Source organism: Tasmannia lanceolata, unplaced genomic scaffold (genome assembly GCF_043159265.1).
Source record: "Tasmannia lanceolata isolate RefF3 unplaced genomic scaffold, GAP_Taslan_0.1 ptg000011l, whole genome shotgun sequence".
In the NCBI taxonomy this organism is placed as follows: Eukaryota; Viridiplantae; Streptophyta; class Magnoliopsida; order Canellales; family Winteraceae; genus Tasmannia; species Tasmannia lanceolata.
In genome coordinates this window covers 26,252,477-26,374,372 of record NW_027518688.1, presented here as the reverse complement: position 1 = coordinate 26,374,372, position 121,896 = coordinate 26,252,477, and the positions used below count along the sequence as shown (strand labels likewise).

The 121,896-nt window shown below is 39.7% G+C and overlaps 8 protein-coding genes, 1 long non-coding RNA gene and 1 pseudogene across 14 annotated transcripts; 7 read left to right on the top strand and 3 right to left on the bottom strand.

Annotated features, from left to right (window-relative positions):
- Nucleotides 1–3,879: 3,879 nt before the first annotated feature.
- Nucleotides 3,880–5,865, top strand: LOC143886352 (uncharacterized). The gene is made up of 3 exons (XR_013253749.1): nucleotides 3,880–4,042; nucleotides 5,270–5,433; nucleotides 5,515–5,865. It is a non-coding gene; the product is annotated as an uncharacterized LOC143886352 (long non-coding RNA).
- Nucleotides 5,866–9,014: 3,149 nt separating this feature from the next.
- LOC143886089 (protein FAR1-RELATED SEQUENCE 5-like) lies at nucleotides 9,015–11,072 on the bottom strand. The gene has a single exon (XM_077390063.1). It carries the CDS (start codon nucleotides 11,070–11,072, stop codon nucleotides 9,015–9,017), a length of 2,058 nt encoding a protein of 685 aa, XP_077246178.1.
- A 1,148-nt stretch (nucleotides 11,073–12,220) lies between these two features.
- On the top strand, nucleotides 12,221–17,701 carry LOC143886330 (protein FAR1-RELATED SEQUENCE 5-like). 4 transcript variants are annotated; one of them, XR_013253742.1, is made up of 5 exons: nucleotides 12,221–12,459; nucleotides 12,901–12,993; nucleotides 15,897–15,999; nucleotides 17,076–17,201; nucleotides 17,321–17,701. XR_013253742.1 is itself a non-coding variant. In XM_077390281.1 (4 exons), exon 1 carries the CDS (start codon nucleotides 13,280–13,282, stop codon nucleotides 15,620–15,622), a length of 2,343 nt encoding a protein of 780 aa, XP_077246396.1. In that variant the 5' UTR covers nucleotides 13,079–13,279; the 3' UTR covers nucleotides 15,623–15,758; nucleotides 15,897–15,999; nucleotides 17,076–17,201; nucleotides 17,321–17,701. The 4 variants fall into 4 exon arrangements, 3 of the variants coding, with proteins under 3 accessions (XP_077246396.1, XP_077246394.1, XP_077246395.1); XM_077390281.1 differs by lacking the exons at nucleotides 12,221–12,459; nucleotides 12,901–12,993 and adding an exon at nucleotides 13,079–15,758; XM_077390279.1 differs by lacking the exons at nucleotides 12,221–12,459; nucleotides 12,901–12,993 and having other exon boundaries at nucleotides 13,079–15,999.
- A 954-nt stretch (nucleotides 17,702–18,655) lies between these two features.
- On the bottom strand, nucleotides 18,656–21,004 carry LOC143886329 (uncharacterized). Its single transcript, XM_077390278.1, has 3 exons — nucleotides 20,744–21,004; nucleotides 19,929–20,080; nucleotides 18,656–19,854 (listed from the first exon to the last, which is right to left on the bottom strand). Exons 2-3 carry the CDS (start codon nucleotides 20,061–20,063, stop codon nucleotides 19,543–19,545), a joined length of 447 nt encoding a protein of 148 aa, XP_077246393.1. The 5' UTR covers nucleotides 20,064–20,080; nucleotides 20,744–21,004; the 3' UTR covers nucleotides 18,656–19,542.
- Nucleotides 21,005–22,152: 1,148 nt separating this feature from the next.
- On the top strand, nucleotides 22,153–23,268 carry LOC143886088 (small ribosomal subunit protein mL103 (rPPR7) pseudogene; annotated as a pseudogene).
- Nucleotides 23,269–44,903: 21,635 nt separating this feature from the next.
- On the top strand, nucleotides 44,904–62,579 carry VPS41 (vacuolar protein sorting 41). The gene is made up of 19 exons (XM_077390955.1): nucleotides 44,904–45,242; nucleotides 46,724–46,993; nucleotides 47,102–47,281; nucleotides 47,350–47,607; nucleotides 48,012–48,144; nucleotides 48,245–48,335; nucleotides 52,892–52,994; nucleotides 53,679–53,782; nucleotides 53,855–53,948; nucleotides 54,060–54,215; nucleotides 54,313–54,375; nucleotides 54,546–54,611; nucleotides 55,216–55,416; nucleotides 56,121–56,198; nucleotides 56,283–56,402; nucleotides 56,551–56,631; nucleotides 56,739–56,824; nucleotides 61,476–61,557; nucleotides 62,039–62,579. Exons 1-19 carry the CDS (start codon nucleotides 44,976–44,978, stop codon nucleotides 62,447–62,449), a joined length of 2,844 nt encoding a protein of 947 aa, XP_077247070.1. The 5' UTR covers nucleotides 44,904–44,975; the 3' UTR covers nucleotides 62,450–62,579.
- Nucleotides 62,580–66,446: 3,867 nt separating this feature from the next.
- LOC143886819 (type II inositol polyphosphate 5-phosphatase 15-like) lies at nucleotides 66,447–81,028 on the top strand. Its single transcript, XM_077390954.1, has 11 exons — nucleotides 66,447–67,389; nucleotides 69,300–69,552; nucleotides 69,760–70,570; nucleotides 70,928–71,052; nucleotides 71,429–71,513; nucleotides 77,402–77,567; nucleotides 77,664–77,704; nucleotides 77,811–78,075; nucleotides 78,316–78,439; nucleotides 78,520–78,880; nucleotides 80,369–81,028. The coding sequence occupies exons 1-11, from the start codon at nucleotides 66,582–66,584 to the stop codon at nucleotides 80,720–80,722; spliced, it is 3,393 nt and encodes a 1,130-aa protein (XP_077247069.1). The 5' UTR covers nucleotides 66,447–66,581; the 3' UTR covers nucleotides 80,723–81,028.
- Nucleotides 81,029–88,005: 6,977 nt separating this feature from the next.
- Nucleotides 88,006–90,925, top strand: LOC143886328 (BTB/POZ domain-containing protein At3g19850-like). 2 transcript variants are annotated; one of them, XM_077390277.1, is made up of 3 exons: nucleotides 88,006–88,159; nucleotides 88,254–89,354; nucleotides 90,295–90,925. In XM_077390277.1, the coding sequence occupies exons 1-3, from the start codon at nucleotides 88,097–88,099 to the stop codon at nucleotides 90,709–90,711; spliced, it is 1,581 nt and encodes a 526-aa protein (XP_077246392.1). In that variant the 5' UTR covers nucleotides 88,006–88,096; the 3' UTR covers nucleotides 90,712–90,925. The 2 variants fall into 2 exon arrangements, with proteins under 2 accessions (XP_077246392.1, XP_077246390.1); XM_077390275.1 differs by having other exon boundaries at nucleotides 88,254–89,384.
- Nucleotides 90,926–92,050: 1,125 nt separating this feature from the next.
- LOC143886818 (kinase-interacting family protein-like) lies at nucleotides 92,051–96,556 on the bottom strand. Of its 2 annotated transcripts, none has more exons than XM_077390952.1 (3): nucleotides 96,403–96,556; nucleotides 95,429–95,538; nucleotides 92,051–93,094 (listed from the first exon to the last, which is right to left on the bottom strand). In XM_077390952.1, exons 2-3 carry the CDS (start codon nucleotides 95,496–95,498, stop codon nucleotides 92,178–92,180), a joined length of 987 nt encoding a protein of 328 aa, XP_077247067.1. In that variant the 5' UTR covers nucleotides 95,499–95,538; nucleotides 96,403–96,556; the 3' UTR covers nucleotides 92,051–92,177. The 2 variants fall into 2 exon arrangements, with proteins under 2 accessions (XP_077247067.1, XP_077247068.1); XM_077390953.1 differs by having other exon boundaries at nucleotides 95,429–95,504; nucleotides 96,403–96,550.
- A 3,093-nt stretch (nucleotides 96,557–99,649) lies between these two features.
- Nucleotides 99,650–101,011, top strand: LOC143886086 (protein ANTAGONIST OF LIKE HETEROCHROMATIN PROTEIN 1-like). Its single transcript, XM_077390062.1, has 2 exons — nucleotides 99,650–100,198; nucleotides 100,277–101,011. The coding sequence occupies exons 1-2, from the start codon at nucleotides 99,650–99,652 to the stop codon at nucleotides 101,009–101,011; spliced, it is 1,284 nt and encodes a 427-aa protein (XP_077246177.1).
- Nucleotides 101,012–121,896: the final 20,885 nt, after the last annotated feature.

The following is a 121,896-nucleotide window of genomic DNA, read 5'->3' as shown; positions in this document are numbered from 1 at the left end:
CCAACCGAACTCAAAGAAATTACTCCTGGGGAGGAAGAAAAATCGAATTTGGAAATCCTATTTCAAGACGAGGAGATCCAAAGGTATGAAAATCAGTGGGAAAATTGTCTTGTGGGGTATTTCCTTGGGAGACGGCCATTATTCTCCGCTCTTAAGGAAACCTTTAGCAGGAAATGGAACCTTACAAGTCCTCTCCATGTTTATTCTCCCCAAAATGGATTCCTCCTCCTAAAGTTCTCTTCCCCTGAAGAATGTACTATAATCCTGGAAGACAACAACCTCCATTATGGAGCTAAACCCCGCAGAGATGGGATTCAGATTCCTTACTTGAAAAGAAAAAATTACTAGAAATCCCAATATGGGTTCGTCTCCCTAGACTTCACTTTAAATTCTGGAACCCTCACTGCTTGAGTAGAATTGGAAGTATGATTGGAAAGCCCCTTTATATAGATTCCCATACAACCAAAGAGTATCTCTTCGAACGATGGGTTACATGGCGATTTCTACAAAGCTTTCTTATCTTGAGAGATTTCCAAATGCTTTGCTAATCGGCTCTGTATTATCCTTTGCTAATCCGTGTTCATTAAAGGTAGGCAAATTTGATAATCCGGGTTCGCATAACTTTGACTTGCACAATAAATAGGGCAATTATAAATTCACACACCCTGTGGGATAATTCGCACCCCTTTACAGGAGGGTATGTGGCAGACTTTAACGCTTTTTGACGTTTAAAAGGGTGCGAATTAATCATCGCCCAATAAATAAAAAAGAAATATAAAACTTCTTGGTCGGCCTCCTTTTCCACTAGCCAGCTGCTAGAACATTGTTCTATCAAACAGAAAATAAATCTGTTTGATAATAAGGAAGAGGATGACTTAGAAAGAAAAATGGAGAGTTAATTTGAGGAAACTTAGACCTCCAATGTGCTAACTGCACTAATTGTGATTATTCCTTGCTGAATAGCCATATAACATTCATTTACATTACATATGAATAGTAGTTTTGCCTTGAAACATTGCCCCAGCTACTTCTTTCTTCGACTGATTTTGCCTTTCCTCTTTACCATTCCTGACGAAGCCGGATGGAAGGAGTAGTCTTTCTCCCTCGTGATAGGTGTGGGCATTAATTCGTGACGAATCAGGTCGTTTCATGGAAGGGGAGTGGTTATGGATTCTCGCCCTCGATGCAATAAATGGAAGGCCCGTGTGGAAGAGATATGTGCCGCAATAAGCGCTACTGCCAGTTAGTTGAAATGGCTTTGGTTCGGGTTCCCGATATGTAAAAGAATAAATCCCGTCTATTCCCGGTCTATAGCGGTGCATCTCTTCCTACTGTACTGATTTGCAAATGCATACATCCCGGTTCAGGTTCTTGAGCAGGCAACCCCTCCAGGTCATCAATCTCCAGTTTATGGCCGGGTTCTCACCCTCAATCCGCAGCTATGAATCGATCTCATGTTCTCGAGCAGCGGTCTTAGCTCATCCATTGACTAGTTAGGGCACGCCTCCCTCATCTATTGGCTGTAACGGAAGCAGCCTCGCTTCTATTGTTCTCTCTCGCGCAGCAATCCCCAATCTCTTATTCTCGATCCGTCCCTCATCTATTGACTGGCAAGCTAGGGAAGTCACATGCCAAGCAAGAAAAGGGTTAGCGTAGCGCATAACAGTAATAGCCGCACAAGCAGTAGAGGCAATCAATCCTGTAATAAGTCTCATAGGCGCAATACGGGAATCGGGTAAGGCTAGCGAAGTCGAGTATGTTAGAAGAGGCACCACCCATGCATGCGACCGAAGCACCTCTTTCAACAACAACAAATCTAGCAGCCTAAAAAAGAAAGTCGTTTATCGCATTTGAAGAGAGCCCTAGTAATCATATTGCACCAGAGGACCGTGAAAGTCAAGTTATTTACTATTAAACATGGCCTTTGCAAGGATGAAATAAGAAGCCACCTTCAAAAGAGCCAGTGACCGAGACCGAGGAGCGGAGAGCGAGAAGATATCTTTATTTACAGGAGTGGTTGGACATTTGATAGCCCCGGATTGGACATCTGAGCGGGGTTTTTCAGGACCAATTCCACAGATAAAGAAGACAATATCAGTTGTGGTTGACACAAGCGTTGTGGACAGTGTTTTGTATAAGTGGTGACTCTCAAAGGCCTATAAAAGCATGTTTATCAGATATCGTACCTTTTGGTACCGAAGACTCCACTCGAACAGGCCCCTTCTACTAAGCTCTTATTTAAATAAGGAGATAAGCAACGTCCTTAACAAAAGAGTATTTTCTACCATTAGAAGGAGAGCTACTTACCGCCCCTTAAGTCAAGAGCCAGTAGTACTATCAACAAAGGATATCGTAACAACTATGGCGAATACGTTTTTCTTGCTTGAACAAGAATAGTTGATTCAATAGCTGCGGTTAGGCGTTTAGACTCTTCCTACTGTCAAGCTACTACAGGCTAAGACCCTCTCATAGCCATCTCTTTAGATCCTAGCCCAAAGAATCCCATCTGTCACGGAATCCTGAAAGAGGAACAGTTTGATCTTATCTTGTTCACCGAAGCTAATGATTTGACTTGAGATCTTCTACCTTAACCGCGTATTCTCGGCATCCGGATTCTATGCATCTATCCTAGCAGCCACCCCAAAAATTCCGAATTCCGTCTATTGCTCTAGGGGTTCTTAGTGAGAGGAAAGAAAGCTCCTTGCTTCCCTTGCTACGGCTATTCAAAGCTCTATCCCCTGTCTTCTAGCAAGGGGAAGTCAGCTCCATATGCTTTATTAATAATAAAAAGAATAAACTCTCTCCTTCTGCCCCTGCTTTGCTCTTAGAAATAGACCGATGCCTTTTTGTTAATTAACTTCGCCCCTCCGTCTGCTCTCTTCCCCTCTTTTTTGAGGTCCCCATGAACCGCTTTCGTTTATCCGTGTTCGCCTTCTTTCTTCCTTCCCTTCCACACGGAAGGATCATGGGGTTCTCCCAACATAAATATCCAGGGGTGCCACTGTTTAGTAAGCAAGGATCGGAACGGGCGGATCTCAGGTCGAATTCCTAATCTATTCGTTTCAGCGTTAGAGGATTGAGCGTTTTTTAGAGCACCGCACTGCATTTTTTGGCGGATTTCAATGATGAAGAGAAAAGTCTAGTTCTCTTTTCATTTGAAAGAGGAATGGATGTCTTATTGAGAGTGATTACGGAAGAACCTTTGTGATGGGGTATAAAAACAGCAGCCTATTAGCTGTCGACACGTGGCCCGAGGATGGCCCACCGCAGACCCCGCGCCAGCAGGGGTAGTTTGGTAATTACAGCAGAGTAGGTGAGCTCGAACCTATAGCTGGCCGACACATGTCCTGGAGTAATAACTCCCCAACTACCCCAGTTTTCCCTCTATAAAAGGGCTTCCAAAGCTCATAAACAAGGGTAATAACTTCTCACCCACCACTCTAAAAACAAGCTCTGCACTCCTGCTCATACTGACTTGAGTGTCGAAGGGCCTGTCTGGAGTAACGCTCCGGGTTGGTCATTCTGACCTCGTTTGCTCTTTACGCAGGGCTCAGTTACTCAGCTCCCTCACCTCGGTTTCTCGGGTCCTCCAGCTTGGCTCTTACGTCACTGTCATATCTGTTACCGATTTTAGGCCTAACACTTTGAATAGAGGAGAGCGAGAAGCAGGGGTTAAGGAGGTCAGCTTGAAAATGGAGAGGTTATTCATTCATAGCCACTCGTATATGAAAACGCAGGCGGGGGGCTCTCTATCCTAATATATATATATATATATATATATATATATATGAGTTAAGTGTTTCTACTCGGTAGTGTAAGAAAGTTTATCTACTCCACCGTGTTTAACAGCCGTCGGATTATAAGTGAGTGGATCAAAACCGTTGAACATATAATAGGAGAAGGTGGGTTTTAAACAACAGAAACATGATAATACCATCCTCTTCTCCGAAGTTGGGTTTTGGGTTTCCGACCGACGAATCCCTCTTCTCCCTCGCTAGATTTTGGGGCTCCGACCGACGCACGCCTCCCTCTCTCCCTCGAGGTAAGCTTCGGATCACCACTTTTTTTTTTCTTTTTAACCCATTTCTGTTGGGTTTTTGTTCTTTTCAAACCCATTTCTGTTGAAACCCACATAAAACCCACCAGAAACAAACCCTCGGTTTTTTGAAACCCATTTCCAAAAAAACCGAGGGTTTCTGTTGGGTTTTATTTTTTGTTTGGTGTTGAAACCCATTTCCAAAAAAAAACCCTTGGTTTTTTTATTGGAAACCCTCGGTTTTTTGTTTGGAAACCCATTTCCTATTGCCTTTGAAAATGGGTTTTTTATTTTGAAACCCATTTCTGTTGGGTTTCTGTTGTTTCCAAAAAAACCGAGGGTTTCTGTTGGGTTTTATTGTTTGTTTAGAAACCCATTTCCAAAAAAAACCCTCGGTTTTTTGGTTGGAAACCCTCGGTTTTTTGGTTGGAAACCCTCGGTTTTTTGTTTGGAAACCCATTTCCTATTGCCTTTGAAATTGGGTATTTTATTTTGAAACCCATTTCTGTTGGGTTTCTGTTGTTTTGAAACCCATCTAGATCACCACTTTTCCAATTTGGGTTTCTGTGGGTTTTTTTTTTCAAACCCATTTTAAAAAAAACCGAGGGTTTCTATTGGGGTTTTTTTTTAAATTTTGAAACCCATTTCCTATTGCCTTTGAAATTGGGTTTTTTTTTTTGAAAGCCATTTCTGTTGGTTTCTGTTGTTTTGAAACCCATCTAGATCACCACTTTTCCTGCTTATAAGTCTTGAACCATATAAGTTTTTTCAATTCAATTGAGTGTCCTCTGTTGAAATTTCTGTTTAGAGTGTAGATCTAAATCGCAGGTATCTCCATTATTGCCTCTGAGATAGCAAATAATCGCAGGTATCTCCATTATTGCTAGTAATTGTGAATTGCTATTGTTCAAGTTATCTCCATTCTTAGATCGTCTCTTTTCTCTAAGCAATAACAACACGTTAATTTCATTGTGGATGCTGTCCATTAATGGATCAATGATAGGAACATTTATCCTTGCTTCCTTGAGTCGTTGTCTTTATGTTTCTTCATGACTTTGTATTGTAGCTTTACTGAGTACGTGTCCTCTCTTTGGAAATCACAAGTTCAAAAAATTGGTTTTTTTTTTTAAATGGATTTACTCTCTGTGAATCCTCTTTTTTTTTATTGGTGTTCTGTTGCTTTATGCTTAAATTATTCTTTTACTCTCTGGAATCTTTTTTGTTTAATTACAGAAGCATCAACCATGGCATCTTCAAGCAACACTAGTGGCATCTCACATGGCGTACAACCAACAGCCATAAATTGTTTTTGTAATAAGCCAGCAGTTCGAAAAATTACACGGAGCAACATAAATAATAACCAAGGGCGGCCATACTTCAAATGTGCTGGATACCTAGTTGAGTTACAGATGAGATATTCATTGTTTTGATAACTTTTTTGGTAAGTTGAAATTCTAAACAGCGTCAATAACATGCAGGGCCACACGTGTAAATATTTCATCTGGGCTGACCTTCCGTTTGATGGGAATGAGGCAGGCTGGGAGTCGAGTTTTCACCATAGATGCGACGGCAGAACGATGGAAGACCGCATCAGCGTTCTTGAGAATGATGTAACGATGCTGAAGAATGAAGATTCCATGGTTAAAGACCGCATCAACGAAATTAAGAATGATGTTATGATGCTGAAGACTGAAAATTCCATGCTTAAAGACCGCAACAACGAACTTAAGAATGATGTTATGATGCTAAAGAATGAAAATTCCATGTATAAAGTTTGTGTAGTAGTAGGGGTTTTCTTCTTTTTTTTCTTTTTCCTTCGAAGTACTAAGTGAGAGTAGAATTTTTGTCAGTTAGGATTTTTGTCACTTGTATAAGGATTCAGGCTTTAATCGTGTGAATTTTTGTCTGTTTTGTGATGTAATGATGTTTTGTTGCCAAAAATTTCGTGGGGCGGCTGTTGCATGAGAGAGCAGCCACCTCGTTAATAAGCATCCCCTTGCTGAATCCCAAGCCATCTCATGAAAAATTCAAGAACTCAATCTCACAAATCTGCCCTGGATTTCAAAGTTCTAAAATATTTGAGTTTCCCCATCAAGGGTGCCCTTACAAAAACCCATATGCAAGGGTGCCCAATTGGATCCACGTCACACAACTGCATTTGTAAGGCACTGAAAAAAAAAATTAAAGGAATGATAAAAGATGGCAAGTTAATGTGATCAAAGCTTGAAAGATTCTCAGGGCCCCAAAATCTAACAGCTTTGGGGACTTATGTATATTCTGATGGTGGGATGTTGTATATTCTGATAGTGGGATGTTGTATTCAGCAAAAACGTAACAGGAAAAGGACTTATACAATTGGGCTGATCTTGTAAGTTATCATATCTTCACCACCAGAAGGGCTTCACAAAGTAAAACATGATGTAGGCAATAGTTAATACCGATTGAATTGTCTCAGTCTACCTTTTTTTCTTTTTGTCCGAAATGGCATTGTCTCAGTCTACTATTGAAGGGAAGCAATTTGATCAAATGTATGTTAATTAATTCATAGTTTAGAACATCAGCCAATTAATTACTGAGTAAGAACTTCTCCAAAATGATGGTAACTTTCAGCTCCAAGTATCATTAGATTCATTTGGACTGCTTGTTTGGAGAAAAATAAAACCCAAGGCCATTTAAATAGAAGGCATCTCTGACTTGCCAAACGATACCCGATGTGTCAATCAAACCATATCCTAATCAACTGCAAAGTCAGCAAATGGTTTTGCAACAGAATCTTCAGATGGTTCGTGGTCAATTGGATCCTTCCCTATTCCATTAACGAGACTCACAAAAGCTGGAAATTAAAAGGTTGGGGCCCCCTTGGCAAGGTCCACTACATAATGTCTCTATGGAATGAGAGAAACATCAGGATTTTTAACAACAAAACATCCGATTACAATTGTAGCTCAAAACTGGAGAACAAAACTGAACATTCGTGGGCTAAAGAACGGTGGGTAAATATCATGTCCCTGTTAAATCACTCATAGATATATCCACAATGAGCATTGGAACTCAAGGGAAATCACTCATACATATAAGCCCTGAAAATGTTACCATTCATTCGGAAATAACTGAATGATCTTACAGTAAATCATAAAATGATAGAGTAATTTGAAAATGGCCTTCAACATATGAGAGAGTGGTAACCAACAATCTTTGAACAAAATAATGCCTCAGACATTACAGAAGTCATACATGGCTAAATACATGATTGTCTGTGGCAAACTGGGCAGCCATGGATGCTTGACAGAACAACGACTTAATTTTTATCAAATCAATCAAAATCAATCCAATTTGATCATACATATGAGTTTGTCTCATTATTTTCTCCATAGAATGGGCCCCAATGGCTAGCTGACGCCAACATGTGTGGGTTTGCCGGATTCCAGCTGACACAGTTAACAACACCAGAATGTCCAGGCAATACCTCTAAGAGCGCTCCTGTGCCTCTATGCCATATATAAACCTGAAAAATACAAGTTTGCATGACAGAGGAGAAGATCAGAAACAAAAATGAAGAAAAATAACTTTGTTCAAGTCACTACTGTATCCTAGCCATTTTAGAAATGACAGATGCACTCCACTAGAAGGTCATGTACTTGGTTCTATATTTTGGAATATATATCTAGACAATTTTTTCATTATCAGAAATGACGGGATAAAACTACCCGTCCTTAGCCACACCAATATACTGCTAAAATTAGTATACAAACTTGTCTCCAAAATTAACTACAGTGATATTTCAATTTTGCGTGTAGATCCTATCTGACCTCCATAACAAAATACTTTGTTTGGCTAGTTGAAGGCAGTATACTGGGGTTGAATCTTAGGTCACTGGACATCATGTGGTTCATTTCCTGAATGACTTTTAACCACTTAGATGAAAAGAAACTTTCTAATTGATGGGTATGACTAAATTGTAGGAAAGTTAAGGAAAAACCCAAAGCCTCAGTTAGAACGCAGACACAACGGCCTGAATACAGATCGAATTTCAGTTTTTTTTTTTTTTTTTGACAAAATTAAATCTTCTCAAAGAATGCTAACATTTTCTTGACAGAGAAGACAAACAAAACACAATGATCAAGTCAAGAAAGAAAGAGATGTTATTCATTATAGTAGTTGTTATCAAATCAATCACCTAATTCATAACCATAGAAAACAATCCATAAGAAAGGTCAAGATAGGCAACTTAATGTGAAAGAGATTAACCTGAACGAGGGGTTACTACATTGCATATTTGCGATAATCCATTTGTAAACCTGAACGAGGGGTTACTAAATTGCATAGGCCACTATCATTTTTAAATCGACACTTATAAGCCAGATAAATCTCACTAAAGAGAGGCACTAAATTGCTTTTGCGAACTTATCTACGAATTCCCACATTCAGAGAATCTTGAAATGCAGAGTAAGATACTATTATTGATTCATAGATCCAAAATTGCATCAGGGTCACGAGACTACATTTCCTCCCTGATCAATGTGAAAATACACTAACCTATTTCAATCTTCCATACGCTCCTCTTCGTGTTGTTGGTCCTCTTCTTCGCCTTCAAAATTTGGTGCGGTCATCTATTGGCACACACACAGTAAGAACAAATAAGTGATATATGTTAACTCATGTGATTTATAAATTAATACATAAGTAAGCAGAAGTCCAAACTTTTTTCTTTTTGTTACAGGTTGTTGAATAGTGGCCTTTTCCTCCACATTTTTTACATGTCCGTTTCTTTAATTCGGATTGGGAGACCTCCAACGGAGACTTAAACCGTGATGCAGCTTTCGGCCGACCCTTGGTTTTCACAACTAGGGGGTCGCGAATAGATATATCAAGGGATTCAGTTATAAAATTAGATTGCACTTTGCTGCCACTACTTGACAACGCATTTTGCTTCTCTCTCTTCTCCTGTTCACATTCCTCCAGCCACGCATCTAAAGTCTCATCCATCTTCTTGTAAACAGTTTTTTCTGCTCTCAAGTACTTCTACTACTCTCTGACACTTTGATAGTATGTACCATTTCTCAACTGGAGTTACTTCATCATTATCATCTTTGCATATGGCCACCCTACCATCTACATGAAATCTTGCCCCAATTGTCCACCTATTTAGGATATATCGCTCCGGAATGCAACTTAAACGCTTCAGGGACATTATGCGAATGATATGTTTGCATAAAATCCCTACGGTCTCAAACTTCGCACACGCACATGTGGCCTTTACACCTTCGTCAGATTCTTCATAGACAACTTTGCACCATTTCCAAGGCTCCTCATCACTCAATCCAACACTGTATTCTGTGACATTGCCATTCTCACCCAATAAGTCATACCAACAGTCGTTGCTATCCTTAAACTCCGATTGGAAAATGTTAAACATTGTCCTCGTATAACATTTCCCACCTTGTGCTTCCAGTTTGTTCCTTGAAATCAAAACAGCATTTGAAGATTTAGTCCTGAAATCTTCTTCAGATTCTTTTTTACGACGATCAGCAAGCGCCTTAGCATATTGTTTCACAAATTCTGGTAGAGTAGTGTTCTGATTAACATATCCATCAAAGAATGAATTTATGCTTTCGCTACGTGAACTAGAAGTCATGCCAGCAGTGAAAGTCTCTCTAAAATACGCTGGCACCCAATGACTTCGTAGCTCCCACATTTTCGCTAGCCAATTGTTTTCAGAAATCCCATATTTATCCACGAAATTTTCCCATTCTTTCTCACAATCGGGCATTTCTCTCTTATAAAACCACCTATTATAATCCTTACAGAAGTCAGATTCAGAATCTCGCATGCCTGCACAATGCTCAATCAGATGCCTATGAATGTGCCACGAGCAAAACCTATGACGGGTTTTCGGAAAAACATTTCTAATAGCATTTCTCATCGCCACATCCATATCTGTAATTATACAACCCGGAGCTACCCCAAACATACATTTCAACCATTGTTGAAATAACCATGTAAATGTGTCCTCTTTCTCATCTGCTAGCAACGCGCATCCGAATAGAGTAGACTGCCTGTGGTGGTTAACTCCAGTGAATGGTGCGAATGGCATCAGAAATCTATTCGTCTTGTATGTGACATCGAATACAATTACGTCAGCGAAGGTGAGGTAAGCATTCCTCGCCCTTGAATCTGCCCAAAACATAGATCTCAAGTTCCCAATGTCATCCATCTCCATCGCAAAATAAAAATTTGGATCTTCAGCTTGTTTCTCATGGAACTGTCGAGCTATTAGGAATGCTTTTTGCCCCATATTGTTACGCCTACGTACCCTCAAATGGGACACCACCTGATTTGCTGTGACGCCACTGCCACCACCAGATGCCGAAGTACACACCCTAGCAATGTTACAAGGCTTAACCCCATGGTCACTGAGCTTCTCCATCAAATTCTTACAAACCATATTCTTCACGAATTTATTATGTGAACGATGCATTCCTCTTCTGGTAGGAGAGGTCAGATCATGACAATGTTTGGGTTCAAAACTAGTCACAACCCACTTCTCTTTTCTCTTTTTAATCTCCAACTGTGCCTCACAACCCTCTCTTACAGAGCGGCGTAACTTCACTTCTTTTCCTATATGTCTCTTGTCTTTAGTATTTTTTAAACCCTCTCTCTCACAAACAAATCTCCTCGTTATCACTTCCAAAATTTTCTTTGACTTATTGGTCTTGTCTTTCCGTACACCAAATCCTGCAGCCAAACCATAAACATTATAGAACTCGTACGCAGCTTCTGGGGTTTCAAATTGCTGATTAAGAAAGGGTTCATTAGCTACACTTGTCCCTCCATCATCCTTATTAGGCGTAGTAACGACACCACTACACCCCTCCTCGTTATCAACATAACCTACAACACCCTCATTTAGAATTTCCCCCTCATTCAACATATCTAATTGATTGCCATCAACTTCATTGTCATCAACCACAACTAAACCATTACAGTCGACTTCATCAATCAAATGCCCACAAATTTGCGACACATTACTATCCATCACATACATACAACTTCAGCACCTTTTAATAACAAATACAACAATGATTTAAGACTCATACAAACAATATAGAAATTTGGACAGAACATCTGGCTTGGAAATTTGGACAGAACATCTGGCTTGAAAAAAAAAAACCCACAGAAACCCAAATTGGAAAAGTGGTGATCTAGATGGGTTTCAAAACAACAGAAACCCAACAGAAATGGGTTTCAAAATAAAAAACCCAATTTCAAAGGCAATAGGAAATGGGTTTCCAAACAAAAAACCGAGGGTTTCCAACCAAAAAACCGAGGGTTTTTTTTTGGAAATGGGTTTCTAAACAAACAATAAAACCCAACAGAAACCCTCGGTTTTTTTGGAAACAACAGAAACCCAACAGAAATGGGTTTCAAAATAAAAAACCCATTTTCAAAGGCAATAGGAAAATGGGTTTCCAAACAAAAAACCGAGGGTTTCCAATAAAAAAACCGAAGTTTTTTTTTTGGAAATGAGTTTCAACACCAAACAAAAAATAAAACCCAACAGAAACCCTCGGTTTTTTTGGAAATGGGTTTCAAAAAACCGAGGGTTTGTTTCTGGTGGGTTTTATGTGGGTTTCAACAGAAATGGGTTTGAAAAGAACAAAAACCCAACAGAAATGGGTTAAAAAGAAAAAAAAAGTGGTGATCCGAAGCTTACCTCGAGGGAGAGAGGGAGGCGTGCGTCGGTGCGTCGGTCGTCGGTCGGAGCCCCAAAATCTAGCGAGGGAGAAGAGGGATTCGTCGGTCGGAAACCCAAAACCCAACTTCGGAGAAGAGGATGGTATTATCGTGTTTCTGTTGTTTAAAACCCACCTTCTCCTATTATATGTTCAACGGTTTTGATCCACTCACTTATAATCCGACGGCTGTTAAACACGGTGGAGTAGATAAGCTTTCCTACACTACCGAGTAGAAACACTTAACTCTATATATATATATATATATATAGAGAGAGAGAGAGAGAAAACGGTTCCTACACATATGTGTAGAGAATTCTCTAAACATTAGTGATGTGTGGAGATGTGGCTTAAGCAAGGCCCTTAGATCAACGATCATCTAAGCCATCCATTCCAAAAATGAAAAACAGTGTTGGGGTTTCTCGTTCCCAAACCCAAACAGAGAAGAAAAACGAACAGAGAAGAAAAACGCTTGAAACCCAAAATCTAGGGCATCAAAAACGTAAACCTCTTCTCTTCTCTCATTACCTTATCTGGTTTTGATAGATCCTCATCTCCTTGAGTAAAAAAAGCCGACAATCTCTCGGGTTTTGTACGAAATCTCATCTCTTCTCATCTCCTTCACAGTTCGAGGTAGATCGTCGAAGAAGAACAAGGGTGCAACCCAAAGCCGACGATCTCCTTCACCAGGTAAGTCGTTCCTTCTCTGTTCTCTTATTTTTTTTCCATTTTTTAATGCTAAAAGAGGGGAAGAATCGGGTTTTTGGGTTTATCTTTGTTTTGGGTTTCTTGCTCTTGGTGAAGGAGATCGTCGGCTTTGGGTGAAGGAGATCGTTGTGAAGCAGAAACCCAAAATGCTTATTTCCAGTGTTAAAAAATGGAAACTCAGCAACAAACCCAAAAACGAAAAAAACCGAAAAAAACCTCTTCTCTGTTCTTTTTTTATTTCCATTTTTTCATGCTAAAAGAGGGGAAGAATCGGGTTTTGTGGGAACAGAGAAGGAAGAAGAGCTTCTCTCTTTTTATTTTCGTTTCCCATTTTTTTTTTATGGTAAAAGAGGAAGAATCGGGTGTTGTGGGAACCTCTTCTCTCTTTTTATTTACGTTTCCCTTTTTCCCCACAAAATGCAGGGATTAGGGGTAGCGTTCATCTATTACGGTAGTTAAATCTGTGGAGGAACAGAGAAGGAAGAAGAGCTTTTTTACTCAACATAGTCTGAACTGGTAAGAGTTTATTAATATTTTTTTTATCTTATTTCCAGTGTTGAAGGGATTTAAATGCTTATTTCCAGTATGAATTAGGGTTTCTATCGATGTTTAGGTTGTTATAATTTTCTCTTTAGCTTTTTGGTGTGAGATTCATCTTTACGGTTTCTATTTACTTACTTATCTCATCAATTTGCAAATTTCTAAATTTTGAAGTTACATGTTTATCTCGATCTGATGTTTTTTTCGGTTTGTATGGTCGATCAGTTGCATCTTCAGGTTTTTTGATCCTCTTTTACAGTATATGGATCCGTTTGGGCTGTCTATTGTGGATGTTGATGAAAATAGATTAATTATGGCTGATGATACAATGTCGCAAGCCGATAGGTTATGTGTTGATGAGGGAAATAGATTAGAGATGGTTGATGAAGAGGAACCGCTAGGTTGGGCTGATAATGACGAGGGCGGTACTGGTACCTCGGAAACGTCTAATAAGGATGATGCGGCGAGTGTTTTAGGTAGCAAACCTTTTGAAGGCCAGCTTTTTGATAATTGTGAAGATGCCTATGCATTCTATAACTCATATGCGTTGAGTACAGGTTTTGGAATTCGAAAAGGCAGGACCAATAGGTCGATCAAAACAGGTGAACCTATAAGGAAGAGTTATGTATGTGATAAAGAGGGATTGAGAAATCCTAATGATAAGAGACAGATTGGGATGGATGTGAAGCGGCGTCGTGAAACAAGAGAGGGTTGCGAGGCAAAGATGGAGATCAATTTGACAAAAGAGGATAAGTGGGAAGTTAGAATTTTTGTGGAAGAACATTGCCATGATCTTACATCTCCATTGAAGACACGATTGCATCATTCACATAATACATTACATAAGAAAGCCTTATGTAAAAACTTGATGGATAAAATGCACAGTGATGGGTTTGGTCCTTCTGGCATTGCAAGGGCAATTAACGCTTCAAATGATGGTTCATCTAGTGCTCTCACACCAGATCAGGTGTCGTCTCATTTGAGAGCACATAGGGCTAACAACATGGGACGAGAATCTGCCACAGTAGCTAATCAGTTCCAACAGAAACGAGCGGAAGATCCGAATTTTCAGTTTGCCATGGAGATAGATGTTGATGGAAACCTGAGATCGATGTTTTGGGCGGATTCGAGGGCCAGAGAGGCATACCTAACCTTTAGCGACGTAATTGTTTTTTACGTCACTTATAAGACGAACAGGTATAGGATGCCGTTTGCACCATTTACCGGCGTAAACCACCACAGACAGTCTACACTTTTTGGTTGTGCCCTCTTAGCAGATGAGACGGAGGAGACATTCACTTGGTTGTTTCGACAGTGGTTAAAATGCATGTTTGACAAAGCTCCAGGGTGTATAATAACTGATATGGATGGGGCGATGAGAAACGCGATTAGGCATGTTTTTCCAAATACACGCCATCGCTTTTGCTCTTGGCACATTAGTAGACATCTAGTTGAGCATGTTCCAGACATGAGAGATGCAACTAGCCAGTTGTATAAGGAATACAACCATTGGTTTTATAGGAAACACAAAGCCGACAGTGAGAAGGAATGGGGAGCGTTGGTGGAGAAATATAATTTAGATGACAGACATTGGTTATGTAAGATGTGGGATTTACGAATGCACTGGGTTCCTGCTTATTTTAGAGACACATTTACAGCTGGAATGACTTCAAGTGCACGAAGCGAAAGCATTAATGCTTTCTTCGATGGATTTGTTAAGCAAAGTACCACTTTAGAAGAATTCGTGGTACAATATGAAAAGGCACTTGTGGCTCGGCGGAAAAAGGAAGCTGAAGAGGATTGGAGGACTAAATCATCACATGCAGTATTGAAGACAAAGAGCACCTTGGAAGCAGATGCAGCAAAGTGTTATACTAGGAAAATTTTTGACTTGTTCCAACTTCAATTTCTAGCGAGTATTGATTGTTGGGAGTACAAGGAGAGTGAGAATGGAAACGTCACTGAATACAAGGTAAGAATGCGTAATGAGGAGGAATGGAAGAGTTACAAGGTTATATATGATGTATCGGAAGGTGTTAATGCTACATGTGAGTGTGCGATGTTTGAGACCGCAGGGATTCTATGTAAACACATACTTCGCATAATGGATATGAGGCGTTTAGGTTCTATTCCTCAGCGATATCTCTTAAATAGGTGGACAATTGGGGCGAGATATCAAGTGAATAGTTTCGCATCTACAACCATAGGAGATGGTGACGAAGTAACTTCATTTGAGAGATGGTGCATTACATCAAGGGTTCATAAAGTACTAGATGAACACCCGAGAAAGAAGAGCATTTTGAAGAAGATGGAAGAAGACTTAAATGTGTGGGTAGCGGAATGCGAAGAAGCAAAGAAAGACAAGGAGAGTGTCTTGGAAAGCAGTGGCAGTCAAGTACAATCCAACTATCCTCTCGAGATACATATTCACGACCCTCAAGTTGTGAGAACCAAGGGTCGGCCAAAAAATGCTACAAGGTTTAAATCTCCATTGGAGGCCTCTCAATCTCAACCCAAGCAGCAAAGGACGTGTAAAAAATGTGGAGAAAAAGGCCATTATGCGACCACGTGCAAAAACATACCCGAGGAAGAGGTATGTTTTTAAATCTCAATGTGTTTCTAATAATTTTTTCCAAATTGGAAGGTTTATAATATGTTTCTCATATAGATGATTACAACGAAGGTTGTATAGGAAGAGGTTAGAGTTGGCGAGGAGGAGGACCACCGTTGGAGTGCACTAAGTAATCCCTCTATTCTTTTTAATTAAAACTCATGCAAAATGATTGGCCATCCTTTTTTTATCTGTGTGCCATATCTTGTTTCACTTCTAATAGATTTTTGTGTACCACTGATGAATTTTAATCATGCATTTGATGCAGGTCAGTAGAAGAGGTTGGAAATTGGTCACTGAAGCTTTTGTGCAGATATTTTTTTGTTCACCTGCTATTTGGAACCAACAACATTTTTCTTCACCTACTGTTGGTGAGATAGTTTTGTATTTACTTTTTTGAATGGCTGTTAGGATTAGAGATGCATATAGTCTTTTATGGTATAGTTTTTTTAAAAATTGCAGCATTCAATCAGATCTAAGATGCTAACACACACAAAATATTAAGTGAACGGACAGTTATCACAAGCCATATGCAGTGCCATATTATGGTGTGTAGATTTGTGTTTAGATTAGTTTTGAGTCCCATCTAGATTAGTTTTTCAAAACCATTATTTTGCTTGTTTTAAGTCATGATTTTTTCTGTCCTCCCCGGACCTCAGCGTACAATTCCGGGTTAAAAAAATAAGATTTTTGTTTATGTATGTTATACTATGCGACTGCTAACATTTTCTGTTAGTATATTCTTAATTTAGAGTGTAATCGTGTAATGCATTTATCAGTTTGTACTAATGTCTTTTTTACTTTACTGAACAAATGATATAACAAACATGCTGGAAATCCTTTAATGATCAATATTAACAGTAGTTGGATGTTTCTTTCTACCATTTTCATAATGGGAAAGTACAATATTGATTAGCATATGTAAACATGGGATAAAAAAGATACTTGCACTTAATTTGTCTACAGAGAGAGCTGCACCATCGCAAGCAAATTGATGATAAATTGGAATAACCATTGATGCAGCAAAGCACCAAAGACCAAATTCACTTGCAGGTGTTTCATCTGATAAATGAAATTGAAGTTGCATCACAGAACTCTATTTGTTACTCTGTTTTGGTCTGAGCTTTTGAAGACTTTGGTAATAGAACCCAACTCTTTAATATAGAGAAAAGACTGCATCTTCCAAATGTGATAAATTCCATTTATTTAAGAACTGGTTTTCAATGCTTATAGTCCTCTTTAGCCCTTTTTTTTCAATGCTTATAGTCCTCTTTAAATGCTTATAGTCCTTTTTAGCCCTCAGGGGTATCATGCACTCACATTTTAGTAATTATAGCCTTGGTTACTTACACAATCTTTTCCCATCTCTTGCTTTCCTTCAGTGAATTTTTTTCATATCTTTTTCTTTATCCTTCAATTCATGAAATTATATATATTTTTTTATCAGGGGTACTCATCCTTAGCTGTTGCTTTAGTCCTACCAGAATCAGGTCATTTGGTTGCCTGTGAAAGAGATGTAAAATATCTTGAAATTGCAAAGAAGTACTACGAGCGTGCTGGTGTTTCTCACAAGGTGAGTAGCTAAAGTCATATTTATGTTAGATTTTTGGTGTTGGGTAATGTATTTTCAAATACAAGCTGGAATCTTTGTTCACATTTGGAGTAATGTCTCTTTAGTTGGCAACTGTGCAGTCACCTCGCAAGTCTAGTGGAGCACCTGGTGCTAGTACTTCGGGTGTTGGAAGTACTTCTGGTGGTCACTACAGTGGACCTTATTTTGAGACCCAACAGTCTTCAACTCCAGGTGTTTGGTGGTTTTCATGTGTGACATTTGACTTGTGGGTGGATTTTGATGGATTTAGAGCTGCATTAAGGGAGGATTTTGATGGTCTCCATACTTACTTTGGACCATGTAAAGGGCCAATGATTTCGGTTCAACAGTTATTTTATTTTGGAAGTTTATCCATGGATTGTTATGTAAACAATGTTTATTTTTTATGGTCTTCATGTATATTTTGGAGTAAATCTAGATGCAGTTTGGTTGTAAATGACAGTTTTTGGGTTGTAATGAATCTGCCGGTTGAGCTTGGTTGTAGTTGACTTTTTCTGTGCTGTAATGAAACTGCAAGACATGGATTTCATGTGTAAAATTGAGTAGAGTTGTATTGAATGGCTTATGGTTGAGATGGTTGAGATGGTCACACAATTTAATGTTTGGATGCCATGATTTTTTTTCCATGGAATATTTGTTTATTAAGTGATGTGAGAGGGCCAGGGAGGGTGGGAGAAGGACAGAGTAGAGATTGCATGACAGAGGGGAAGGGGTTAAGAGCACCACACATTTTCCCTAGTTCAGAAATTACTGCACATTACCCTTACGGCACTGGAACATTGACAAACTCAAAACTACACCTGTTTGACCCTCCATTCCAATCTTGGGTTGGGGGAATCTGTCTCTATTAGCCTTATATTTAGGGGTGCAACTTGGGTTTGGTGGGGGGAATCTGTCTCTATCAGCCTTAAATTAAGGGGTGCAACTTGGGTCGGGCTCAGCCCGAACCCGATTTCTGCTTGGTCTGGGTTGGCATTTGGTCGGGTTGGGTTTGGAAAAGCCCTGTCTGGTAACCATGAGACCATATTTGGATTCCTCATGTTTTTGTATTTGGATACAAAAATACATCAATCATCCCCTAAATATAAGGCTAATCTGGTTCATTTTGTTTGGGTGTGATATGTCCAGTAAAGGCAATAGATGATGTCTGTTACAAAAAAAAGAAAATTGCCTGTGCCACATTTGTTTGTTTATGCTCATCACTTTGGTTAATTAATTCACATGAATCCAACACCTCTCTTATTTTTGTTTGGGTGTGATTGGTCTGGGTTCCCACAGATGACTTGCCTTAGATTTTTCTTTATATAGAGAATATATTCAGATTCAAACAAAAAACTTTACTTGAGTACATGTGGAAGTTCTTCTACACACTAAGACTGAGTGATATTGCTTTCTTCTTTACAATGTGTCACTACTCTTGCTAAGAACATAAAAACCATCATCAGTTTTGAACAAAGTTACATGCGCAGAAAATTCAGAACCCAGCTGCCATGGGTAGCTCATGATATCTTCCAGTTCAAAAAGATTTTGAGAAACCTCTGATCGACAGAGAATCATGGTTCAGACACTTGAAGCGATCAAGGATGCTGGTTGGTCTATCAAGGTGGGGACAACTGGCACAATTGGTTCATTGATGACCAGCGAATTGAAATCCCTGAAACATGCTCCACTTCCATCAGTTCCCACTAGAAGAAAACCTCAAACAAGTTCAGTTTCAGTTCCATGTGGCAGTACTGCCCTTAAAAAATCAAAGCCAAGACGAATCCTAACATAGATATGCTAAGCTCTGATAACATCCCCACAGAGGAATCCTAACATAGAGAAACTAGACAAGAAAGGATCTTTAATCTCCATGTCACTGATGTAATTCATCTCTGTAATCTGCATCCATGGTCCCTGTGAATGGTTACTGGAATCCAGTTCAAGCCTTCTGAAGTACTCGATCAAGGATGCTGGTTGGTCATTCAAACAAAATGAACCAGATCTGAATATATTCTCGCTTGCAAAAGAAGAAAATTGCCAAACCCACATTTGTTTGTTTATGCTCATCACTTTGGTTAATTAATTCACATGAATCCAAATCCATTTCTTCCAATGTAGTACATGAGATATATAGCCCACATGAGATTGAACACCAGTCCTGTTTGTAGAGTCGACTTATCAGTCAATTTACAAGTGCAACCATGGCAAAACCATATCAAGCTTACAACTAAACAAGCAAACCATTACAAGAGATGATGTCTGTTACAATATGATTGAGACTCTTTCATTCTTCCCACCTCACTTAGTGCTACATTTTTTTTTAAAAAAAAACAAGAAAAAAAACCACAACACCCATAACTTTAATCCACCCAGTTTCATTCTCGACCACTTTAACGGCTTCACGTCCCTGTTGCACCAACACCTTCAATTCAGCAACCTCATTATCCAACTTTTCCAACACTTTAATGGCTTCACGTCCCTGTTGCACCAACACCTTCAATTCGGCAACCTCGCTCTCCAACCTTTGCAGACGTTGATTTGCAATCATGTTGTCCCTCCTCAAACGAAATTCGTTGTCGTCAACATCATTTTGACACCAACGGAAATACTCACACTTCTTGATGCCAAGTTCCTGTGTGTTGCATTAGCTTTAGGAATTTCAAATTTGATCAAGAAATTAAATCACACGTATGAATTTTTACTTACAAGAAATCCACATGTGTAGTAGGGCCGTCCTCGGTTTCCATTCTTATCTGACTTAGTTATTCTGATACATGCTTTCTTTTGACACTCACAATTCACCACAGTTGAACTACCATCACTCTCAGTAGACGACGCCATCGATTAATCTTAACTATCTGCACACAATCAGAACATATCCCATATTTCCACTTCAAATGTTTGAGTTTCACCCTTACCTGGGGAAGGAGGTGGAAACCCAAGAGCAAGAAAGCCAACAACGAAAAAAACCCAAAAACCCGATTCTTCTTCTTTTAGCATAAAAAAATGAAAAATAAAAAAAACAGAGAAGATGTTTATAGATTTGGTTTCTTGCTGAGATGCCCTAGTTTTCGATTTTTTTCGTTTTTGGGTTTCTTGCTGAGTTTCCAGTTTTTTACTTTGGAAATAAGCATTTTGGGTTTCTGCTTCACCAAGATCTCCTTCACCCAAAGCCGACGATCTCCTTCACCAAGAGCAAGAAACCCAAAAACAAAGATAAACCACAAAACCCGATTCTTCCCCTCTTTTAGCATGAAAAAATGGAAATAAAAAAAGAACAGAGAAGAGGTTTTTTTCGGTTTTTTTCATTTTTGGGTTTGTTGCTGAGTTTCCATTTTTTAACACTGGAAATAAGCATTTTGGGTTTCTGCTTCACAACGATCTCCTTCACCCAAAGCCGACGATCTCCTTCACCAAGAGCAAGAAACCCAAAACAAAGATAAACCCAAAAACCCGATTCTTCCCCTCTTTTAGCATTAAAAAATGGAAAAAAATAAGAGAACAGAGAAGGAACGACTTACCTGGTGAAGGAGATCGTCGGCTTTGGGTTGCACCCTTGTTCTTCTTCGACGATCTACCTCGAACTGTGAAGGAGATGAGAAGAGACGAGATTTCGTACAAAACCCGAACCGAGTTCGTACAAAACCCGAGAGATCGTCGGCTTTTTTTACTCAAGGAGATGAGGATCTATCAAAACCAGATAAGGTAATGAGAGAAGAGAAGAGGTTTACGTTTTTGATGCCCTAGATTTTGGGTTTCAAGCGTTTTTCTTCTCTATTCGTTTTTCTTCTCTGTTTGGGTTTGGGAACGAGAAACCCCAACACTGTTTTTCATTTTTGGAATGGATGGCTTAGATGATCGTTGATCTAAGGGCCTTGCTTAAGCCACATCTCCACACATCACTAATGTTTAGAGAATTCTCTACACATATGTGTAGGAACCGTTTTCTCATATATATATAGGTTCCTACACATATGTGTAGAGAGTTCTCTACACACTAGCTTAAAATACAGTGGGGCCCACATTGTTTGGGTGATCCAAGCCATCCATTTTAAAGGCCCTCACATAGATAGGTTGTCTACAAAAAATCAGATCCATAGGATCATCCCAACCCTACGATTTGTGGAGGTAAAATGGATGTCTTTAAACCTTCACAAATTAGTTCATTTTTTGCCTCCAAAGTTCGAATGGTTAGGATGATCCTATGGATCTGATTTTTTGTGGACACCCTATCTATGTGAGGGCCTTAAAAATGAATGGTTTGAATCACCCAAATAAGGTGGCCCCCACTGTATTTTAAGCTAGTGTGTAGATAGCTTCTCTACACATATGTGTAGGAACCGTTTTCTCATATATATATATATATATATATATATATATATATATATATATATGAGAAAACGGTTCCTACACATATGTGTAGAGAGTTCTCTACACACTAGCTTAAAATACAGTGGGGGCCCACATTGTTTGGGTGATCCAAACCATATGTGTAGGAACCGTTTTCTCTCTCTCTCTCTCTCTCTATATATATATATATATATATATATATATATATATATATATATATATATATATATATATATATATATATATATAGTTTTTAGTATTCCTCTCGCTACCTATCCTGAGTAAGAGGGGGAGGGCTTTATGTGACTACTCTTAGATCTCCACCCTGGAGAGACTACCACCATTATGAGCGGATAAACCTTTCCTTTCCCTTCTATATAGAGGCAGTTGCCCCTTTCTCCCCGGGTACATCACTCACTCCCAGTTCCTACCATTTCTATATACTTTAGAAAATAGAGAGGGAGACTTGGGAGCTCAATATTGGAAGAGCTCCCTCTCTTTTCTCTATTTTAAGGTAAGCTCTACCCATTCTGATCGGAACAACAGAATGCTCGATCATGCGATCCGAACGCTCGAACAGATGGACGATCTCGGCACGCCACGCACCACACGAGTTCCTTCAACTTCCTTCTCGATGCCTGCATCGAATCTAAGAAACTCGATCAGGTATCCAAACTCTTTTATGAAATTCCTAAAAAATTTAACATTTTGCCCAATGTATCATCGTATGATCTCTTGGCAATAGCGCTCTGCAAATCGGGTTCTCCGGAGGCTGCAATTTCGATTCTGAAGGAAATGAGAGAGAAAGAGTTTGAGGTTAGTGTGATTCTTTATAGCATTGTTTTGAACACTCTGTATGAGATGGGGAAGGTTAAAGAAGCTGAGAAATTCTGGAATGAGATGCATGAATATGGGTGTTCGCCCGATGCCCAGGTTTGTAATGTTAGGATAATGCATGCCCATAAGGAAAAACCTGAGGAAGTACTGAAATTCATCTATGAAATGGCGTCATTAGGGTTATATCCTGATACACCTTGTTATAATTACCTGATGATGTGTTATTGTGAGAATGGTAGGGTTGAGGATGCTATGAAGGTTTATAATGGTATAAAGGACATTTGGTGCTGGCCGGATGCTATGACATTTAATATTCTAGTGCATCATCTTTGTAAGAATGGGGATTTGGATTAGTTTTTGAAGGTTGCTCAGGAGAGGATCATGAGTGGTACGATTCCACAAGTTGGAACAATGAAGGATTTGGCTGGGGTATTGGTGAAAGAATCGAAATTGGATGAGGCGAAAGGATTGATCGGCGAGGTGAAGAAGAAGTATCCCGAATTTTTAAACTCTTTGAAGTTTGTTGAGGAGGAACTTGGTTTGAACAAGGATGATGGCGGGTCTGCTCCTGTGGCTGATTAGCATTGGATTTTCATCGCTAAGCAGTTTCATGAATCTTAGTTCGTAGAGGCTGGGAACTTTTGGTTTGAATGAGAATGTTATCTTTGGGATATGTATGCTTTCCATGAGTACTAGTGCTTAGAAGCTTGATTTTTTATTTTTTTTATGGTTAATGTAGCCTAAGCATTAGATAGGGATATTTGATTGTCCTTGAATGAATTTGATAGAGATATTTGATTTTAAGACTCGTAGAATTTTATTCTCAATCCAAGCCTCGGGTGTGACTCAACTAAACTGATATATTTCTTATCATGGATGTTTTTGGCTTCTGTCAGATAAATTAGTACAGTATTCTGCCGCAATAATCACTTTTTGCATGAAATAAGATGAGCTGCATAAATTTTATATTCATAATTCTTTTGTACATGAACTAACATCTTCTGCGTAGATTGTATATCTATCAATACACAATTTTTCCTGTCTAAAACATGAAATCTCGCAAAATATACGAAATTGACTTTCTCCCACAACCCAATTTTTCCCATCTAATTTTTGTAATTAAAAAAAATATTCGGAATTCATCCAGAAGAATAAGAGAAAGTCAGAATGGCTGGACTCCTGGGGTGCTCAATTGAAGAGTTTCCAACCACTTATTTGGGCCTCCGTCTTGGAGTTGGCCACCCTAAGAAGAGGGCATGGGATCTCATAGTGGACAGGGTGGATAGAAGACACTCAACGTGGAAATGAATTTTGGTTTCCCTTAGGGGAAGAATCACTCTAATCACAACAGTGTTAGCTAACATGCCCATATATTGTTAAAGTTGCCTCGAATTTGAGGTTTCCTCATATTTGGAAATTCTTTCCTCTTCCTGAGCTTTTTATAAATAGAAAACTCTACTTACATTGGGACTCTTGGTTTTATCTTTGATAAGATAAATTCCAAGAGAGAGGAACGGACATGACTTGACTGTTTAGAAAACTTACCCGAAGCGAAAACCTAATCTTGGTGGTGTACGACTTCAACGAGAGAAATAACGTGAAAACGTTATTGGAGTTTGGGGTTTTTCTACGACTTGTGTAAAAGCAAGAAAGAGGGTCTTGATTGAACAAGAGAAGAAAAATCCAAGGGTTCTTCTTGTGCACTTGGAAAAGTGAAGAACGGTTGAGTGCGATTTGACATCTCTCTTGGTGAATAAGAAGAAGAAGCAAGGCTATTTTAGGGAGCGAAGGCGCTTGGATCCTAGACGGTGTAGAGTTTGTATCTCATGTAATCCGGAGAAAGCTTTGGGCTTTTGTAATTCGGTGAGTGCTTCTTGTAATCGTCTTATTTTCCATATAGTGAAATCTTTTGAAGTCTCCCCCCGTGGACGTAGCCACTCACACAGTGTGGTGAACCACACAAATCTTGTGTGCTTTATTGGTGGTTTGGCTTGCACTTTTATTTATTTGTTCTTAAAAATCTACTTCGGGAACGTTGCGTTGAATTTATACACAATACCGGAAACAGACTTTCGTGTTTGGATTGTTAACTTGTCACCGTGGAGGGCTGTTTTGCGCCCCAATTCCGCAACAATTGGTATCAGAGTTTTGGTTCTACAATGGCGGTGACGGTTTCTAGTGCAAAGTTTGAAGTCGAAAGATTTGACGGGAAAAATAGTTTTAATTTGTGGCAAGTCAATGTAAGGGATTGTTGGTTCAACAAGGATTACATAAAGCACTCTTAGGGAAGACTAAGAAGCAAGCAGATATGTCAGATGATGATTGATATGACATGGATTTGAAGGCTATGAGCTCTATTCGCTTGTCGTTGGGAAATGATGTCAAATACCATGTCATGTATGAGAAATCTGCAGCGGATATGTGGCTGAAACTTGAGAGCTTGTACATGACAAAGTCTTTAACAACCATGTTGTATTTGAAACAACAATTATACACCTTGAAGATGAAGGAAGAGACTGAAGTGATGGTACACTTGAATGCCTATAACAAGATAATTTGTTAATTATCGAACATTGATGTGAAAATTGACGATGAAGATAAGGCCTTGATTTTGTTGACTTCTCTACCTCCATCTTTTGAACATTTGATTACAACACTACTCTACGGTAAGGATACCATAGAATTAGAGGAGGTTACTGCTGCTCTACTTGCTAATGAGATGAGAAAAATGCCTACAAGTGAGAAGCAAGCAGAAGGGTTGGTTGCCAGAGGTAGACCACTAGAAAACGAGAATGGGAATAATCGAGGCAGGTCTAGGTCAAAATTCGAAATAGGGAAAGGCATGATAAAGTGTTTCCATTGCCATAAAATTGGGCATGTAAAGAAAGACTGTCGAAAACACAAGGAAGATCCGGAAAAGAAGCGTGGAGAGGCTTCTGATCAGGCAAGTGGGGCAGAGGTAAACTCAGATGAAGACTACGGCAAGGTGCTCACCGCGTCATCATCGTTATTATGACGCATCGATCCTTAATATAGATGTTCTTTTCATATGTGCCCACATAGACCTTGGTTCTCTACATACGAGCAATTGAATGGTGGCTCGGTTTTGATGAGTAATGAAAATTCTTGCAAGACAGTTGGGGTCGGCACTGTGAATATTAAGATGTATGATGGAACCATTAGAATCTTGACATGAGTTAGACATGTTCTAGAGCTGAAGAAAATTTTTGATTTCTTTGGGTGCTTTAGACACTAGTGGATGTCGGTTTACTGGAGATGGTGGAACTCTTAGGCTCTGTTCTGTTGCATTCCACCAGATGGAATCCTTTTGAAATGATGTGGTAAAATAGAAAAGGAAAAGAAAAGAAAAGAAATAGGAAATGAAAAAAGGATTAATGTGTTGTTATGTTATCAAAGAAAAGGAAAAGAGGGCTTATGGGCTTTTTGTTATTTGGGCGATTCCAAAATTTCTTCAAGAAGTGGTTGCAGAAATATTGGATCTGATAAGGGTACTTGATTCGAGAATTGAACATCGTAGACGATCGGAGAATGAGGTGGCCGAAAGCCTAGCTAAGTCTGGAGCTGAAAGGGACGATTTAGAAATAGTCTCCTATATGTAAATATCCTTACTGCTTAAGAAAGGATCGAGTATTTTGGATTATTGAATTGTCACTAGTACTTTCTTCTTCTTTGTATTGGCGTTGGGTATGCCTGGGCCTCTACCTAATATTTTGTAAAACAGGTTGGGACTCCTGGTTTCGAATGCTAACTCGATATTATTGGAATACGTCATTTTTCCAAAAAAAAAAAATCTTCAAGAAGACATGGGAATACAAAGAAGAGGCATACATTTTCTGTTCTAAAGCAGATCCGTGTTGATCGCTGCTCAGCAACCAAAAATCTATATCGAATATGAGGAATAACCCAACACAATACTCAAATCAATGAAAGAGGAAGAAAATTGGTGCAGAAGAAAGAGGAGTTAGAGGGAAATACAATCTCCCTGATGAGAGATATGGTTTTTTGCCTATTTCGACAGATTAATGCACTGAGAACCCAGATTCTACCATTTTAGGGCAGAATTGTAGAGAATAGAATGGATGTGGGTTTATGGATCTAGGGTTTCCGGATCTAGAGAGCGGTGAAATCCGCCATGGAGAGAGAGACTCCGCAAAAACCCCAAGCCATTTCGGTGGTTTTGCACAGAAACAGTAAATGGTGCGAGAGGTAGGCAAGGAGAGACGGCCACGATAATGAGCTTGAGGAGGCCGATGATGGCGCTAAGAGGATGAAGACGATGATGTCTTTTTTTTTGTTGCAAGACATTTTTGGTCGAGAGGAGTACGACATTTTTGGGGTCCTATAAGGCAGATTCCTTAGGATTTTTGGCCCTTTCCGCTCGTGGGAGGAGGAAAGTTGGGCGATGATTTTGACTTGACACGTAAGACATAGTGGAATCCACGTAAGCACAAAGATTTCTCCTAACTTTGCAATAGAACAACCACTTTTACTATTTTCCACAGAAAATGGGGCGTTTTCTATTTCCTTTCCTGCACAAGTAGCGCTACAGAACAGACCCTTAAGGTTATAAAGAGTTCTCCTATGGTCATGAAGGCAAAGATGGTCAAAAATTATTTATACGAGTTGATGGGAAATACATGGTAGGTGGAGCAGTTGTTTCTACAAAAGAAGACGGTGTGACAGATTTGGCACAGCTTTGGGATATGCGGTTGGGGCATATGAGTCAGCAGGGTTTGAGAGAGCTCAGTAATCGGAATCTACTCAAGGGTGTTACAAGTTGCAAGTTAGACTTCTGTAAGCATTGCGTCTTCGGCAAGCAATGCAGAGTGAGTTTCAAAACATCAGTTCATCGAAGCAAGAGCAAGTTAGACTATTTGCACTCAGATGTGTGGGGACCAGCCTCAGTTGCTTCAAAGGACAGTGCTCTCTATTTTGTGACGTTCATTGATGATTACTGTAAAAAAATATGGGTCTATTTTCTACGGAGAAAATCTGAGGTGTTTTCTACATTCAAGCAATGGAAAACCATGATTGAGAAGCAAACTGGCAAGAAGGTGAAGTGTCTGAGGACAAACAATGAAGGAGAATACAAGTCTTCTGAACTTATCGCTGCAAGGGCGAAGGCATAGTTCGCCACTTTACTACACCGGAAACTCCGCACCAGAATGGAGTTGCAGAACGACTTAACAGGACTCTTCTAGAGAGGGTTCACAGTATGCTGAGCAATGCTGGATTAGAGAAGGACTTCTGGGCAGAAGCGGTTAATACAACATCTTACTTGGTCAATAGGTTACCTTCGACAGCAATTTCCTGCAGAACTCCAGAAGAGGTATGGTCTGGTAAACCTAGTGATTATTCTATGTTAAGAATATTTGGTTGTCCTGCTTATATTCATGTTAAGAATGATCAATGCCCTAAACTTGACCCAAAATCCAAAAAGTGTTTCTTTCTTGGATATGCAAGTGGGGTCAAGGGATTTAGAGTGTGGGATCCTTCTTCTAACAAGCTAACCATTAGTCGAGATGTCATTTTCAAGGAAGTAATGAAATTGATTGATGAAATGGCGTCATTAGGGCTAAAACCTTATACGATTAGTTATAATTACCTGATGAAGTGTTATTGTGAGAAGGGTAGGATTGAGGATGCTATGAAGGTTTATAATGGTCTAAGGAAAAATGGGTGCGAGCCGAATGCAAGGACATTTAGGACTCTTGTTCATTATTTATGTAAGAATGGGGATTTGGACAAGTATTTGAAGGTTGCTCAGGAGAGTATCAATAGTAATAAGATTCTAGATGTTGGAACAATGAAGAATTTGGTGGAGGAATTGGCGAAAGAATCTAAATTGGAGGACGCGAAATGATTGATCGGGGAGTTGAAGAAAATGTTCCCGTTAGTTTTTTAAACGTTTGGAAGAAAGTCGAGGTGGATCTTGGTTTGAACAAGGATGGTGGATCTGCTCCTGTGGCTGTTTAGCATTGGATTTTCATTGCTCAGCAGTTTCATGAATCTTAGTTATTAGAGACTGGGAATTTTTGGTTTGAATGAGAATGGTGTGTTTGGGATGTTTATGCTTTTCATGAGTACTAGTGCTTAGAAGATGGAAATTTTAATGTTGTATGGTTAATGAAACCTAAGCATTAGATAACTTAAGCTCGAACTAGTTGAATCAAAGATATTGTTAACTCATTGTGTTGGCAGAAGTTTTTCCTCAATGGAATATGGTGATGTGCTATGGAACCTGGAATTTGATGCTCCAAGTGAAGTGATTAAAGAGGTAAGGAAATTCCAAACTCTCATTTCAGCTTCTTTGTTTGTCTTTGCGAGATATTTCGTTTTAAGACTCAGCTGAATTTTATTCTCAATCCAAGCTTCTTATATGACTCAACTAAACCAATTTATTTCTTGTCATGGGTATTTTTCGCTTCTGTTGGTTAAATTAGTACCTCGTTCTGCCACAATAATTTCTTTTGCACATGTACTAACATCTGCTGCATAAATATTATATTCATCAATGCACACATTTTCTTGTCTATGACATGAAGTCTAGCAAAAGATACAACTGTGAGTTTCTCCCAAAGGTGGCGTCCTTTTTTGGAGTTAATTCTATATTTAAATTGGACAGAAACTTGGTTCCACTGCTTCTTGAAGCACAGACCGTGGCCTTTTTAGTCCCCATACTAATCAGTGGGTGGCCAAGATCATTTGTATTCTGTTCTGATGGTATCTAATTTTTTTCGTATCAGTTTAATATGGTCCCTTTTGCCATTCTGTTCTTTGTTTCTTTCTTTAATGATATGCCATTTTTTTCTTCTGCTGCCTAATTTTTAAGTATCCGTTTAATATGATCCCATGTGTCATTCTGTTCTTTTTGTATCTAATTCAGTAACTCTTAAGTATCCGTTTAACATAGTCCCTTGTGCCATTCTCTCTTTTTTGACATTGACAACAAGAACTAGATTCTGGTGCTATGGGCCTCTTGAACTCTACTCAAAGGCCGTGGTTTGAAGCACATCATTACCTCATGAAAAGAAAATGGAAAACACTGAGTGAAAGAGTCTTAGCTAGTTGGTCTGTATTATGAATTCTGACATGGAAATCATGGTGTAATTTCTCAGTTTTATATCTAGTGCTCCTATTCTGTGTGCTGTCTTCTATTCTTTAGCAGAATGGAGCTATCTGTCTTTGTCAGCCCACTGAGCATTTATATGTTGTTTCTTTGAATAGAATTGAGCTATCTGTGTTTGCCAACCCTTGAGCTGGAGTGTCCTTGCTGCAATCTTGTTTCATGAAAGTTTACTAAGTTTCCATGCAACCATGTTATGAAAGCTAAAAAGACCAATTTCCTATCATTCCTTAGCTCCCACACCATGGCCTAAACCAAACCTCTAGTGGGTTGGATGCCGAATCCTTTTGAGAAAGGCCATAGTGTCTTCTTCCATGGAAAATTGATTAGTCAGCGAGGTTAATTCGAGAAAACCATCAAGATGGGGTTTCTCAGAATTGAAGTTCTTGCTCCATTGCCCTCTAGTATCACTGTGCTTGTTAGTAATATTAGTTGGGAAAGGAAGGGGTCTTTGTAGAAGTGGGTGATTTGTTTGGGAGAATATGGCCAGAAAACCATCAAGATTGGGTTTCTCAGAATCAGAAGCTCTTGCTCCATCGGCCCTCGGTAATCGCTGGTTTCATTGAAATATTAGTTCGGAGTGGAATTTAACTTGCAGAGGAATCCTAGACATAGGCAGGGAAGAAGACGATGTAGAATTGGGTTGTAGAATAAGGAGAAAGTGTGTGTTCTTTTATTATTATGGCAAGGTTGATTAGTAGTGCCACTATAAAACATCATCCATTCCAGAGATTCCAACCTTTTCTTCTATTTTTATAGTGGCCGCTGTTGCATAGGTTAGACTGTTAGAGTTTCTATTATTTTATTAATTTATTCTCTTGAACAGAAAAAGAGAAAAGGGCAGTGGGTGTGAATAGAGGTTCTTTGCTTTAACCATTCAAAAAGAACAATGAGGCTCTTTGCTTTAATGTAGAGTTGAATAGAGGGTCTTTGTTCATCATTAAAAATAAATAAATAAATTAATGAAGGGTCTTTGTTTTCCCATGCCAGCTCATGTCTTTGCTCAATTTGAAGCATGATTACTGTAAGCTTCCTGGTTGGATCAGAAGGTCGCTTCTGCTAAATTTGAGTTCGGAAGCTAAATTCTTCTTGATTACTAAATTTAATGCGTTCTCTTAGTTAGGTTTCCATTTTGTTTTTTTTTTGTTTTTAAAGATAAAGAGTAAGCTTCTTATTTATGTAATTTTTTTCTTTCTAGTTGAGTTTCCCTCCCTTTTTATAATGTCAAAGGGTATATTTAAAATTCAAAAAATCACCATAAATCTTAAATAAAATTTATGTACTTTGTTTTTCAAAATTTTTAACATTAAATCTAAATTAATAAAATATCGAGCATATAAATCCCTAAAATTCCAATTAGAAAAAATATAAATCCCTAAAATATGTAATTCTAATAAGTCTAGAAGTTCTCAACCGCCTGTAACATAACCAACTATAACCTTATTTCTTTCTTTACTTTTCATGATTTCTTACATGTTACTTCACTTTTTCCATTTCTTCCTTGACGTTTTTCACTTCCAACTCTCTCCTTATTCTGGAAACTATGATAAACTGAAGGGTGCCCTTGCAAAAACAAGCCACAAGGGCTCCCCCTTTGAAACCAGATACAACGAATAGATTACAATCTGTTGAACAATTTTCCTTCTTTGTCCATGGAGAGAATTTGCATGAGGTCTGGAGGGATGATTGTGGACGGGATGCTGTCCCCTTTGCATGGGCAATTCTGCTTGGAGAGGAAGTCAGCGGCTGAATTCGTCTCCCTCCATACATGTGATGCACGCAAATTTGAAAAAAATGAGGGACTCTGCTATATCAAGTAGGAGCGGGTCTGCTTCCATGGTATTTGCATTTGCCTTTGAGCACGTTTACTGCGAATGGAGAGTCCGATTCTACCCAAGTGTTTGTAATTCACAATCATTTGGCCAGCTTAAGCCCTTCTTGCACTGCCTTTAGTTCAAGAGCGTAGATTTCATATCTGTCAACCTCTAGGGAGTACAACCAGTAGGGGTTTCCTTGCTCATCTCTGATGTTACCGCCAATGCTCTCTCCATCTGCTTTCAGCAAGGCATCCGAGTTTAGTTTGAATTCTCATGTGTTCAGTTTTCTCCAGTGGCATGTTTTGATAAGGGTAGTTTTCAACCTAAATTGATATCCGAAGTTTTCTGAATTTTTCTTGTTACGCTCGGTCATGTTGTTTTAATGTCTTCTAGCTGGAGATGATGCATTCTGGCCCGAATTACCTGCAGAATGTCCTGAAGAATCTGTTTCTTAGGACGCTCTTTCTTTTTGAAAACTCGAGTATCAAGCTCTCTTCAAATAGAGATGCTGCTGCTGAAAGGCATAGATGACGAACAGTAGCTGATTGTCCCTCTCCAGAGCTCATCTTCCTTACCCATTCTTCTTTTTCTGCAGGGATTTCAGCAGTTTTCTTCTGTACTCCATTCGCCTAAGAATGGATTTCCACACCCATGCTGATTACCCACATCGAAAAAACAGATGGGAGGTTAATTCTGATTCTGTTTTGCACAAGTGGAGGCATCTGTCGGTTTTAATTCCCAAGGACATGAGCCGGTCTGTTGTATTTAGTCTTCCTTGGAGAGCTTGCCAGGTAACTGTAGCGTGCCTTGGTATATGGCCTCTGTGCCAGATGGTGGTTGTCCTATGTTGCTTCTGCGTAACTGTTCTCAGGGAGTTACAGGCACTTTTGCAGGTGAAGCTTCCATCAACTGTTGGTTTCCATATGGGAGAGTTTCCCTTTTCTCTAGAGAGAATTGCCTTCTTGATAATTTCCATCTCCTCCCTTAGGGAGGGTTTATCGAATATAGGGTCTCAACTCCCCATTCCTGAGAACTTGATCAACTGTTTTAATTCTCCTCAAAGCGTAGTCAGTGTTTCTGTGAGAGATTAGTGTGTGCATGGTGCCCTTCGGGTGCCAACGTTGAGACCAGAAGTCCACCTCTTTACCATCCCCAATTTGTTAGCATATTAATGGTTTTGGGTAACTCTCTTGCTTTGATGATGCTCCGGAAACCCCATGATGGTTTCGAAGGCATATTGGTTAACTCTCTTGCTTGGCTAACCTTTCTTTTTAGTATTTCCTCTTCGCCCATTCCGTCCATAGGGTTGGGCGATTGGAAATGATATAAGAAAGTTGTTTGATTTGAAAAGCACTGTTCATGTCCTCGGATTTCTTGATTCCCTGGCCGGCCCCCTTCTTCCTTTGGCCGACAAATATCCTTCCAAGAGACTGGTTTTAATTTCTTCTTCCCATCCAGCCCCGCCCATATGAAGTCTTTAAACAATCTTTCTAGAGCACCCAAAATGCCTTTGGGTAGGTTGAAGGCGGTCGACCAATATATCTGATATGTGCTCAGTACGGTCTTAGTCTCTCCATCAGAGCAATCTGTTTTTTTCTTTTGAATGGCAAGAGCAATGCTGTTATTCTTAATTAATATCTAAAAATCAGGTCTAAACTTTCATAAGCAGATTGCAACTTGAAAACAATTTCTGAATTCTTTTGCAAGACCTCATTTCCGCTTAGGGTCTGTGTGAAAATTTGTTTTTAGCGAAAGGAGGAGTAGAATTACAGAAATTGCATTCAATCTGAAAACAAGAGATCAGCTTTTAAATTGGGTGAATCTTTCAATAAGCCTGAAAATATTGAAGAAGGTGAGGTGGTTATGTATTTGCAAGAAAAGTTTAAAATAGGGTGTGATCTCATGAACTATAAAGTTAAGTGTGCTTGGACGAGAGTTTGGGAAGGAGAAAAAACCTACCTCGTCTTTTTTCTATATTTTAAAAAGGTTTTCCGAGAAAAAACCTGCTACCGGCATTCATCCGGTAGAGCACGGGAATTCAAAGTCCAAAGCGTAGACTGAAAAGTCTGAAATGAATAGACAGTTGTCGGTTTCTTTATTTTTATCATGGAATGGGGCCCACATGATGACGTTCTAGCTACGCCCTGTAAAAGGAAAATGACATATTCCCGCCCCCCCTTTTCTTCCACAGCCACCCCTATTGTGTAAAAACTAAAAAGAGTTGTCAGACACTACTTTATAAATACGAGAGATCCAAACCGTCCATGTGATGGGCCACAAAGTAAACAGGTTGTTCCGCAAAATTCATTTCCATAGGATGATCTTTGCCCTATAGTGTGGTCCGTACAGTACTTTTGCTCGCATCATATAGACGGTTTGGATCATCCTATAGTAAGGGCTCACTGATCCTATAGTGTGGTCCGTTCAGTACTTTTTGAAAAATATGGGACTATAAGGGCTCACACCGTATAATTTATCTGATAAATACACTAGAGGGGTAGTAGAGGGGAAAAAATAGGGATAAATTTAACACTCCCATAGAAAAATTCTACACCCCCCCCCCCCCCCTGCCCCACCCCCGCTATTTGGTAACTTCTTGGAACCCTACCAATAGCTACCAAGAGCCTTCCTTTATATCACCAAAATCTTTTATAATGTCAAGACAGAAACTCCTCAGAAACCACCTTGGCCACAAAAACGAAGTTTCGTCCTCCCTATAGAATTCCAGGCTACTCCTCATTCCACTATATTAATGCTGCAATTACACGAAAATAGAGCGCTCTCTCTCTCTCTCTCTCTCTCTCTCTCTCACACACACACACACACACACACAGACGATAAGATGCTGAAATCGGAGACCTTCATGTCATCACTAATCCTCTCCTGCCTAACCTTCAACAGTGCAATCGCGGCCGTTCATTCACGACACGATCCATCAATGCTTGCATATGTTATATCTATGTACATAATCTTCATGTTGTTGCTTTGGTGTCTACATGTTTTTGAAAGGTTACCAGAGAAATCTCAGAAGAGGGAGAGGATGAAGATTCCAGTGTGGGCCCTCTCGACCTCTCTTAACGTCATTTTCGCTTACAGGATGACTGTGTTTTTCCCTCTACGCTTCAATTTCTTCGTTTGGTCTCTTGTTGGCCTAAGCAGCTTAACCTCGTTCTATTTCTTCTTTGTACACCGTGAGAAAACTGAAAACATCCGTAGTAAAATCAAGTCTGGTGATAAGGAGGGTTTGTCTATGGAGGAGGTCTAATTCATGCCATGAACTACATTTATGTTGCTCTTTTATACCTTGCTCTTTTGTGGTATGTTTTTCATTAAAAGCGTGTGATTTTACTTTCTATGTTGAGAAAACTATCGACCAGTGTGTATTTTTTTTGCAATATTATTAATTGAATTGAATTGAATGTATGAAAATTTTGTGGGTTATTGGAAATTCGAGGAAAGGTGTGGGTTTCAGCATGTATTTCTCTATAAAGATGGTGATTATGCTGTGAACTGATTGGAGAATGACTTAATCTGTTGATTTTCTTTACTCGATATTTTAAGGAGGAACAAGAGAACTTGAGAGAAACTCAAGGCATTAATGTCTCAGTAAGAGTTAACTGTAGTTGTCCAATGGCGTGAAATAGAATTCATGAAATTGGTTCAAAATGGGCTCAATTTTGAATTTTGAAAGAAGTTCGATTGATTTATATGAGCTATCTGAAAGGCTACGTAACTCGATAAGAGTTATAAACTGCTAGAGGCATAAAATTCATTTGCAAGATCAGTTGAAGGATAAAGATTATTGTAAATGACATAATTCCTGGAGACATTCCACCGATAATTGTATGTGTTTCGGAATGTTATCCAAGAAAATGTAAGAAAAGGGATATTAAGGCTTTGAGAAAAGAAAAACCAAGTCATAGGAATTGATAGTGTTCCTTTCCCTAACATGGAAAAAGACATGTTTGGTCGACTACCAAAGAGACACATCAACAGAATTTGACAAAGTTTTGGGGAAACAAAGAAGTGAAGACCGGTTAACATAGAACTGTGGGGTGTGTATAATGTTTACACTCCCAAATTCAAAATTTGAAAGATGGATTAGTGACAGAAGCTTATAAATAAAGGAGAGGAAGAACTGAGAAGAAATCTCAACATCAATACACAACTTGTACTTTTTCAAACTTTCCTTGTAGTCTCCCCTTCTCCTCATGCCCTGTTTCTCTGATTTGATGGTGTACTCCGACGCGTTCAATGGACAATGCTTCAAAAGAAGGTATTCTCTTGCATTGTTCTTTGGTGAATTTTCTTTCTTTACAGTAGATGAACTATTAAGTCCTGTTTTTACAAGGCGATCAAACTGATAGTCATTCGAACGCTGGCTAACGTTTTCCCACCATTTGACCGGCTGGTCTCTCTCTCTCCACACACACACACAACAGGAACAGATGGTGGGCCCAACAGAAACCATAGGATAATCCAAACCGTCCATTTGATGGGCCATAAACCTAAATAGGTTGTGTCCCAAAATATTATTTCCATAGGCTGATCCTAGCCCTCCGATCTAAATAGAAACTACATCTTATGCAACCTCTATAGATCGTAGGATTGTGATCATCCTATGGAAATGATTTTTGGGGCACAACCTATTTACATCGTGGCCCATCAAATGGACAGCTCGGATCATCCTATGGTCTGGACGGTACACTTCATTTTCAAAAATATGGATGGGGCCTAAATTGGTACGAACCACACCATAGTATGATCCAAACCATGGACGGTTTGGATCATCCTATGTTGTGGACGGTACGCTTCAATTTGAAAAATATCAGTGGGGCCTACGATTGGGCCTTAATGCTGGTGTACGACCAACTCCATAGGATTATCCAAACTATGGACGGCTTGGATCATCCTATGTTGTGGACGGGCCTTAATGTTACTGTACGCCCACAGGATGATCCGAACCATTCATTTGATGGGCCAACCCTTTTGGGGGAACAACCCATTTACGTTATGACCCATCAAATGGACGGCTCGGATCATCCTATGGTCTGGACGGTACACTTCATTTTCAAAAATATGGGTGGGGCCTAAATTGGGCCTTAATGTTACTGTACGAACCACACCATAGGATGATCCAAACACTGGGCGGCTTGGATCATCCTATGTTGTGGACGGTATGCTTCAATTTGAAAAAACATCGGTGGGGACTATGATTGGTCATGTTACTGTATGACCAACTCCATAGGATTATCCAAACCATGGACGGCTTGGATCATCCTATGTTGTGGACGGGCCTTAATGTTACTTTACAACCAACTCCATAGAATGATCCAAACCATTCATTTGATGGGCCACAATGTAAATAGGTTGTGCCCCAAAAATCATTTACATAGGATGATCACAACCCCACAATCTATAGAGGTTGCATAAGATGTAGTTTCTATTTAGATCGGAGGGCTAGGATCAACCTATGGAAATGATATTTTGGGACGCAACCTATTTACGTTTATGGCCCATCAAATGGACAGTTTAGATTATCCTATGGTGTGGTATGGGCGGGGGCTACGTTGTTCAAAGATGGGCCCACCATTCCACTAACGGTTTCTGTTGGGCCCACCAACTGTTCCTGTCGTGTGGAGAGAGACCGGTCAAATGGTGGAAAAGTGACATATACGTTAAATCCAGCCGTGGGGGGAGGGTTGGAATATCAGCACCTAGAAAATATCAGCATCTCTAGGGCCTACTTTGTCGCCCCTGAAGTCTATCCTCCCGCGGGTCAAAAGGTAAGTCGACAAAAGGTTGGTGGATATTACTATATTAGGGATATTAATATCAAGGGAATTGCTAGCATTCGCAAAAGGGTTTTCGCGGCTGATCTGTCGCACATCAGACCAGCCACCTCGTTAATGAAGACAACAGCTTTTGTCTCCATTCATGAGGTGGCTGGTCTGACGTGCAACAGACCAGCCGCGAAAATCGTTTTGCGATGGGGCTTAGCAAATCCCTAATATCTAATACAAAATTTGGAGGGAAATGATATACTCGCCCCCTTTTTTCTTGGGAAAGCCCCCATCAAGTGTCAAAGTATAGTCATAAATACCGTAGTTGGGCGGTCCAAAATTAAAAAAAGGGCACCAATACATATTCAAGTTAGATCCATTTAAATTTCGGATTTCCGTCCAGACCGAAACCGAAATCCACTGTACCCGAAACGTTATAGATTTCACCGAAATTTAGAGAGGGAAGGGGATAGTTCCTACTGGAGGGGAGAGGTTGAGGAGCAAAGAGGGTGAAGAAAAATGCCATATCTTTGGGTTTCCAATTACTTATTTTCACAACATATTTGGAAATCTGATTTTTTTCACTGTTAGTCACTGATTTGGAAATCCAAGGATTTGATCCGGATCCAAAATCACAACACAAAAAGGGCTGTAAATGTGAGAAATCCAATTCAAAATCTTCTCGGCATCCAAACGGGCCCAATTTCACCTAAAATTTTGTATTTATGCCGAAATTGGTGGAATCCAAAGTTCTTTAACTCAAAATTTTAATTTTTATTAGTCTAAAATTTAGGCCGAAATTTGATAATAAATAATATATTTTTTTCATTGGTGAGAGGATTTCGGTTTCGGTGAAGGCAAAAAGGCATACTGAAGCCGAAATTTAAAACCATGGATCCATTTTCATTCTCCTAACATCCTACAATTTGCAATGTCAGGTCCCCCTCGACAGCGATTGCTTACTATTAGACCTGGCAAAAAGTGACCCGGACCCATGGGTCCACCCGGCCCGCCCGTAATTTACGAGTCCGGGTCACTAAATCATGACCAGTTGAAAATTTGACCCGGCTCGGCCAAACCCGTAAAAATTGGGCCGCGTTGGGTGGATCCGCGGGTGCCCGTAAAAACCCAAATGTTCAAGATTTACATGGTGTAAGCCCTTATACTACCATAATTTTCAGAGAGTAATGTAATGACAACATCATAGGATGATCTAAACCGTTCATGTGACGGAACACACTGTAAATAGGTCACCCACCAAAAATCATTTCCATAGGATGATCCTAGCCCTCCAAACCATAGAGGTTTCCATAAATAATAATATGCAATGCCACCATAGATCAGAGGGCTAGGATCATCATGTGGAAATGATTTTTTGGACACAATCTATTTACGTTATGGTGCATCACATGGACAGCTTGCTTGGATCATCCTATTATAGTGCCGGAATAGAAACAGAGAAAAAAAAAGGTGACCCGCAGGTCCACCCGGCCCGTACTGGTGGGGTCCGGGTTCACCAAATTGGGACCTGTAATATTCTGGGTTTTTTTTTTCCCGGCCCGTACGACCCTGACCCGATCGGGTTAGGTGAAACCCGGCCCGGCCACCCGTTTGCCTGGTCTACTGACTATGATTCTGTCATTTTCTTCCCTGTCATTTTCTTCCTTTATAATCTTCTTTTTCCCACTCAGTGGTAGGTCCCACAGTCTGAACGGTCAAAATACGCCAGGAAGAAAACTACGCCCGGCCATTGCCCATTTGGGACCTTCGTGGAAACATGCCAATATCTGCTAAATCCCCCTCTTTTTATATCACCATCTCTTTAAATTCTGATAGAAACTTCTTAGAAAACTCCATGAATAAGAGAAGGTAGTTTCTTCCCAAGTTCATATATCAAATCCCCTTCTCCTTATTATTTTAAGGCTGCAGTGAGATTGAAATAAAGAACTGCCTCTCTCTCTCTCTCTCTCTCTCTCTCTCTCTGATTATCTGAAAATGAACCAGAAAAAATCTGAATCGTTCATGTCATCTCTAGTCCTCTCCTTGTGGGCCCTCGCCACGATGCTTAACTTCTTACTTGCTTACCGGGTTTCAGCGATCTTCCCTCTGGCCATGGAGTACTGCTTTGTTATGGTTCTAAGCAGCTTAACCACCTTCTTCATCTTCTTTGTCTACCGTGAGACTGAGAAGAAGTCCAGTTATAAGGAGTCTTTACACATGGAGGAGGTCTAACTCAGCCCATGAACAACACAGCCTTGTATTGCTCTTTGAGGATCTTTTCTCCATTAAAAGATAGGTAAATGTATACGTACAGCTCATGTCAGCCAATAAGTGAAGGCTATTGATAATGGGACTACCATGTTTTGATAATTGCACAAACTCAACTTGTTTTTTTTTCTTATTTGATTGTCTAATTGGTTTTAGGACTTTTGAGGACTGCTAATCGACACTCAGGCCCTGTCTGGTTCGCAGGATTTGGAATTTTTTTCCTAGGGAAATTTTTTGTTTCCACAATTCAGAGAAAAAAATAATATGGTTATGGCTTACAGCGGCGGAGCCAGGAATTTAAACTTGGGGGCCGGCTTGGTCATGGGGACCTTCCCCCACAATTTTCAAAAAAGTCCTGTGGTGCCCAACTTCAGAGGGATTTTGCAAGTCATTAGGGGGGCCGTGGCGACCCCCACGCCATAAGTCCCTCTGCCCCTGATGGCTTATTTAGAAGGGTATCATTATAAATAGAGTGAGTTTAAACTGAAGGGAGCCCTTGCAATGAAGAGGTGAAAGGGCTCCCCCATTGGCTGCACATCACCGTCATGTTTGACTTTTCAGCCGTTATTAATGCATGATGGTGATGTGTAGCCATAGGAGGGCCCTTTTACCTTTTTTTTGCAAGGGCTCCTTCAGTCTAGAATTCCTCTTATAATTATAGTTGAAGGCCTTGGAGGTTCAATTTACATTTTTTTTTCATGTGTAATCAAACACTGATTTTTACATGCATCAATCTTGAGAAGGGATCTTTGTTGGGCATAAGACCTTGACCCACTAGGTTGTGGGTCTTCTTTGACATGTTCTACTTCGGGTTGGGGCTCCGCCTTCCCAGGTCTCACGAGGGCTCCTCCTTCGCTGTGAGGGCTTGAAATGCTCCGCTCTTTAAAACTTATACCAAGCCTGAATGGAACGCTGTACCATGGGCTGATCACTAGAAGTCTGCTGTGCCTGCTTCTTCACTCGACATCCCATGTTATCAGGATCAAAGGGAATTTCTTAGCCCTTGTTCTGTTGTATTCATATACACCTTCCACTATTTTAGCATAGTTCGGCTCACATGAGATGTTGGGACTAATTGATATGGTGAATGATCAAATTACAGAGATGCAAAAGATCAAAGTAAAAAATTAATGAGGTACAGAAATAGGAATTAGGCAAGAGAAGCCAATTAAGGCTTTATCATAAAGACTTTTGTTTCCATGCTTATGCCGATGACTGCATAGAAATAAGTCCCGAAGATACAAGGCCTACAGCTATTGATCGATAGGTTGCACCCCTATTTCAATAGCAAACCTGTAAGCCCGCACTTGGATGAAACAGAAATGGCAAGAAATAATTAACACAAATCTGCATCCAAGACAATTCTAAAAATTATTTTGAAATGAGACCCTAAGCCTTCTTTTATAGAAAAATAAAGAAAAGAATGGACTGTACCTTTTCACATGAAAATACCCTTTCATTTAAAATAAGTATTTTTATAGGCAATGGCCTACGGCCATGGTTTTAAATTTCGACCGAAATCCAAAATTTCGGATTTCGGTTGAAATTTCGGTTTTTCCGAAATTTGACAAAAAAAAACTGTTTTTTTAATATTAATTTAATATTTTACCGAAATTACTGAAATTTCTGTAATTTCGGCCGAAATTTAATATTAAATAAAATAATCCGGGTTATGTACCAGATTTCGACCGAAATTTCGAAATTCCTTGGTCCGAAATCGGTACCGAAACCGAAATTTTAAACCTTGCCTACGGCAACACCAATTAGAGGGAATTTCAGCATCAGCCTAAAAATTGAGCTTTTTTAAGTCGGCATCCACACAGTAATTTATGATGATGGGTTGAAAACTTTAGAAATGCTTTTACATTTGATAGGTTTGTTTGGATGCACATAATCTAAGTAGAATGAAAGGAATATGAATTCCCTACTTTCCCTTGTCTTAATTTGAGAGGAAAGTCACACAGTACAAATTGGCTTCTATTTGAGAATTTTAAAGCCGACAATGAACATGTGAATAGTATATATATGAACACTAAGGAGCCGTTTGGATACGTGAATTTTAGATTCTTAGATTTCCTAAAATTGTAGATGGGAGACGAAAGAATAAGGAGAGCCGCAATCGTTTTCTGATTCCTCGCCCTTCTTTGTGTCAGCAAGAGAGAAGGAGATCATCCCATGTTTCCAGGTTTTAGAAATCTCAAGATGAGGAACAGATTTCTTACTTAAAATCCAAGATTCTAAAGAGATGTGAAACGGGCGGCCTCCTTCGTCTCTTTTCTCCTATCCAGGATTTTCAAGAAATCTAAGATTCTAAAATCTGAGTATCCAAACAGCCCCTAAATAAAACTAGGAAATGGAAAATAAATTTTTTTTTTTAACATCCCCACTTTTTAGTGCATCCAAACGGTACAAGGCGAGGGAACATCTCAATACACATCCCCAACAATCCAACATTGCTTTTCCCATCAAATCTCCTTTCCAACTAACTCCACACAGAAGAAGATGGTCCCTTGGACCCAAAATGTCTCTGTCTGCTTTTAAAAAAGAGGGACGACCCCTCTTTACAGCCAAAGCCCTGCAAGAAGTTGCATCCATGGATAATTGGATATCACACATTGGAGAGGTCTATAATCGATTAATCGTACAGATCGATCCAAGACATGCAATTTAAAGTTTAACTTGAATCCTATTGGACAAAGTTCATATCCATTGTTTGATTTTCTAAGTATGAGTTACGAATCAAGGAAGGCGTTAAATAAGAGGTATTAAAATGCAGAAAAGGTAGGTGGGGCCCATCTATTTAGATGATTTAAACCATTTATTTTCTCGGCTGGCCCCAAAAAAAATTTCCACAGTTGGATCATCCTATAGAGAAGATTTAACCATCTACTGTGGGGACTAGCAAATGAATGCTTTAGGTCTTCCAAATAGATGGGGACCACTATACAATCTCGCTGAATAAATAGAGCTTTTAAGTGGTTCATGCACGTGTAACCCAAAAAGCACAGCGGGGCCTACATGATTGAATGATCTAAACCGTTAATTTTTTTTGAGTCCTTTCATAGGCAGGCTGTGTCTAGAAAATCAGGATCGTTGGTTGATTTAAGGGTACTTTAGTAATTATTTAGAGGTGAGTTTTTAAAAAGGAGGAGATGGTCCTTTGCTTTGTCGTGAAGTGTTCGTCCGTTGTAAATTAACGAAGACGGAAACATTAAAGGAGACGGGGACAATCAAATGGAAATCAAATTACATCAGTACTACCAATATCAAACAAACCAAAGTCTTTTCCATTTCATTATACGCCCAATGATTCGGAAAAAAAAAAAAAAAAAAACACTTGGGCACAATTTGTTTGAAGCAAGGTTTAAAATTTCGGTTTCGGACCCTGAAATTTTGAAATTTCAAGAATTTCAAAATTTCGGTAGAAATCTAGTACAAAACCCGAAACTAATATTTTATTAAATTAATAAAAAACGGATTTTTTGGGTCAAATTTCGGAAAAACTGAAATTTCGACCGAAATTCCAAAATTTCGGCCGAAATAAATGACCGTTTCGGTTTTAATCGATTTCGGATTTCGGTCGAAATTTAAAACCATGGTTTGAAGGCCCACCAAAGGTTCATGGAGAGAAAGCAAATGGATATTTCACACCTTAATCTTTACATTTCAAATGAAAATTTGACTGAGAAAGTAAAATAAAGCTACAAGAACAGTTCTTGATTAACCATAAAGAAAGTCACTTTTACTGTAAATGGTAAAAAGATAATTTTTTGTGAAAAGTCTTGGTCCCATTCCTAAGATAAAAGATTACAAAATCAACCGTTCAGAGTGCCTTGGTCTGATCACATATACAAGGCAAAGTGGGGCCCCATAATTATCTTTAAAAAAGGCACGTAAAAGTGACTTTCCTTTTAGCATTTTCTTGATTAAAAGACCCTTTTCTCTTGTTAGTTTCTCAAAAATACCTAAGAAAAGAAAGAAAAGAAATAGAAATTATATAAATGTGATCACTCATTTGATGATACGATGTGTTTAGTTGTTGGGCTCATTATAGATAGGTCACGCTACAAAACACTCCTCTATTGGTTAATCCTGACCGTTAGATACATGGCTTGTGGCCTAGATAGTCCAAGTTATAGCGAATTTTAGATAGGGCATGCCACGTGTAGAGCAGATATAGGGCCTCACACTTAGATAGTCCAGTAACAGTGGATCTGTGTTTGCTTGCGATATTATATTAAGAACTTCTAGGCAGAAAGCCACTTTTAAGATCGATTTCAAAAGTCAAGTTTTGGGTCCCACACGGTCATCCAAGGGCCTAGGTTCACCCAATCAAAGTTTTCTCAATGGCATATTGGCAGAAATATCGTTTCTGTTATGATCAACGGATCTGATTTGAGGAAGAAGTGGGACCAATTAAGTGTCTTCTTAGGCCCTGTTAGTTTCCGATTGTGACAACCGATGGTGGGGGGCCAAAAATACAAATTCGGGCAAATAATAGGTTGGGCCCCTCACCATCGATTGTCACAATCTGAAAACGAACAGGGCCTTAGGAATCAGCCCAGCTGTGCCTTTCTTCTTATTAGCATTTTCCTGTTATGTGAAGAGAAATGGTACTAGGAGATGTTCTAGCCATGAGAGGATAGGGTACGATAGGGTCCACATAACTGGACGATTTAAACCTTTCATTTTTGCTAGGATCCACATAATTGGATGATGTAAACCATTGATTCTCTGCACCATTGTGTGTGTTTTTTGTCTAATTTGGAAAACACTTTGAAAACTGGATTCCGTTTGGAAAATAAAAACGGGAGTGACAATGACATCACCGTTAATTTCACCTTTTTAAAGGTGTATTTTGCTATTTATTATTGCTTTTATGGGGATTTGAGCTCCCTTATTTTGTCTTTTAGTGGACGTGGCTCTAACGGTCTGTGCCATTTTATTTTTATTTTTTCACAAAACGAGATTCTGTGTTCCTAACCGTCCAATTTACACTAAGCATAATCCATTGAGATGATTTTTTAACACGGTCTATCTACAGTGGAAATCAACAAATGAACGGTTTAGATCATCGGGTGGGGCCAAGGTTTTAAATTTCGGCCTAAATCTGGAATTTCGGACCGAAATTTCAGATTTCAATGAGGACCGAAACCGAAATTGCCAAAATTCACCCCAATTTTTGTTAGAAATTTCGGTAAAATTTTTGATAAAACATTATTTTTTATTCCTGTACAAAATTTCAGCCGAAATTTCGGCCCAAAAACAAACGACATTTAGAGCCTCTGAGGAATTTCAGGATTTCGGCTAAAATTTCAGTTTCGAATTTTCGATGAGGACCGAAATTTAAAACCTTGGGTGGGCCCAACTGTATATAAAATATCTTAAATAGTAAAGGCCAGGCGGGCCCAGGTTAAGCTTCTCATACTTATCTCATAGGAAGTCCTCTCGCAACATCATTCTCATCATTTTTATTCTTCTTCACATCGAAAAAGCACGAGAGAGAGAGAGAGAGAGAGAGAGAGAGAGAGGGCAGGCCAAAGGCAAAAAAATGGCCCAAAATCCCACAGAAAATGGTGTAGAAGGAGACGATGAGAGAGAAGAAGAAGAAGAAGATGAAGACGAAGAAGAAGAGAGAGAAGAAGAACAAGAGGAAGAAGAAGAAGACGAACCTCGACTCAAATACCAGAGAATGGGAGGCAGTATACCTTCTCTTCTCTCCAGTGATGCAGCTTCGTCAATTTCCGTCGCAGAACGTATGATCGCTCTCGGTACTCATGACGGAACCGTTCACATCCTCGATTTTCAAGGAAATCAGGTCTTTTTCCTTTTTCCTCAATCCAAATTAACAAAACTTTCCGAATTATTTTCTCAATTTCCCTCTTTTTCTTCGCATATGTGAGAATTTGATCTAAATATTTATTTTTATTTGATTACGATTTGTAGAATCTTCGAATCTGAGATTTGTATTGTTTTTTATGCTTCGGTTTGAATTTCAGTCTAACGAACTTCTTGAAATCCACAAAAATATAAAAAAAAAGTAAGAAAATTAATAGACAAAGAGATGTGTGATGAATTAATGTGTGTGAGATATAATCTCATGGATTTAAACAATTTTTGAGAAGCTATTATACCTTAGATGATGCAAAGATAATCTACTAACTAGTGATTACTCTTTAAATTGGAGTTTATGATAAATCAATATGTGTTTGAAACATAATCTCATGGATATAAACAATTTTGACAAGCTATTATACTTTTAATTGATGCAAAGATAATCTATAAACTTGTGATTACTCTTGTCCATCAAAAAAACAAAAAAAGAAACCTAGTGATTACTCTTTAAATTGGAGTTTATGATAAATCAATGTGTATTTGAGACATAATCTCATGGATGTAAACAATTTTGACAAGCTATTATACTTTTGATAGATGCAAAGATGATCTACTAACTAGTGATCACTCTTTAAACATGTATTTTTTTTATTTGATTACGATCTGCGACTTGTATTGGTTTTGTATGCTTCAGCTGCTTTAACGGTTTGAATTACAGTCTGACGAACTTCCTGAAAACAGTAAAAATAGATTTAAAAAAATGAGAAAATCAATAAACAAAGAGATATTTGATAAATCAATATGTGTGTGAGACATGATCTGATGGATGTAAACAATTTTGAGAAGCTATTAATCCTTTGATAGACGCAAAGATAATCTACTAACTAGTGGCCACTCTTTAAATTGGATTATAATGTAAATATGTATTTTTTATTTGATTAGGATCAGTCAAATCCGTGAGTCTGCGACTTGTATTGGTTTTGTATGCTTCAGCTGTCTTAACAGTTTGAATTGCAGTCTTACGAACTTTGTAAAAAGCACAAAAATATAAAAATAAAATAAAATGAGAGAATCAATAAACAAAGAGATATGTGATAGATCAATGTGTGTGTGTGTGTGTGTGTGTGTGTGTGTGTGTGTGTGTGTGTGTGAGACATGATCTGATGGATGTAAACGATTTTGAGAAGCTATTATACATTTGATAGATGCAAAGATAATATACTAACTAGTGATCAATCTTTAAATTGGAGTTTATGAGAAACCAACAAAGATATAAAAACCTAAGAAAATCAATAAATAAAGAGATATGTGATAAACCAATATGTGTGTGACATAATCTCATGGTGATAGATGCAAAGATAATCTACTAACTAGTGATCACTCTTTAAATTGGTGTTTAATCATGCGATAAATCAATATGTGTGTGACATAATCTCATGTATTTAAACAATTCTGACCTGACAGGTAAAGGAATTCTCTGCTCATACAGCTACTGTCAATGACCTTAGCTTTGACAGAGAAGGGGAATATATAGGTAGCTGTTCAGATGATGGATACGTAGTTATCAACAGCCTTTTCACTGATGAGAAATTCAAGTTTGAGTATCATAGACCGATGAAGGCCATCGCTCTTGATCCGGATTATTCAAGGAAAGCTTCACGGAGATTCGTCGCTGGTGGTTTAGCAGGTCATCTCTTTCTAAACAGCAAAAAATGGCTCGGCTACCGTGACCAGGTTTGTGTGATTTAATGTCGGAATACCAAAAAAAAAAGTAAAAGGAAAGAAAAGTAAAAACCCCATAATTTAATATATGTGAATGAGAGAGATGTAGGTTTTCTCCAGGTTTTACACTCTGGTGAAGGTCCGATTCACGCAGTGAAGTGGAGAACGAGTCTTATTGCTTGGGCTAACGATGCGGGTGTGAAAGTTTATGATATGGCAAATGACCAGCGCATTACATTTATCGAGAGGCCTCGAGGAAGCCCCCGCCCTGAGCTCTTACTCCCTCACTTAGTTTGGCAGGTAGGTAAAAGACTTGTGTTTTTCTTGATCACTAAGATCAATGCTAACTGTTGTTTTCATTTATATAGGATGATACACTCTTGGTTATTGGGTGGGGAACATCTGTAAAAATTGCTGCAATTAGAATGAATCCATCTGGAGTTAATGGGACACAAAGGAATATCCATGTATCAAGTGGGGATCATGTGGACATTGTGGCATCATTCCAGACCAGTTATTTCATTTCTGGAATTGCACCCTATGGTGATGCTTTGGTTGTTCTAGCTTATATTCCTGAAGAAGAGAATGGAGATAAAGAATTTAGTAGCACCGTTCCTTCTCGCCAGGTATGTCTCCCTTCATTTAATTAGTTACAGAATGCAAAATTCTTATGTTTGTCTTCATTACTGCAATTTTGTATTCTGTATTGAAACTATGTCTTAATTTAAGGGAAACATAGTACTTGCAGACTGATACAAAATTTATATCCCATATTGAAACTATGTCTTCATTCTAATAATCATCAACTGTTCTGATGATTCTCCTTTCTGTAGACATTTTCATTATGGAATTTCTTGGATTTAATTTATTGTTTGGTTGTTGCTTTTACTTAAAATATGACTCTGGTTTTGTTAGTTGACTGTTTTTATTGTATTCTATTTAATTTTATTCTTGTCAATATGGGGCTGAATGTAGATACTTGGTGTTGGAGTAGTTATACTTAGTTTAAGATGTGTAAATGTTTGAGCAGGGAACTGCACAGAGGCCAGAAGTACGCATAGTCACTTGGAAAAATGATGAACTTGCTATGGATGCTCTGCCTGTGCATGGCTTTGAGCATTACAAGGCAAAGGATTATGCACTTGCTCATGCTCCTTTTACAGGTATGTGATCTCTCTATTTTTTATAATTACTGTCAAGTCATCTTGACATGAGGTGAAAGTACTTGCACATTATGGTAACTGCTTATGCATTTCAATGTAGGAAGCAGCTATGCGGGTGGTCAGTGGGCTGCTGGTGATGAACCTTTGTACTACATAGTATCTCCCAAGGATGTTGTCATTGCAAAGCCTAGGTTAGTGTCACATGTGTTTTCTTTTCATGGTCTCTGTATGCTGATTTTCTGTAGTGATCACTAACATTCAGAAATTTGGAGGGTTAAAACTGTTATGTAATTTGAAAAGCAGACGTATTCACTATTTTGTATTTTATGTGCTTTCATCCATATACATATATTCACGACTCAAACATATGCACTTACATAAGAACACCTGTTTTTGTGTCCACAACTGCACACTCATTTAAGACGTGTCTTGATGTGGGAGACAGGACACTATTCAATGCTAACACAACCATACAGATATATAATGATGTTGGTATAATTTTTAGTTCATAAAGAATAAGATAAAGAAAAATGCATCTTGGTTATTAGAAATACATTATTACTGTATAATAAATATATAACTAATTTAAAATACAAGAAGACCACCACCAATTGCTATGTCAATTTTTGAACACTATGGACATTTCAGACCTGTCAGTCTTTAGAAATAGCTAGTCACAATTAACTAAAAATAGAAGTCCTCTCAATAGAGGTTTTGCGATAAATCCAGCCCATATCATATGTCATGAGCCAAAGTCTAACATGGTGCACTGCAGACTGCAGAGCCATGCATATTTTAAAGAAAAAATTAGAGATGGTAGGCTGACGGCTGACCTTTGTAAGAAAGACAACTCTTCAATTTCCCTCAAGAAGCAGTTCAGGATGACCCACAATCATGGTTTTAAATTTCGGTACGTTTCGGCCGAAATATTTCAGTTTCGGCAGAAAACGAAACGAAATGCACAGAGTTTTGGAAAAGTACAAAATTTCGCCCGAAATTTAGGACGTTTCGGTGAAATTTCGGAAATTTCTCTTCTCTGATTTTACAAGATTTCGTCCGAAATTTTATACCAAAACCGAAACCGAGATTTAAAACCTTGCCCACAATCCGATATTACATTAATGGATAAGAAAAAGAAAACAGGACTAGAGTCTGATATTACATTAATGGATAAGAAAAAGGAAGACGAGGGAAGACCATTTAGAGAAGAATCCTGTATAGGAGTCCTAGTTCATCATGTTAGAACTGATTATTCCTTTTTTGAGGAATTTATGGTGATTGGTAACTGATATTTAGGATTAGTTTAAATGGGTTTTGAGTTGTCTACTTGAAAAACGCGAATCATTTTTCTTCTGTCTAATTGAGGCTTTGGACTCCTAAGTTTGAGCTCAAACTTATCAATTCAGTTTATTTCTGCTTTAGTTTCTTCTACTTGCTTTATTTCCATTGGAATCTACGGTTTTAAGCTCTAGGGCTGCATCAGTTTGGCCTCAGAGCCATATTGATCCATCAAATACCTGTCGAATCTCGTGACTTCTTCAACTTTTGGGCTCCATGGCTGCCCATGAACTTGGCAGACAGGTTGGATGAGACATTCTGGATTGTGATGTTTAGAGAGATGAAGAAATGCAAATGTTTAGAGAACGACTAATGTTGGATTTTTCGGGATTGCAGCATGCTGGATTCTACATCCATAGATCTGGAAGATCCTGAAAATCCTTTCTACAACTATTTCTCACGTGATAACCAGGTAGAAGCCGGAAATGTAATAGATACGTTTTCTGGCACTCCCGGTAGAGAGGATTTTCTACTTGTTGACTGTATTTGATAAGAATTCTGACACTGATTATGGTAGACAAAGATGAATAGTCAACAAAAGATTGTTGTAGAGAAGATTTGTGGGGTGTCAATTGTGGTAGGGAGAATTTGAGACAAGCTGACTGGGATAGAATAGAATTTTGGTTTTTGACACAACGATTGTGTTAGTGACATTTCTAGTGACAAGTCATGGATGTGATGTTTATATCAACGTGGAGATTCTAGATTCCTATTGACAACTACGACGGTGTGCCTGAGAAAAAAAAGGTGAAATTAGCGGTTTTGAAGGTGAATGGATATATCCCCCCATTGGTAGGATTAGCTTCAAATGATTTGTGATTGCATGGAAAGGAGATCGTATGATTTGTGATTGCATGGAAAGGAGATCGTTAATTGGGAGACAGTGAAGAAACAGCTTAAAGGTAAGTCTCTTTTGGTGATTGTGTTCACACTTTTTCTTGAAAAATCTCAAAACCTGAAACAAAAAAGATAAAAGAGTATGAGAGTATACTGAAGAAAATTTTCTACTCTAAAGGTCATAATTTACCTGAATCTGGAGTTTCCTGTTTATTGATGGATTCTCACTTCCTATTCAAAATCAAGTTTCATACTAAATGTATGGATGATGGTGGATGCAATTAAATTAGCTACTGAAGTAGAAACTCAGTTGAAAATGCCGAGAGAGGATTGACATATCTCTCATACATACGGCAGTTAAACCAAGTAGCTATGGTTGATGGGCGACTGGTTGTGGGAACCGAATCTAGAGTTTTATTTTGTTAGCACTTGCAACCAGTGTTTAAAAATGCGGATGCGGGTCAAAATGCGGCCAAGAAAAATCCTTGTCGACGACGCGGCCAAGAACCCGGTTGACGTGGCTGAGTACCTGATTGACGGAGTCATAACTCGGGAGAGCAAGGGGAGTTTTTATTGACTCTGTAGGGCAATAAAAACACGGTGGCAAAACACAGAACGCAGCCAAGGGAAAAGGGATTCGACTCAGGGGAGTCCACGATGACGCCGGGGGTTTTTAAAACTATGCTTGCAACCTCTTCAATGTTTTTTTTTTTTAATGGTAATAAATTTTATTAGGGAAAATGGCAAAAGATCACTGCTCAGAGCTGGTCACAAGCAGGGAAAACGCCACAACCACACTATCTGAACTAATCCATATCTTCAATATACTTTGCTACATTTATATCCTTAGGTTGCCATAGGTCAAGTAGCAGCTTTTCCATGCCATAGGGTGCCACAGATCAAACCTGAACATTACATTATGCCTAATACCAAACCGAAATCTTGTAGAGGCTTGCAGTCTCTAATGCTTGGGATAGATCTCCATCCCCATGAAATGTAAACTGTGAGATTAATTTCTAATATATATCTTCTTCTTGGTAACGCAATCCCTCCATAATGATGGAATTTGACAAACAGTATGCCAATTGTAGAGTTACAATCTCTCAAAAAATCGAATTCTTAAGCCACCTTGCAACTTTGACCTGCATATATCACTGTAGCTAACAATATGAGTCTTTTTCGTAAGATCCTGTCCTGACCAAAAAAATCTATGATTTAGCCAACGCTTTGAATTTGTTGTTGACACACGTGTCGACACGTATCCACTATCGACACTTCTTTTGACACTTGTAAACGTACTGCTAGCAATGTTAAACTTAATGTGGGCTTGTTGACACATTTTTGTACCGTGTCAAGCTTGAAATGCTGTTTATTATTGAATATTGCATTTTCCTCCTCTTTTATTATTAACTATTCTATAGCTAATATTTGTTCTAAGCTCTCCCTAGTAAACTTAAAACTCTAAGCAAACTCTTCTTCCAATATTATATTCATTCTATCCCACTCATTTATCTCATGTTTGGTTTTAGAGTCTTTAGAATTATAGTTACTTAATTGATTTATTAGTTTGTTCACCAAATCTTAAAACTTTAAGCAAACTCTTCTGTCAATGTCATATACATTCTATCCTTCTCATTATCTCATGTTTGGTTTAGAGTCTTTAGGCTTATAGTTACTTATCGATATATTAGTTTGTTAAATGAAGATCTATGAGTATTCAGTAATTTTATATGTACGTAAGCGTATGGGCGTGTCTCCGCTTCTAGATTTTTAGTGGGTACCTTGTCGGACATCTCGTATCCGTGTTGACACTCGGCACACGAGTCCATGTCCACAAATTATAGAAAAAATTCTTAATAGTGTTCTTCAATTCTATAGAGGTTTTTCTTTCTTTAAATAGGAAACCATCATCTAGTAAATTTGGTAGCTGGTTATGACAGATTTGATGAGCTCTAACCTTCTATCCTGATAGAGCAGTTTTGATTTCTATCCCCAAATCATATTTTGAATTTTTCCAATGAGAGAAGAAAAGCAACTTAAAAAATTCTTATCGAGAAAAGAGGGGAGACCAAGATACTTAATGGGGAGCATACGTTCAGTCATGCCAAGCTATTCAATAATACTTCTTTTAGATTGGATAAAGTGAAGAGAGTGTGACTTTTATGTTCTGACCTCAAGCCACAAAATGCTATTCAAATCATACGGAAGACATCTCAAATTCTTGAGGAAGATCTTTCATGATGACCCATTCTTTCTCGTTTAAAATTCTCTATTCAATCATTTTTCTGTGCGTAGTTTTTACCTTACTTTGTTTACAACTTAATGAAGCTCGTACAAGACCATGTGATACAAAAGTGTCATCCAAGCATACTATCATTACCGATCAAAACAAAAAAAAGAAGCATACTATCATTATCAATGCCTAATGGTCTTGATGCTTGATCCAGCTGAGTAGACTTTTAATTATTTTGGCTTTTCTTGAGAATCTCAATAATATTTACAGAATTTTGTTATTTAAAATATGCAAATTTGGATTTGGTCGAGGAAATGCTCATATGTTTCTTGTCACCAGGGATGCTGAAGATCGCATTTCTTGGCTTCTTCAGCATGGATGGCATGAAAAAGCATTAGCTGCAGTTGAAGCAGGGAAAGGACGAACTGAGCTTCTTGACGAGGTATTAATATCATTAGTTTCCTCAATTTTTTTTCTTTATTTTTTTTTTCTGTTGTCGTTAGACCAACCGGCTGAACACGGTCATTCAGGCAAGCTTGCAACTAAATGTCTAGCTAACTTCAGTAACTTGAACTGCAGCCTGAATTTGAACTCTGCGGATTAAGGAGGTCAATCAAAACGAAATGTAAATTTATTTCCATTCAAATTTAATGAAAATGGCACAGAGTGCAACTTGTGCTGATGGATGAATAAAAAACAAGTGAGCCTTTTATTTTCAGAATTAGCATGTCGATTCCACTTTATAATGTTCAGAGACATGCTCGCAGTTACAGCTGCCTGAATGGAACTTTGACACTCATATTTTTCCAGTTCAATTCATTTTAAATATCATCTCTCTGACTCCATGAAATATCAAAGATGACCTTTGTCTCCTCTGCCTCTTCCTTTTCACTGGTTTGGTCATGTGTATCTGCCAGTGTGCTTGATTGCTCTTGCACTTGCATTTATATCCAAGGTCATTTGCATGTTCTTTTGGAATATTCCAGGTTTTTAGTGAATTTTTTAAAAAAAGATTCTGTTTAGTATACAACCAATTGCAATAAATATTGCAATCTTTTTAAGTCTTGTATTAAATTGAGAATCACCATTATCTGTATTCAAATATATTTTTCCTTTGTATGTTAAGGTGGGCTCGAGATACCTTGATCATCTGATTTTGGAAAGGAAGTATGCGGAGGCTGCATCTTTATGCCCCAAGTTGTTGCGTGGGTCAGCTTCAGCATGGGAAAGGTAAATAAATATTCACTGTTATAACTTTTCTGTGTTCATCCTTCTTGTTAATATCTGGACCGTTTTTCACAGATGGGTTTTCCACTTCGCTCATCTCCGCCAGCTTCCTGTGTTGGTTCCATACATACCTACAGAAAACCCAAGGCTTCGTGACACTGCTTATGAGGTCGGTTAATCAGCATATATCTCTGCAAACTTTGCTTGATCTTACAATTTACAGTTAGATATGCTATTTATGGGATTTATCAGTCTGCAAGTATTATTTATCTTGCTGCAGGTTTCCCTCGTAGCTCTAGCAACTATTCCATCTTTTCACAAGGACCTATTGTCAACTATTAAATCTTGGCCACCAGTGATATATTCTGCCTTGCCTGTTATATCTGCAATTGAACCTCAGCTTAATACGTCCTCTATGACTGAAGCACTGAAAGAGGTTGGATTACAATTTTTGTCCTTTCGTATAGGTGTATTAATTTCTCTCAGCCTCTATGTTTCTGGTTTCTCACAGTTTTAAGGTTTCTCCACGACAGGCATTGGCTGAGTTGTATGTGATCGATACACAGTATGAAAAAGCCCTTGCATTATATGCTGATGTAAGTACTCCAGATATATCAATAAGCATAGACTTACAACCCTTTTCCATGGAGTAGCTTTCAAAATTAAAGCTGAAACATTGTACTTGAAGTTTTTCATCTTTTTATGGGCATAAATATTTTCCTTTATTAAACTTTTGGATTGATTTCCTTTTCTCTTTATTTTTCAGCTGATGAAACCTGAGATATTCGACTTCATTGAGAAACACAACTTGCATGATGCTATTCATGAGAAGGTATGTTGTTACCAGACCAGATGAAAATTCTCAGAAAGGAATTACTTGACCTCTCAAAGAACTTCTATAACCAGCAAGTAATGATTAGTTGATTGAAGCTCATAAGAATGATATATCTTCTTGTGAACATTTTGAATGCATTAGAAAAGTTTATATTGTCTTGGTATGCATCTAGTTGGAGTTATAAATTATTTATCGTTCTTAGCGGTTATATACGCCCAACTGTTTTAAGGAATAATTTGACTGTAAACAAGTAAAATGTGACTTGTGCTGGTCAGCCATTTATTCTTTTCTGCTCATCTACTTTTCTCTCAAAGTTCATACGTGATGAGTGTACTCAACTGACTTATAAATGAAGATCATGTTTACTAGTTATTGTTTTCCAAGTTAGAATAGTCTCTTGGGTGATTAGTGGAAGAAGACACCGAGATGATTATCTTTACGCCATTTTCCATTGGATTTCAATCCTATGCATAGAGCCAGTGTTACAATTTTGAAATTTCCTCTCTCAAGTATTGTCTTTTACACCTCGATTATTTTGATATATATATATATATATATAACCATTTCTTGAATTGCTCTTATGTGCCTGTCCGCTTTACAGGTTGTCCAACTGATGATACTGGATTGTAAGCGAGCAGTTTCTCTATTGATCCAGCACAGAGACTTAATTACTCCATCCGAAGTAGTTTCACAACTGTTAGCTTCCAGTAAAAAGTGTGATAACAAATATTTCCTGCACTTATATCTGCATTCACTATTTGAAATCAACCCTAATGCTGGAAAGGAATTCCATGATTTGCAGGTGACATTCATTTCTTAGTTCTTGTTGCTGCTGTTCATTTCTTATTGTTAAATTAATGTACATTTTCTTCGTGATACCATGATGTCATGAAAAGACAGTTTCCTGATCATTTTCACTGAGATCATATGCTTTTTATTCATGAATTCTTTCTTTAATATTTCAGTGATGACAGCTTGTCATCATCATTTTCTTTTTAACAGAGGCACTCTCACACAATCCTCTGATCTCTTCATTTTTCGGAAATAAAGAAAAATAAAAATGAAACTCTGAAGAATAACCAGAGGATTGTCATTGGGAGATTCAACAAATTTTTTTACCTGGTTTCTCCGTTGCTTTGTTGTGGGGCTCAATTGAAATGCCCCAATCAACTAGTCAAGCTCCTTCACCAACTGTAATCTACTTGTCATTCTCATTCAAACTCCACAGATCTGCTGTCCATTAGAAACCAATTGCATCTGAAAACTGTGAAGAGGAGCTTTTATTTTCTTTTTATTTTCAAGAAATGTGAAATTTTCCCTTACCATTTTGATAAATTTATGTATTTTCCTTTTCACCAATCCCAACCTGTGCGAATAAAAAAGGGCAAATCAAATGGGGAGAATTTGCTAATTTTGGGGGTGGAAACATCAGCCATCCCCATAATATTATACATCATCCATGTGTATGCTAGCATCATCTACTTACTGATTTTTTTACCTTGATAGGTAGAACTCTATGCTGACTATGAACCACGGATGCTGCTTCCTTTTCTTCGCAGTAGTCAGCATTATAAACTTGATAAGGTTTGTATTTTAACCAGAAGCCTTAAGCTAAATTCACATTCTACCTTATGGTAACAAAACAATGTCCTGGGCTTTGACCCTCAGGCATATGAAATTTGCGTGAAAAGAGATCTTCTGAGAGAGCAGGTCTTCATCCTTGGAAGGATGGGAAATACAAAACAAGCATTGGCAGTTATCATTAATAAGTTAGAGGATATAGAGGAGGTATACTCATCACCTTCATATAAACTCTTTGTTTAGAAGTTGTTCCTCTTGTTTGAAACTCTTTTTTCCCGTTTCAAATTGCTAACTGTTATTCAGTATGCATGTTGAAATTGGAGATTGATGGTTAAAGTGTTGTAACCATATACAGGCTATAGAGTTTGTGACGATGCAGCATGATGATGAACTTTGGGAAGTGTTAATTAAACAGTGTCTCCGCAAGCCTGAAATGGTATACAATAGGCATACCTAAAATTTTCACCAAAGTCTACTGATTTATTTTATTGTGTACCTTCATTGTGAGTTTGAATGTCGATTCTTGCTTCCGAAAATTGGCAGGTAGGCGTATTATTGGAGCATACTGTTGGTAATCTTGATCCACTTTATATAGTTAATATGGTGCCCAATGGATTACAAATACCCCGGTCAGTTTCATCACCTCCAAGTAGTTTGCAACATGATTATGTATCTTTATTTTAGCTTGTTTCCTGATCATATTTCATGATTTTCATGATGTGGAGTTTTGATTGTGCAATATGTATGCCCTTCTACCATTATATATATATATATATATATATATATATATATATATATAGAGAGAGAGAGAGAGAGAGAGAGAGAGAGAGGAATATGTTTGTGCACTCAAGCTCTAATAAGGAATGGTGCGCTTGAGTGCACCGATCACATGGGTCCCACAATTTCTGTGAGGATCCAAACCATTCATTTGCAAGGGCCTATCATAGATAGGGTGTGTACCAAAAATCAGCTCCATTGAATCATCCTAACCCCTCCAAAAGTGGAGGGCAAAAATGGGCAGATTTGTGGTCTGTCCATTTTGACCTCCACAAAGGGATGGGTTAGGATGATCCTATGGAGCTGATTTTTTGTACACACCCTATCTATGTAAGGCCCTTTCTAGTGAATGCTTTGGATCATCCTAACAATGTGGGCCTCAATGGTTTTTGAGCTCAAGCTCACGAATATGTTCCAACGCTCAAGCTCACAATCCTTTTCCTCATATATATATATATATATATATATATATATATATATATATATATATATATATATATATATATATATCTGTGTGTGTGTGTGTGTGTGCCCTTCTATGTTCAAATTCTCTTTATTGATAGATTCGATATTTTACCTGCTAGGGAAGTTAGATATTCTTATTCTTGATTTATATTTTGTACAGAACACGTTATAAAGTAAGGCATGCTATTTTGGGACAAGGAACCAATAATATTTGCTCATGACACAATCTCGGCACACCCCTTGAGTCCCTTATCATAGTCTTTTTCAGAACTTTTGGACCATTACCAACTTGTACTTGTTGCATTAGCCATTAAGAATCGGAGGTGAGATTTGCCTATAACAATCCCATATCCAATTGATGGGGACGATCAGTAGGTGTAAGCCTGCTGCAGCCATCAGTTGGTGGCATTCAAGAGCCAAATTAATTAATAAGTGTTATTAATAATGGAAGGAAGGTATTTATACTGAATCTAAATGGATAATAATCTCATATTTCATCAACATAAAATGAAGAATGATTTAGCAATACTTGAATTTTCAAAGTCTCAATTCAAAGTATCAGCTAAATGTGGGCGCATTGAGACATCATTGTACCGTGTCAAGTGAAATACCATTTATTATCGAATATTGTGTTTACCTCCTCTTTTATCATTAATTCTTATTTTATTATTAATTCTTCTTTTAACTCCTATTTAAGCAATATTTATTGGTTTTCCTCGCCTTTTTATCATTAACTCTTATTTTAATATTAATTCTTCTTTTAGAGAAATTATATAGTGGCCGACCACCGTGAAGTCCCGTCAAGGTGGCACATCAAAAGTACCACCCTTGATATTTAATCCAACAGCAGCATCTTAAAAAGTGCGCTGCTCTTGGATCAAATATCAAGGGTGGTACCATTTTGAAGGTACTTGATGGTCGGACACCATATAAAAACTCCTTCTTTTAACTCCTTTTTAAGCAATATTTATTGTTTCCCCCCTTAAACCTAAAATACTAAACAAACACTCTTCAGCTAGTATATTCATTGTATCCTAGTGGTTTCTTTTTCTTGATTCATATTGGAGACCGAAGATGACTAGATTAGATTGATAAATGCACTGTTAATTGATTATCTTATATTTCTTTGAGACTTGTAGAGTTGTAGTTGCCCAATCCTTAGATTTATTAGTTTGTTAAATAAATACCATATTTATTATGTTGCGAATTATTAGTAGTAATCAATAATTTTATATGTAAGTACGCATACTGGCATGTCCCCGTTTGGCCGTTTCTAGATTTTTAGGGGTCTCCATGTCAAACACCTCATATCCATGTCAACACTCAACAAACGAATTTGTATCCGCAGATCATAGAAATAAACTAATTTCTATCCCAAAGTCCAATATTGTTACTAATTGGAAATATGGGGAAGGATTGGATCAGTGGGTTTGTGGAGAGTTAGGTAGAGATCTAGGCTCACTAAGGAATCACTATTCCTTTTTTTATTTCTTTCTGTTCTTTTTGTGAGGTTTTCATTATCGCTTAAGGCGAAAGAAAAAAGGAAATCCGTATTCTATTGACATGTTATCTTCTGCATTGCTCTTGTCTACCATTAGAGTTTAAACATTGGACCTCGAATGAGGGTTGAATCTGAGTGGACATAGATTCAAAGTAGCTGACTCCATACCTGACATTTTATGGTATTTTCTAGAGAAATCTAGAAAATTTAGAAAATATTGTTATAGGACATGTACGTGAAGAATGGGAAATCCCGGTCCGCCTGGAATTGGAGGGGTCCTGAGAAATGATCTCGGGGAGGTGATCTAGGCATTTGCGGGTCCCATTAGGGAGGAGGAGGTGGAATTGCGTGCAGTTCATCAAGGATTAAAATTGTTGGCAAGAGGTCGATTGGATAATGTGGTGGTTGAAGTGGACTCCCAGAATGTTATTAGGTGGCTCCAAGGTTCGCAAAATCACCCTTGGAGATTTGATAGGTTCTTCGATGAGATGTTCGATTGGGTGGGATCTTCTTCCATTGTGTTTAAGCACACCCGTCGCTCGGCCAACAAGGTGGCGGATAGCTTAGCTAGAGAATGAGTTTCTAAAGAAGCTTTGGCTTTGTTCGACTCTCTTTCACCATGACTTCATCCTGTTGTTCTTGATATTAGGCTCCCCTCTATCTGTATCCGTCTTCTTTGTAGTTTGGCCATCTCGGTCTTCTTTTTTGCAATAAAATTGGCTATCTTTAGGAAAAAAAAGGACATGCACACTAAGAATAATTTATCAAATTACAAGTTTTTATTCGTAGGTAGGTGGGATCGAACCTGAGACCTCAATGTTGAGAAACAAAGCCTCAACCATTTATCAAATTACAAGTTATTATGAGTACAGTAAGACGAAATACTTCTGAAAGTATCACATTTAGTGGTACTTATTTCTGGGAAATCATTTCACAGCATAAAAATAATCAGAATTTATGGGCCCTCACAACTCCAGAATCACGATTTCACATACTTGATATGAACTTCAATTACATGGTACAAATCATAAAATACTAAGAAAAAGCTCAAGAAAAAGTCGCCCTAATTTTGTGAACAAGTTTATAATGGAGGAATTATCTGGACTTGTTTATTTTATGCTTTAATGTAATTTTATTTCCGCACCAAAAAAGAAAAAGCTCAAGATAAAGCCCAATTGGTCGGGCTAGTGGTTCCTAACTGTGATTGGCTTCATTGTGATAAATTCTTGCGTTGAATCTCATTCATCTTTGTGATGGTACTATGTTGATACTGGCTTTACCATGGATAGTCTCAAGGTCATTAGAATCAGTGAAGTGGTAGCTTTTCAGTCAAGATGGCTGAAATGTTATCGAAATTTATACATGTGAAAGATTTCATTTCTATGGGGATGGAAACAAAAACATGTGTTTTTTTTTGAAAAGGTAACTGAGTTTTATTCCGAAATCAAAGGACATACAAACAGGGACAAGATGCGCCTATGATTAAGACATTACATAAATTCACAATACAGCATGCAGAGAAGGAGATCACGACCATCATAGTCGGTAATTTCATATCGGTTTTGATCGATATTTAGGGGCCGTTTGGATACGCGGATTTTAGAATCCAGGTTTTTAGTTTGAAAACAGTGTAAAAGAGGGTTCAGGATCAAGCAGCTGTATGCTGTCCTGACAACGTTTCTTGGATTTTAAGTGAGAAATTCAGGTTTTAAAAATCTCTCCTGCATCCTGAGATTTCTAAAACCTGGAAATATGGGAGGATATGCTACTCTCTTGCTTTCGGAAAGAAGGGCAAGAAGTAGAAAACGAATCAAAAACGACGGCTGGTCCGCTTCTTCTCGTCTCTTAGCTACAATTTTGAAGAAATTCCTGATTCTAAAATCCGCGTATCCAAACGGCCCCTTAGAAAATGCTCGAAAATATGTTTTTTAACTGTCATTTTTTAGGCACCCAATCAGATGCTTAACATTGTTTGATGGTGAATTTTTTGTGGCTTGGAGCCTTGGCCCATCAGTGGTGCAGCACACTAGAAGAATGGGTTGGTTCATCTAATGGCTGGTCCCACCAGTGTGGTTTGCTGGTATGAGCGAAACATAACTTTTCTTGGATGGCCATTTTCTAGAGCCCTCTATAGTAATCCTCCACGTCCTATGCTTGGAGCTGGGTCTCAGGTTTTTATATGGAATATAGCTGTAACTCACTTGAGTTTTTTTAATGGTCAAGCTATGCCTCTTGATTTGTTGGCTTGAAGGTGCACTACTCCGATGATGATGAGCATACCTGCTAAGCTTGTGTGACAATATATCAACTTTGGGCAATCCTTTAGTCTGCAGTTCTTTCATAATTTAGCAGAGATCCTGTTCTAAACTCATTTTTTTGGTTAACTTGGAAAGAAGGATTGATGATGTTCAAACTTACAACTTATAACACATCTATCATATTAGGAGTATGTATGTATGTTTGTATCGTGTACATGTGCATGTTGTTCTTTTGGATTTTCTCATATTTTTTCTTTTCACACCGAATTTCTTTTGCAGGCTAAGGGATCGTCTTGTCAAAATCATCACCGATTACCGAACAGAAACTTCTCTCAGACACGGATGCAACGATATCCTCAAGGTACTGTTTCATTTTCTTTCATACCACTACTTCGCTATAAAATCTGCAATCACGGCATGCACTGAAGAAACTTGCTCCATCTCTTTTAGGGGTCCAACTTAGGTTGATTTTTAGGAATTCGGGTTTACCATACACCATAAAATCAGGTCGGGTTTGGGCTGTCTCCAACTCATTTTTAAGCAAAAGCTTGATCCCGACCCTACCCAAGTTGCTCAAGATATGCCACTATTGACATAATTATCCTAATGGATGTCAATTTAGCTACCGGAGAATATGTTTCCTCATAACCTATTCCTTCTTCTTATGTAAATCCTTTTGCTATTAATCTAGCTTTCTACTTATCAATTGATCCATCCGGTATGAGTTTTCGTTGAAATACCCACTTACAACCTATAGCCTTTCTATCTTTAGGTTTATCTATTAACTCTTTTAGTTGCACCGCTAATCTCTTTACTCCCTCACATTTGCATGAAACCGTCAGGCGGACTGTGTAAACCTTCTGGTGAAATACTTTAAGGAGGCACGGCGTGGAGTCTATCTGACCAGTGAAGAAGAAGAAGGACGTGCAAAGAGGGACGACAATAGTGGTACTCAAGTCACTGAGAGATCAGCAAATGCGAGAACAGTGGAGCTAAAATCAAGAACTAGGGGTGGGGGAAGGTGTTGTATGTGCTTCGATCCATTGTCGATTCAAAACCTCTCAGTCATTATATTCTTTTGTTGTCATGCCTACCACATCACCTGCCTCACCGGTTCCTCTGATTCCGCCAATGTTAGTGTTCATTCCCCTTCCGCGGTACCTGAATCAAATTCCGATGAGGAGGATGATGAAAATATTCAGTCAGGTGGGTCTCGGGTGCGTTGTATTTTATGTACCACGGCGGCTAAGTAAGCATGCTTGTGTGTTTGAGTGTGTGTAGGTGTGGGTTTGGGTTTGGGTGTGCCTTTGGGCAAGTTTTGGGCCTCCTTGCCATTGTTGTGCGTATTTCTAATTTATTCTTTTAAAAAGCTTCTGTTTTTCAGGTTGGGTTGTCTCTCTCTAGGTCTCTTTTCTTCCTCTTTCTAATCTCATTGGAAATTAACGGGCCCGGCGGGCCGGTATTGAAGTGACCAGAGTTGGGTCCTGCACTATTAGTGTGTAATTTTGGCCCGGTTATCTTGTAGGAAAGCCCAATTGAAAAACTTTAACATAAAATTTTTAAGAGGAATGATAGAGGCAAGGGACCCCTTGCATAAAGATCTAAAGAAGGGCCCTTGATTGGATCAACATCATTTTCGGTTACACTTAATGACGTGGATCCAATCAAGGGCCCTTTTCTGGCTCTGTATGCAAGGGCGCCCTTGCATAAATCATTCCTTAAATTTTAATGAAAAAAATTCTAATAAAAATGTCATTCCTGGGCAGAATTAGAATGCCACTTCAATTTAACCCCCCTTATTCTGTTCATTTTTTGAACCGACTGGATCCTATCAGAATAGGATGCTGATTCGAACACCCAAACACACCCTAAGGCCCTGGTTGGATTGCAGGAAAAACAATTCTTGTGGAATTTTTCTCCTGAGATTTTTTTTTTTTAAATTTCAAATTTAAAAGAAAATAATAAATTTCAAGGATATCATTATACATTAAACTGGTGGGTAACCCGTGCGATGCACAGAGCGAGGAAAGAGTCTATGCTTTAAAATTGTTTTAGTGAGAATCGTTAAGAGACTTTTTTTTAAAAAAAAGATATGCCACTCCGGGATGGAGAATCGTGAGAAGTGCTGATTTTTTTATTGCTTCCCACACATTTAGGGGAAAAAAATAGAAAATGATTTTTCGCCCAAGTATTATAGGGGAATAAATAGTAACGTTTTGATATTGTGTAGGCAAAAAAAAAAAAATATTTTCCAAATAACCAAAAAATTCCTGCAATCCAAACAAGGAATTTGTTAGTGCACATATCTAAGCTTATCAGCTGACCAAATTTGGATTAGATCCACCATGTCTATCTAGGTTACAATCCATTTGGATCCATATAGATCCGTTCTTAATCAGAGGATTCCTTTGGACCTAATTTTTTTATGTTTTCTATAGCATTCATTTCATAGAAAAGTGGCAAAGTTTATGGCCGGCTGCCAACCTGACGACAAAGGCTTAGTTGAGTAGAGTAATTTTTTTTATGTTTGGGGCGATAAATTTCTGTGTCTTACGGCTCTGACCTAACCAAACCCGTCAACTCATGTGTCAAATAAGGTTGCTCTTCCTTTCGCCAGCGAGGGGTCATATGCTCTGTATGACCGGATTCCGTTGACAGTCCTAGACCTAACTGATAAACTTATTCGATCCAAATTAATTTACATTATATTAGTTGTGCCGGGTTGGACTCGGACCTCTTTTGAGTAAAAGCTCCGTTTGTATGTAGCCCAGTCCAAATCGGGCTCATTGACAAAGGGCCTGTGAATGATCAAGTTGGAATGATTGAGCGCAAAAAGCTCTTCTGATTAGACAGGGTTACATGGCTATGGTTTCTAGATGTTGACACTTGACAGGGTTAAATGGGTATGGTTTTTGTTACTGATGACACCCACCACCAAGAAGGCGATGGATTTTTCTAGAGAAGGACTTCTTGTACAAGATAAGACTTGTTGTGGACTTATGGGCTAAAATCCACTAGGAAAGGACTTGAGAGGAAGGGCCCAAACTCCTCTTTCAATGTACTTACGGACTTACCCTGACAGCCTCCAAGTTTTGTTACGCACAGCCCTCTACGTGTTCCAAATTTAAACAATCTCTCATACATTTCCCAAACAGCTAGCTGTCATGGTTCTTTAATGGCTCCAGACTGAGTTACCATCTACCTACCACCCGGGATTATTCTGATAGGAACAAATGGCTTTAACAGTGTAAGCATTTTTTTGGTAGGTATTTTGCATTGTGAACTATACATGCGATCTTGTACTCAAGAGTTTACAACTTTCCATTGGTAGGTACAATTCTCAACCAGCTATCATGATTCTCATTAGCCCTCAAATATTTTCATTTGTTTATCTTCATTACGATTGGGTATACCCGAAAAAACTTTTCTTTTGAACTTATGAATTGTAAAATCAAAGTATCAAAAATTAATAAGACAATGCTACAAAGTTCTAAGAAGGGGTGGGGATAGGGTAGATTAATGTTGAAGTATAAATGATTAAATAACACAAACTCTAACAGCTTAAGCTTTCGGAGTAATTGGTTGTTTCACATGGTATCAAAGCTATTGCTTCACAGCGGGTATTGGGTTCAAAACTCAACCAACTCCCAACCCAAAAGAGGGACCACATGTGTCGCGTGTAGGACCAACCCAACAAAAAAGAGGGGATACACGTGAGGGAGAGTGTCGAAGTATAAATGATTAAATAACACCAACTCTACAAAAAAGAAGGGCTACACGTGAGGGAGAGTGTCGAAGTATAAATGATTACATAACACCAACTCTAACGGCTTAAGCTTTTGGATTAATTGGTTGTTTAGCAATTACGAGTAAGTTCATTTGGAATCTGAGCCACGGAAAGGAAAAACAGCCGCCTCCAGTTTTCGTCAAATTGCCTTTACTCAATCTTGGGCAGGGTCGGGTTTAAAGAAAAAAAACCCAAAACCCGACCCGACTCATATAGGCGCACCGTGACTTTCTTAAGTTCTCTTACGTATTTGGATAAAATCTCTTATTTACCATTTCATGACATTTTCTGTTTAGTTTGTGTCCTTTTAATATCTCTGTCAGCCATGTTAATTTTAATTTTTTCTTATTATAGTTTCTTGGTTTGATGCCTTTTAGTGAAATTCTCAAATCTGAAGTATTTCTATTTGAACTTTAGTGTCTTCACTTAGTAGTAGATATGAGGAATTTCTATTTGAACTTTCAACTTGTGTCTTCTCACTTATCGGCAGGCTCCCAAGAGGCTTTTCAAAGGACAAAGATACAACAAGATCACCTATAGAGCCATGTTAACGTGAAAAATCCGACCCGAGAATTATTATGGGTAGGGCCAGGTTTGGGAATCGTGGGTTTTACAGAAAAAATAAATCCGACCCGAGATATTTCTTGGGTCGGGTAGGGTTCTTCAAAACCCGCCCGACCCGAGTTGCAGCCCTAATTAGGATACTCCATTCGGATCTTGGACGCTCTAATCTGATCACGATCCTAAATAGTTTTGGACCTTAGCATATAGGACACCGTTCAGACCCAGCTTCTATGCCCAAAATCCTCCATGGGACTGTCCGAATCCATGGAAACCTCTAGATGGCCAGTCATGCATAATGGTCTTCGTACGACTTCCTCTTCCAAATATGAATATACGTGTCAAAAATTACTCATCTTCACCTAAAATCCAGCCAAACACTACCTAACAAGGAACACCATTTTTCCCAAAAACCCTAACCCTAGTTTGTGTCTCCATGACTGGAGAAAGAAACCCAACAAAAAAACATACAATGACAAAGACAAGTTCAACTTAAATACATCTTAAAAGTGGCCCGGGACCCACCCATATTATTTTGGAATGATCCGGGCCCTTCGTTCGGATTATATCATGTGTACGTTTGTTTCTCTCAAGTCTCAATCGTCCATTTGGAAGCCCTTGGCAATTTTGTTCTGATGGACCCCACCAAATAACGTGGTAGACCCACCTTGCTCAATTTTTTATTGATGCTTTCCATATGAGAAAATTTTACAGAGAGGCCATAAAATGAAGGGTCCAGATCATGCAGTCAAAATGCAAATATACTTGGGCGGTGGGCCCCAACTAAATGAACGATCCAGATCATGTTGGCTGTTAATATCAAAAGTAGTTGTGTGGGCCCCACTCCCGTCGACAATATAGGATCGAATTTTGACCGGAGACTATTAATATTATCCGACGTGTCTCAATGCTTCCAACCCCGTCCGCAAACTCTCTTAACATTCGCCGGAGTGTCCGTAACAAAAAACACCCCCTCATCCCCCAAACACCAAAACGTTTCTCAGAGAGAAACAGAGAGAGTTGCAGAGAGAGAAAAAATGGAGGAAGAACGAGTCGAAGAAGACGATGGAGATTTCTTAGCCGGCCTGAGCACCACCGCACCTCGCCGGAAAATGCATTCCTACAGTCAACAGCTCGGAGTAACTTCACACGACACGAGCATGAGAAGAAAAAGAAGCACGATGAGAAAACATAGCTTAGACGAAGGTAGAATCCCTAGAAACATCGATCCTCTCTATAGTTCTTCTTCTGAAGAGGAATCGAATTCCAATTCCAATTCAAATTCCCTCTCAATCCCTTCCAGCGAGCGTCACGAGTTCATGAGCCAATTTTTAGATCGAAAGCCCTCGGAAAATTTCGAAGATCTCAAGATCTTGCCGGAATTCATCGGATCCGGTGGCGGAAAAGGAATTTTCAAGGTTCCGATTCGCGCCGCCGTTCATCCTGGCCGGCCGCCGGCGATTGAATTACGGCCTCATCCGTTGAGAGAATCTCAGGCTGGAGTTTTTCTTAGGAATCTTGTTTGTACGGAGAGTCAGATCTGGGCGGGGAAAGAGTCTGGACTTAGGTTTTGGAATTTTTCAGATGCTTTAAAGCCGAGCGATGAGAGATCTAAGAGGTTGAGAGGAGATGAGGAGGCCGCGCCTTTTCACGAGTCGTGTCATATCTCGCCGACTTTGTGTTTGATCGCTGATCTTGCGAATAGGTTGATTTGGAGCGGGCATAGGGATGGAAGGATTAGGTCTTGGAAAATGGAGCAGGATCTTGATGGTAATTCTTTCAGGGAAGGGCTTACGTGGCATGCTCACCGTGGTCCAGTTCTTTCTATTGTGATGACTGCTTATGGTAAGCGCAATCCCTTTCTCTCTCTATATATGTCTATATTTCTCTGTAATTTTTTTTTAAATATGATTCTTGAGTATAAATTGAGAGTTAGTAAAATTTTATATTCATCGGTGTTATGTGATTCCGGCATATGAAATTAGAATTTGAATAATTATGAATTCATACCATATGAAATTAGAATTTGTTTCGCTCTTTAATTTAAATTGACAGCTAGTATTATTTCATATTCACCGGTGTTATGTGATTCTGGCATATGAAATTATAATTTGAAGAGTTATGAGACCATACCATATGAAATTATGAAATTAGAATTTGAAGAATTATGAATTCATACCATATGAAATTAGAATTTGTTTCGCTCTTTAATTTAAATTGAGAGCTAGTAGAAATTCATATTCACCGGTGTTATGTGATTCCGGCATATGAAATTAGAATTTGAAGAATTATGAAGACGTACGATATGGAATTAAAATTTGATTATCTTTTTAATTTTTTTTTAACTATGATTATGGGATATAAATTCAGAGTTCGTACAATTCCATATTCATTGGTGTTGTGTGATTCTGGCATATGAAATTTAACTTCGAAGAATTATGAAGTCATACCGTTTCTTTTAGTTTGAATTATCTTTTGTTAGAGTTGTTTATAGACTATATTTGGGAGGATCAGGAGGGGCATCAAGAAAATCAGATATTCTGGAAGTTTTCTTCTTGATTTTCTTTTGATTCACTGTATTGGCTGAAAGAAATCATTTTTCAAAGGGCATTGGCCCAGTCGTATGTGGAATTAAGCACCGCATGTCGGAATCCAGTGAACAATCCTAATTGAAACTGAGGAAATGTTTACTCATCTTTCGCGACACTCGAGTGTTGATATGAGGATTTATAGTTGTTTTTTGGACATTGAAGTTGGAATAGAATGTGCTTTGTTTTTAAATATTTCATGTATGCATTTGCATATGCAGGCAACAAACTCAAATTATCATGTCAAACAATTATATTGGTTTCTATGAATGAAGAATTTCATGAGAATGTTATTTAGGGTTTGAATGATTTGATAATATTAATTTAACCTTAAAATTTTAAGAATTTAGGATAGAAGGTAAGACCCAAGCAATTAAGCATAATAATACATATATAATTGTTACCATTCATCTACTTTATGATATTGTAAGTGTTATAGATTCAATCATGTACCCCCCACCACCACATGGTTTTAAATTTCGACCAAAATACCGAAATTTCGAGCGGAACCGAAATTTAAAACCAAAACCGAAATTGCCACCGAAATTTCATTTTCGGTTGTGGCCAGAACCGAAACCGAAAATTCAATCCTTGCCAGAACCGAAACCGAAAATTCAATCCTTGCCACCACCACAAAAAAAAAAACTTAAAAATAATGACGACTCGTACCCCGAACCTAATTCTTATAGAAAAGAAAAGAAAGAAAATTTTTTAGATATCGGAAACTTTTGTTGGGACCCGTCCTCACCTCCAGTTCTGGCAACTGTGCTATGGTTTTTTATGAATTTCATTTTGGCAAGAGATCTTACACTTATATTGCTATTTATTAATTCAATATCATATGTATTCAAATTTTTTAGAAGATTTGATATTATGGAGTTGCAAAATACCTTGGAATTTTGTAAATCTGCATTGTATACATAAAATGTGCACTTATTTAACACCTGTATACAGCAGCTACCTTCTGTTCCTTTCTTTCTTGGTTGCTTGTGTTTTCTTTTTTTTGAAAATATGTTTTTGTTGTGCATCTCATTGATTTTATTGTCTTTTCTGTGGCTTAAATTTATGTTCGTACTACAAACTTCATTTGACTTGAAGGATAACTATTTCATTTCAAGCAATTTATTTTTCACCCTTTTTTCCCTTTCTGATACTCGTGGAATCCAGGTGATATATGGTCAGGTGCTGAAGGAGGTGTTATTAAGATCTGGCCTTGGGAGTCGGTGGAGAAATCTCTTTCCTTAACGACTGATGAAAGACACATGGCTGCATTATTAGTGGAGAGGTCGTATATTGATCTTAGAACCCAAGTCACTGTAGGTGGTGTGTGTTCCTTACCTCCTGTAGATGTAAGATATTTGGTATCTGATAACTCTAGAGCGAAAGTGTGGAGTGGCGGCTACCTGTCCTTTGCTCTATGGTATGTCTTCAGTTCATTGGTTTTCCTCTCTAAGATAGATTCACATGTTACATTCTAGGAAGAAGAACATTACTATCGTCCTAATGAGAGATTGTTTCTTTTCAAGTAACTCCCCCTGGTTTCATTTTATTTATTAATTAATTTATTTTGTCTTAACTTTCATCTGCATCATCCTAATAAAATCTAGAACCTGGTGATATTCAACAGGGATGCTCGTACCAAGGAACTTCTGAAGGTATTTGGTATAGACGGTCAGGTTGAGAATCGCATAGACATCTCATCATTGCAGGATCCTTCTGTAGAGGATGAGATGAAGGTTAAGTTTGTTTCCACATCAAAGAAAGAAAAATCTCATGGTCCCATTAGTTTCTTTCAACGATCTCGTAATGCTCTCATGGGAGCAGCTGATGCTGTTCGTCGAGTTGCAGCCAAGTCCGCTTTTGGAGAAGATAATAGGAGAACGGAAGCACTGATCATAACAGTAGATGGAATGATTTGGTTTGGATGTGCAAATGGCTCACTTGTGCAATGGGATGGAAATGGCAATAGATTGCAAGAGTTTCATCATCATTCTTTTTCTGTTCTATGTTTTTGTACATTTGGGACACGATTGTGTGTAGGCTATTCAAGCGGCACTATCCAGGTATTGGATCTTGAGGGTAATCTGCTTGGAGTATGGGTTGCTCACAACTCTCCAGTTGTAAAGATGGCTGTCGGGGGTGGTTATGTTTTCACATTGGCTAATCATGGAGGCATACGTGGTTGGAACATCACATCTCCAGGACCTCTTGACCATATATTGCGGTCGGAGTTGACCAACAAAGAGCTTCTGTACACAAAACTAGAAAATCTGAAGATATTGGTGGGCACTTGGAATGTTGGACAAGAAAGAGCCTCACCTGACTCGCTTATATCATGGCTGGGATCTGCAGCATCAGAGGTTGGCATCGTCGTAGCTGGGTTGCAAGAAGTGGAAATGGGTGCGGGTTTTCTGGCGATGGCGGCAGCAAAAGAAACAGTAAGAAACTCTTTTAGTGAACTCATATGATGTCTGTCTAAAATCTGATAATGAGCCATTTTTTTGGCACAGAATTCTTGATATTTTATATAAGACAGCTATACAATCACAATTTTCTAAACTGTTGGTTGGCATATTACATCTGCTATCAGCATACTCAGGTCGGTGTTTATCCTATGTGTTTGCATCTAATACAGTTAATGTCTCAGAATTTCCAAATATATTTACACATATAATATGTATATATTTCCATTTATTTTTTGAATGATGTATATATTTCCATTTTATGTGCTAATGTTAGGCCTTTTTTATTGTTTTGTGAAATGGTTGCATTTATGACTGTTATACCTATTGTAGGTAGGACTCGAGGGGAGTGCTAATGGGCAGTGGTGGCTGGATGCAATAGGAAGGACCTTAGATGAAGGAACAACTTTTGAACGTGTGGGATCTAGACAGCTAGCAGGGTTGCTTATAGGTGTATGGTGAGCATTCTTAGCAGGCTGATAGCATCAAGAAGATTTCAATTGTACTTTCTATTGCCAGGAAACCTGCAAATGCATGCATAGCGTGGTTATTGTGGTGAGACATCTCATCAAAGGCATAAAACAGAGGCACCTTAATTGATATCATAAGATAAAACCCATCCACAAACATACAAAACTGTTCATGTCATAGAGGGCCTGTGTACAATGCCAAGCAAGATGCCTCTTTTTTGTTTTTTTGAGGGGATGTGCAACAACAATCACCACATCACGGTCCATTAATAAGCTGAACTTCGGATTTTCTTGTCATTCTTGGGGTTTCTATCCTTGCAAAATGCCTCAATTCAGGTTTTAATGGCTTGGTTGTTTTTTCCAGGGCCAGAAAAAATCTTAGACCAAATATTGGGGATGTAGATGCTGCAGCAGTACCTTGTGGGTTTGGACGTGCAATTGGTAACAAGGTATGTATGCTTATCTTCATAATCCATGTTGCCTGTATTTGAGCACGCTTTTGCTTACTTTGGCTTCATTATGAAAGCAGTCATGGCATAGCTATGACTCCAACATGATTCAGATTTTTATTCAGAACAATACAACATATTTCAATGACATGGTCCTGCTTCTTTGCTAGGATCCTTCTTCTGCCTGTCCAGTATGTTCCTTACAAGCTTCATGCTAAGGTTTTAAGTCTCATTTTTTTTTTATGACATAGTGTATCCCCACCCCATTTTAGGGCAACAAGCTTCAAATTTGTTCGCAACGGAAACGGAAGTTTTGGTTGGAAATCCTAACAAATCATGGAAAAATATGGAAACATGTACAAATGATAGAATTCTAATATGAAACTTCAGGAAATATTAGAATATAAGCACAAATACACGCTTAGAAAACATCACATACACAAGACAACGGACACCTAGTAACAAGAGTTGTCATGCATGTCTCAGAGTTCAGTACGTATTGTATTTTACATGTAAATCATATAAATATTTATACATAATAATTACACCACATTTCACATGCAATTAATATAAATAAAATTATGTAATACATATTGATATAGTATACCACGAATACACTCACGATTTTGGTTGCAATATGCATTTTGGTTTTTGTATGAGGTTCGGTGGGGATGGAAATGGAAACATTTCAATCGTTTCGTTGGTTTCGGTGGAAATTTAAAACCATGGTTTCACATGAACTACCTTTTAAAAAGACGGTCATCTTCATCTTACTCTCCAAGGAAGGTTATTACCTATCCTAGCCTTTGTCATTGTACATAAACTCATCAAACTATCAAGATACATCTGAAAAGGTGGTCAATTGACTCTTCTACCTTTCTTACACGTGAATCACATATTTATTACCCTGATATTTCAATGTCAGAGATGATCATACATGAGAAACTTAGAATCTTGTCTCCTGTTCCCATCTAGAAAAATGCTTCTACTCTTGAAACGATGGGTGAATCCACACCTTCGCACAAGGAAACAATGTTCCCAGTCAATGAAAGAAAGATCTGACCAAGAAAAGAAAACTATGATTATCTCAGAACCACAACCTCCTATCTACCCTCCCCAAGGTTATAACTTGTTCTATCTCTTCCAATAAATCTGAGAATCTATGGTACTCAGATCCTTTTAGAGGCCCAACATTTACAACAACCTTACATTTGCTACTTATGAGCCTGAAGTCTCTTACGTCCAGCACCCCTTCTTTAAGGTTGAGATAATAATAACTAGTAAAAAGGCATGCACGGCGATGCATGCACACGCGAGATAGTCGTAGAGGCAGCGATGTGATAGTGGTGGTTGTCTATAGCCGTGCAATGGTGTCATTGCTGGTTTTCTTCATCCGCCACAAAAACAAAAAAGAAAAGTGAGAAATGAAAGAAAATAAGAAAATAATTGCGAACAAAAAAATATACTACTATCTTTCTCCATTTGAAAATAAGTAATAAATAAAAAAAACTAAGTACAGTACCTTTCTTTGCACCGGTAATGAACTTTCTAATTTTAGCGAGAGGGGGGAGGGAGATGGAGACATGGATTGAGATATTTTCTTCTTTTTTTTGAGATGTTTGAGAATGGATGTGAGGATGGAGATACTGTAATGACCCCAAAAAAACTAAGATTCTATGGCCTTTCTCCCAAGCTTGTTAACACATAAAATGCATGACAATTCACTCAGACATTTCATCAAACACTTTCAATAAGTGATTATATAGAGGACTGTTTTGCATTTCCCTTTAATTCAACCCACCAAACATGGCATTACAAAGAAAATACAGCTATAGCTTCCTTAAGATGATGACTGGAGAGGTCCAAATTCGTCAATTACAAAAGTGAAGAGCAACAAAAAGGGAAACATTAGATCTTGAGATGGAGAAGTTTGCTAGCTCCATCATGGAATTTGGTGGGATGGAAGAGGTAACCACTTAAAGTGGTGATGGAAAGGATATGCTCCAAGTGCACACTGCCACAAGGAGGAAGGGTGCTCACTGCACCAATTGCTAGAGGAAGTAGAACGCACTGTTCATTCCTCTTGCTAACACACGACTTCACTAGTCGTAGGGTGTTCTTGGTTACAAAGGAAAGATAAAAACATGCATAATCCCTTCTCCCTTCACCACAAGGCACTTATAACTCCCCAATTACACCTACCCAAAACATATGGAGTGCCTCTACCAATTTAATGCCCTCTTGAAAGCAACCACAAGAGGGGCCTTTGCCCCCAATGGACAACAAAAAGGGGTGCCCCTATCATTTCAGCACGGAAGCATAAATAGTTCAAAACATGGCCCATGACATAGCCTCTTTAACACTAGATGGCACCTTGGCCCGTATTCTAGAGAGGGTCTCCCACTCCATATGCCCCACAAGTGGACCACCTCCACACGATCCGGCCCCACGGATGATGCCCAAACACACAAAAGGGGCCCCACACGGCTCAAACCTTGTACCTTTGTCTGATCTTCGGCCCACTGAGTGGTCCCACACGACCCAATCCCTGTGTTTCCATTTGATCCATAATACTTGATCAATGTTCCTAAAAAGGAACATTACAAATCTCCCCTTCCCGAATTGCTTGCCCCCAAGCAATTGGAAAAGAAATGATACTACTATGTCATTGTGACGCCCGCGATCGAATGGGAACCTGGGTGGTACGTTGGGATCATGTGCTTGAAGTTGCCCATGAGAATGGAGAAAATAGCGACGACAGCCCTTTGGATTGATGTTGGGGTCCCATGTCGGTTCCACAAGATAGGGGACAATTACGAATTGATCTCCTCTATACGGCATGATCACATGTGCCCATGCCAATGTGAGGGTCAATGAGTGCGCGATGTGCCAAGAAACATCCCCATCATGGGCCACAGACTCTTGTAATAAATCACGTACCTTGATTGCTTCCTCTTTATACGGAGGAACATCAATGATATGCACTTGAACGCTTAGTCCCTCGTTTGTAGCATCACCCCTACTATCACTGTGATCATCAACAACCACTTCACACTTGGTCTTTGAATCAGCCCCAATCATATCAATATACACTAGCGTATGCTGTGTTAACGGTGGTGTTGGTGTCGTCATGCAAGTTAGTAGTGGTGGTGTTGGTCTAGGAGTGCAAGTCACCATCGCACTCGCTTCGCTCTCGACCGATGTCGTAGTATCCTTTCGAGCCATTGGCATGTGTGGATGGAGGGTTGGTGTATCTATATTAAGAGGAGTAGAAATGGCCCTCTCCAAATTAAGGGACTTGGTCACTGCCCCGAAATTGTCACCCCTACTAGAGTGAGTTGACAACCGCTCCAAAGCCTCAAGTATGGTGCTTTCAAGGCGGGCAAAGCGAGTGTCGATAGCAGCGGCGAAGCATGCTACCAACCGCTCCTCTAAATCATTGTCCCTAGACCACCTCTGTGTTGACTCCATGAGGTCTTTCCGAATGAGTCCACTTAGGCGAAGGTAGTCAATCTAATAGCTGTAGTTTTCTCACAAACCACGCAACAAATAGTTGGTATGCAGTCCCTCATACGCCACACAACAAATAGTTGGTATGCAGATTAGAAGACCTTGCTACTCCTTTGTGGGAATTCTTGCACAACACTCACATTTGTAGGATCCACACCCCACAATCATTGCTTCAAGATCTAGCGCTTGATGCCTCACAAATTACCCAACAAGAACTGGTTGTGCAGGTCCCTTAAAATATTGTTTGCGTAGACATTTCTCTCTTGAGCATTTCATCAAACAGCTAGGGGTCTCGTTGGCAAAGTCTTTCTGCAGCCCAAAGTCATCCACAATGCGTCTTGCACCGGGCCTTTCCTCAAACACCTGAGGGTGTTAAAACTCACAACTAGATGCTTTTGATCTAACAGATGGCAGGCTTACTGAAGCATTTCATCAAACATACAGAGGGCGTCCTTGGCTGGGCATTTCTGCAGCCCAAAATAGTCCAGAATCGTGTATTTCTGTTAGGCTTTTCCTCAAACAGTTGGTGGTGCCAATGATGGAATGTCACGACAACTCACAATTGGGTAATGTCACTCGAGCAATTCTTCAAACACTTAGGAGGCGGCATTTGCAAGGCCTTTTTGCAGCCCAAAAACTGACCAGAACATGTTTGCTCTTGGGCCTTTCCTCAAACAGTTGGTGGGCGTCGTTGCAAGAGTATTTCTGCAGTTCTAAACTGCCCAGAACTGTTACCTTCACTTGGGAATTTCCTCAAACACCTAGGGGGCGTAATGGATGGAGCAATCAAGCAACTAAAAGCTGTCCAAACGTGGACCAATTTTCTCGCAGCGCATTTCTGAGTTCCCTTGGGCACCAAGGCTGGCAGGATGATGCTTTGATACCACTGTAATGACCCCAAAAAAACTAAGATTCTATGGCCTTTCTCCCAAGCTTGTTAACACATAAAATGCATGACAATTCACTCAGACATTTCATCAAACACTTTCAATAAGTGATTATATAGAGGACTGTTTTGCATTTCCCTTTAATTCAACCCACCAAACATGGCATTACAAAGAAAATACAGCTATAGCTTCCTTAAGATGATGACTGGAGAGGTCCAAATTCGTCAATTACAAAAGTGAAGAGCAACAAAAAGGGAAACATTAGATCTTGAGATGGAGAAGTTTGCTAGCTCCATCATGGAATTTGGTGGGATGGAAGAGGTAACCACTTAAAGTGGTGATGGAAAGGATATGCTCCAAGTGCACACTGCCACAAGGAGGAAGGGTGCTCACTGCACCAATTGCTAGAGGAAGTAGAACGCACTGTTCATTCCTCTTGCTAACACACGACTTCACTAGTCGTAGGGTGTTCTTGGTTACAAAGGAAAGATAAAAACATGCATAATCCCTTCTCCCTTCACCACAAGGCACTTATAACTCCCCAATTACACCTACCCAAAACATATGGAGTGCCTCTACCAATTTAATGCCCTCTTGAAAGCAACCACAAGAGGGGCCTTTGCCCCCAATGGACAACAAAAAGGGGTGCCCCTATCATTTCAGCACGGAAGCATAAATAGTTCAAAACATGGCCCATGACATAGCCTCTTTAACACTAGATGGCACCTTGGCCCGTATTCTAGAGAGGGTCTCCCACTCCATATGCCCCACAAGTGGACCACCTCCACACGATCCGGCCCCACGGATGATGCCCAAACACACAAAAGGGGCCCCACACGGCTCAAACCTTGTACCTTTGTCTGATCTTCGGCCCACTGAGTGGTCCCACACGACCCAATCCCTGTGTTTCCATTTGATCCATAATACTTGATCAATGTTCCTAAAAAGGAACATTACATACTGAGAGTGGAGAAGTTGGAAGATGTCTTTTAGTTTTGGAGGCACTACAGTCATACAATCTATGATAGCTATAACATAGGGTTTTATTCTTTTTATTGCCCTTCTAAAATGTAGGAGGGCTTGGCTTTAGAATATTGTATTTAAAAATATATTGACGTCTTAACAATGTAATCCAAGTTTCTATCCCATGGTTACTTGACAATCTGTATGGAATTTGGTCATTTTTTTTCCAATCATTGATGATACTGGATATGATTTTAGAAGAAAACAAAATGAAATTCCTTTCTCTTGTTGATATCTTAAGCTTTATTTTAATTTAGAAATAATATGTTAGTTTATATTATAATGCATAAGCTTTACATTATACAGCTCTTTCTTTGCATTTGTAACCTTCTGTCTGAAGTAATGTTGTAGCCTTAGGCTTTAACCTCATTAAAGAGAACCCTTTCCATGCCTCTGTATATTTTTCTTTATCGTTATGCTCTCTTTATTGGTTAATATGATTGATGGGGCTAAACATTGTCCAAGCAGGGGGCTGTAGGTTTGAGGATCAGAGTATATGATCGATTGGTGTGCTTTGTAAATTGTCATTTTGCTGCACATTTGGAAGCTGTCAATCGACGGAATTCTGACTTTGATCATGTTTATCGAACAATGGGTTTCAGCCGACCATCTGGTGGACTAAATGTTGCATCCGGTATATTGTGTTAACTGTTCTTGTTTTGCTCTTTTTTGCCCTTCACTTTTTTTTTGGCTAGTTTATTCTTATGCCATTCTATTGGACCTCTGACAGGTGGCGCTTCATCTGCCGTTCAATTGCTTCGTGGTGCCAATGTATGTTGTTGTTATTAGATATCTGACTCTTCACTCTTAAATTTTCCTATTTTTTCTATCCACTCGAGATTATAAGCAAAACAATATGGTATTGTTGTCACTCCAGGCTGTAGGGATCCATGATGATGGAAGGCCTGAGTTAGCTGAGGCAGACATGGTTGTATTTCTGGGTGATTTCAATTATCGGCTTCATGGGATTTCTTATGATGAAGCAAGAGACTTTGTTTCTCAAAGATGCTTTGACTGGCTTAGAGAAAGAGATCAGCTCAGATCAGAAATGAAAGCTGGTAAAGTCTTTCAAGGGATGCGTGAAGGGGTCATAAAGTTCCCTCCTACGTACAAGTTTGAAAGGCACCAAGCAGGTTTGGCAGGTATGCTCCACGAATACGGTGCCCTTTTTTTTCTAGATGAACTATGTTGGCACTTGGCAGGCTTGTTTAAAATTAAATCTAACTCTAGGGTTCTTTAGTGAATGATTTCTGGTAAACAATTTATGAATTGTATAATTTAATACCCATAAGGATAGCAATAATGCTATTCTGAGTTTGTCTCAGTTTCTTGGGTTCTTCCTGAAAGCACCTATAGCTAAAATTGTGTTTACCATTTTCTAGGATATGATTCTGGCGAGAAGAAGCGGATTCCTGCCTGGTGTGACAGGATATTATTTCGTGATAGCCGTTCTAATTCCATGGCTGAGTGCACATTAGATTGCCCTGTAATTTCTTCAATTTCACAGTAAGTTACTTCGACAGTATTGTTTTCTTGTCAACTGTTGCCATTTTTCTGTGATGAGAATTGACAGCTCTTTTCATCAGGTATGAAGCTTGCATGGATGTGACAGATAGTGACCACAAGCCTGTGAGGTGCATATTCAGTGTTGATATTTCACGTGTGGATGAATCAATAAGGAGAAAAGAGTTTGGAGAAATAATATTATCAAATGAGAAAATCAGGTCTTTGCTCAAAGAATTAACCAATGTTCCTGAAACTATCATCAGCACAAACAACATAATCCTTCAAAACCAGGACACCTCAATTCTTCGTATTACTAATAAATGTGGGAAGGAAAAAGCCATGTTTGAAATCATTTGTGAAGGTCAATCAACCATCAAGGAGGATGGGTTTACATCCGAGCATCGTCCACGAGGTTCTTTTGGCTTTCCCCGCTGGCTTGAGGTAACATTTCCCAGTGGGCTTTCTTTTACGATGTACATAGTGCTTCTTCATTTCAGTCTGGATATCATCGCATACGCATTTCTGCATGCTTGTTGATTGTTCATTGTATAACTTCAGATGGTCAGTTATTTACTTATTTTCAGTATAGTCATCAAGTAGAATGTCTCTAAATCTCAGATTAACTGTCTCCTGCCGGAGGTTTTCAAGATTATCTGTTAAATGAGCTTTTATATGGTGGCCAACCGTGCAACAAGAAGGGCGTGAAGCCCATCCTCGATGTTTGATCCAACAGCAGCCCCTTTTTTTGACTTTTTAGGGTGCTGCTGTTGGATCAAATATCGAGGGTGGGCTTCCCGCCCTTGTTGGTGCACGGTCGGCCGCCATATAATTTCGCCATATAATTTCTCCTGTTAAATATGCTCTAGGGCATATACATGTCAGGGCAACGAGAGAAAATGTAATATCAATTTGACTTGAAGAGTTATGAACTCGAATATGGTTGATGGCATCTGATCAATTTTAACAAAGCCATAATTTCCTCTTGGGACCAAAGGAAGAAGCAAAAAAAAAAAAGTTAATGTCATTTACCATCAATTATCTGCTACTCTTTGACTGCCTTGGTTCAAAATCGTTCGATGTCTGTTTCTTGCGTATCTTTTGTTTGCTTGAAAACCCTAAACATCCACCATTTTGGTAACATGTAAGTCAACCATCAAAATCCGGTGAGCAAGCATTCGTTTACCTTGTCATTCCACTCCGTATTCCCTTGGGCGCTTTCAATAAAGGTGCACAGACAGTGTTGCTAGAGAAGAGAACTATATTATATAACTACGAAAGTTATTCATGTGGGTCCCTTGAATGTTCCCATTTCTCTTTGTAGTTCTTCAGGCATGCCTGCTTACTTTACTGTTGGGGAAAAAGAAGAGAAAGATACAAAATTCTGTAGGAGCAATTCGATATTCTATTGTTCTCTGATCCCTTTGATTGCTTTTTTTTTTATTTTTTTATTTTTGAATCGATCCGTTTGATTACTTGATTACATCCATTGGGAAGCTTCACAATTTATAGACATGAATAGAAGCTTCTACAAACAAAGGGAATGCAAACAAGATTCCGAGGATATAAGAACTGTAATAATTATTTTCTAAGGAAACCTGAGAAACTTTCTAGGAAACACAATGGACACAACAGCTTTCTATGCGAAGTCTAGAAATATGTAAAGACACCTTATAGATAGATTATAGGGAAACAAAAACACATAGATAAATGAGTAAGATACAAACAAATAAAAAGACAGGTGATTGAAAAGATACAAATCAAATGTAAGGTTTCTTCCAGATTTTTCTTAATTACTTTTTCCAACACCCTTTAAATGGTGGTGCACAGTGTTTTTAGAGAAGGGGACTGTGTTCTATAAGCTATTCATGTGGGTCTCTTTAATTTCCCTATTTCTAATTGTAACTTTTTTGGTATGCCTATCATCACCAGGTTAATCCAGCAGCAGGTGTGATAAAACCCGGCCAAATTGCAGAAGTCTCGGTACGCCACGAGGAGTTCCATACTCTAGAAGAGTTCATCGATGGAATCCCACAAAATTGGTGGTGTGAGGATACTAGAGACAAGGAAGTGGTATTGATGGCTAAAATTACAGGCTCTTTCTCAACTGAGATCAGAACGCATCGGATCAGCGTGTGTCACTGTTTTTCATCCAAATCCACACGCTCCGACTCAAAAAACAACAGTAAAAGAGCCCATTCTAACCAACTCCAGAGGTCGAATTTCCGACAACTTGGCAGTTCCTCAGACGTGGTTGATGACTTGCATAACTTGCATATTCCATGAAGAAAGTCCCTGAAGATATGTCACTCCATATATTTCAATTTGTAGAATGCAAAAGCTTCTTCGAATTGCACCCCACAAGCATCTCCCTGTAAATACCCCTCGTCACAGAGCCGCATCACCATTTATGTTTCTCGGAACAAATTCAGATTGTTTGATCATTTTATCCGTTAATGCAAATTCTTTATAAAGGTAATTCTTTAATCAAGTTTTGAGTTAAAACACATTGTAATATTCTCAGACAGATCATAATTCAGATGTATAACAAATACAGCAGCAAGAGGGAGTATTTTCCTATCATTCATGCTATGATCGCTTTTAACTTCAAGATTCAAGTTGGTGGGTGGTATTTATGCGTACGAGTACTAAGCCTGGAGAGAAGCTTTTGATTTTGTGTGCTATTAATGGTTTTCAAGGTTTATTAAACTAAAGCAAACACAGTTCATGTGCTATTAATGGTTTTCAAGGTTTATTAAACTAATGCAAACACAATTCATACAGCTGAAGATGCTCTCCTAATTTTTAGTTCTGTTCTTGGTTGCTTTTATGTATACGAGTTCTAGAGCTTTTACTGCACAAAGCATTCGTTTCCTTGTTGTATGTATTATACATTTATACTCCCACGGGTGGCAATGGTTCGGTTCGACCCCCGAACCGAAACCGAATTTTCGGTTCGGTTCCACCAATTTTGCCACCTCTTACTCATAATCATTGGAAATATTCGGTTTTGGTTCAGTTCGGTTTGATCTTTGATCCCCAAACCGAACTGAACCGAAATTTGAATCGGTTTGATTTAACCAAAAACCGAATTTTCAGTTCGGTTTCGGTTTGGTTAGGTCATTTTTGCCACCCCTACCTACACCCTTGATTTAATAGTGGCACTACACTTAATACCCTTCTCTAATTGTGTTTTAAAATTTATTATAACTTGGGTTTAAATTTCCATAGGAGTCGACACAAAATAATCTACTTGTTCTCGCTTTCATATTCATTAAGATAATGTAGATCCAATGCACCTTGTTTTTTATTAACCAAAAATCACGTGAAAGGCATTTATTCTAAATTCCATATTGCAGCATTAACACCCTCAACGGCCTTTAACTGTCTGCATATGTAGGTTTCCAATGAGGGAGGGCAGTACAAGTACAAGCGGGGTCCACTTGGTCAATGATCTAGATGGTTGGGCCATTGGCCCATTGGCCCATTGGGCCAAAACCTAATTGATGATTCTAGCCCTCAAATTTATAGTGACTTTCTTGACGAGTAACCGTTGCCATCACAAATTGGAAGGTTAGAATTGTCCACTGGGTATAGTTTTTTGCTTCATGGCCTATCCATGGGCCATGGCAAAGCCCGTGAAATGAAAAATAAATAAAGAAATATATAGACTCAGTTGGGGTTATACTATTGGATGATCCAAACCATTCGTTTGTTGGGCCCCGACTTGAATAGTCCTTTACCAGAAAATCATCTACACAGTATGATCCTAACCCTCTAATCTGTAGTTTTCCAATAAGGGTAACACTACATAAAAACCACTACAGAGAGGATGATTACGTTCACCCTGTAGACATAACTTTCGGGGTCAACAGATGAACGGTTTGGATCATCTAATAATGTAGGCCCTACTCTTTTTTGTGCGTACATCAACCGGACCCATGCACTTTGGACATGCTATTATCACCTTTTTTAGTGAAACCATTTAAAATCGGATTGGAAGAGAAGAGATTAGAAATGCTCATTCAAAATAGCTTAGGCTACTGATATTGGCACCACCATTTTTTGATAATTACACTAACTTATATGGTATTTTATTTTTGGGTTTTGTTAACGAATGCCCTACTTGTTAAGCATCATTTAATGACCATTGGGAACATGATTTTACACATACTTTGATGGGGAAAAAAATCTCAAAACAGGTGTAAAAGTATAAAAGTAGGTGTAAAATTATGTTCCCAATGGTCGTTTAACAAGAACCCTTTATTTTTTAAACAGATGTCAAAAGTTCCCAAGAAGATTTCACAAGCCAATTAAAAAGGAAAAAACGATCTAAGTAGTGCCAATATCAGTAGCCTTGGCTTGAGATTAGATTAATTAAGAGAGGGAAGTTCACATGAAAGACAAAACAAAATGCCAATATTCTCTTATTCCACAACGGGACATTCCTCCTCTATCTCTCCCATGAGACTTCAAAAACACAGTCCAAGAAAATCCGTAATAAAGACAATGGTTTTAAATGTCTAGTATAAGAATTTGAGAAGAGACACCCTGATAGGTGGGGAACTCTAAGAATCGTCCAGTGCAAACTTATCCAATTATTTTCATTGAATTCTTAGCATGTAGGTAATTGATAACTGCACTCTATTGTTTTTTATAATGGCACCTCCACTTTATTAAATTCTTCTTTGATTTGCCCTTAGGGGTGTTAATGGAGAAGGGAGTGTGGGTCTCATTGCCATGAACACCAGAACTCACTGTGTCTTTACCTCATTTCCACTTATTTAAGCCACGACCCACCTTGTGTTCTTGGATTTGGCTAATCAGAAAAAAAAAAGTGTTTAACAAAGTGAGGAGTGTCATTATTTAAACAAGGGAGTGTGGATTTCATTTGTATGAACACTAAAATATCACTATCTTCTCTCTAATTTATACATAAAAGAAGTTGCATTTAGAAAGGCAACAGTCATTGGATTATAGAAAGGGAACAATCAAAGCTCAGAAAGGAATAGATAATGAAGTTCGTTATGTCAATTTGGGGATTTGTTGGGTCTCAATTTTCATCTCTTAATATGAGATAGATACTACACAGATGGGAAATCACTATACAGGTAGCTTCATCTTGTATCTGAAAGGCTCAAAAAGGATATATATCCGCAATATTAACTTACCAACTTCTCCAAAAGCTTAAGCTGTCGGAGAAAGACGTTTTTAATCTTTTATACTTTTAACACTCCCCCTCACGTGTGGCCCCTCTTTCTTGGGTTGGCCTACACGTGACACATGTGGCCCCTCTTTTTGGGTTTGGCCATTGCATGTGGAATTTTGCTATACGGGAGGTTTGATTCCAGGCATTTGCTCTGATACAATGTGAAACAACCAGTTACTCAGCTTTTTCTCAAACTGCGGGGTAATGAAACACAGCAATTTTTGTCACTTTCTTCAATGTGGACAATCGTTGAGCGGCCCGTGATTGGCAATTATTTGGGTTGGCCTACACGTAGAAAGATTGCATTATTGTGAGTTTTTGTTTTTAGCAAGTCTATGATATTGCAATAAAGTAGCAAAAATTGCAATACCACGGGCATCCAAAACAGTTCATGAGCAGTCTAGGTTAAATATGAATCTTTCATTTTGATTAGCCCCTTTCATGCTCCTTATGACATATTTCATCCACTATTTCACTGTTTTAATTGGGAATTAAAGGGTGTTTATTTATCAAAAAACAATGTAATTGTCAATCAAAGTGTTTAGTAATGTTAGTGCCATTATTGAAACAAGGGAGTGCGCATATCATTTCCCTTTTTTATTTAAAGCCAAATGTATTTGGGTTGGGACCCATGACAATGAGAGAGAGAGAGAGAGATTTCATGCACTCATTTTCGAGACTAAATAAATGGCTTGGATCATTATTGAAAAAGTAGTCCCTACCTCAACTTTTACATGCAATCATTTTCCTTTGAATTGATTGGTTCAAAAAAAAAAAAAATTTATGGGTTTGGTACAATTTGGTAGAAGTAGGGCATCTTGTCATTTGAAATGTAGTTCAGAAATCTAAGAAGATTTTGGTTTGTTTTGTTACAAGTTGGCCAGATTTTGATTTCTTGTCCCAAGGATGAGGCTGCCCTTTATGTTCCCAATGAACCTAAAAAGATACCATTTGCTTTAGAGAGAAGTACATAATGTGGGTTCAAGTTTCTAGAAATTTCGGATTTCAGGTACCTTTTAAAACTAGCATCAAATACGGGTGATTCTTCAAAATCGGGTGGAAAAAAGACCCTGATACCATTCTGACATCAACAGAAATCTCATTTTTCATTACTGCCCATTAAATCGGCGAGCTTCACAAGGCTTCTTTTGGTTCGTCTGAATGTGTATTTGGACCGAGAGAACTTTGGGTTCGTTTCTATCTTGACCGTCGGAAATAACTAGAGACGGATGGATGCTTGACAAGTGTTGAAAAAATTTTTGGAACGCTGGCGCCGGTTTGGTTTGGATTTGAAATCTTTCTTTGAACCCAAAGTCCCTTGGGTTCTTTTAAATCTTGGCCATCGCCAATATGCATAGACGGTCGGATCCATGACACGTGGACATCAATATGGAATGGTGGCTGTCTTCTAATAATACCGCCTCTCTGTATGAGATTCTGTCGGCGTACCCATTATTTCCGTCAAAGTACCCCTTGATATTCCGGCGGTGTTCTCTAGAATCTGGCGGCGTACTCTACAATCCGGCGTCGTATTCGATATTCCGGCAACGTACTCGATACATTTGGAACACATGTTTGAACCCAGAAAATCTGACAGCGTACTCGATATTCCAGCGGCGTACTTTAAAATCTGGCAGCGTACTTGATATCTTTAAACGATAGTTGTTTCTTGAATCCGGCGGCGTACTTTAAAATCCGGCATCGTACTTGATATCTTTAAACGATAGTTGTTTCTTGAATCCGGCGGCGTACTTTAAAATCCGGCAGCGTACTTGATATCTTTAAACCATAGTTGTTTCTTGAATCCGGCAGCGTTCTAAGCCAAAAGTGACGTGGGAAATAATAAAATGTTCAATAACGTCGCCGTTCTAAGCCAAAAGACGTGAGCTTTTATTATCCAAAAGATACGCATATACATGTGATTTGATGTGAAAAGTGGGCAACTTTAACGCTTTTTTATGATAATGATTGCAATTCTCATCCATCAGGAAGGGCAACGTACGAGGACTCTTGTATTGGGGTCTTTTACCCACCCTTTTTGAAGAATCACCCGTGTTTAATTCTTGTTTTAAAAGGTACTCGAAATCCGTAATTGCTCAAAACTATAGCACACATTTCGTACTTTTCTCTTTGTTTCTCCCGTGTACCACAAATCCTCCTTGCCAAAATACCCATTTTCCTTCTCAATTATACGGGCAGGATGAAGTAGAGAAGTACCACTTACATTATTGGGAGGGGTTTGCTCTGGACCATCGTAGAAGGCATTTCACGGACCGTCTACTCTACTGCATGAAAGAGTAGGCACATAGGTTCAGATTTTGTCTTATTCATTTAATTCATCCTAGGTGGGTAATCTCTCATGCAACAGACACTCCACGAAATGCCTTCTGCAATGGTCCCTAGCAAATCCCTTGTTGGGAATGATTCAACAATTGTAGGGGTCTGAATGAATCCAGTTTGGATTGGATCCGAGGTCTTGGTCATCATCCATTTTCATCCTTTTTCGGAGTGCTTTAGATATCCTACTTTTTGAGTTTAGGTCACGTCCCATTTGAATAGGACAGTCTATAGTAGTGTCCTAGGTCGGTCTTACATTGTACACAGTTAAGTGGGTGCATATTGGATTGGGTTAGGTCGGGTTTAGGCCAACCCTAACCAGGCCTAAACCGTTGGCCTAAACCCAACCTAGGGTCGCATTACCTCACCTCCAACCTAACTCAACATGAACCTCGGGTTGAGGAGGATCAACCCTAGCCTAACTTCCTTTCAATCTCTCAACCCTAAAGCAGGCCTAAACCCAACCCAAGGTAGCCTATGCCTCAATGGGCACCACCACCCGAGGGATGGCTCAAATTGAATTTCAACGGGAGTTCCATCGGCAATCCAGGTATGGCGGGGATTTGAGGCATAATCCGAAATCAGCTGGTAATTCTCTCTTTTCCTATTCTGGACCGGCAGGCATTTGTGATGCCAACGAAGCAGAGGCATCTTCACTTCTCTATGGTCTTAAATGGTTTATGGAGCACAATCTCGGCTCTTTAATCGTCGAAGGTGATTCGGCAAATACTGTGGCTTGGGCAACAAATCGGAAGTGCGGGCCATGGCGAATGGCCAACAAGATTGACGAAGTAAGGGATCTTGTGAGAATCTTGCGCCCCCTTGTGGTTCATCGGAGGAGATCTGCGAACTCTCTGCGGATGCGCTCGCAAAAGCAGGAGTTAATCGGGATAGCATTTATTGCGAGTCTTTTTTACTGTCTCGGTTATGATTATAATTTGATTGTAATCTTGGGGTTTTTAGTTTTCTGCATGTAATCAGGGACATCTTGTCCCTGCCCGGCTTTCCGGGTTGTACTCTTATGTTGGAATAAAATTTTGTTACCTTTAAAAAAATTACTTAGAAAGGCATGGCAGGCTGAGGATAATCTTATGAGCAGGTTTAATCAAGTTTAGGGTGAATTAGGACAAGTTGGAAAAAAAAAAAAAGACGTAGCCTCTCCGAAGCGAAGTGGGATTATATATTTATATAGAAAAACCCGACCCTAGAAAGTGTCTGGAGTAGGTCTGGGTTTATGAATCATGAATTTTCTAAAAAAAACCCAACCCGATCCAACCAGAGATAGTTTATCGGGTAGGGTAGGGTTCTTGAAAGCCCAACCCGAGTTGCAACCCTACTCACAAGGGTACGCTGGAAAGAAAAATGATATTTCCACCCTCTTTCCTAGAATCCCGTCCACTTTTGTTTGTCTTTCGTTCAAAATTACTGAAGAGACAAACAGAAGGGGTGGAAATGCAGCCATTAGAAAAAGACACACTAAGAGGGGTGATAATATCATTTCCCTTCTAAAAAATTTAATGGAATAAGTCTTCATAAACTAAAGTTTAGATTTTGCTTATTCATGCATCCAGTGGAGCTCTTTCCTTTTCTCTCACATGGCCAGAAGGCATCAATCCATGTAAATCCAAATGATGAAGGGTCTGAAATTGCAAATGGGACAAATGAACCCCAAACTACTTCTTAGTGGAGATTGTTTGACTTTAAGAAGGTGTCAGTACTGTAGACAAATCTAACATTTTTCATTGCAAAAACAAAACCCACGTAGAAAACTAGAAAAGGCAAATTAAAGTCTCAATAAATACTTATTCTACCCTACTGATATTGGTCTTGGCACTACTATGTTTTGATAATTGCACAAACTCAGCATGGCTTTTCTTATTTAATTGGCTTTGCAGAGCTTTTAGGAACTATAATAACCTTGGACAACTATTTAGATTATAAAAGACAAGATGAGTTAGTGCAATTATCAAAACATGATAGTGCCAATATCAATGGCCTTCGTTATGCATAAAATCTGAAGATATATATAATGAGAAATCTCCTGTCTTCCCTTCCCACCACCTCTCACTCACTCTCTTTCTCAGTTTCTTGATTTTGTTCAACTCCAAGGAGCAATGCAAGAACTCTGTGATCTGAAAGTTCTTGTCAATGGCCAACACACTTTCCTTCTCAATCAGGTAATCCCAACCTTCAAAGCTCTTTAGTCCTTTTTAATCATACCTATTCTTAGAATTTACAAATGAGTTTCGTTTTTTGTTCTTTTTTCTGCAGAAGATTATCTCAACATTCTCAGGAAAATTGAAAAAGATGATAAAACAAGAAAAGAAAAAGACCCAGATTAAAGGTTCAGTAATCAAAATCAATGGTTTTCCTGGTGGCCCAAATGGGTTTGAATTGGTTTCAAGATTCTGCTACAACAAGGGAAAAATTCCATTAAGTCCTTCAAACATATCTCTCCTCCATTGCTCTGCAATCTTTCTTGAAATGACTGAGGAAATCACAACGTGCAATCTTTTACATCAAACAGAGACCTTTCTTGAAGGGCTTTTTTACTGGACTTGGAATGATATCTTGACATCTTTGAAGGCCTCTGATTCCTTTATCTCCTATGCAGACTTATCTGGTCTCCTTGAAAAACTCATCAATTCTCTTCTTGTTAAGATTTCTGCAAATTCAGATATAACATTCACACCATCATCATCTTCTTCTTCTTCACCAGAGACACCATCTGATTTCAAATTCTCCCCATCAACAAAAACCCCTGATATCATCAAGCCCTGCTCTAGCAGAACATGGTGGTTTGATGATTTGACTATTTTACCCCCAAAGATTATAGAAAAGGTGGCCAAAATCATGGGTTCTTTTGGAATTGATAATAACAGCCTCATCCTCACCAAATTCCTCCTCCACTACCTTAAAACAGCTGTTCAGAGACCAGGTGGTATTGGGTCAAGGTCTGAATATGGTGGTCTTGCAGATTATGCTGTTAATGGTGTAATTTCAGTGGGCAAAGTGGGTTTTTCTTGTAGAGGGTTGTTTTGGGTTATGAGGGTAGTTTGTGGTTTGGGTCTGAGCAAAGATTGTATGACTCAATTAGAGAGATTGATTGGTGGGATGCTTGATCAAGCTACTTTGGATGATTTACTGGTTTTAGGGCATGATGGTGCTGTTTATGATGTTAATCTTGTTTTGAGATTAGTTAGAGTCTTTGTTAATGAAGATGACGGAATGTGTTCAGAGAAGATGAAGAAAGGTGGGAGGTTAATTGATAAATACATGAGAGAAATCTCTCCTGATCAGAGCTTGAAGGTTTCAAAGTTTCTTGCTGTTGCAGAGAGCTTGCCAGACTCTGCTAGAGATTGTTTTGATGAGGTATACAGAGCTATAGACATTTATCTTGAGGTAAGAGATTAAACCCATTTCCTCATGTTTCATATGATGGACATTCATCACTCTATTGAGGATTCTTTTAGGCTATTGATACTGGCACTACCATTTTTTAATAATTGCACGGATTCAGCTTGTCTTTTTAATTACCTTTGGCAGCTGTTTGTATAACAAAAGACAAAATGACTTAGTGTAATTATCAAAACATGGCAGTGCCAATATGAATTCATTTCCTCCGTTTGAATCCACCTTCATTAAAATCAATGTATCCAATTGTTTAATGCTTTTCCTCACATTTTTCTTCTTCATATAGATAGATTTCCTGCAATCAATGCTCTTTGCTTTCTTGTTTCAATTCTGTTATCTATTGCTTTAAATTTAATGCACTCCCTAATATTGATGGGTGTGTGCTCTTTTTGCTGATTTGCTCTCTACTTTCTCTAATTACTCCATGACACTGATATTACCAACCACCCTCATTTTTTTTTGGCATCCATCTCTCCATTTAAACTTCTGTCACCTGCTTTTAACACCTCCCCTCACCTTTATTTTAAGCTTCTCTCTCATGTCAACCAAAATTTGGGCCCCACAATGGCTAGACCAATACTCAACAATGGCACCAATTAGTTGATCCTAGCCATCCAATCAACGAAAATTTTCAGTCTTGCTCATCTTTTGCTTTAATCTTCCATTTGCAATGCTGATCAGACAAGTTATTATCATTCAGATCGGTACGAAATTTAAACAATAAGAAACCCTCCTATTGATGGTCCAATTGCTTTGTCTTAGATAAACAATATGGTCTAGTTTTAACCATATAAAATCATAGAAACATAGAAGGAGGGGAAATAAGAAGGATGTACAGATTGTTCATTGTTTAGCTTGCTAATTTTAGTTAGTTACAATTGGGTCGAATTTTTTCCAGTCCCACCCAGCACTCAATCCGGAGGAGCGAACTAGGCTATGCAGATGCCTAAACTATGAGAAGCTGACCCTGGAAGGTTGTAAGGACCTCGCGAAGAACCCAAGGATCCCGCCAAGCATAGCTATTGAGGCACTCTTGTCACAACAATCTAAACACCAGAGCAAAAATAGCATCCTAGAGTCGCCCAACTCGACCGAGACTCGTTCAATTTCATATGGGGGAGAGGAGGAGCACGAAAGATGGTCAGAATTCTCATCGGAGAAGGAAGAAATGAGGGTGAAATTAGAGAGAATGCAATGCAGGGTGATCGAGCTAGAGAAAGTGTGTCAAGAAATGAAGGGTCAGATGTCAAAGATTGTGAAGAACAAGGTCTATAGTAGACCTGCCCTCACTAGAGCCATGCCAAAGTTATGTTGACACTCTCTCTCTCTCTCTCTCATGGGAAGTGTTAAAAAATCTCACAGATTGTAATTTTTTGTGATTGTTGAGTGAAGGGTGATTTGGGAATTTACAAATGTAAGGTGAAAATAGACTTTTAATTCAGTACTCTCTTGGGGATGTGTGAAAAAATGTTCCAGGTTTGTATTTTTTCTGTGATTGTTGAATGAAGGGCAATTTAGGGATTAGCAAATGTATGGTAAAAAATAGGAAAGAAACAAAAGAGAGTGAAAATATGCTTATGCTGGATAACGGGGTGGAAATATCAATTCCCACATTTAAGAAGGCATGGTGGCCTAGTGGGTGGGGAACATGGCTTGGGGTTGGATGAGGATTGGTTTTCATTGTTTACTAACCTAAAACAAAAAACTATTAAGGGGCAAGTTGGCCGGTGGGTTGCAGGGTATTCTGGAAATAGCATTATTATATGCTTTGTGAGATACGGTCCCCTACTCATGAGTTACGACTGGGATAACTGCTCTAAAAAAACTGAGTCGACTCGGATTGAGCTTCTTGATGAGTCAGTAGATTGCGGACCGGACGAGTCAGACCAAGCATAAAAAAAACCCCTACTGGAAATCTATGTCTAGGAATAGTAGGGTCGGTGTATCACAGATTTGGCCAAAACATCAATGGCCCAGATTAAGTCTAACCTAATATAGCAAGATCTAAACGATTCATTTGTTGAGCCCCCGCAACATTAGGGGTGCAACTCGGGTTGGGTTGAGACCAACCATAACCCAACCGTAACTGAGCCTCAGGTTGAGAATGGTCAACCCTAACCCAACCCGCCTCCAAATCGAATCAGCTTAGGTTTCGGTTGGGTTGAGTCAGGTTCATCTCGGGCCAAATAGAATAGAAAAATACAGAGACATAAAAGCAAAATCATTGAAAAACATGAGAAAACTAGAAGACAGAGGTCGGGTTCGGGTCGGGTTGGCAAGGCTTCAACCCTAACCAAACCCAAATTAAATCGAGTTGGCTTTTCCCAACTCAACAAAACCCGAGAAAATGCCAATCCAACCCGTGCCAAAATCAGGTTGAACCCGTCAGGTTCGGGTTGAGCCCCACCCAAGTTGCACCCCTACGCAACACAAGGGCTCACCATCAAGTTTCCAATAAATTGCATCCGAAGTGATTCTACCCGTCCAATTGGCAGCGTCCAAACAGATTTTTAAAAAAAACTTAAAAGTAGAGATCAACATTCAAATGAAAAAAACACAGCAACAGACGGCCAAGATCACCGTATCCAAATGTTTGGAAGGTGGCCCACCATGTAATTGTGTAGGAAACAAACAAAATAAACAACCCTACCTACTACGACAAGATCCTTGCCTGCATAAATCCACCTACACAAAATTACCAAAATACACTTCATAACCCAGGCAAAAAAAACAACTCAAGAATCCATTCAAATCTACATTACATGTCAGCATATGAATCGCTCAACAGCACTTCCCTGAATGGGACCCACACACACAAAGCAAATCAAGCTTTTTAACCCGGTCCCACAATTTCAAAATCCCCCACCCTTCCCGCCCCCTAACCGCTTCTTCTTTCAGCTTAGCATTCTCAGCCTTGAGCTTCTCCACATGTAACCAAACCTTCTTCACAACCTCCCTCTTCTCCTCTTCCCTCCTCACCATCTCCTCATAATACTCCTTATTTATCCTCTCCAACCCATAAATCTGCCCTTCCAAATCCCCAATCCTACGACTCATCAAACAAATCCTATGATCATCCCTCATCTTCAACACGCACCGAGCCAACTCAGTCGCCTTCCTCTTCATAAACACCGCCTCGGAAACCAACCCTTTGTTGTCTTCTGCGAAACCCGCGGCCTGAAACCCTAGCCTCGCATTCTCGTTCAGTAGAACCAATCTCTCTGATTCCATCACTTCCAATAGACTCTTCTGTAATTCGATCTTTCGTGTAGATTCCGACTCGTACCGACTTTGAATTTCGAGTTCATGGAGGAGTATCTCATTGTCCACGGACTTTAGGACGAGTTCGGTGATAATGGATTCATCTGAGGTTAGTGTAGGTTTTTGGAGAATTGGGTTTAGCGTTTGGTAAGAGAGGGAACTTTCTGCGTCGGAATCTGGGTAGGGAGGAATGCTGACCGTCCGATCGGTTGAACTGTCTTCGTCGAGATCGGAGTGGAAAGAGGGGATTTGGGATTGGGTTTTGAGGCTGAGGCAGTAACGGTCGGCTAAGGAGAGATAGTTGTTGTAGAGTTGTTGCAGGAGGGTTAGTAGCTGAGGGCGTTTTCGGTAGTAATTTTCTGCACGTTCAGCAAAGGAATCTGATTCGTCTTCTTCAGGAATGTTGACGGTGAGATTTTGCATCTTCTGGTCGATATCTGGGGCCAAATTTTGGCAAATGACGAAAATAACCATTAGAAAAGTTAGAATTAAAAGAGGGGGGTGAAATTTTGTCCCAAACAGCCGTTGGTAAGTCAATGAGAATCGAAATCAACTGATAGATAAATTGTATTGTTCAAGAAAAACTTTAAAATGGGGGGTGGCAATACCAATTCCATAGGTGTATTTCCATAGCATTTAAAGGAAGTAACGGTATGGGGCAGATACGAGATGTTTTGGATCATGTAACAAAAAATATTCAAAAAATGTTAAAGTGAATTTACTTTACTCAAAACAAGCAGAGGATCTGTAAATCGCGGGAATTTTATAATCATTCCTCAATTTAAAAAGATTATTTACCTCTACGCGTACCCATAAATCGTGCAAAACCCTAATTAATTGTGTTTGAAATCCGAAGACTTGGATATGTTTTTGTTCAATACTTAGCAAAGCTTCACGTACGAGAAGCCAATGAAACAAGTTCGTATGAGAAATGGTACTGTGAGCTTGAGAAGCGCTTGGGCCCACCTAAGTTCTGTGGAAATAAATCAGAATCAAGTGGGTGGGCCCAACAGGCTTCTTGAGCCTGAAAACTAAAACAGAAAATCACGAGATCACAATGAAGCATAGAAACACTTGTCTTGCTTATTTTCACCCATCTCAATTATTACAATTTGCATCCGGTATAACAAACCCTGACATGGGACCCAATAATTTCGAGTACAATTATTCAAATATCTCGTCTTTATATAGTACTCATTTTTTGTCGTTTTATTTATGGAAAAAAAAATAATGAATGATTCTATTAGTCATTTTACCAAAATACCCATTTAATTTGAAATACATATAGCATTCTCTAAAACTAATTTGAAACACATACAACATTCTCTGAAACTAATGTAAAAGATATATCTTAAATGGTTAATTCGAAACACATACATCATTCCCAGAAATTATATGGTGGCCGACCGTGTAATTTACAAGGACAGAGTTTTGACCAAGGTTGCCAGAGCGGGAATCGAAGGCTCACCAGGGGAGAATCCTGCTCAAGATTGCCAAAGCGGAATCGAAAGCAGAAATCAAAACAGGAATTGAAAGCGGGAATCGAAGGCTCCCAGGGAAGAATCATGCTTCCTTGGTTTTGGTTTTGACACTCTGCCCTAGTAAATTTCACGGTCGGGCATCATATAATTTCTCTGGAGTACAAACAGCATTCTCTAAAACTAATGTAAATGATATACATTTAATTTGAAGTACATACAGCATTCTCTAAAACTAAGGTAAAAGATATCCATATCATTAATTGGTTAAATATGAAATACGAGGAATTCTAGACTTCCTCATGAAATACATACAATTTCAATTTTATAATGTTGAGAAGTACGACTTTACTTTCTCACCAGCCAACTTTCAAATGAAACAATAAGATGTATAATAATGAAAATGGAGCAGGTATTGCGTAGGGAAACCACCCCTTTCTTACTCGTAGATGGCTGGGAGAATAGGAGGTGGCTGTAGCAAAAGGAGGGGTACCCTTTATGATAGATGTATTTTAAAAGAGAAAAATTACAGAAGTGCCAGTCTATTTAAAATCCCAATTCAAACGTCTGAAAACGTCCGTTTTGCTAAAGTTTTCAATACCCCGATTATAACTCTACGTTGTCCTCCTTCTGTTTTCAAAGAGAAAGGGACTAAAAACTAGCTGTTGCTAGCTCTGTGATAGAAATTGTTTTGTAACATGCTATAAGTTTGAATTTCAAAATTCAAAACTGACAAAATATTCCTGGCTTTTCGTCATCATTCAAAAAGCATCTATTTCTCTGAAAGAATAGCGACGGGTAAGCACCAAGACAAAGTGAAATGAAGATCAAAATCCGTATCCTTTGCGTCTCTTAGTAGAGAAATCCTCTGTAACTTTCAACCTCCCAGTAAAAAAATAGGACTTTTCCCGTGAAAATATACGAAAAATACACCCAGAAAAATACAATCTAACTTGAGGACGTTTTGGTCATTTGACAAAATGACTTGACAACTCGTGAAAAAAGAAAACACATTGACAACCCCCCATTCTCTCAATCGGCACCCCTTTTTCCTGCTTTTTTTTTTTTTTTTACAGCCATTTGTTTTAGTAGAAACACCCCTTGCTTTTATCTCAACATCTTTCATTAGACGTTACAATTCCCAATGAGCTCGAAGGAGGCAGTTCAAACTTCATAAGCTTCAAAAAATGTAAATACGACAAACAAAAGGATAATATCACTATATCAGGGATATTTTGGTAATTTCAGGTCGATTATTTTTTACTCTAGTTTTTATTATAGAATTAAAATTACCTGCAAGAGTCGCTTGAAGCCACGATGGCCTGCTGGAAATTCGACAAGATGGAAAATAATTACCCGTCATTTTGTGCTGCCCAAACACGTAAAAGGATAATATCAGATCTCTGCAAATAGCAGAAATCCATCAGACTACATGAAAGAGACAAAGCACAGAAGAAGAATCATTTAAGCGAAAAGACATTTCGTCCCGAGAATCGAGGTGTTGCATTAAAACCCGTCAAATCCGTCTGAAAAATCCAATGCCGAAACTACCCAAAACAAGAGATTCAACCAATCTTCTGTTTTTCTCAGTAAAATGTACATAACGGGGTTGATGAGAAGAGGTAAATGTAAATTTTACCAAAAGACTATTGTAAAATTACATATAAATTTTCATTCATCATAGACCCATCTCTGAAAACACCATTTACCTCTTCTCTCAACTCAATCTACTCATACAATGGTATATAATAAGAATGGTGATATTTCCAAACCACTTTGTTATGGTACCTTCCACCCCTGTTCTCCATTTTAATGTCTTACACAGGTCCTTACGAACTTAAATTTTTCAGTAGCAGTACAAGCCAACCAGACTAATAAATGAGAGAGGTGTGAAAAAATGCAAAAACAGGAGGTACAAGTATTAGCCCCCTTTCTTGAAAGTCTTAAATCAAAAGTACCATTTCACATACAGAGTTTATATTTCAATTCACCCCCTGATTTTGGCACCTTCCACCGGTTTCAGTCCTAGAAAATTTCACCGACTTTTACGAACAAACAGTTCAGAATGAACTAAGCGAGCCCATTGGATGAAAGCTTAAATGATAGAGAATAGGGGGTGAAAATACCAAAACAGAGGTAGAAACATAAAACCCTCGCCGGAGAGAAGTCCAAAAATAAAAAAATCACGGAAATACGAAGGATTGAAGACGTGAAAAGTTTAGGCAAAAAAGAAAGAGATTAGTGGGAGTGATAGTGAGAGATTTTACCTCTTTAGAGAGCAGAACGTTCGTCCTACTTTATATTTGTTTTCCGACGAGTTAGCGGGGAAAAACCGGCCGGAAAGTCTCCTCCGGTGACCGGAGAATGCAGTTCAAATGGCAAGCAACAAGAATTAGGATGTTTGGAAAGTGAGAGGGCTTTATACAAAGGGAGGGGTTAAATTACTCGAACAATTTTTATTACGACCATTCATCGATTGACACGTGGAATCTGTTTTCAAATGTTTTAGGGTTGTTCCAGTATGGGCGATGGCAACAGCGTTTGCCTCGCCTTGATTTTCGACACTGCCATCAAGATCGTGACACGTGAGACGGACGGTGGTGATGAGGAGTGGGAAATGACTGAAATGCCCTTATCTTTTGTTACAAATGATGGGTTTTGACCAGCAAATCGCAATATTTTAATTGTTAATTATTTTGATTAAGTATTTAATTGCACCCCTAAACGGATCTACATTCTTCATCTAGGTCACACATCCATTTCGAATCAGCCATCCACGAGAGTATCCTAGCATGGGCCCACTTCACAGGCTGATTCAAACCGTTCATTTGTTGGGCCACAATGTAAATTGGTTGTGGCCCATAGATCATCTCCATAGGATAATCCTAACCTGCCGCTCTGTAGAGGTTTCTATACTGTGCAGTCCCTCTACAGATTGGAGGGTTAGGATCATCCTATAGAAATGATCTAATGGATTCAGCCTATTTACATTGTGGCCGGACAAATGAATGGTTTGGATCATCCTATGAAGTGCATCCACTGTACTTTTTGAAAAATACTAGATTTTGTGGTTACATTTGTGTTATACGAAATAATTTCAAGCCTAAGGGTATAAATCCAATCTACAAGATTTGGATCCAGTTGTTGTCCACAAATCTTGTCCATTAATATTCGGATCCTTTTGGTCCATCGGGCCGTCTGGGCCCATTAACACCCCTACGTATGATTACATCAACCTATCCATTTGTTTGAACGATTTAGGCTCTATAATGTTAAGATATGTGGATCTAACCGTTGGATTGCATGGTGGCAGATTAGGTAGTTGGTTTAGATTAGGATGATTAGATAAGGGAAGATGATTAGATTAGGGAAGTTGATTTAGATTAGGAAGATCTTCATCTCTTGTTCTTATCTTTATCTCTTTTCTTATGTTTATCTTTATCAATAATTGCTTATTTAAGCAATCTCTATTATTAATGAAAATAAATCTGAGATTAGTGAAATCCTAAATTTAACATGGTATCAAAGCGGTAGATCGGACTGTGCCTTGATCACCACAAAGTTTCCATTCTCCGGCGGGCAGCCGGTTGGCCGTCTGCCCGGCCTCCACCCACCAAACCTCAATAATCTAGTTCACTACCAAGCCCAGCCTCCATTTTCTCTCTAAAACCCAAAAACAACCCACAGTAAATCATTCTTTCGCTGTGGCCACTTGCTTGTCATCTTCTTTGCCATTATCTACCTAATCCTCGAGTTGTTGCTCCTCGCCCAAAAAAAAAAAAAATGGATAAGAGTTTTGTAACTGCAGATCCTCATGGAAGCCAACCATCCTGTAGTCTTCTATACTCAGCCATCGTTGCCGCACCTGACGTCCATTCCGTCCCAAAGCTCCTTCGTTCATCCTCAATTTCTCTCGCTATTGAGAAGAGCTTTCAAAATAGCCTTTTTATTCATTTAGTTTCTTTGATCTGTTACATTGGGTCTTCTGACGAGGTGTGTGAATCAAGAACAATTAAGGGCTATGCAGCTTTTTTTTTATAGATACTAGACCATCAGATGTATTTTCTGTCTCGTCTCGTACTTTGCATGCCCTTGATATTTTTTTCAGAATATCACCCCTTTCGCTAGATTCCAAAGCCCTAGAAGACTTTTGTAACAAGCCCTACTTAAGATTTGCATCCCCTCTCTATTGTCTTTAAGAAGTCTCTCCTAAAATATATATTTGGACCTCCTTTTTACACAGTCCAATTTTTTTTTTACGGCCATTGATGTTAGCCATTAATTGATGTCCTTATTAAGCAGCTAGTTGTCGCTTCCTATTTTCTTTTCTTTTCTTTTTCTCTATGGCTCTGTTTGGTTGCTATGAAATGTGGGATTGGGGTGGGATTTCATTTCCGAATGAAGTTCGAGAGCACCGTTTGGATGTGTTTTCTCTGTTTGACCACTAGGCTTGTTGGATGCTTGTCGGCCCACGTGGCGTTCTCCACCATGCCGAATGGCAAACCCAGAAATGGGGGTTTTTTGTATAGAATGGGAAGAGAATGGGATTTAGAAGGGATTTGGCATGACGAAAAGATTCGTTCTTTCTGCCCGAGGCATTTCCTACAGAGCCGAGAGGACGTGAGGGCAGAAAAAAAAAATTAAACAGAGGAGACGACCATTCATGGCCACAACCACCATTCTCTCTTCCTCAAGCTCCTCTTCGTTCCCCTCTCCACTGAAGTCGAGAAGCAAAAAGCGGAAGGCCAGTCCGGTAAGTTCGTGTTTTTCAATTTTTTCCCCCCTTTTGAATCAACGGTTTGTGATGGTAGATCTATTTGAGGGCTTTCTTGCATTGTGAAGTGTTGGGTTCTCTATTTGGGGTTTATTTGTTGTTCTTTGGAACCCTACCCATAAAAAAAATGACGAAACCCTTGCTATAACTTGGTTTGCATGTCTGATATTCGACTGGTTTAATTTTTTTTGGGGGTTTTATTGTTCGATGCATCTGAAACCCTAGTGAGAAAAATCAGTTTGCTTTGTGGGGTTTTTTGGTCGAAAATGGCGAAATGCATTTATTTATTTGGGTTTTTCTGCTATTTGTTAGTGTATTTTGCCGCATTTCTTCCCTGTTCCAGTACTATTTCAATGGAGTTTTGGGGTAATCATTTCTTCCCCTGTTCCCCTCTGATTGGCTTCTGCTGAAATGAAAATTTTAATTTGGGCTTTAATGGTATTGTTTACTAGATGTTTTCACATTTTCTCAACCGTAAAAAGGAAATCAGTTTGGTTTGTGCTATTACGGCTGTTCTGATGCGAATGTGCACATGAATTGCATTGTTTACATGTTTTTTTTATATTTTTAATCAATGGATCCAACACACGGGAAGCTGTGGGTTTGTGATTTTTTGCAACTATTACACGACACGGTTATGTTGGGTTCGATTTTTGACTCATGAAATGGTTACTAACACGGCAGTAATTTTGATGGAATTATTTACGTTAGACTTGATCCAACTGCGATAAGACATCAGGATGGAGGACGATGACTGGGAAATAGATGCTGATGTCTATACCGAGGGAAGTGGAGGCAGTGACGATGAAGATGATATGCTTGACGAAGTGGCCTCAGTTGTTTGTGTTGGTGCGTGTTTATTTTTAATGACGGTAATGGCCGAACAAGGGCTTTTCATAGAAAGGGGTCCTTACCAGAACCACTATCTCACTGATCGCGGTTTCGTGAACTATGTAGTAGAGAGCGATGAGCATTGTCATAATCTCCTTAGGATGAACGTCGAATGCTTTAGACGATTCGTGAATATTTTTAAGGAGAGCGGCACCCTAAAGGACACTATCCACTGCAATGTTGACGAACAGGTTGCGATTTTCCTGCACACAGTTGCACACAACCTGAGGAACCGTTGCATGAAAGTTTATTGTCGAAGGTCTGGAGAAACCATAAGTCGTTACTTTAATAAGGTTCTCCGTGCCATTCTGTCTATGGTAGACCAATTTATAATACCACCTTCTTCTGAGACACCTACGCAGATTGCGGAAAATCCAAGATGGTACCCTTATTTTAAGGTAACCTCCTTCCGTTAAAATTATATGTAATTTCTAGTGTAACACATAACAGTAACACCGTCACTTGTAATTGTTTAGGACTGCATCGGCGCGATAGATGGGACACACATCCCTGCAAAAGTACCGGCCGAAATGAAGAAGCGATTTATTGGTCGTAAGGGCCACCCAACGCAGAATGTACTCGCCGCGTGCGACTTTGACATGAAATTCACATTTGTTCTCGCGGGATGGGAAGGGTCTGCGTCGGACTCTAGGATCTTAGGGGACGCCATCGCTGACGACTTTGGAATTACCCGCCACCCTGGGAAGTTCTACCTTGCAGACGCAGGCTTCCCATTACTAAGCAATTTTATCACTCCTTACCGCGTTACAAGGTACCATCTAAGTGAACAGAGAGGTCGCGCACCCCGGACAAAGAAAGAGCTTTTCAATTACAGGCATTCCTCAGCCCGAAATGTTATTGAGCGTGCTTTTGGTGTTCTGAAAAAGCGTTTTCCCATCCTAACATGCGAACAAATGTACGCCTATGGAAAGCAAGTTGACATTGTTATGGCATGTTGTGCTGTGCACAACTTCCTACGAGGGGTGATGCCGAATGATGCGTATATTGTTGAGGTTGATAGGGAAGTAGCTGAAGTAGAAGGTAGACGTGCCCGCCGCCGCCGCCGAGAAGCTCCCGATGAAGATGATTCAGAGGCAGAAGAACGTGAAGGTGCACCACGATTGGGCCGAACAGCCGATGCTAGGGAAGGAAATCGGATTCGGGAGCAGATATGTAGTGACATGTGGAATGATTACGGCACGGCCGACTGATGTCGAACTGTTTATTTTGTTTTGAAATTTGGATTGTGTAGTTAATTTCATACTCTTAAGTGAAGTATTGTTATGGTCCTGCAAACACTAAACTGTGGTGGTTGTCTAAGTTTTATCTTATGGGAATTATGGTACTGTAAATTGTTGTGGTTCTCTAAGTTTTATCTTATTACTTATGCTACTGTAAACTGTTGTGGTTCTCTAAGTTTTATCTTATTACTTATGGTACTGTAATGGGATTTCATGCATGTTTGTTTTTATTGTTCCAGTGGAAGGTTTAATGTGTATCTTTGAGGTAATATGAATGTTGTTATGGATTATGATATGATATTGTTACATGAGGCAGGGAATGGAAAGATCGGCTGATGATGGAAAGGGAAAATATGTGGTTGATGAAGGTAAGGGAAAAAATGCGTCGTGGACATCTGCGATGGACTTGGTGTTATTACAGGCCCTTAGGCATGAGGCCATAGAGGGGGGCAAAATTCCCAACGGCTTCAAGAAGAGTGCGTATAAGTATGCACTACTTGAAGTTAATAAGGCATGCGGTACCGATTTGACATTTGAACAAGTGAAAAACCATGTTAAGACAATGAAAGGCAACTACAGAATTGTGGCTGAGATGCTTGCCACAAGTGGCTTTGGATGGGATGAAGAGAAAAAGAAAATCGTAGTTACAAGGGACGTTGCCATGGAGTACTTGAAGGTATTAACTATAAGCATGTCCATGGTGTTTTTAGTTATATAATGCAAACCGCTAGCTTTCAACTGATCTGCTTTTGTTTTATTCCTAGTCTTATCCTAACAGGAAGAGGTACTTCAGTCAGCGTCATGATTTTTATGAGGAGATGGCTGAAATATTTGGAGATGAATATGCACATGGAACCTACAAAAAAACAAATAAGAATGTTATGCGGCCTTCTGAGGAGGAGGCCTACGTCGTCAACGTGGCCAATGAGGAGAGTGAATAGACTGAACACACTTCGTCTCAATTTGATTTTATTGGTACTGGGTCTCAGTACGACGACATGCCGAGTTATATTCCGACCGAAGAAATACCTCAGGTACCTTCCCCTCGTAGGACTTCGCCACCTGAGGTCGGGCAGCGGTCGCAGCGCACTCCGACACGTACTCCAATGGAAACAAGTGCTGCTGCAGGTGGAAGTCAATCTGTTGCTTCTTCTAAGAAGAAGAAGAGAGGTGTGTCTGACATGAAGGAGTGTGTACTAGATTTCACTCAAAGCGTGAAGGACATGGCTTCCGCCCTTCATGCTAGGAATGAGAGGGGTGATATCCAATGCCAGAAGGTGATGGAAGCATTACAGGAGATAGAGGGCCTTGAACGTGGTGACATTTGTGACATTTACGACTACTTGGTTGTAAACGGAAAAGAGGGTCGTGGGTTTCTGAACCGCCCGAAGGACATGCGTGTATTGTTTGTCAACAAGTTCCTTCATCGTCGCTCTACTGTCCGCCATTCCTCCGACTATGGTCTTTGATGCTGCTATTATCAGTAGATGTTGTTTACCATGCTTTGTTTGTTTGGATATGCCATGGAACATGTTTATGTATTATGTGGATTTACACTCGTAGGTACTATGTGGATTTGCACTCGTAGGTACTATGCTTTGTTTGTTTGATGCCATGGAACATGTTTATGTATTATGTGGATTTGCACTCGTAGGTACTATGCTTTGTTTGTTTGCATTTGAGAGATACGGATGTTTGGGTTTCTGCTAGTATCTTTGATGCTTTTCTGGCTTGTGTTTCTGCTAGTTTTTTTGCATTTTCTTTATTTGCACTTATTTTTTTTGGTTATATTTGATGTTCTGAAATGCAAAAGTAAAAATTATTTAGTCCATTTGCGGATCGAAAAGTTGTATCAATCAGACGATCATAACCATCAAATTGGTCCAATTGGGTATTGGTAAGAAACTGAAATGACCATGGTACTGTTGCTTGATGGACTTTGAAATTTTACACTGAAAATTGCTTTGTATTTTTAGACTGAAAATACTGCTCCTATCATTCAGGAAGTTGGGATATTCCCACTGTTGGCTCTAAAAGTTGATGACAGAAATGATGAAACCCTCTTTCAGTCTTTCTAGTTATTGAAATTCTATACTAGATAAATCAATTGCCATTGTTGTTTTGGATATTGTCACTGTAACTCAAGTTGGGATATTCCCACTGTTGCTGTTATGATTAGAATTTTTATTTTTTAATGGCTGTTATGATTAGATTTTAATCTTCTAATCTTGTGGGACAAAAGCCAACTTACTAATTCCATACTTACCAGAAGCAATAACCAAGGACGGGGATGGTTGCACAGTCAGGAATGGGTATAAAAGAACACTTCAACTAATGTAGTAGTACTTCGATGTTCTATGTGCATTTCTGCAGGTTAATGGCGAAAAACAAGTTCTATGTCGTTTTTAAGGGAAGGCAGGTAGGCGTTTATGACAGTTGGCAACACTGTCATGTTCAAGTTAACGGGTTTAGTGGAGCGTGCTTTCGTTCCTATAGGAGTAGGGAGGAGGCTGAAGCTGACTTTAATGCGTTTTTCCATGGCATTAGTGGCCGTACGAAAGATATAAAAGAAGATACGAACATTCATGCGGATTCCCAAGCTTCAACAAGTTCTGTTGTGCCCAGTTCCTCTTACACTTAGGTTGCACTGTGTTGTTTCTTACAGAAGGATCAGTTACAGTGGAAGAATATCACCTTTCAAGGACAGCTTTGATCTTGCATCGTGGCTTTTAGCTTTAGTAGTTGTTTTATTTTAATCTTCGAATGTTAAATATACTTGGGTTTGTATGGAAATCATTTGCACTTGAATTTACTGCAAATCATTTACTTCGAATGTTAAATACACTTGAATGTTAATTTTATATTGTTTTGCCTCAAATCTCCAATTTCTATATCATATGTAATGAAGTTACTGTTGCTCCTATGCGCTTCGTAAGTTGAGATATTCCCACTGTTGGTGTTATGATTAGAAATTTTTATTTTTCAATGGCTGTTATGATTAGAGATGGTGTATCGAAGGAAGCATTTGAGTTGTTTGCATCAAAGAGACCATATTTGCATCAATGAATAAGGAAACCATTGTCTCTGCTGAACTAACAGTACTCAAGTATCAACAAAGTTGTTCCAGTGGAAACTAATTCAGTACAACTGTTTTAAATATTTCAAACCCTTTCAGACTAGTATTGGAGCAAAAAGCAAAAAGGCCAGTCTTTGAAGAACTATCCATTGTAGAGAGGTTTGTTTCTTTGCTGGAAACATGTCAAGATGTTGCATCTCTGAGAAGGCTTCATGCTTGCATTTTCACTTTTGGGTTTGAAAGTAACATTTTTTTGGGTTCCAAGCTGCTGAATTGCTATGCTAGTTTTGGATACTTAATAGAGTCAAGAAGGGTGTTCAGTAAAATTATTAACAGACATATTTCTCTTTGGAGTTCAATCATTGTTGGGTATTTTAAATCCAATCATTTCAGCGAAGTTCTGCAGCTGTATTCAAAGAGGGATGTTGTATTGAGGATGCCCGTCTAGTGTTTGAGGAGATTTCAGAGAGGGATGTTGTTGTTTATACGGACAGATGTCCATCTTGATCTGGTTGCAGTTACTGCTCTAATTGGTATGTATTCTAAATGTGGTAGAGTACACAAGGCCAAAGAATTGTTCAATAGGATGACAACGAGGGATGTTATCTCATATAATGTAATGATTTCTGGTTATCTCCATATGGGCTTTGCTGATGAGGCCATTGCAATGTTTGGTAGGATGGTCGAAGCAGGTAACAGACCAAACGCTGCCACCATGCTAAGTATACTCTCTGCATCTGCTCTTCTAATGGATGTTAGAAAAGGTAGGTGGATCCATGGCTGCATCATGAGATATGGGCTTGAATTGGATGTTCAAGTTGCCTATAAGTCTTCTTCAAGCATTTTCTCACCTAGGATGCTTCAAGCAAGAAAACCTTGCACCTGATTAGAACATGCACACAATCAGCTAGTCCGTGAAAATTTCAAATAACTATTTCAAATAACTACAGAGCAGATTATCAGTAAGATTCGAATCAATTTAGCAAAGACATAAGTCTGTCTCTCCAACACAATTTGGATCGAACCCAAATCTGAATGATGTCATGCAAGAAAAAAGCAACTGGACTAGGGATTCCAGTTCTGTTTTCATACAAACCAAGCAAGTATCTATTAATATAAGTTTTTGGACCATGGATTTAGCTATCCATTTTCTTTCAATATACAAATAGCAACCATGAACCCTGGATTTAGCTATCCAGTTTCTTTCAATAGACAGATAGCATCCATACTTCATCAGCATAGATGCCCATAATTGTTTTTTGTACATTAGATGAATAGTGGAGCCAGTTTGTAGACTAGTACACAATCAGATACCAACATCACATTCCACATCCACACCGGCATAGTTCCTAATCAAGTTCTTGGATGAAGGCAATCCTGCGACCACATCCGCTTCAATCCCGCATTCATCTGTTCCTCTTCTGATCATGAACAAACCGTCCTGCCAAATCCAAGTATCAACTTAGTTGAGGGCTTGAAATTTTAACATAGAACTCTCCCAAAATATTTTTTCCATGGCGAAAGAGAACTTAATAGAAACATACCTCACCCCAGCTTCTATTCCACTGATTTGCAATAAGCTGCAAAACAGACCACACTTAGTAAAACCCAAAAAGATGTAATAGTACTGAAGTTTTGAAGGGGATAACTAAGAACGGACCCAATAATCCTCCCCATCATCACTAGTCCCCCATCCGATCAGCTTAACAGCGTGTCCTCCCAGGACATCTCCGGTAATGTGCTTGTAAAGTCCTGACCTGTAATGAGCAAAATCCTGCAAAAAGGTAAAGAAGTTGCAACAATCAGCCAAAAATAAATAAAGACATGGTGTGGAACCAGATCCGGGACGGGCGCGCGAGGAGACGGGCCCCCGCGCGAGTCTCTAGATCATCCACGTGAAGGAGAGCCCCACCAAGGAACCCTCGAAAGAGTGCCCCTCACAGCATGAGCGGCGATGTAAAGTGAGATACCTCTCGATTCGGGGACTAGCCCGGATTCGAGACGCACCTTAAGCAAAGAAAGAGTCGCCATCCAAGGAAGTGGGCCCTGGATCCCATGCTGTGCTCTGTCGCAACAGATAACCAGAGATACAAAGGGTTCGTGCCTGATGACGAATGGGGAAGGGATTAGGCGCCCCCAATTCGCCCAAGTGCTAGCACCTGGTCTCTTATGCCATTTATTATTAATTTTGAAGAGTTTTGGGAGAAAATCATGTGAAATGGGAACGAATATCTCCGAGATAACGTCTAGCTAATCATGCATGTCTCGGAGATGAATAAGAAGCACACACAAAAGAAATGAAAGATATGTCGCCTAAGAATAGTTAGATTATATGTGACATGCCTAATTGGTGTCTAAGTTCTGGTGGACAAGCACATGCATGCTACAGCTAAAGGTATAGGATCTGTACATGAAAATAAGAAAACACAGCAAAATACGCAACACACGACTCAACAAGACAAATCCTAAAATTCTAATGTAGGACTTGACTCGGACCAGGATGGCCATCCATCCTAGCTGCACTACGTATCCCGGCCTCGGGAAGAATCAGAGCCAACGTAGTTCGGTGTCCTATGCTAAACTACAATGCCTAAACCTCTAGGACCGCTATCCTAGACTCGATCAACTAGACTCGACTAGTTTTTAAAGCTTTTTGTGTGATTGCTTAAATTCAAGTGGATTGTGATTTTTAGGACTCTCTATATGTCCTAACTAATGCAGGTTGTTTAGCCTTAAGCTAATGCAGGTGGGCCCTACATCCTATGTGTATCTAGGCTGTGCAACATAAAGAAAACCATGGGCTGACTATATGCTTCCTAGTCTAGCCATCGGTTCGACTAAGTGTCTGACCGATCGACTCGAGGCCTCCTAACTCTAGGGACACTCACACGACAGGACACACCACATCAATACAAATCAAGACCGACTCCTAACTCTAAAACACCCTAAATATCTTGGACAGACTCCTAACTCTAGGGGAAGATCTTTTTGAAAAGGTTTTGAAGTTTTTTTTGTATTTTTTGGAGGTTTTGAAGTTATGAAAAATGGTGAAAGTTGTGAGAAATATTTACAAAAAATGGTGACTGAAAATGGTGAAAGGGTGTAAAAATGGTGTCTAAAAATGGTGACTGAACTCAGGGTGCCAGCAGCACGCCTGAGCTGCCTACGTACCCCTCAGCTAGGGATCAAGCCATCCGTAGTTCGGACAGAATTCCTAACTACTCTGCACATGACTCAAGATTTTTTGAGATTTTTGATTTTTCAGATGTTTTTGAATTTTTAAGTGTTTTTGAAATGTTTTTGTTGTTTTCAAGTATTTTTGAAATGTTTTTGTTGTTTTCAAGTATTTTTGAAATATTTTTGTTGTTTTTTTTACACCAGAGAATAAAATCCTATCATCATAAGGGTAGGGAGACTTCTGGAATCCCGCAAAGGTTGGACATCATCCTATACTTTGCGGGGGAACGAACAGGAAAATAACTCGGCAAGGGTTGGACAGCATCCTATACCTTGCAGGAGCGGGTAAAGATCACGACTTGATGAGAGGATGGACAGAATCCTAACCCCTATGATGATAGGAAAAACTCCTGGACTGACTGAAGGACTGACTCCTGTGCTGAAGACTGTTATAATTACTATTTATAATTACTATACAAGATTACTATTCAAAAATACTATTCATAATTACTATTTATAGGTACTATTCAAAACTACTATTCATAATTACTATTTATAAGTACTATTCAAAACTACTATTCATGATTACTATTTATAAGTACTATTCAAAACTACTATTCATAGTAGGACTCGTTGATGTGGGACCCGCTGTTGTGGGACCCGCTGCGGGACCCGCTGCGGGACCCGCTGTGGGACCCGCTGTGGGACCCGCTGATGTGGGACCCGCGGATGTGGGACCCTCTGTGGGACCCGCTTTGGGACCCGCTGATGTGGGACCCGCTGATGTGGGACCCGCTGTGGGACCCGCTTTGGGACCTGTTGTGGGACCCGCTGATGTGGGACCCGCTTTGGGACCCGCTGTGGGACCCGTTGATGTGGGACCCGTTGATGTGGGACCCGCTGTTGTGGGACCCGCTGCGGGACCCGTTGATGTGGGACCCGTTGATGTGGGACCCGCTGATGTGGGACCCGCTGCTGTGGGACCCACTGTTGTGGGACCCGTTGTGGGACCCACTGTTGTGGGACCCGCTGGGACCCGCTGTGGGACCTACTGATGTGGGACCCGCTGTAGGACCCGTTGTGGGACCCACTGTGGGACCCGTGTAGTGCAAAGAATGAATAATTAAAAAAAAAATGAACTTACGCCACAAGAGATCCAGGAAGGTGTTGACAGAGTCGTGCTTGTGTGGGGCCCGCTGATGTGGGACCCGCTGATGTGGGACCCGCTGGAGGTGGGGCCCGCTGGAGGTGGGGTGGAGGAGATGTGGATGCCGGTGGAGCTCCGGTGGTTGGTTGGGAGGATGTCGGAGAAGGTGGTGGTGATCGGTGGATGGCCGGTCGGAAATGGGTTTGGCCTCGCCGGATTCCGGCTGGGTTGCCGGAGGAGAAGACTCTCTCTCTCTCTCTCTCTCTACAGATCTCTCCTCTCTCTCTCTCTCTCCCCTCTGCAGATCTCTCTCTCTCTCTCTCTCTCTCCTCTTTCTCTTTTTTTGTTTTTTTTTTTTTTCTCTTCCCTCTGGTTTTTCTTTTTTTCCTCTCTGGTTCCCTCCTCTGGTTCTCCTGTACGAGAGATCAAGCTCTCCTCTTGAGTGGGGAGACCCATCATGAGGAGAGTCATCATCATCTTTGTTTGTCCCCCTCTTGTCCCCCCTAACTTCTTAATTTTCTCTTGATTTTTCAAAAAAAATCAAAACCCATCATCACAAATGGCATCGGATGCCATTCTTGTCCTTTTAAATTTAAAAAAAATGATTGAAAGAAATTTGAATATAAGCGGATCTCACATCAGTGGCCCCACACGAGCGGGTTCCACACCAGCGGGCCCCACACAAACGGGCCCCACAAAAGCGGGCCCCACAAAAGCGGGTCCCACACAAACGGGTTCCACACAAGCGGGCCCCACATTCTCTTTTGCTCGGATTAATTTCATTCATTTTCCGTCTGACCTCGGGATTTTATTCGAATATGCGGGTTTAGGGCCTTGTCAAAATGGGGTGTCTACAGATGCCCCTCTTTGGCAGAGTGTGCTTGTCGCGCGAATGTCAAAGCTGAACAGACAACACATTTTGACTGGCCCAAAATTTATTTTACAAAGATTGAACTCGTGGAGGGAACAGATGTCTCAGGGGTCTCACTCGAATTGGAGGGAAGGGATGCCTCAGGGGTTTTGAATGAAAAGGATTTTGATTATTGGCTTGATGCTCTCAAAGATGCTCTCAGAGAGACTTTCGTTTTAAAATTTCACATTCAACATGACTTAATATTAATTTGGTGAAATGCTGGACACATAACTCAGCATTCAAAACATATTGGTGAGATAGCCTCCCACCAGAGAAATAACTCGAGTAACACATCGGTCACACTCGAGTAACACATCGGTCACACAGGTATTCCTGACTCCGCACTTGGGTGACGGCACACTGTGGAACGACGGACCATGACTTGACAACAAAATAACTAGAGAGAGTTGTTGTCCAGCTTTTCACCAAATTAGACAAGGAAGAACAACAGTTGAATGAAAATTTTGATCAGGGGTCCATGGTAATAAGCCATGAAGAGCCTTGCAGAAAACGAGGGTCCACGGTGGTGAACCGTGAAGAGCCAAGCAAACGGGAATCGAGGGTCCATGGTAGTAAGCCACGAAGAGCCTCGCGGAACGAAATTTATTTATATTTTTTTATTTTTAGGAAACTAGAAATCGAGGGTCCACGGCAACAAACCGCGAAGAGCCAAGCCATAATCCGGGGTCCGTGGTAATAAGCCACGAAGAACCTTGCAAGAAAGATATTGAGTGATTAATGGATTAGAAAAACTGAGAATCAAGGGTTCATAGCCATAAGCTATGAAGAGCCAAGAAGTAATTGAGGGTCCACGGTGACCAGCCGTGAAGAGCCACGCAATGAATCTAGGGTCCATGGCAAGAAACCATGAAGAGCCCAGCAGAAAGGAATTTAGGGTCCACGGCAATACTCCGTGAAGAGCCAAACATTGAATTTGGGGTCCATGACAATAAGCCATGAAGAGCCCAACATGCAGAAACAAATGATATGTAAAAGATATGAATGGAATGACTATGAATAGTGGGTCCATGATATTTCTGGAAGGACATATCACGAAGAGCCAATCGGGGAGCATGGGTCCATAGTATACCTGAATGGTAGACCATGAAGAGCCAAGAAGTAATCGAGGGTCCACGGCAACAAACCGTGAAGAGCCACGCAATGAATCTAAGGTCCATGGCAAGAAACCATGAAGAGCCCAGCAGAAAGGAATCAAGGGTCCACGGCAATACTCCGTGAAGAGCCAAACATTGAATTTGGGGTCCATGACAATAAGCCATGAAGAGCCCAACATGCAGAAACAAATGACATGTAAAAGATATGAATGGAATGACTATGAATAGTGGGTCCATGATATTTCTGGAAGGACATATCACGAAGAGCCAATCGGGGAGCATGGGTCCGTAGTATACCTGAATGGTAGACCATGAAGAGCCAAGAAGTAATCGAGGGTCCACGGCAACAAACCGTGAAGAGCCACGCAATGAATCTAAGGTCCATGGCAAGAAACCATGAAGAGCCCAGCAGAAAGGAATCAAGGGTCCACGGCAATACTCCGTGAAGAGCCAAACATTGAATTTGGGGTCCATGACAATAAGCCATGAAGAGCCCAACATGCAGAAACAAATGACATGTAAAAGATATGAATGGAATGACTATGAATAGTGGGTCCATGATATTTCTGGAAGGACATATCACGAAGAGCCAATCGGGGAGCATGGGTCCGTAGTATACCTGAATGGTAGACCATGAAGAGCCAAGAAGTAATCGAGGGTCCACGGCAACAAACCGTGAAGAGCCACGCAATGAATCTAAGGTCCATGGCAAGAAACCATGAAGAGCCCAGCAGAAAGGAATCAAGGGTCCACGGCAATACTCCGTGAAGAGCCAAACATTGAATTTGGGGTCCATGACAATAAGCCATGAAGAGCCCAACATGCAGAAACAAATGACATGTAAAAGATATGAATGGAATGACTATGAATAGTGGGTCCATGATATTTCTGGAAGGACATATCACGAAGAGCCAATCGGGGAGCATGGGTCCGTAGTATACCTGAATGGTAGACCATGAAGAGCCAAGAAGTAATCGAGGGTCCACGGCAACAAACCGTGAAGAGCCACGCAATGAATCTAAGGTCCATGGCAATAAGCCACGAAGAGCCTAGAATGAAATTTGGGGTCCATGACAATAAGCCACGAAGAGCCCAACAAGAATAACAAGTAATGGAGATGAATGAAATGAGCATGGAGAGCGGGTCCATGATATATCCTAAAGGACAGATCACGAAGAGCCATTCAGGGAGCAAGGGTCCATGATGTGCCTGCCTGACAAACCACGAAGAGCCTTGGAAGGACAGTGATATTGCTGAGAATTGATTGATTTCGAATGATGATTTTTTTTTTAGACTGATTGCCTCTTGCCGAGGAAATTGGGAGTATGAGTTCCTTGCTGAGAATTGGACTCAGATAACTTGCAGGGATTTGGATATTGACCATTTTTTTCTGATTTTGCCGGGGATTGAAGGCTGCGCGAGCAAATTCTAGACTCCGCTTGGGAAACTGATTTTCTTAGAGAATTGACTCTTCTGAAGAGAGGACTCAACTGAGGAGTTTAGAGGTTAGGCTTGAGATGTGCTTGTACCCCTCTTATCCTTACTTGCTTGAGACATTGTTACTGATTGCCTTTGTGCGCTTGACATCTTTTATGACGCAAGTCATAAAAGATGCCCCTAGTATATTGTGTTTCCATGACAGGAGTTTTAAGAAGGCAAGACAATGATGGTTGAAGAAAAGATGTTTCGTTTCATGAAGGCTTGAGGATGCAAAGTTTTTTTTTTTTTTTTTTTTTGTATGGAGAGAATAGGACAATAACCATGATGGCTGAGTCTGAAAATCTCTTCTTTCGCATGGCTCACTTTTGGAGGCTTAAGGTCTCGGGTAGGTTTGAACAAGATGTCTCCTGCCCCTTCTGATACCTAAACCAGGATTTACTCTGAATTTTCTTCACATTTTGGAGGACACGCTCCCATTCTTCCAGCATCCGACAGTTTTGACTTTGCAAGGAAAGGGAACACAAATATGAAGGAAGAATAGATTTCCAAGGACTCGGTCAAAGAAGATTCTTGTTGTTCGGAGGACTCGACTCGCTTTCGACTCACTCTTGGATCTGATGTTTTATTTTTCAAGGGTATGGCTTAGCCACTCTTAGAGTATTTCGAAGACCGTGTCAAGAGGCACAATTCTCCTCTTTCGGTGTTTATGTCCTGGTCATTATCTCTTTCGGATTGCTCGGTTTCAATACCCCCAGTTTAGAGGAATGTTAAAGTAAGCTTGCTGGCACTACTTGGACTCCGAGGTTTTACCTTGGTTGAAGACTGTTTCTCCATCTCAATGATTCGTTTTTTTTGTAGGAAGTCATTGCCATTGACCAGATTGCCTTGTCAGGTTTTCAATCTGGCGGACCGCTTGCCCTAACTTTTGCCTGGATCGCCCTTTCGGGTTTTCAATCCAGCGGGCCTGCTACCCTAACTTTTGCCTAAGCCGACTTTTCAGTTGTCAACTTAGCGGGTGAATGACCCTAAATTTTGCCTAGACCGCCCTCTCGGGTTTTCAGCCTAGCGGGTCTTCAGACTCCATCGTTTTTTGTTTTTTTTTTTACTTTGAACCTCTGCTTGTTCACCAGAAGGACTTTCTAAGTGGGCTGGGGTTCAAAACGGTTGGATATTTCTTTTGGATTTCAAAGTTTCGACTAGACTTGGATTGGCCAGGTTGCCTAAGTACCCCAACAATGGAGGATCAGGTTCGAGTGGTTCGCTGAGGTTTGGAACAGAATGATTTGGCTTTTAAGCTCAAAGGTTGAAAGGGAATAATTTGACTTTTATCCCAAAGGTTGAAAGGGAATAATTTGACTTTTATCCCAAAGGTTGAAAGGGAATAATTTGACTTTTATCCCAAAGGTTGAAAGGGAATAATTTGATTTTTATCCCAAAGGTTGACCGAACCTGAATTGATCAGGTTGCCTACGTACCCCCGAAGAGTTGGGGATCAGGTCAGACGTAGTTCGGGCTGAATTGCCCCTGGTTTGCGGGTGTTTGAAAAGAATGTTTGATTTTGTTGAGGCTCAAAGGTGTTTGCAAAAGGATTTTTCAAACTTGGGATTTTTGGCGTTTAAAGCGCAGGCGTCCAAGGATGGCCTTCTGGTGTTTTGGCATACAAACTTTTTGAATGGCTAAGGTTCAATGGCTTTGAACTTTTTTCTCTCCTTTTTTTTTTTTTAGGAGTCTGGCGGCATTTCCTGGCAAGACTTCATCTGTACTGCGCAAACTTGACTGATTGAATTCCCACTTTGTCTTTGGGATCTTGCACTGATGCTCAGTATTCTAAGACTCAGGGTCTTCTCTATATGCTGAAGATGCTTTAAAACCGACTCAAATTCTCGGGATTCTGATATTTCTAAGGAGTTGACGTGGGGCATGCTCCCTTCTCCTTTCGTCTCTGGATTCTATCTTTCTTTTTTTGTTCATTTGAAATGCGGGAATGCCCTTACCCTTTGATTACTTTGACTTAGAATTCCATCGTAATGTATAGCCCAAGTATTCTTTTTGGGGTTCATGTTCTATGCTCATGACTTTGTTGTCCGAAAGTCTTCTCTCAATTTTTCATTAACTTCACTTGATATCTGGTATTCTTCGTTTGAAATTTTTGCTTTTCCACCCGATGTCTGAAGCTGAGGGTGACTTACGTTGAACAATGCCAAGACACGCTTCCGGTTTATCCTCATAGGACCAAGCAACACTTATTTGAACCCTCTAAATAGATTTATCGATTCTTTGCGCTCTTCGGGAGATTTTGCCAATCCTTATTTCCCGAGTTTCGGATTTGGATACCACTATCCACGGTATCGATTTCATCTTCGAGTGGCTTTGCTCGACGCTCTTCCCCTCGTTTGATCAGCTTTCAAATCTCGAGGAGAATTTCATCGGCATCCTCGTCTGAGGAGGGTGTCTTAATTTGTTTATTAACATTAGATCCAAGAGTGAACATATACAAGAATACTGACGACACTGGAATCAAATGTTCGTTGCATTGAATGTTTGAAGTACATACATTGATTTTTGACGCGCCACGATAGGCTCTCCATCAAATTCAACAAGAGATGGGACATTGGCTCACAATGAGAGAGACCACAAAACACGACATACTTAGAATTGATATTGACATGGTTAGACTTACCAACTTTGACAGGAGGGTCGGTATACACACTTCAAAGCAAATTTCAAAGATGGGACACTTCATCGGAGGCAACGGATTGGCGCTGAAAGTTCAAGGGCAACGTGCCTTCATTAATGATGATAATGATTTGAGAGAGCAATCCTGGAGTTAGAATCTCAGAAGAGAGGGCCTCTTTGGTTTCTGTTGATCCAGCTCAAATTGTCCTTTAGCACCTGACAATGGCAAGGCTTTCTCTGGTATAATGTTTTCAAGGAGTTCAAGCTCTGACATTTTTCTTTTCCCTTCCTAATCATTTTCCAGCCCAGAGGCGGTACAGGTAAAGGTGGTAAGATATGTGAAGGGTTGAATGGGTGAAATGGTTCCCATGGTGGGTGAAAGAAGTGCAACATGGTTATGTGCAGGGTTCTCAGAAGCATTTGAGTTCAAGAAGAATGAGGGAATCCCTGTCTACCAGGTAGCGGGCTAGACCAAGCGAGTTTAGAGATGAAAGCTTTTTTGGGGTTGATGGTAGACGAGTGACTAAGACTCCTGTCATGGACATCATAAACACTAGGCTCAATGAGAATTAATCGCATGACAATGTAATGTGCAAGTTGAAGCAAAAGGTAGCACAAACACATCCTCCCCTTGGATAAAAATCCGACAGTATAACAACTGTACATGAAGATGTAGTACGACAAGTACATGGTTTGTCAACAAGCCTAAAAGGATGATGACCACACTCAAGGTATTTAGAGAAAATTCGGCAGCATAACGGCTATACCAGGAGATGTGGTAAGGTAAGCACATTGTTTGTCAATGAACCCAAAAGGATAATGATTACGCTCAAGGGTTCTAAAAAAAATTGGCAGCATGACGGCTATACTAGGAGGGTCTCAGCAACTAAACATGAAGAGTATGCCGTCATGGTCAAGATAAAGCAGGGCTCTCAGCAAGAACACACACTCTGGCAGTGATAATGGCAAAGAAGACTCATAATTGGCATGCAGAGCGATCTGATCAGGATCGATCAAAGGATCAAGCTCAGGGAAGATAGATCATGGCTATAAAGATAATGATGTGAAACCAATGATCTGATCATAATCCAAAAGACGGATGGACGGGAAAAACGGATTAGATTAGGAAAGAAAACCTAGCTATGAAGCAAACCCTAATCTAGTAATAAATATATGTACATACATATACACCCTAACCAGGGGCACCAACCCTAGTCTAATCTAGCGGAGTCAAGAAAGTCTCGACTCATGACAGACAAGTGAGTGTACCAGGACCGCATTTGTAGCCACATGAGGTGAACTACCCTAGTCTATAAATGGGTCAAGGCTCCTACCTCTAGGTTCCACATGTGTAAGCAACACATGTTCATCCCCATATGAATGTAATACAGATGTATATAAACACGGGTACTTCCTAGTTGGGTTTCACTAAGTCAGTAAGTATATACATAATATATAAAACAAAGTAGGGCTCCGGACTCAATCTATCGGGTACTATGCGTATGAAACATACTTAACATGTATAACAAAAGTACGCCCAATGTTATACATAGTATGCTTCATTGCTCATCGGCTGCTGTAAACACAAGTGCACCGAGTGTTTACGGCTGCAGCGCTGGCGCATAGCTTGGAAATAGATTCAACAGCACCATCAGGGTGTAATAACATCCCAGTCGGGCACGCATTGAATCTATCCCGTGGAGCCAATAAAAAAACAATGAAAATCAAGAAATAAAAAATATGACAATGCCTACTGTGCAGTGTGTGAATCCCTTGTTTTAATTACGCACCTACTTGGTGCCCCTGGATTTCTAACGATAAAGTTCCCATTTAGCTTGATTTTGACCCAAATTTCTTCAAAATTAATAAAAATGGCATTTTTACAGAGTTAGGCAATGTTTCAAGAACTCCCCAGCAGAGTCGCCAGCCTGTGGAACCAGATCCGGGACGGGCGCGCGAGGAGACGGGCCCCCGCGCGAGTCTCTAGATCATCCACGTGAAGGAGAGCCCCACCAAGGAACCCTCGAAAGAGTGCCCCTCACAGCATGAGCGGCGATGTAAAGTGAGATACCTCTCGATTCGGGGACTAGCCCGGATTCGAGACGCACCTTAAGCAAAGAAAGAGTCGCCATCCAAGGAAGTGGGCCCTGGATCCCATGCTGTGCTCTGTCGCAACAGATAACCAGAGATACAAAGGGTTCGTGCCTGATGACGAATGGGGAAGGGATTAGGCGCCCCCAATTCGCCCAAGTGCTAGCACCTGGTCTCTTATGCCATTTATTATTAATTTTGAAGAGTTTTGGGAGAAAATCATGTGAAATGGGAACGAATATCTCCGAGATAACGTCTAGCTAATCATGCATGTCTCGGAGATGAATAAGAAGCACACACAAAAGAAATGAAAGATATGTCGCCTAAGAATAGTTAGATTATATGTGACATGCCTAATTGGTGTCTAAGTTCTGGTGGACAAGCACATGCATGCTACAGCTAAAGGTATAGGATCTGTACATGAAAATAAGAAAACACAGCAAAATACGCAACACACGACTCAACAAGACAAATCCTAAAATTCTAATGTAGGACTTGACTCGGACCAGGATGGCCATCCATCCTAGCTGCACTACGTATCCCGGCCTCGGGAAGAATCAGAGCCAACGTAGTTCGGTGTCCTATGCTAAACTACAATGCCTAAACCTCTAGGACCGCTATCCTAGACTCGATCAACTAGACTCGACTAGTTTTTAAAGCTTTTTGTGTGATTGCTTAAATTCAAGTGGATTGTGATTTTTAGGACTCTCTATATGTCCTAACTAATGCAGGTTGTTTAGCCTTAAGCTAATGCAGGTGGGCCCTACATCCTATGTGTATCTAGGCTGTGCAACATAAAGAAAACCATGGGCTGACTATATGCTTCCTAGTCTAGCCATCGGTTCGACTAAGTGTCTGACCGATCGACTCGAGGCCTCCTAACTCTAGGGACACTCACACGACAGGACACACCACATCAATACAAATCAAGACCGACTCCTAACTCTAAAACACCCTAAATATCTTGGACAGACTCCTAACTCTAGGGGAAGATCTTTTTGAAAAGGTTTTGAAGTTTTTTTTGTATTTTTTGGAGGTTTTGAAGTTATGAAAAATGGTGAAAGTTGTGAGAAATATTTACAAAAAATGGTGACTGAAAATGGTGAAAGGGTGTAAAAATGGTGTCTAAAAATGGTGACTGAACTCAGGGTGCCAGCAGCACGCCTGAGCTGCCTACGTACCCCTCAGCTAGGGATCAAGCCATCCGTAGTTCGGACAGAATTCCTAACTACTCTGCACATGACTCAAGATTTTTTGAGATTTTTGATTTTTCAGATGTTTTTGAATTTTTAAGTGTTTTTGAAATGTTTTTGTTGTTTTCAAGTATTTTTGAAATGTTTTTGTTGTTTTCAAGTATTTTTGAAATATTTTTGTTGTTTTTTTTACACCAGAGAATAAAATCCTATCATCATAAGGGTAGGGAGACTTCTGGAATCCCGCAAAGGTTGGACATCATCCTATACTTTGCGGGGGAACGAACAGGAAAATAACTCGGCAAGGGTTGGACAGCATCCTATACCTTGCAGGAGCGGGTAAAGATCACGACTTGATGAGAGGATGGACAGAATCCTAACCCCTATGATGATAGGAAAAACTCCTGGACTGACTGAAGGACTGACTCCTGTGCTGAAGACTGTTATAATTACTATTTATAATTACTATACAAGATTACTATTCAAAAATACTATTCATAATTACTATTTATAGGTACTATTCAAAACTACTATTCATAATTACTATTTATAAGTACTATTCAAAACTACTATTCATGATTACTATTTATAAGTACTATTCAAAACTACTATTCATAGTAGGACTCGTTGATGTGGGACCCGCTGTTGTGGGACCCGCTGCGGGACCCGTTGTGGGACCCGTTGTGGGACCCGCTGTGGGACCCGCTGATGTGGGACCCGCGGATGTGGGACCCTCTGTGGGACCCGCTTTGGGACCCGCTGATGTGGGACCCGCTGATGTGGGACCCGCTTTGGGACCTGTTGTGGGACCCGCTGATGTGGGACCCGCTGTGGGACCCGCTGTGGGACCCGTTGATGTGGGACCCGTTGATGTGGGACCCGCTGCGGGACCCGCTGCGGGACCCGTTGATGTGGGACCCGTTGATGTGGGACCCGCTGATGTGGGACCCGCTGATGTGGGACCCGCTGCTGTGGGACCCACTGTTGTGGGACCCGTTGTGGGACCCACTGTTGTGGGACCCGCTGGGACCCGCTGTGGGACCTACTGATGTGGGACCCGCTGTAGGACCCGTTGTGGGACCCACTGTGGGACCCGTGTAGTGCAAAGAATGAATAATTAAAAAAAAATGAACTTACGCCACAAGAGATCCAGGAAGGTGTTGACAGAGTCGTGCTTGTGTGGGGCCCGCTGATGTGGGACCCGCTGATGTGGGACCCGCTGGAGGTGGGGCCCGCTGGAGGTGGGGTGGAGGAGATGTGGATGCCGGTGGAGCTCCGGTGGTTGGTTGGGAGGATGTCGGAGAAGGTGGTGGTGATCGGTGGATGGCCGGTCGGAAATGGGTTTGGCCTCACCGGATTCCGGCTGGGTTGCCGGAGGAGAAGACTCTCTCTCTCTCTCTCTCTCTCTCTCTCTCTCTCTCTCTCTACAGATCTCTCCTCTCTCTCTCTCTCCCCTCTGCAGATCTCTCTCTCTCTCTCTCTCCTCTTTCTCTTTTTTTGTTTTTTTTGTTTTTTCTCTTCCCTCTGGTTTTTCTTTTTTTCCTCTCTGGTTCCCTCCTCTGGTTCTCCTCTGGTTCTCCTGTGCGAGAGATCAAGCTCTCCTCTTGAGTGGGGAGACCCATCATGAGGAGAGTCATCATCATCTTTGTTTGTCCCCCTCTTGTCCCCCCTAACTTCTTAATTTTCTCTTGATTTTTCAAAAAAAATCAAAACCCATCATCACAAATGGCATCGGATGCCATTCTTGTCCTTTTAAATTTAAAAAAAATGATTGAAAGAAATTTGAATATAAGCGGATCTCACATCAGTGGCCCCACACGAGCGGGTTCCACACCAGCGGGCCCCACACAAACGGGCCCCACAAAAGCGGGTCCCACACAAACGGGTTCCACACAAGCGGGCCCCACATTCTCTTTTGCTCGGATTAATTTCATTCATTTTCCGTCTGACCTCGGGATTTTATTCGAATATGCGGGTTTAGGGCCTTGTCAAAATGGGGTGTCTACACATGGATAGCAGATTTTGTAACAAATAGGAAAAGCTAATGACGAAAAAAAATTAAAAATAGGTAGTGGACAAACAAATGAATTGTCCTAAGATTGTCCTATAGAAATGAATTATTGGGCATAACATACAACCTATTTATGGTGTGGCCCATCAATTGGACGGCCTGAATCATCCTCTAGTGTGGCCGATATTTTTTTCATATAACCAAGCCCAAGCATTGAAAATAAACATAACATTGAATAGTCTCCCACCTATATTCAACCAACCAAATGCAACTTTTACAACTTCTCCTCAAAGCTCCTCTACAAATTCCGTCAACCAAATGCCACTTTTTAAACTTTCCCACACCTCTCCTCAACATATTCTTGCAACCAAATGCAGGAATGTCTGTCATTTCCAGCAAACTTCCACATTTTGCCTTTACAACCAAACACCCCTTTTCAAAGATGCCAGCTGTCTCCTTTTTGACTGACATCCCACCCAAATCCAGTTTGACTTTTAATTCCACCCAAACCCCAACACCCAAAAGCAACCAAACAGAGCCTATCTTCAATTTCTTCAAAATCCTCCCTTTCTCTACTATTTCAGTTGAGATGTTTCAGTCCATTGAGGTATATGCCTTGGACCTTGGGGTGTGTGCCTGAAATAGTAGCTACTCTACTCAATTGAGGTACTTCAGTCCATTGAGATAATATGCCTCGGACCTATGGAGTGTGTGCCTGAGAGAGTCTTTAACTTCTTTGTGGATCGTTCCCAAAAGTCGATCCATCTCTTTGCCCATTGTGGCATTGGTCCATTGTGACCCGTTTTATGTAAACTCGCCCATCGAGGCCTTGAGTCACATCTAGCCCATTGTCGCTTCCTTTCGGCAACCTGCAATGATGATATTAATGCTGGGATTTTGTTTCTTTCAAGGCTCTTATATACAAGTTAGGGTTGATCAGGAATAGTAAACCTGACTTCTTTCCTGTAACAGTCGATGTTTGCATGGTTTAAAGTCAACCAATCAATTCCTAATATAACATCGAATTCTAAAATAGGTAAGGAGATAAGATCTACCGATAATTTTCTACCACAAATATCAACAGAGCATGCTCGATAAACTCCTGATGTAACTAGAGAATTTCTACCAAGCGTTTTAACAGAAAGTTCAAGATCTAACTTCTTAAGTGGTATGTTCAAATGCTTGGCAAACTTGGGTGAAACGAAAGAATGCGTAGAGCCAGAATCAAATAATGTATGTGCATTCTTTGAACTTATAGACAAAGTACATATCACCACATCATTCGTCGCCTCCACTTCAGCAGTTGTGATAGCAAAAGTACGGGCCTGTCCCTTTGTCTGTTGTTGTTGTTGTTGTTGTCGACCTCCTCCTACTGCTCTAGCTTGATGCACTTATTTGAATAGTGTCACATCTCGTTATAATTGAAACATTTGATGTCTGAGCGAGCATTCAGGGTCTGCTTGAGGGTTGACTGACTGTTCCGAGTCAAAGTTGGATTTTGTTCCGGTTTTGGGACCGTCTTGCAGTCCTTTGCCACGTGTCCCTCCATTCCGCATTGGAAGTATTTTCGTGTCCCCACGTAACAAACACCTCCATGTCTCTTTCCACATTTTGAGCAGTGTTGCTGGTTTCCTACTTCCTTGACATCAAGTCTCTTTGTTCCAGATCCTCTTGGTTGGCTTTCATTTTTTCTCTTTTCGCCGGTCAACTTGTTTTTGGACTGCTGAAAGTCCAAATATTCAATTTCCACTTTCAAAGCACATCTCACCACGGCTCCGTAGCTTTGAAAGTCCAAAGCTGCTATTACCCGCCTAATACTAGGCTTTAATCCGTATTGGAATTTGTCCACCTTACTTTGAACATCAGTACTAGGTGGGTTGCATATCGAGCCAGTCTTGTAAATTTTGCTTCATATTAAGAGACTGTCTCTTCCTCTTCTTACTTTAATTAAACAAATTCTCTCACCAACTAGCTTTTAGTGTTTGTGAGAAGAATTTTTTGAGGAAGGCTCTTTTA

Coding starts and splice junctions, on each gene's coding strand:
- LOC143886818 (XM_077390952.1), bottom strand. CDS start 95,498: ATGACGGGTAATTATTTTCCATCTTGTCGAATTTCCAGCAGGCCATCG. Junction 93,095..95,428: donor GCTTCAAGCGACTCTTGCAG/GTAATTTTAATT, acceptor ATTTGGCCCCAG/ATATCGACCAGAAGATGCAA.
- LOC143886089 (XM_077390063.1), bottom strand. CDS start 11,072: ATGGATAGTAATGTGTCGCAAATTTGTGGGCATTTGATTGATGAAGTC.
- LOC143886330 (XM_077390281.1), top strand. CDS start 13,280: ATGGATCCGTTTGGGCTGTCTATTGTGGATGTTGATGAAAATAGATTA.
- LOC143886328 (XM_077390275.1), top strand. CDS start 88,097: ATGCAAGAACTCTGTGATCTGAAAGTTCTTGTCAATGGCCAACACACT. Junction 88,160..88,253: donor ACACTTTCCTTCTCAATCAG/GTAATCCCAACC, acceptor TTTTTTCTGCAG/AAGATTATCTCAACATTCTC. Junction 89,385..90,294: donor CTATAGACATTTATCTTGAG/GTAAGAGATTAA, acceptor AATTTTTTCCAG/TCCCACCCAGCACTCAATCC.
- LOC143886329 (XM_077390278.1), bottom strand. CDS start 20,063: ATGGCGTCGTCTACTGAGAGTGATGGTAGTTCAACTGTGGTGAATTGT. Junction 19,855..19,928: donor ACTACACATGTGGATTTCTT/GTAAGTAAAAAT, acceptor TGCAACACACAG/GAACTTGGCATCAAGAAGTG.
- VPS41 (XM_077390955.1), top strand. CDS start 44,976: ATGGCCCAAAATCCCACAGAAAATGGTGTAGAAGGAGACGATGAGAGA. Junction 47,282..47,349: donor TCCCTCACTTAGTTTGGCAG/GTAGGTAAAAGA, acceptor TCATTTATATAG/GATGATACACTCTTGGTTAT. Junction 53,949..54,059: donor TTCGTGACACTGCTTATGAG/GTCGGTTAATCA, acceptor ATCTTGCTGCAG/GTTTCCCTCGTAGCTCTAGC.
- LOC143886086 (XM_077390062.1), top strand. CDS start 99,650: ATGGAGGACGATGACTGGGAAATAGATGCTGATGTCTATACCGAGGGA. Junction 100,199..100,276: donor GATGGTACCCTTATTTTAAG/GTAACCTCCTTC, acceptor GTAATTGTTTAG/GACTGCATCGGCGCGATAGA.
- LOC143886819 (XM_077390954.1), top strand. CDS start 66,582: ATGGAGGAAGAACGAGTCGAAGAAGACGATGGAGATTTCTTAGCCGGC. Junction 69,553..69,759: donor TACCTGTCCTTTGCTCTATG/GTATGTCTTCAG, acceptor GATATTCAACAG/GGATGCTCGTACCAAGGAAC. Junction 78,440..78,519: donor GTAATTTCTTCAATTTCACA/GTAAGTTACTTC, acceptor TCTTTTCATCAG/GTATGAAGCTTGCATGGATG.